Source organism: Coenobita brevimanus, chromosome 83 (assembly GCF_032717465.1).
Source record: "Coenobita brevimanus isolate Jiangsu-jjx chromosome 83, ASM3271746v2, whole genome shotgun sequence".
Classification (NCBI taxonomy): domain Eukaryota; kingdom Metazoa; phylum Arthropoda; class Malacostraca; order Decapoda; family Coenobitidae; genus Coenobita; species Coenobita brevimanus.
In genome coordinates this window covers 1966609-2110787 of record NC_137036.1, presented here as the reverse complement: position 1 = coordinate 2110787, position 144179 = coordinate 1966609, and the positions used below count along the sequence as shown (strand labels likewise).

Sequence of the window (144179 nt, the reverse complement as noted above, 5' to 3'; positions counted from 1 at the left end):
GAATGCAGCCTTCATTCCTCAGCAGCAGCCTGGTGGTCACGTCCCTACCAGTGTGGGTACTTCCCCACAGTTCACTAGTCCCACAGTGACAGTGAACCCCCCTCCACAGATGGCCAATGTTCCATCTTATAACTCACAAGGCACAATGTTTGCCACATCAATTCAGCAGCCTCATGAGTGGCTAGCTGCTTCCTCTTCAGGCCCCACCACAGGTGACAGTACCTTCCTTGTTCAGCCAGGGTTTGTGGGAGGCATTCCTGTGAAGGTCCTGAGAGACAATGGTTCCTCAGGTTGCTGTGTTAAGCAGAGTTTAGTTCGGCCTGAGCAGTATACAGGTCGACAGATCCATGCAAAGCTTATTGATGGATCAGTGAGATTGTTCCCTGAGGCATGTATCCAGGTGGCATCTCCATTTTATACTGGTACGACACTTGCGGTTGTCATGCCAGAGCCTCTATTTGACTTTATAGTAGGCAATATTAATGGAGTCAAGGATAGTTGCTCCGATGACGCTACTCAGACTTCGGCTGCTGCGGTAAAACGAGCCATGACTGAGGCTCCAGACTGTGTCACCCCAGTGATCATTGAATCGCCGCAAGATCTGATGTGTAGTCAAATTGTTGTGCAAGAACAACATTCTGACCCGACACTTGCTACCGTGCGGAACAAACAAAAGGGTCGAGTGATTAAGTATTCACGGGGAGGTCGAGCCAAGTTCCTTCGCAAACAAGGACGGCTCTACCGTGAGTCACGAACACCCGAGGGCGAGGTTCGACTGCAGTTTGTCGTTCCCGCCCAGCAGTGTTACAATGGGGTCATTGTCCAGCCTCAGGAGGTCACCTGGGCAAAAGGAAGACCCAGGGCCATATCCGAGCTGACTTTTTCTGGCCAGGGATGGGACGGGACATAGATAGTTTTGTCCGTTCCTGTAGTGTGTGCCAAAGTATCACCACTAATCAGGGACATGCCCTTCCTGTGCCATTTGTAACCACACCTGTAATCTCTGAGACAGTTGAGAGACAGGGTAGTGGTGAAGTGGGTGCAGACCTGACGTCTCGCCCATTGGCCCCACAGGACACATTATGTCCGGGGCCTGTACATACATAATATGTACCGTAGGTTAAGGGGGAAGTTGAGAGGCGACTTGAGGCTATGGAAGACCCAAGTTTGCACAAGGATTCTCAGCTTTCCGGTACTAATATAAGTATTGTATTGTAGGTTAAGGGGGAGAGAGAACTCCGCAGAGGCGACTTGAGGCTATGGAAGACCCAAGTTTGCACGAGGATTCTCAGCTTTCCGGTACTAATATAAGTATTGTATTGTAGGTTAAGGGGGAGAGAGAACTCCGCAGAGGCGACTTGAGGCTATGGAAGACCCAAGTTTGCACGAGGATTCTCAGCTTTCCGATACTAATATAAGTATTATAGGTTAAGGGGGAAGTTCGAGAGAGAACTCCGCAGAGGCGACTTGAGGCTATGGAAGACCCAAGTTTGCACAAGGATTCTCAGCTTCCCGGTACTAATATAAGTATTGTATTGTAGGTTAAGGGGGAAGTTCGAGAGAGAACTCCGCAGAGGCGACTTGAGGCTATGGAAGACCCAAGTTTGCACGAGGATTCTCAGCTTCCCGATACTAATATAAGTATTATAGGTTAAGGGGGAAGTTCGAGAGAGAACTCCGCAGAGGCGACTTGAGGCTATGGAAGACCCAAGTTTGCACAAGGATTCTCAGCTCCCCGATACTAATATAAGTACTGTAGGTTAAGGGGGAAGTGAGAACTCTGCAGAGGCGACTTGAGGCTATGGAAGACCCAAGTTTGCACAAGGATTCTCAGCTTCCCGATATTAATATAAGTACTGTAGTTTAAGGCACAGGTTGAGGACCCGTGTGCGGTTCGAGGCTATGGAAGACCCGAGTTTGCACAGGGATTCTCAACTGGCCGACCATAATCGTGTGCTAAAATTAATGGCGACCTCGAGTGTACTTTTCATAGCATGTACTGACTGCTAGCCAGAGAGAGTAATTGTAACATAATAAGAATTTTGTCTCATTGACACTTTTGATGCTCCACCTTAATTGGTTTTGCAGGTTCAGCAATGGGTGTAGCAGTTTTGCTGTCTTGCGGACCAGCTGATCATCTGCCGCACGCTGCTGCCTCTTCTCCTCTGCCTTCGTCGTCGCCATATTATTTACTGTGTCATTTTACACGTAGGTACAGTTACACTACAACTGTCACACCTACACCGTGTATTACATACACCACGCTACACAACAATTAGTTGTCAGTGTAAATGTAGCGAATTTTCGCTCAGTTTGACCTGAGTACAGGATTTTCACCGTCGTCACGGAGTTTTTCCCTCAAGCTTGCTTCTATTAACGTAAATACGAGGTTTTTTCGCTCACTGGCGACTGCGATTTTCTCCTGTAGCAGGATAGCACACACACACCACAGTGTGAATCTTGTGTGACTGAGTTAGGATTTATATATATGTATATTGAAATCTTTCTTCTGAAGGAAGAAAGATTTAATTTTCATGGGGCGTAATGTCACGAATCAATTCGCGACATTTCCTTTTTGTGAGAAGCCACGAACTATTAGTGGAAAACTCACTGTGTATCGCTCAGTTAACCGTTTCTCTCTCCATTCCGGGGTATACTTTTCAAATAATTCGTCACCGTTTTCAAAAAGTGACCGATTTAATGCACGTCACTAAGTGCGCTACTGAGCGATACAATTATTTCTTTATCGTTTGCCTCTGCTTCATTCAACCGTTAGCCACGCCTTCTTCCGGTGGCCTGTGCGTACTGCTTATGCATTATTTGAATTCAGTTTAGTGTTTGCTGTGACGGAGACAGGACCTGTGCAGCAGTGCGAGAGGTCAGCTAGTACCCAAACTCCACTTACAGTTTCTCCAAGCTCCCACCTTTAGTTCTCCAGCTTTGGGTGATACACCGCATTCATTGACTAGTATTTCCTTTGTGTATTTTGTAGTCTTAAGAGTTTAGTTAAGGTGTTTTTCCTAGGCGTAAGTATTTAGCTTCTGTGTGAGTGAGCGAGTGCGTCTCATTTAATTTGATTTGAAATGTAATGTTAAATTTGTTTTTGTAATTAATAAATTTAACAGTTCTATTTCTTGAGCTTAATGTAGAGTAAAAATCTTGTTTCATTTCTCCATAATTAAGCTTATTTTCCATATAGCTCCTAGCTTGCATAAACGTTTGCTTTCATAACTGGTACTTAGACCAGTCTTGTTGTATTAACTTAAAATCCGTTGTGCCAGGAGTTAATGCATCAGCAAGAACCTGATGTTATTATTATTAGTATTAGTTATTTATTGTCAGGGGTGATGTAACTTTCTCCAGAGGCTAACAGTACAGTAATTCAGCAATTGTGAGTAATTAGTCTCTGCTGTGTACTGTTGAGAAAGTTTATAAATTCTCGTTCTTAGAGAATCGTGCACAAGCCAGCGTAAAGTAATCGTTGCTTGATGTAGCAAGACAATCATTGTCTCTGCGCTTCAATATTATTGAATATAAATATCAATTTAAATAATATTTAACCATTTATATCAAAATTACCGTGATATTATAAAAAGCCCCGTGACAAGCGGGACACTGGATATTCACTGCATTTACGGTAATACAAAGGGACGGATATTATTCTCACTTTCTATGGTTTTCTGACAACAAGGGACATATGTATACTTTCACTACAGAGACTTCCTCAGGGGAAGAGTTACTGGTTTCTTACGGGGGCGTCACTTATGAGTCAGAGTTCTTGGGACTCACTCACTGTTCTCATCCTTACTCACTCGTCCGTGATTTCACTCGCCCTGCTACTGGACATGCATTTAGTCACTATATCACTGTAACCTGTTTTCTAGGGCAACGTCACACTTAATATAATTTCCGTCACTAGTCTTGGGGCAATATCACACTCGACATATTCACTCGTGTCATGGGGGCGGCTGGGAGACACGTCAGCGTCTATTTAGCCGGGCTAGGGGCACCGCCAGGGAAAGGCGTGCTGAGAGGGCACGGGACGGCTCGCAGGGGCGTCTTCTCTCGTCCAGGGCTGCACGTGGCGCACAGGCCCGTAGTCTCTGGGCTGGGATTAGGGGTGTGGCCCTCAGGGCTGGGGCCAAACAGGTCTTGGAGTCTCTGGCTCCTGTCTCGGCCAGAGGTGGAGGTCCGTCGCCGTCTCTTGGGCGTGGAGAGGTTGCTCCCGGGAGTCTTGGGGAGGACCCGAGGAGGCTGAGGGCTGCGGCCCCCAAAATCAAGGGGCGCCGTCAGGTGGGGGCTGCAGCACCGTCTTGTGCTGGGGCCCGACAGGTGAGTCTTCTCTAGGGCCAGGCATAAGGACCGGAGGCCAGGGGAGGCCGTTAGGCCTCGCGGGGTCCCTCTGGTGCTGGGGAGCCGGGGGTCTGTCTCATGCAGGGGCGATGTCGGCACCTCTGTCTGGCCGTAGGGCCTGGCAATAGGCCGTGGCTGTGTGGGGGAGTCAGCACACCTCTGGTCGTCTCTCCAGAGGCCGTGGGCTCGTCTCTTCTGCAGGAGAGGGGAGCAGAAATCGGCCGTCTCCTTCGGCAGGAGGAGTGAGCGGCAATCGGACGTCTCGGGGGCAGTGCTTCCAGAGTGGCAATCAGCTGTCTCCTTCGGCAGGAGGAAGGAGCGGCACTCGGCCGTCTCAGGGGCAGCGCCTCCGGAGCGGCAATCGGCCGTCTCCTTCGGCAGGAGGGTTGAGCGGCAATCGGCCATCTCAGGGGCAGCGCCTCTAAAGCGGCAATCGGCCATCTCCTTCGGCAGGAGGGTGGAGTGGCAATCGGCCGTCTCCTGGGGCAGAAGAGATGAGCGGCAATCGGCTGTCTCGGTAGAAACACCTTCAGTGCGACACTTGGCCGACTGATGAAGGCGAGAGCGGCAATCGGCCGTCTCCAGAGGGGCGCTGACGGAAACTGAAATATCAGTTCCACCCCAGTCTGATTCGGCAGTCCCGCTTTCCGAAGGTAGTGTCCTCCTTCTGCTATGGTGGCGGTGCGACGGCTGAGTGTGATAAGGGCGCACGGCCCGGGCTGGCTTATGCCATTGTCGCATTGGATCCCCTAGTGTGGGTGTGGATACTCCGTGAGGTCCAGGTAGGGGTGTCGCGGTGTTTCTGGGGGCACTACACTGTTTCTTTCTCACTGCGTTTCTGGGGGCACTACATTGTTCTTCCGTATTTCTGGGGACACTATGTTGTTCTTCTCTCACATCGTCTCCAGGAGCACTGATTTGCAAGCCACGCATTTTAAAAAGTATGGCCAAGGCCAAATAAAACTGACAGATGGTAAGCATTAAAAAGAAAAGAAAAGAAAAAGACATCAGTGGGTTTGGGATAGTGGCGCAGGTTTTCACAAATGAGGGGGAGGAGGTGGAGGTGTTCTGGAGATTGAAGGGGAAGAGGGAGGCTCCACCAGAAACTCGCCTGACTGAAGGTGTTGCAGAGACAGCTCTGTTATGCTAGGTGTTTTTAGGTTGACTTCTCGTCCTAAGAACACTAGCTGCTGAGCGGGGTTCTCTTTCGAGACTGGAACTAGAATACACTGCAAGAGGACCAGGGCATAAAAACTCGGCAGACCAACCTAACATATATATTGCCTTAATTACAATCCTTTACAACATACAACAATAACATATACGTACAGGTTAATAGGGACACTGTCAGGCTTGGCCCGGGCTGCTGGGGACTGGGCTGATCACAGGGGGCACCCGGGCGTGGGAGGCAGCTTGTTAAGTGTGTCCCGTAGGGGGCACGGGACTATTGCCAGGGGTGATGTCATCCGGATGGAGCTGCTGGTCGGCGTGCAGGGAGGCCCTTTCATATTGGGGCCCCGACCTGGGAGGTGGCCCTCTAGACTGGGGCTAAACAGGGCCAACAGGCGTGCTTGCCTTCGCCTGCTCCTGGAAGAGGGTCGTCTGCGGGTGGAACTCGGGAGGCCCCACCCCAGGGTCCTTGGGATGCCCCTGGGTGACTGAGGGCTGCGGTCTCCAAAGGGTCGGACTGCCATCAGGAGCTGCCTGCTGCGTCCCTTCCTTGTAGTGTCCATCAGCAGTGGATGTTGTCCAGGGGCGGCCTGTAGGGCTCAGATCTCTGGGCTCGGGATGGGCCCTCGCCACTACTCCTCAATCTGCAACTCCTCTGGGGGACTGCACCTGTGAGAGAGAGAGAGAGAGAGAGAGAGAGAGAGAGGCGTCCCACTCGGCCTCCGGAGGGGTGGTGGGCTAAGCCAGGGACTTCCTCCAAAGGGGTAGTCTCTGGGGGTGTAGATGAAGAGTGTACAGTGGCCGTCCCTTCCCCGGTGCATACAGTGGCCATCACCGTGGTTCCACGAGCCCTAGAGACAACAGCCGAAGTGTGTACAGCAGCCGTCACTTCCTGCCCGGTGCGTACAGTGGCCATCACCCTGGAGCTGTTCCCTAAGGAGGTGGCAGACAAAGGGCGTACAGTGGCCATCCCTTCCCCAGTGTGCACAGTGGCTGTCACCGCGGTGCTGCTTGGGACTGTGCTGAGACAAGTCCAACACCGATCCTGGCGAGGGCTGGCCTGGCTATGTAGCTGGATGGGACTGCGTTCCTGCTGGTGGCCATGTTGAGAGGAAGAGGGGCGGGTGCAGGGCCATAGGACAACTAGGCCCATCTTGCTCGGACCCGGTGCTCTCTCTACACGCCCCCCCATGGTCTCCTCCTGGGGTGGGTGTGGGGCCGTGGGTCCTTCCTGGGGTGGCTGTTGTGACACCCCTCGCTGTGTTTCCCGTGGGGGCGGGCATCTCAAGCTCAGTCTGCTGGTGTGGGTGTGGGTGTGCCGGTGGATGTAGGAAGTGAGTAAATAATACAGGAGACATTGACATTTTGTATTGTCGAGATGAATCAGCCTGCTGCTGTGGGTGAGGGTGTGGTGATGGGAAAAGGAAATGAATAAATGGTGCAGTACTGACACTACCAACGCTAACTGAGCCGTCCACACAACACACAAGAAGTTGTTTGGCAGACTGGAAGAGAAGCAGTATGAACCATGCCGTGCATAGGGTACTTAATTTGTGCATAAAGGAACTTGGCCATGTGGGAAGGATGGAGAATGAGAGACTGACTAGGAGGGTATGAGTGAGATAGAGAGAGGAGGGGGAAGACCATGGGTGAGATGTAGGGATGGGGTGGAGAGGATGGAGAATGAGAGACCGACAAAGATACTGTATGTGAGTGAGGTGGAGGGTGGAGGAAGACCGTGGATACGATGGGGGGATTGATGTGACGGAGGCATATGAGAAAGAAGGGTGTGAGTTGAAAGTAGGGCAGCCAAACTGCAGAGGACTGGGGGCCATGGAGGCAATATGTTTGACTTACCCTTACGGGATTAAGGCGTCTTGCAACTGATAGACATAACCGTTCGAAATGAAGTGGAGATTGAAATACCCACCCCAAGGGGAGACCACAGGCAGGCACGTGATGGTAATGAAATACCCAACCCAAGGAGAGACCACAGGGAGGTGCATAAAGGGCCCGAACCAAACGGGCATAAGTCCCATCTCACCATGTGCCCCTCTTCCCCTCAACAGAGCCCGCGGAAAGTGCGCCACCCAGTTGCACTACTCTCGGGACAGACCAGCACTCGCCAGGATTGGGGTGAGACTTGTTCCTTAACAGTCCCAGGTAGAACCGCAACGATGGCCACTGTACTCACTGGGGAGAGGACGGCCACTGTACTCCTCTCATCTACCACCCCCTGCAGGACCGCGGCAGCATCCACTGTCCCTACCGGGGAGGGAACAGCCACCATCCTTCCCTCACCTGCAGCCTCTGCTGGGAGAAGAACTGTGGTGCCAGCCACTGTACCCGCCGGGGAGGGAACAGCCACCATCCTTCCCTCACGTGCAGCCTCTGCTGGGAGCAGAACCATGGTGCCAACCACTGTACCCACTGGGGAGGGAACAGCCACCATCCTTCCCTCACCTGCAGCCTCCGCCGGGAGCATAACTGCAGTGCCGGCCACTGTCCTCACCAAGAATAGAACAGCCACTGTCCTTCTCTCACCTGCTGTCCCAGGGTAAGGCAGAACCACGACGGTGTCCACTGTACCAGCCAGGGAGGGAACAGCCACCGTCCTTCGCTCATCTGCCGCCTCTACAGGGAGCAAGACCACGGTGACAGCCACCATCCTCACCGGGGAGAGAATGGTCACTATCCTTCTCTCACCTGCTGTCCCAGGGTCCAGTGGAACTGCAGCAGTGCCCCCCGTGCCGGTCGGGGAGGGATTGGCCTCCGTCCTTCTCTCACCTGCTGTCTCAGGGTCCAGTGGAACCACAGCGGCGCCCCGTGTCTGTCAGGGAGGGCTTGGCCACCATCCTTTCCTCGTCCACTAACCCTGTGACACCCCTCAAGGATAACGTCCCTTGCTTGCCTCATCCCTCCAGAGACTGAGTGGGAGGCCCCTCTCACTCTCCCCACAGAGCTAGTCCCCCAGCGGAGTTACAGCTGGAGAGGATCTGGAGTGGTCCGTAGTGAGCCTGGGGAATCACTCACTGCAGCCAGTGCCCCTACATCGCCCCTCGCTGTCAGACTTCCGGAGGAAGAGATGCCGCAGGCAGCCCCTAATGGACTCTCGACCCGAGTGAGGCTGCAACCCCCAGCCACCCAGAGGCATCCCCAGGACGAGACTTCCCCAGCCCCACTGATGAGCAGTCCTCCTCCAGGAGCAGGCGCCAGCAAGCACGCCTGCTCGGCCCCAGTCCTGAGAGCCGACCTACCCACCAAGGCCCCACCAGGGCAAGGCCTCCCTCTACACTGCCCAGCAGCCCACCTCGGACGACCCGGCCCCTGATGGTGGTCCTGTGCCTCCTGCGAGAGAGCACACCCGACGGGACCTCTCCCACTCCTAGATGACACCTGAAGCTGCCCAGTCACCGGCAGCCCAACTTTGTCCTCTGTGTCTCTGACTGTATTTAATCTGTACATTGTATTGTGTATCTTTGTGGTAATATACGTGTAAGGTTGGTTGACCCAAGTTTTTATGCCCTGTTCCTCTAGTTGCATGCTCTAGACCTGGTCCTGAAGGGAACCCCAGACCAGTTGCTCGTGCTCAGAGAACAAGGAGTTGAGCTCTGAACATGGTGCATAACAGAGACAATAGGCCAAGTTAAAGCAGACATAGTATAGGTGCTGGGAATGACTTACAGAAGAGTTGATATAGCCATGGAAGAGCAGGAAAACAGTATTCAGCAAGTGCCTGTCTGTTTATTACGCCTTTTAACAGTACTGCCAGTCCTGAGGGATGCCTTCACATGGTGGCACCAATATGACCTGGTGACTTTTCTGCCTGACCATACAAACGTCCCTAAGGTCTGTCTATCCCCTCAGCCTCAGAGGAGGATGACAGACTCCAGGAGGGTGCAATATATTGTACTGGGTTCACGTTCAGATGAGCTGGGCTTGCAACTACTACTACTATTACTACTACTACTAGTACCTCTACTAATATTATTACTACTACTACTAGTACTAGTATTACTTCCACTATTCTTACTAATGTACTACTATTACTATTACTACTACTACTATTATTACTGCTACTACTAGTCTCCAGTTTGCCATCAAGAGCTTCCTCCTTACCATGGGTGCTGGGGGATGGAGGTACATTCATTTGGTGCCAGCAATTGTATATCGCCAAGTCCTCAGCCTGGCACTACAAACATCTCTCAACTCCCTCCCTATCCCCCAAAGGGAGGATTCAGGACCCCAAGGGGGCAACTTTAGATTGTAGTTCGCTGGGTATCACTACAGGCAAACTTCAGGATACAACTACTACTACTTCCTATGGATGCACATTGGCTATATAGGCAGTCCTCAGTATATTATTGTTGTTGTTGTTGTTGTCCCAGGATCATCTGAAATGTGAACTTCATCCCTGTAGTCTGCCATCTTCCTTCTGGGGTATAGGAAAGGAGATAAAGGACGTTTGTATGGCCAGATAGCAGAGCCTCCCAGTTACATCCATGCCACCACGTGAAAGCATCCCTCTCCAGCACCAGTCATTATGTGTTGACAGATATCATAGGTTTTCCATCAGACTGGTTCATTCATTCATTCATTCATTCATCATCCAACATTTTTTTTTTTTTTTTTTTTTTTTTTTTTTTCCCCATCAAGAATGTGAGGGCCCAGGGCAAGGTTTCTCTGTCCTGATATTTAAGGTAAGGGTGATCAACCTCACTTGTCCTTGAGTGGCATTATGAGAGCAATGAACTACCTAACCTAACGTAACCGAATGAGGAGTTTGGGGGAGAGGTGGGGGCAGCACTGGCAAACCTTCTCACCTTCAGACCCCGAGGAAATGTTTATCACATGTCATCACATATCGGTAATGACTGTCTATCTATCTATTGCCAAACACCTCAATCCCACTTTCATGTCACCCTGTCCCCTGCCATTTCACTGCCCTCCCCTTTGCTCACACACCTCCTCTCTCATATACATCTCCACTCCATCTCTTCATCTCATCCTTTGCCTCCCTCTCCCTCTCCTGCCCACTAATTACAAAAATGCATATCTGAAGACATTATTTCTTCTCTAAACATGTATGAACAAACCATACACTGCTGATACATGATACACCATTACACTGTATGTACTAATAATTATACAGAAATAATTGTATATTATTTTCCTGTATATGAGATTCTACAGATTCAGAAATAAGGGTTTATTGTATGATGATTATGAGAGAGCAAAGCCCTCACGAGTCTCTCATCAAGTATTGGCATTTTCTCACGTATGAGCGGCCCAACCTGGCCCGGGCCGACTGTAACGCTTTTGAGAAGCTTAATCTCAGCAAGCACAGGACCGATCACTGCCTGGTTTGCACCATGTGATAGCCCAATTCTTTAAGATTTGTCTTTGACAGGTTTCATCACACCCCGTCAGTGCATGTGGCAAGTGACACGCGCCAAGTGAAGCATGTCGAAAATCACCAAAAGAGTGCCACAGGCCAGACAGTTTGTTGTAAAGGCATGAAACTAGGTAGGCAGATAGCCATCAAGATACTCCAGGCATCCTCAGTGTGTACGGCGACATTTCAATGCTTTTGGATTTAAATGGCCTCCCTTGCATCTTGCCAACAAAGGTATTTTACTGCTGATTTAGTTACTTTTAATGTTACAGGTATACAAGTTTTCAACCTGAGGGAAAAAAAAAAAGAAAAAAAAAGATAAGATTATATATAAAGCCTTGGAGGATGGCAATAAAACTGGCAACTGGAAAACCATGTCGTTGATGTGAGACAGGTCTAAAAACTACCAAATTGCTTCTGTTTGTTGCTCTTTATCTCACCAACTCCCACACTGGAGATCACAAAGGTTTTTTTTTTTAAAGATGACAGTGTATTTTTATGAAAATTCAGTACACAACACTTTGCTACCACTAACACTAAAAATTCCTACCAAAGTTTCAAAAGCTGTTGACTGTGTACATTACTCACTACACACAAGCTTCTACTCCGTCACAAGTAGGTTAACACTGTGGTCATATCCTAGGTGGCATGGGAGGAGTAATGCCATTCCTTAGTGATTTACTTTCCCTATTACTCCTTAAAATTTTCTTGTATGTCACTTGTATTGTTTGTATTGTATCGTTTATAAAGGCTCCAGTGTGCCTGCATGTTTTGGTCTAGGTCACCTAATGGCGGCTCTCCACACTGCTCCATCTCTGGCAGCCTCCCTATTCAGTCTTGTATCCCTGAGGTCACACACTATGACCTCATCCCAGGTCTTTTTCGGTTTGCCTCTCGCACTTTACCCCTGACGTTCAAATCTCTCACCTTCTGCACCCAACTGCCATCCTCCATCCTCTCCACAAACCCAAACCATCTCAATCTACCCCTCCTCATCACAACATCAATACACTCCAGTCCCATCCTTCCTCTCAACTCTCCATCATTCTCCATCCCATGTCCAAATCTCAATCTGCCCCTCCTCATCGCAGCACCAATCCATTCCAGTCCCAACCTACCTCCCAGCTCTTCAATTACATACAGGCTGTATCAATAACATACAAGACAGCGTACTGAGGTGTAACATGTAAAATAAATCACTAGAGAGTGGTGTTACAAAAATCCCAAACCACGAAGAATACAAGTCTAAAAATGAGAAAGGACAAAAACAATACAACACATAATTATAAGACAATGTTACATAAAGGTAAATATTTAACCCAGTGTTTAAATAAATATTAGGTGTATTAAGTGTATTTGGTGTATTAGTTGTATTATGTGTATTAGGTGTATTAAATGTATTAAGTGTATTAGATGTATTAAGTGTATTAGATGTATTACGTGTCTTAGGTGTATAAATATTAGGTGTATTAAGTGTATTAAATGTATTAAGTGTATTAGGTGTATTACGTGTATTAGGTGTATAAATATTAGGTGTATTAAGTGTATTTGGTGTATTAAGTGTATTATGTGTATTAGGTGTATTAGATGTATTAAGTGTATTACATGTATTAAGTGTCTTAGGTGTATAAATATTAGGTGTATTAAGTGTATTAGGTGTATAAATATTACATATATTAAGTATTAGGTGTATAAATATTACACATAATAAGTATTAGGTGTATTAAATGTATTGGGTGTATTAGGTGTATAAATATTAAGTGTATTAGGTGTATAAATACTAGGTACATTAAGTGTATCAGGTGTATTAAGTGTATTAAATGTATTAGGTGTATAAATATTAGGTGTACTAAGTGTATTAGGTGTATAAATATCAGGTGTATTAGTAGAAAAATTGAGTGTACCGTATTAAGTAACAGACCTATAAACTCTGAACTGATTTCCTACTTCTATCTACCGGCTAAAATACCAACTAACATTTACAGTGTGTGTGTGTCAGTGTTGGCATGAATATACGAACTGAGCAATTTATGACACTTGAATTCTGTTACAAATATCACATACAAAGTTTATATACTACAGAAAATCCAAATATCACATACAAAGCTTATATATTTACAGGAAATCCACATACAGCATCATACACAAACCAGTACATAATAAATAATTCTTCTGATAGGAATATGAAAGGAAAAGTACATTTATGGTAACAAGCATAAAACTATTTAAAGCTTAACAATGTACTGTACTGTACTCTGGTTACATGTACAAATGGAATGTGATGTTAATGGTTTCCGAGTGTCGATCTTAACGTGAAAATATGATGTTGCAAAACCACATTAACATTATAATATACTGGGTGTTGAGGGAGGTGGTTTTTTGGCTGTAAGAGAGAGAGAGAGAGAGAGAGAGAGAGAGAGAGAGAGAGAGAGAGAGAGAGAGAGAGAGAGAAAGAGAGAGAGAGCTATATCCTGCATGTCCAACTTCTAACCCATTACAGAGCTATAATAACTGAATATACTAAGGAAGCTCCCTAACACCTTTTCCTATGTGATTTATTTTCATTACAATTTACTGCTCTATGCTGTTATATAAATCTTTCAAACATCACCATACTCTACATAAATCACACACAAAAGGATATTAACCAGCCATATCCATAAATAAATAACTAAAGAAGAGGTGTTAGGGAGCTTCCAATATTGCCATACTCTTCATAAATAACATACAAAAGGATAATAACCAGCCATATCCAAAAATAAATCACTAAGGAAGTGGTGTTAGGGAGCTTCCTTATCTAATGAAAAAGAGGCCCTAACACCTCTTCCTAAGTGACTCATTTTGCTTATTACATCCTGCCATCACCAAACTCTGACTTAATAACATGTGAAATTACATTAGCAAGCCATAATAAAAAATAATTAGGTAAGGAAAAGGTGTCAGGGAGCTTCTTAACCATCCATACTAAAAAAATAAAACAGCTAGCCTTAATAAAAAATAAATAGGTGAGGGAGAGGTGTTAGGAAGCTTCCTGAACCATCCATAATTTAATAATGTACAAAATATTAGCCAGACGTAATAAAAAATAAATAGGTAAGAAAGAGATGTTAGGGAGCTTCCTTAACCATCCATACTCTAAATTAATAACATACAAATCTATACCGTATTAACCGGCCATAATAAAAACTAAATAGGAAAGGAAGAGGTGTTAGGGAACTTGCATAACCATCCAAACTCTAAATAAATACAAATTTATACAGTATTAACCGTCCATAATAAAAAATAAATAGGTAAGAAAGAGATGTTAGGGAGCGTCCTTAACCATCCATAATCTAAATTAATAACTTAAAAAATTAATTTAACCAGCCATGTTCAAAAATAAATAGGTAAGGAAAAGGTGTTAGGGAGCTTCCTTAACCATCCATACTCTAAATTAATATTGTGGTAGGTGGTGGCGACCATCATCCATTCACTTGATGTAGTGCTGCCTACTTCTTCCTTAGCCTTTATCATTCTTTTTCTGTGCCTGCCCTCCTCTCTTCCTATTTCTCCCATCTTTCCTGTCACTTCTTATTGCTTTTCTTTCCTTTACAGGTGGCTTTACATTGAATGACAAGCCAAATGGTTTCCTGTAAGCCAAGAAACCATTTACAACGCTGGGTGGTAACCATATAACCAAACCATATGTGCTCCCTACGTGTCAACAAGTGGGTTGGTGGAGGGTTAGTGCCCCTCCCCGTAAAACAAATAACTCAAAGTCAAGTGGCCACCCCTTACAGGATTATGGCATCTGGCAATAGACAGATAGATAGATAGACAGACAAATCTATACCATATTAACCGTCCATAATAAAAAATAAATAGGTAAGGAAGAGGTGTTAGGGAGCTTGCTTTACCACCTTACGAGTCTGTGTCTACATCTGGAACTAGTATACCAACAGGAAAACTACAGGTTAGTGGTTTACATGGTTTACATACAAATGGTTAGAAATATTAGGCTGACAACTGTGGATGCTAACACTACAACTAGGCTTATCTATAACTACTGACTTTATTAACATTTCTTTTATCAATATTGCCAACTTAATTTCCCATTTCCTTTACTGCTCTATCAGTTTTATTTTTACAATATTACACTATCATTTTGAGATGTGAATTTTCCTACATGATACTAGAGTAATTTTATCTTAACCTCGCTTGTCTTTTTCCCCTTTGGCAGAGAAAAAGATGATGCTATGACTCTACAGGTTTTCCATTGCACTTCTTCATGACTAGCATTAGTGTTAATCTGTTCTTCCAGGCATTGAAGGGGGAGGGATGGTAATTTTAGGCCAAGTTAAAGAAGCATACAAGTATCAACACATTCCCATTTCCCTTCTTATGCTTCACTCCTTCAGTCTACCAACATACAATTCATTCTTATCTTTACACAGTTTAATTCACTATTGCTTCAACTTCCGAGACAATCAATTGCCCTTCTATTTCATCACATAATGCTCTTAAATGCTTGGGCTGAATCACCTGTTAACAACTTTCCCTGACAATGTTTACAAGTTCAAATCAGGCCAGCAATGTCATGACTGGAATGCAAGTAGGTTGAGGTGTTTTCTGTCTGTATCTCATCATTTATTGACACTTTTCTTCTATGACACTTCTGTTGCAAAATGACCCCTCAGGTTGTTAATGACCCCCAGGGAGGATTATGACTCAAAAGGGGTAGAAGTTGATTTGCAATGGAAACTCATACAAGAAAAAGTGTCAACAAATCATTTCATTTCGTTTATAAAGGCCTTGGTCACCTAATGGCGACTATCCATGCTGCTAGATCTCTGGCAGCCTCCTTACTCAGTCCTTTATCCCTGAGGTCACACTCTATGACCTCGTCCCAGGTCTTTTTTGGTCTGCCTCTCACAACCTTAACCCCCATGTTCACACCTCACTTTCTGCACCCAACTGTCATCCCTCATCCTCTCCACATGCCCAAACCATCTCAATCTGCCCCTTCTCATCACAATACCAATACACTCCAGTCCCATCCTTCCTCCCAAACCATCTCAATCTACCCCTCCTCATCACAACACCAATACACTCCAGTCCCATCCTTCCTCCCAAACCATCTCAATCTACCCCTCCTCATCACAACACCAATACACTCCAGTCCCATCCTTCCTCCTAAACCATCTCAATCTACCCCTCCTCATCACAACACCAATACACTCCAGTCCCATCCTTCCTCTCAAACCATCTCAATCCATCCCTCCTCATCACAACACCAATACACTCCAGTCCCATCCTTCCTCCCAAACCATCTCAATCTACCCCTCCTCATCACAACACCAATACACTCCAGTCCCATCCTTTCTCCTAAACCATCTCAATCTACCCCTCCTCATCACAACACCAATACACTCCAGTCCCATCTTTCCTCCTAAACCATCTCAATCTACCCCTCCTCATCACAACACCAATACACTCTAGTCCCATCCTTCCTCTCAAACCATCTCAATCCATCCCTCCTCATCACAACACCAATACACTCCAGTCCCATCCTTCCTCCCAAACCATCTCAATCTACCCCTCCTCATCACAACACCAATACACTCCAGTCCCATCCTTCCTCCCAAACCATCTCAATCTACCCCTCCTCATCACAACACCAATACACTCCAGTCCCATCCTTCCTCCCAAACCATCTCAATCTACCCCTCCTCATCACAACACCAATACACTCCAGTCCCATCCTTCCTCCCAAACCATCTCAGTCTACCCCTCCTCATCACAACACCAATACACTCCAGTCCCATCCTTCCTCCCAAACCATCTCAATCTACCCCTCCTCATCACAACACCAATACACTCCAGTCCCATCCTTCCTCCCAAACCATCTCAATCTACCCCTCTCATCACAACAATACACTCCAGTCCCATCCTTCCTCCCAAACCATCTCAATCTACCCCTCCTCATCACAACACCAATACACTCCAGTCCCATCCTTCCTCCCAAACCATCTCAATCTACCCCTCCTCATCACAACACCAATACACTCCAGTCCCATCCTTCCTCCCAAACCATCTCAATCTACCCCTCCTCATCACAGCACCAATACACTCCAGTCCCATCCTTCCTCCCAAACCATCTCAATCTACCCCTCCTCATCACAGCACCAATACACTCCAGTCCCATCCTTCCTCTCAATTCTTCCAAATGGTGAAATATAGACACAAAACACTTCACACTACTTGAATTCCAGTTACAGCTTCTGCTAAATATTTACTCCACACCAATCCAATGTTGCACAGTTGAACACCAATTATGTGGAATGTATGAGGAAGGGTTAGTGCCCATCCCTGTAAAACAACTCAGACAAACGGCCACCCCTTACAGGATTATGGCGTCTGTGTCTGGCTATAGATAGAATGATAGATATAAATAAGGAAATTAGCTTCACCAGGCTAGACATCTGTATTATGGAGAGGTATATACTCGTAGGTCAGGAATAACATGGATCTTACTCCCTTTGGCTGCATATTTGAATTTCTGACAGGTTTGTGGCAACTCAACTGTCCACCAGTAATTATCATCACAAGCAAACCATCGAAGACATTGTACCTCTGTGTCCCTGGCATTTTTGTTTTTTTAAGTTCACCTACATGTCAAAGCTAAAGGGCTAAAATAATAATGACAATCATAATAATAATAATAATAATATTGTAATAATAATAATAATAATAATAATAAGCAACGTTGGGTCTGGTTAGTACTTGGATGGGTGACCGCCTGGGAACACCAGATGCTGTTGGCATCCCTACGTCAAGTGGGGTTGGTGGAGGATTAGTGCCCCTCCCTGTAAAACAATTAACTCTAAGCCCTTGGCCACCCTGTCTGGGATACATGGCGTCTGGCAATGAATGATGATGATTAATAAAAATCCATCCATCATCCAATCCTACGTTACCCCATGAGGAGCGTAGGAGCCCAGGGCTAGGCAGTTGGTCCTGACACTTAAGATGAGAGTAAATAATAATAATAACACTGATGATAATAATAATAATAATAACATGGGAAATTGTTGAGTGCTGTGAAGAGTATGTACGAGGGAGCTAGGGCTACGGTGCGAGTGGATGGTGAGCTGAGTGAGTTCTTTGATCTCAATGTGGGACTGAAACAGGGTTGTGTGATGTCTCCATGGCTGTTTAATATATACATGGATGGGGTTGTAAAGGAGGTGCAAGGTAGGGCAGTGGATGTGGGGGTGGCTCTAATGAATGAGGGTGAGATTTGGAAGATTCTGGTGTTGCTGTTTGCTGATGATACAGTATTGTTGAGTGAAGATGAATGGGAGTTGCAAGGTTTGGTGAACGAATTTGGGACAGTGTGTAGGAGGAGGAAGCTGAAAGTTAATGTAAACAAAAGTAAAGTTATGGTGTCTGAGAGGAATGAAGTCACAGAGTGTGCAGTGAGGTTGGATGGTGAGGATATGGAGAATATGAGTGCATTCAAGTACTTGGGTAGTGTGATGAGTAAGGATGGAACTTTGGGGGATGAAGTACGTGAAAGGGTACACCAGGGAAGGAAGGTTGTTGGTACACTGAAAGCAGTAATGAGAAATAGGGAGGTGAGTATGGAAGTTAAGAAGTCACTGCATGATAGTATTGTGATCCCTACCCTGATGTATGGAAGCGAGGCATGGACCTTGCAAGAGGGGAACAAGTCAAGAATGAGAGCAGTGGAAATGAGTTACTTGAGAGGAGCATGTGGAGTGACATGGAGGGACAGGTTGACGAATGAAGAAGTGAAGGAACGTTGTGGGGTGGATGTGGATGTGGTTGAGAAGATTAGGAGAAATACACTGAGGTGGTTTGGACATGTGGAGAGAATGGAGAATGAAAGACTGACTAAGAGGGTGTATGTAGGTGAGGTGCAGGGAGGGAGAGGGAGAGGTAGACCGAGGATGAGGCAGAGGGATGGAGTTGAGAGGTATATGAGGGAGGGGGGGGGAGGAGTTGGGGGGAGGGTAGTCATATGGTGGGTGACAGAGCGACTTGGAGGCGTTTTGTCTGCGGCCACCCTTTGCGGGATTACGGCGTCGGGCTATAGATAGAGATAGATAGATAGAATAAAATAATAATAATAATAATAATAATAGTTGCCTACGTGTCAAGTGGGGTTGGTGGAGGATTAGTGCCCCTCCCTGTAAAACAATTAACTCTAAGCCCTTGGCCACCCCATTTGGGATACATGGCGTCTGGCAATGGATGGATGGATGGTTAAATTACGGCAGTTTACCACCCATGGTTTCATATCATTGTATTGTTTATCAAGGCTCCAACATACTTGCATGTATCAGCCTTGGTCACCTAATGGCAGCTCTCCACGTTGCTCAATCTCTGGCAGTCTCCCTATTCAGTCCCTTATCCATGAGGTCACACACTCAGCTCTCCACACTGGTCAATCTCTGGCAGCCTCCCTATTCAGTCCCTTATCCCTGAGGTCACATTCTATGACCTCATCCCAGGTCTTTTTCAGTCTGCCCCTCACAACCCTACCCCTGACATTCCCACTTCCCACTTTAACTCATCAAATATAAATACAAGTTTTTGGAAATTATTTTATATTTTAACAAGAGTTCCACATATAAAACAGTAAGGATAACTTTTCTCTCCTGGAAACAGAAAATACCGATGCTGTATTTGCTGATGCCGCACATTATGACAGAACCAAAAATACAGAATTACAGCACATCCACATCAGCCTGGGCCCACCACACACACAAAATGTATGGTTCAGTAAGCTGGTCTGTATTAATGTTACGTGGATAATCGGTGTTCACCCTACGTGTTGATAAATGGGCTGGAAGAGGGTTAGACGCCCTTCCCGTAAAACAACTTAAAGACAAACAGCCACCCCTTACAGGATCATGGCATCTGGATATATATAGATACTGTAGTTAAATAGAGAGGCAGGATAATTGGTGTTCAACTGTACTGAAATAATCAGTGTTCAACTGTACTGATATAACCAGTGTTCTGTACTTAAACAATCGGCATTCAACTGTACTGAGATAATCGGTGTTCAACTGTACTGAAATAATCAGTGTTCACCTGTACTGAAATAACCAGTGTTTAACTGTATTTAAATAACTGGCCTTCAACTGTACATAAATAATGGGTGTTCAACTGTACTGTACTTAAAAAATTGATGTTCAGCTGTACTTCAATAATTGGCCTTCAACTGTACATAAATAACGGGTGTTCAAAGGTACTGAAGTGCTTGCTCTTGGGCAGACATGTTACACAAATGTCAGAGTTAATATATTACACAGTGGATGGAATGTTACGGCTTTACCTTAATGGACAACTTTCAGGTACTGGATAGATTGTAGCCATTGCTCGTCTTGGACCCTTAATACTGGACATTTGCACCACTGGAGATGTCACCTCTCTTCTGCGTGCCTTACAAAACTAAATAATATCTACTTAGCATATTAATAAACTATCACAATAATTTGGCAAGTATGTATCTTCTCTGGCTCATTTCATAGTGCTGTTACAACATATACATTTTTTATGTGCTGTACTATAATCTGGCTCATTTTATATTACAGTTCCTATATATACATTTGTTTTTATATGACACAGAGAAATGTCTATAACCCAGTGTGCATGCAACCAATATGTCGTGTGCTGTCAGTCTAGGATTTAGTTTAGCGTAATATTATCCCTCCCCAGGTAAAAGGTCAGCTCTGTTTAAGGATACTGGCAGTGGTGCTATTCACCCTGGGCAGGAGGCACCATCAACTTCTGCTTGGGGGACTAAACACCTCCACCTGCCCTGCCTGCCACAAAAAAAGGCCTTGGTCAGCACGGTGGGAAGTCATGTGTGTGGTCCGGGCAACTACTCCCTACACCATTTTTTACACAATTGTAGTGATGGGGTAAACTGCATTTTACTCAACACTACACTATGATGAGTGTGCCCTTGCTGTAATACAGGCCTCTTAATAGACAGGATTTTGAAAAACTGCTGTTACAAATAAAATGCAGTGAACTAGTGTGACAGTTTAGCTTGTTATATTACAGATCACATGCTCCTCTACTTAAACACTTTCACGTTACAAACCTTTGGGAGATATGAACATTTTCTGAGATGCATTTTTTCGGTTATTTCGAAGTTACCTACATAATACTACACAGAACCCAAGACAATGACAATGGTACTAATGATCAAACTTACTTCTTGTTTTTTATGCAAGGAAGAAGAAACCAACGGCCAGGAGCCCACAAGACTTCCCTCCAGAGAAAAACAAAAACAAGATAACAGAGCTAAATTCAATACAACAGCAGTATCTGATTTTCTACCTGTGTTGATAATGTTCACCAATGACATGCCACAGGTAGTAGGGAATTCTGCATCAGGAAAACGTGTCAACAAGTGGGTTGGTGGAGGGTTAGTGCCCCTCCCCGTAAAATAAATAACTCAAAGTCAATGGCCACCCCTTACGGGATTATGGCGTCTGGCAATAGATAGATAGATGGATAGAAAACTTTGACTTACACACCAACTCTTCGTCCCAATTAAGTTCATAAATAGAGATAAAAGGTAATGTATGAGATCTGCTTAATGGAAAAATATCTGAACAGGAGACATTTTTGACTAACAGACAGTTGGAATATAGACATTTCTCTCTACCAACAATGTCAAATTTTCTACAGGATAATCTCACATACAGAATATTTTCAGAAACCATGTATCCTGTATTTTAAAAATGGGGGTAGAGGAAGGGGGAGACTGAGGATGAGATGGAAGGATGGAGTGGAACGGTATATGAGAGGGGGGTGTGAGCTGCGGGGAGGGCAGGGAAATGGCAGGGGACAGGGCAACATGAAGACGATTTGTTTGTGGCCATCCCCTTACAGGATTGAGGCATCTGGCTATAGAGAGATGGATAGATTTGTAAAAGTCTGATTTATCACCGGGAAACTTTATCGTCTAACAACCAGCTTTGTAACTCACACACTTGCCATACAAAACACTAACAAGGAGGTAAATACTCTAAAAAACACATACGTACTGAGCTCTGAAACTGAAACAGCAGTTCAGTAATTATATCCGTTAAATCCTTTTCTAAGTAAGTAAATTTACACATACTTTTCACAATATAAAACACTTTAACAATTACAATCACGACATACACCACAAAAGCACGATAATTCTGTACTCCAAAATTTGTATTCCTGGTGTAATGCGAGATATCACAACACTTCTTACTTAGGATTTATTTTGCATATCACACATAAACATTCCCTTGTATATTACTGATCTCCTTCTAATATCAACACAGCTTGCATCAGTAACATACATTAGGATAATGAAGTGTGATGTGCAAAATCTAACGCTAAGGGAGACATGCTACAAATCTCTAGTCACTCTGAATACATGCGTGTCAGTTGTATTGGCATCTAAGGAAGGGTGGCTTATTGCAGTGACAAGTATAAGCTTCAGAGAGCTGGATAACACCTTGTGGCTGCCTCTGACTGCCACACACACACAGGCATGATGATGGCTGGGGATCAACTTACCCTCCATGCTATGATACGCTTATATTCTCGCTTCCATACCAGGTTTATTTATGGGGAACTGCCACAGCACTGGGGGATAATGGAGCTTTATTTCTAATCCCTTTACCACCAGACATTTCTTCTGAGCAAAATCACCAGTAGTAGCAATAAAAATATAAGGCCTCACTTTACTGAATGGGTTAACCACAGTGTCATGAAGAGATGGAATGACACCACTGTAACTGTCAAACAAACAAAACTGCCCATACAAGTTAAAGAAATTTCAAGTGAATGCCATTGCAGTGGCTGGGAGTAGGGCTGCACATGGAGCTAACTGGTCGACACTGCTCCTTGTTTAGCACCAGAATCATACTGCTGGTGACCTGACATGCCTGTGGTGCATTACTGTACTTCTCCACTTCCATGATTAACTGTGCACAGTACCAGGGAAGGGCTGCCTCTAACAACTCTTACAGCAGTACACTCGGTAGGCAAAGAGGTCCATGTCAATTGCTCAAAGCCAGAGTGAGATAAGAACTAACTCCATTTTGCTTTCAAATATCATATGAAAAGTTCCCTAAGATTTTGTGAGATAAGAACATCACAATTCTACCTCTAGCTGGCCAAATGGTCCGGCTAGGACTGTTTGTAACCACTACAGTTGTCATTCTGCACCTTATCGTAATTACGGTACAGGATTAGCTACAGAAGACTACTGTACTAGGCTGACAGCATCACCTGAGGGATCTGCCTGTCCTGCTGGTCATGATCTAATTCCTAACAACAACACCTGGCTGGTTTCACACTGCCCTCACAACTGTTTATGGTGACTGCTGTGAAGGCTGTTTCTCACATTCCCACTACTTGTGGCCCAGCCCCAGAGGTAAAGTCCTGGTTAATGCTTATTTTTTTACAGGAGTGATATGAGGGTGTCATGTTACTGCTGTCCAGTAGCTGACATTGCACTTTCAACAGTCACTTTGGTAGGGAGGAGAAATATTATCAAATGGATGATGTTTTCCAGGCACAAGTCTATGCCCTCTCTGAGGGGAGATCTTGCTTACCACCTGGAAGATGTGTTGCACAAGTCTTGGACTACACCCACAGAGGAGCTGAAGGGATCTCAAAGTGGAAGATCCATCTTCTTAGTGGAAGACCTTCCTGTGAAACTAAAGGCAGTCATTGTGTCAGGCGTCACATCCACATGGTGAGTGATGTATCTTTAATGTGGAACACACACTCAGCACGTGGATAACACCCTCCTGGGGTGAGAAGGACTGATTTCACAAAGTACAGTGAACATGTCTACAAAGTGCTGAACACTACTGACATCCATAAAGTAACGCTGCATCACTCTGGCCCACAACCCATCTCTCACACCTTCCAGGACATTGCTAATGATCAAATTTGCATCATCAGTATCATCATCATCATCATCTAATCCTGTGTTGCCTGATGAGGAGCGTAGGAGGCTGGCATTAGGCAAGTTGGTCCTGACATTTAAGATAAGACTGACCAGCCTCACTCATGCATGAGTGGCATTACATGAGCAATCATGTGACTTAAGTGAAAAAGACCTCCCATGGTTTCCCACTCATAGTGCATAGACAGCCATGAGTTCTATTGCACAGCATCTCAAAATATAGTAAACAATCACATCAACACCACCATACAAAAAGATAGGGGGCAGCAAACTGAGCAAAATCCAAGCACTTGAGGCAATCAGTACTGGTTCTTTCCTGTCCATTGAGTACAGGCACTCTGACTGGATGTGACTGCATATGGTTCAAGCCTAAGGTGTGGCTGAGAGATACTGCTCACTTAACGCTGCTCAGGGGAAAGCAACAGGCCACTGTCATCTTACATGTCTGCAGAAAATACCCTAGATTCAAACTCCAACACCCCTGATGGGGTAAAAAAAAAAAAAAATCAGATGGCCAGAACAGGTATCAGGAGAGAAAGTTCACCAAGCCCAGCAAGCATTTTAAGTGGAGACAAGAAGTACTGCACTCCTCTTCAGCTCTGAAGGGTCTGTGGTGACTCCTTCAATTACCATTTAAAATACTTGGGTGGGGTTGTAAGCAGCAGCTGAGCTCACTGCTAAAGGATGCCTCTTAAATTTACTTACCATCCTACAAGTGACTTAATTTCAAGTTTTGATAACTTTTTTCTTTCCATACAAGTATTTTAATCCTCTCTGCCATCTTGTAGCAGTGTTATTACTGCAGACAGCAGCAAAATACTAACCTGCCTTACATGATTAACCACTGAGTGTATGACTGAAAAGAACGGGATGTCCGTAGTCCAAAGACAATTTTTTCTTTTCATGATGCCAGCCATGGAGAAACGCATCTGGTTACCCAGCCACTCTTTCATAGGATCTCAAATGTACAGGGACACTAGCATGATTCAGGCACTAAAATGTGTGTAAGTGTAACAAGTGATGAAATGCAAGACAGTCTTTGGCTTAGGACTCACTGTGATAAGTCATTTGAATTTCTGTTAACCTCATGAGTAGTTCCATCTGGTTATAAGCACAGTGGATCTACTGCATCTGTCTCCTTGATACTGTGGTGGGGTGAGGGTGCTGCCACACCATCCCCTCGCCTGCTGTGTTGTGGTCAGCTTTAAATACTCACACTCTTTAGGTGCCAATACAACTTCATGGATGAACAAAGGGTTTTTGGCTGTGCAAAAACTTTGTTATTGATTAGTTAATGGGTAAAACATTGCACTCTGGATGTGAAGCTGCTTGTCAGATACTGAATTGCTACAAAACTAGACATTTTGTACTATGTTTTGTGCTGATGTTCTAACAAGGTACCGTACCTGTACGTTGAATGAAGTTCAGTACAAAGAACACAACCCACAGCCTTACTTTACCAACCATTATAATTTGTGGGTAAACTCATGACTCTTTAAATTATATTTCTGTGAGGAGCGGTAGGGACAGAGGCTACAGGCGAAGGGCTTCTCCCCCGTGTGGGTGCGTATGTGTTTTTTTAAGTGGTCTTTCCTGGCGGTAGAGTAGGCGCAGTAGGGGCACTGATGACGCTTCTTGGGCCCGTCCCTGCCACTGTGCCTGTGCCCACCCCTGCCAACACCCACCTGTGCAGCAGGGATAGCTCTCTTACTACTTTATCTACACCCAATATTGTACTGTAATACCAACACTAAACTAATTATTACCTAATGATATATATCTTACTGCTGTTGCCCCAGCTTCATCTGATCATGAACCCTCTGCCAACATCCACCTGCTGTTGTTGTTACTGCTTAACTCTGTTCTGTCTGGCTGGACAGAGCCACTGATCACACGAAAACAACTGCTTCTGTGGGACTGTTTTACATGTACACTACAGTACATAAATTGTGCAGAGAAGGCATCCCGTTGTGGTAGACAATGCCCTACCAAGGTAGGGCCAGGGTCCCTCCCCACCGTAAGGTGCAGGGAAACAGGAGGAGGTCTGGCTCTTGGATGGATGCCATGGCTGCTGACTCCACCCAGTGTGCACAGCACCACCACATGTAGGCCCCTCATCAGCAACAGCACCCACTGTAGAGATATTCTGCATATTATCTGCATCACAACCAATATTACTAAAACTACATTTATTAGATACTGATGCACCACAACACCCCTGTCAGCACCCACCTGCACAAATACCCTGCTTACTACCATCATTACACTCAACATTACCAACACTAAAACTGCATACAGTACTTGACATCTACATTATTGTTATTGTTGTGGGCCAAGTGCATCTGAATGTGAACCTGGTGTAGTGCAGGCTGGGGCTACTCTTCTCCTGCAGTCCACCATCCTCCTTTCTAGGGGCAAGGAGGGAGTTGAGGGTTGTTTGTTTAATTGGGTGGCTGTGTATCAATGCCACCACTTGAACATGTCCCACTGCAGCACCTTACCAACACTATAACTACAACCTGTACTACCACACAACACCTACATACACACATGCATCAAGCATCTACTTATAACCTCCATGGCTTTATGTCTTGCTCCATGGGCACTTGTGAAAGAACAGAAATAATTTTAGCCAAGACAAACACCCACTGGCTTCAATCTAAGAACGTCAATGAGTGGGCAGATAAAATGTTCTCTAATACAGTAAAATGTCAAATTGTATGCATTTTTATTTCATGGATTTGTGTTCTCAAGTGGGTGACAGAGTGACTTGGAGGCATTTTGTCTGCAGCCACTCTCTGCAGGATTAGGGCATCAGGCTATAGACAGACAGTGTTCTCAATGCACATATAACAGCTGTACACTCTTTCATACACAAAAACTGAAATTTTGATACGTTAAAGCAGCCAATGTGTCTCAGTTAATATTAATTTGTTGATGTTGTAATTCCAGGGTCATGTGAACTTGAATCTAGTGGTATGACAGGTGAAGTTGTCCTGTTCCTGCAGTCCACCACACTCTTCATGGGGGACAGGGAGGGAGTTGAGGGACATTCATACAACAAGGAAACAGTGTAACTTGGTTTTATCAGTACTGTCACAGGAAGGGGTCCCTCTCCAGCACTGATTTGTTGATAGCCATTAAGAAATCCTCACAGCAGCAAAGGGCATCACCCAGGGGTACAACACAACCAATGAGACAAAACAAACAGGTAACACAGCAAGTGGTAATAAGAAAGAAGCAAGACAAAACAAACAGATAACACAGCAAGTGGTATTTTCGCCCTTATGAATGAATGAATGAATGACTGCAGACACTAGTGAATACTGAAGGCTGATGGCAAATTTTAATCTGTGGATTGTGCAATTACCTTTTTTTATCCCACCCCATGGTGTGCAAAAAATGAAGAATTTTTTTTTTCTCTTTTTAGGTTTTGTTTATTATAAACCTGAACATAAACATCCTGGGCATCATTTGGTGAAAAAAAAAAAAGTCTTTCTCTCTCTCCATCTTTGCGTAGGGCCATTCGTAAGTTTACATAGGGGAGTAGTGAAAAAATTAATTAAAAAAAAAAAAAAAGTTTTTATCACAAACAAACATCCAAGGCATCATCTGGTGAAATGAAAAAAAATCTCTTTCTCTCTGTCTTTGCTAGTGCCATGCGTAAGTCTGAGTAGAGGCCGAGTAGTTAGCAGTGATGCACAGCCAGCACAGCCTGAGCTGTGGCTTGCAACACAACGCTACCCAGCCTGAGCTGTGGCTCAAAATCCATGGGTTAACAACCTCCTTACCACCTCAAGACAAGTCCTGGATAGAACTCCCTAAGACAGGCTGGCTGAATGACTGTGATCCTACAACAGGGAGGGGAGGGGAGGAGGGCAGGCACCTAGAAGCCCTACTCGTTTTCGTTTCGTTTTCGTTTTTAAAGGCTCCAACATGCTTGCATGTGTCGGCCTTGGTCACCTAATGGCGGCTCTCCATGCTGCACGATCCATTGCAGCCTCCCTGTTCAGTCCCTTAACCCTAAGGTCACACTTAATGACCTCGTCCCATGTCTTTCTCGGTCTACCCCTCATAACCCCACCCCCAATATTAACACTTCTCACCTTCCTCACCCAACTATCATCCCCCATCCTCTCCACATGTCCAAACCACCTCAATCTACCTCTCCTCATCACAACACCAATACACTCCAGTCCCATCCTACCTCTCAACTCTTCCATTGTAAACCCAGCCCCTCCAGGCCTTGGACGCAGGGACGCACTGCACATCCACCTAATCATTGTCATTTCTGTACGTCTGAGCCGGCGAATGTCTTCCTCCTTCACTGCCCAGGTCTCACTGCCATACGGCATTACACTCCTAACACACGCTGCATACAAAGACCCCTTAGCACGTAGGGAGAGCCCCCTCAATGTCAGGAGAGGCAAGAGCTTCCTGAACTTCTTCCAACCACTTCTCACCCTAGCCACAGAGCTAGCTCCAGCCCCACCTCCAGCACACAACATGTCTCCTAAATAACAAAACTCTTCCACACACTCAAGAGATTCACCAGCAAGTTCAATTCTTTCACGTCTGACGATCTCCACCTGCTCACCCCGGCACGCCGTACACATAAAATCAGCATTATCTCGCAGTCTACCTCTAATACCACTACATCTCTTATGCACCCATTTATCACACACACCGCACAAGATGGAATTACTTCCCACGCCCTTGTGGCAAACTGCACATGGCCACTCTCCCTCGTCTTTGACGGTACTGCCACCAACCCTAGATATGATCACTTTTGTTTTATCTGCATTTACCCTTAAACCCTTTTGCCCCATACCATCTCTCCACTTCCTAAACCTTTCCTCTGCCTCCCTTTCATTCTCTGCAATCAACACCAAATCATCAGCATACAACAACTCCCACGGGAGTCCGTTTCTAAAGTCACGTGAAAGGGCTTCAAGTACCATGATAAACAACATGGGACTCAAGACTGACCCCTGATGCACACCAACATTCACGGAAAACTCATCACTCAAATCTCCATTCACTCTCACCTGGGTGTGAGCACCCACATACATGGCCATAACCACCCTAACCAGCCACTCCTCCAAGCCAAGCTTTCTCATTGCCCACTTCACCACCTCTCTAGGGACTCTGTCAAAGGCCTTTTCCACTACATATTAGTGGAAGGTGACAGCCAAACCATCTATCAGGGGTGGGATGCTGTGGGACTGATGCAGAGAACCAGTACTGCAGGAGGCCATAAGGAAACAAGACTGAATGCTGTAACTATGTCAGGCCAGGACAGCAGGCACAAGGTAACACATCACCATGGAGGACTCACACTGATGCCGCCACAATAGGACCAGTAGGGAAAAGAACATCAGAAAAGAAGGGAGGGGGGAGGGGCAGATAGGGGTGCAGAGAGGAGGGGAAGAGTAAAGAAAGATGGAACAAAGGATAAAAAGGGGAAGGTAGAGAAAAGAGTGCCATGCCATCCACACACAGGGGAAAGACAGCAAAACAGGAATTTCACCTTGACCCCAGCGACGGTGGCTCAATTGGTAGAGAGGTGGCCTGCAGTCCTATCGGACCCAGGTTCAAATCCCCGCTGAGCCAGGGAACAGTTTAAGGATTTGGATTTCATTAAATCAGACTTTACTGATCTACCAGAAGACCCGCCGACATGTCATAAAAATACCCCCACTAATACCAATACACCGGTCCTGTATGAGACAGCCCTAGCATGTATTCAATATGGACAGTAGGTGTTAGTGCCGAAGTGATGACATGTAGAGGTGTATGGTATGTAGGAGGACTACTGGGCCTTGAGAACAGGCTGTGAAGTCTATGCCCAGAGTTGGACACATAAAAAAAAAAAAAAAAAAAAAAAAAACACTATGCACGCCCAGCATGCACTAGGTAAGTATAACAAAGCATATGCGGCACAAATGAGAGAGAGAGAGAGAGAGAGAGAGAGAGAGAGAGAGAGAGAGAGAGAATCATTCCAGGTAAGTACAGTATATACAGTAATCCCTCATTTATCTGGACGTGCAGCATCTGGACCAGTTCATTATCTGGATACTGGACCTTGGCTCTATTAAACCATTATCTGATATTACTTGCTATTATCCGGATGTAAAAGTGCCCAAGAACTTTGGCCGGCCAGCTGACATGTTCAAACATTCAAGATCATGGCCGCTGGGCTCAAGCTGTGAGTGGGAAATAGGCCGTAACCCACAACCTGAGCTAAAATGTCCATCCGCCCCTGAACTGAATGGTCAAAGTCGCACGTTGGTTCGATCACTCCCTACGAACCTCCAGCACCTGAATAATACTGGCCATAACCCACAAGTAGTGTCAAAACGCCCATAAGCATCCCCACCGAATGTCCAAAGTCACATGGCCACCGGAATTAGCCTTTCCCAACTGCCACTGTGCATGTAACACTGACCACAAGCCACAAGTCAGGTGAAAGCACCCATCTGCCCCTACACCATACATCCAAAGTCACCCAGTCACCAAGAGTTGTGTTTCCCAATGGCCAATGCGCATGTATGACAGACCACACGCCACAGGTCAGGTGAAGGCACAGTCCACCTCGTGACAGAAGGGTGAAAATCCTGCCACAGCCTCACTTCCCCCCTTCTCCTGTCCCTCCTTCATACCCTCCCATGCTGCCCACCTTGCTAGTCCTGCCTCCCAGCTCCCTCCCTCACTCTCTCAGTCCCTCCCCTCCTTTGCACTGCAAGCACTGTCCTGTGAGTTTTTAAAGTTTTTGGCGATCTGAATACTGATGGTCGTATCAAAATTCTGTGAAATCCATGTGAAAACTCATGAAATTCTGCATCTGGACATATGTTTAACTCTTGCAAGGAGCAGGCAAAAAACTTTGAACTAGGATGGTGGGATGTTGTATGAAGGCAAGCTTTACTCTTTTAGGACCATTTATTTTCACTGCAGTTTTGTTATTTTACTCATCAGTTTTCTGTGTTTTTATTAGCTTATCTTACAGAATAAACACCAGCGAAGATGATGGTATACATTCATGCATTCATTCATTGCCAGACGCCATGTATCCCAAACGGGGTGGCCATGGGCTTAGAGTTAATTGTTTTACAGGGAGGGGCACTAATCCTCGACCAACCCCACTTGACACGTAGGGAAAACGTTCCATTTATACAAATATAACCAATTTCTGGTGGCATATTTGACCATGGATTTTTTTTTTTTTTTTTTAATGCCCCATGAGCAGCTATCACTCGTCACAGAAAGATTATTGATTTTCCAACAGTCTACAGGTTTTCTGCGGATTTCTGCTGCTGATGCGTTGTTTTCTTGGTGTTTTGCATTAATATGGGTATTCCTATGAGTGTTTCGATGTCTCAATATGGCAGAATGACCGGAAAACACTGCCAAAATTTGGAGGGGTACTGTTCATCTTAGTTTTTTTTTTTTTCATGGTTTTCTTGGTGTTTAGCATTACTTTGGATAATCCTATTTGTGTACTGGTGTCTAAATATGGCAGACTGACCTGAAAACACTGCCAAAATTAGGAGGGGTACTGTACATAGAGTTGTGCATAGGTAGGATGTTTTTTTCTTTTCAATTTTTATTTTTGCATGCTTTTCTTGGTGTTTAAAATTATTTTGGATATTCCTATGTGTGTGTTTTGATGTCTAAATATCTCTGAATGATAACACTGCCAAAGTAAATCATAGGTACTGTACAAATAGAACGGTATAAATTGGAGGCTGGGTATAGGTAGGATCTGGGTATGGTAGGGGGGATATTGTTCATTACCCAGACATTGCCACTACCTAGACATGCCATTGGCTCTATTACATCGGATAATTGAGGGAATACTGTATGACCAATATTAATCTGGTCTATGATGATTTTTCCTCTATGTGCCTGACACCACCTGAGGGCCAAGGGAAGGTTTAGTACAAGCAATAGCAAATTACAGCAGTACATTTAGCCAGGTGTCTTAAATGGTACTTGGAGGTGTATAGCAGTGTAATCCTATTCTACTCTTGCCCCTACAACACTATGCTTTAATTGTGGATGTGGCCATACTCACCGTGGGATGTGGTGCATAGCAGTGTAATCCTATTCTACCCTTGCCCCTACAACACTATGCTGTAATTACTGATGTGGCTGTACTCACCGTGGGATGTGGCTGTGGTGTGGTCTGGTTGAGGGCACCGGTGGACACATCTTGACTCCCTTCACTCAGGAAATTATCTGGCATGGTCAAACGTCTACTGATGTCTGCCCCTCCTCCTGCCCACTGCAACAACACCACACAGTCACTATCCATCTATCTATCTATTGCCAGATGCCTTAATCCCATATGGGGTGGCCACAAACAAATCACCTCCTTGTTGCCCTGTCCCCTGCCATTTCACTGCCCTTCTCCCAGCTCACACCCCCCTCTCTCATATACCTCTCCATTCCATCCCTCCATCTCATCCTTGGCCTCCCCCTCCCTCTCCCCCCCTCCACCTCACTCACATACCCTCTCCTCATCAGTCTCTCATTATCCATCCTCTACAGATGGACAAACCACCTCAGTGTGTTTCTCCTAACGCTTCCTATCACATCCACATCCACATCACAACATCACACAGTCACATACACATACAAGTGATTAACTGGCATTTATGAGGTCTGTTCATAAAGTATCCAACCTTAGGGTCTAAAAAAATATATAACTAACCTGTGTAGCTAGGACACTAATCCCCCTCAAAGTAGCCCCTTGTGACCTGACACACGTACCCCAGCGTTCTTTCCACTGCCAGGTGCATTTTTTCAAAGTCGGTATCGTCCTATTTCTCCCTTTCCTTCCTGCCACTTGTTATAACTCTACTTTCCACTTCAGTTGGCTCTATACTGAATGACAAGTCTAATGATATCCTGTAACCCTAGAAACCATTTACAATGCTAGGTGGTAACCATATAACCAAATACCAAGATGAAATGGAGCCTGGTGTCCCTGTTAACTGGGAAGAGAGATGCAGATGCAGTGTCCACCCAGCAACAAAACCCTCACACTTTTCCCCAAATCGAACTATGCTTGCCTGTGGTTGATGGATATGCTCAGCCAGACTAGGGCTGATTAACAATAACAACGGCAGATCCCTTCATCCATTCTGACCTGTCTTCTTCCGCCAGTCATATATAAAACCACCTGCATCAAAACAGTACAGTGCTACAAGTGGGTAATGCTACTGTGTCAGAACATTACAGTACTATAAGTGGGTAATGTTGTTGCGCCATCTCACCGCCTGCATGCCTGAAGGTCCCGCCAGTGCCTCCATGACGGCCTCGTGCAGTGTGGGAGGCTGGGTGAGCACCTCCGGGTCCTGGGGCATCGGGTCGTACTTGGGTATGAGTAGGGTGCTGCCGCCTGCGTTGTTGTCGTCAGTTTCGTCCACTACAGCATCACCGGTCTTCTCACCTCTATCCTCTACCTCCTCTTCTTTGACTAGAGTTTCATCAAGAGTTACCTGGCAATCAAAGTTTATCATCATCATCGTCATCATCATCATCATACATCATTCACCAGAATCACCAAAATCATCATCATTATCAATCATCAATCATCATCAAAATCATCATTATTATCAATCATCATCATCATCATCATCAATCATCATCATCATCATCAAAATTGTCATCATCATCAATCATCATCATTATTATCAATCATCATCATCATCTTCAAATGCACCACCACCATCATCATCATCATCAATCATCATCATCTCCAAAATCACCACCACCATCATCATCATCATCAATCATCATCATCTCCAAAATCACCACCACTACCACCATCATCATCATCATAATTTTTTTTCAACCAGGGATGGGATGAGATAGGGTCGTGAGAGCAATAAAATTCCAACACAGGAAGAACTAGTGCCCAGCCTGGCCAGTACAATGTCACACACACATTCCTTCCCTCACCGTTCAGAGGCCAAGTAAATCATGACAACATCAAGGTGGAAAATTTGCTTTATCATTTCTATTGCATTAATTACAGTAATCCCAGGCACCCATGATGAAAAAGAGGGGGGCTGGGCACTTCCCCCCTCAATAACAATAACAACGGCTAATAATCATCATCATAAACATCCGGACCTCCCTTCTGAAGAGTAGCAACATCCAGACAGCCCAAATTTGCCCACTCCAATGGGCCATGCTTCCATTCACTCATCGCTCAAGCCCCTGGAATCCTGGCTCTATCTGATACGCCAAAAAAAAAACTTTCACCACATTCTGTGGCTTCATATAAACATATCTGATGGTCAACAATGATCCATCCATCCATCATCCAGTCCTACGTTGCCCCATGAGGAGCGTAGGAGCCCGGGGCTAGGCAAGTTGGTCCTGACATTTAAGATGAGAGTGACCAGCCTCACTCATCCCTGAGTGGCATTATGTGAGCAATAAACCCCAACCATCCCTTGGATATAAACCTTCACCAGCTCAATCCAATTGGAGCGCCGTAATTACCCACTAAACCACCAGGCGCCAAAATTTGGTTATATGGTTACCACCCAGCATAGTAAATGGTTTCCTGGTGTACAGGAAACCATTTGGCTTGTCACTCAATGTAGAGTCACCCAAAGGCAGAAGGAAGAAGAAAGAATGAAGGAAAGAAAGACAGAAGAGGATGGATGGAAAGAAGGATAGAGGAGAGGAAAGGGCAGACACCAGAGAGCAGCACTACATCAAGTGAGTGGATGGTGAGTGCCCCCACCTACCACCAAACAATGATCATATTAATATTAATATTAATATTAATAATAATAATAATAAAAATAATAATAATAATAAAAATAATAATAATCTATATCTATCTATCTATAGCCCGACGCCCCAATCCCGCAAAGGGTGGCCGCAGACAAAACGCCTCCAAGTCACTCTGTCACCCACCATTTGACTCCCCTCCCCCCAACTCACTCCCCCCTCCCTCATATACCTCTCAACTCCATCCCTCCACCTCATCCTCGGTCTACCCCTCCCTCTCCCTCCCTCCACCTCACCTACATACACCCTCTTAGTCAGTCTTTCATTCTCCATTCTCTCCACATGTCCAAACCACCTCAGTGTATTTCTCCTAATCTTCTCAACCACATCCACATCTACCCCACAACGTTCCTTCACTTCTTCATTCGTCAACCTGTCCCTCCACGTCACTCCACATGCTCCTTTCAAGTAACTCATTTCCACTGCTCTCACTCTTGACTTGTTCCCCTCTTGCAAGGTCCATGCCTCGCTTCCATACGTCAGGGTAGGGATCACAATACTATCATGCAGTGACTTCTTAACTTCCATACTCACCTCCCTATTTCTCATCACTGCTTTCAGTGTACCAACAACCTTTCTTCCCTGCTGTACCCTTTCACGTACTTCATCCCCCAAAGTTCCATCCTTACTCATCACACTACCCAAGTACTTGAATGCACTCACATTCTCCATATCCTCACCATCCAACCTCACTGCACACTCCGTGACTTCATTCCTCTCAAACACCATAACTTTACTTTTGTTTACATTAACTTTCAGATTCCTCCTCCTACACACTGTCCCAAATTCATTCACCAAACCTTGCAACTCCCATTCATCTTCACTCAACAATACTGTATCATCAGCAAACAGCAACACCGGAAGCTTCCAAATCTCACCCTCATTCATTAGGGCCACCCCCACATCCACTGCCCTACCTTGCACCTCCTTTACAACCCCATCCATATATATATTAAACAGCCATGGAGACATCACACACCCCTGTTTCAGTCCCACATTGAGATCAAAGAACTCACTCAGCTCACCGTCCACTCGCACCGTAGCCCTAGCTCCCTCGTACATACTCTTCACAGCACTCAACAGTTTCCCCTCCACTCCATATATTCTTAATACCTTCCACATACCTTGCCTACCTATTCTGTCATAAGCTTTCTCCAAGTCCATGAAGGCAGCATACACTTTCCTTCCCTTCTCTAGATACTTCTCCACTAAACATCTCAGAACAAATAACTGATCTACACACCCTTTTCCCTTCCTAAATCCCCCTTGTTCTTCTCCAACTAGCTCCTCTGTCATATGCCTAACCCTATTTTTATCAATAAAAATAATAATAAAACTGTAATAATAATAATAATAATAATAAAAATAAAAATAATAATAATAATAATAATAATCATCTAATCCTACGTTGCCCCATGAGGAGCATAGGAGGCCGGGGCTAGGCAGTTGGTCCCGACATTTAAGATGAGAGTGACCAGCCTCACTCATCCCTGAGTGGCATTACATAAGCAATCAACCCCAACCATCCCTTGGATATAAACCTTCACCGGCTCAATCCGACTGGAGTGCAATAATTACCCTCTAAACCACCAGGCGCTAAAATATGGTTATATGGTTACCACCCAGTGTAGTAAATGGTTTCCTGGTGCACAGGAAACCATTTGGCTTGTTACTCAGTGTAGAGTCACCCACAGGCTGAAGGAAGTGGAAAGAATGAAGGTAGGGAAAGACAGAAGAGGGCGTGTAAAGTCACCCATAGGCAGAAAGAAGAGGAAAGAATGAAGGAAAGAAAGACAAGAGAATGGAAGGAAAGAAGGATGGAGAGGAAAGGGCAGACACCCGAGAGCAGCACTACATCGAGTGAGTGGATGATGAGCGCCCACACCTACCACAATAATAATAATAATCTATCTATCTATCTATAGCCCGACGCCCTAATCCCGCAAAGGGTGGCCACAGACAAAACGCCTCCAAGTCACTCTGTCACCCACCATTTGACTCCCCTCCCCCCAACTCACCCCCCCTCCCTCATATACCTCTCAACTCCATCCCTTCACCTCATCCTCGGTCTACTCCTCCCTCTCCCTCCCTCCACCTCACCTACATACACCCTCTTAGTCAGTCTTTCATTCTCCATCCTCTCCACATGTCCAAACCACCTCAGTGTATTTCTCCTAATCTTTTCAACCACATCCACATCTACCCCACAATATAATAATAATAATAATAATAATAATCTATCAATCTATTGCCACATGCCTTAATCCCGTAAGAGGTGGCCACAAACAAATCACCTCCATGTCGTCCTGTCCCCTGCCATTGCACTACCCTTCTCCAAACTCACAACCTTCTCTCTCATATACCTCTCCACTCAATCCCTCCATCCTATCCTCAGCCTCCCCCTCTCTCTAATAATAATAATAATAATAATAATAATAATAATGAATAATTCCCTGGTACTGTACATGACAGGTAGTGGCAGTAGCAGTACCATGGTTTCTCCAACTTTCACAAGGAACAAAACAGCACGACAATGAAATATGACACAGCTGCATCTTTTTCCTGCTCTGCCCACCATTTTTATTATTATTATTATAATTATTATTATTATTATGAGCCACTCAGGGATGAGTGAGGCTGGTCACTCTCATCTTAAATGCTGGGACCAACTGCTTAGCCCCGGGCTCCTACGCTCCTCATGGGGCAATGTAGGATTGGATGATGGATGGATGGATGGATGATTATTATTTTCAGATCCATCACTGACAGCCCCTACTCCTCTTGTTATTATTGCTGTTGTTGTTGCCGAGGCTATGCTGAAGGACTGACCATGCTGGAAGTGGCTTTAACCTGGTCTAAAATTGCCATCTCTTCATCTCACATGCTGATCTATAACAAGACATTAATACTAGAATATATACAATCTCCTAGTCAATCACCCATTCCTGGTTCTCTCCACTGTCTCCACACAACCAAATCATATGAAGATACTTCTAATACTCAGGAGCACAACCACATACAGTATACCAATCTAACTACATACAGTATAACAATCTAGCCACATACAGTATACTGATCTAACCACATACAGTATACCAATCTACAGAAAATAACTCACTTGCACTTTGGTGGTCAGAGGCTCCTGTGGTGTGGAAGGATAGTCGGTGTGTGTGCTTGGGTTACTTCTGTCCCTTCTGTCGTCATGTTCACTCCAGGAACTTACGTCGCTGTGCTGAGTATTCGCTTCAACTGCTCTTGTACTGACAGGCGCTGGGGTGGGGATGGAAAGCGCTGTATTTTCATGGGGTCCAATGTCACTGTCTTTCCTCACGCGCTTTGGACTGGGGCTTAGCCTATCGATACTTGAGTTTGTGGATTTGGGGGATGAAAAACTCTTGTCGTTCACTGGACTACGGGATTGTCTAGTGTGTATTACGGGGCTCGTTCTACCACCACCTGCTGGCTGGGTACTTGAGCTCTTTTTATTACTGTTAGGAGGTTCGTCAGGCACTGCTAAGCCTTTTATTTCAAGCAGCTCTGCCACCTTAATTAATCGGGTTAATTTATTCTCCGCCACATTGACATAACCGGCATACATGTAACTCAACAGGGCCTCCAGTTCCTCTCGGTGTATTTCACTCAGAACTATAACAGGATGCTTACACGGTGTCTTTTCAAACATTTTTTCAAAGTATTCGCTACACGTTGACAACACCAGCCTGTGGACTTGATAAAACCTGCCCTCACATGCTAACGTGGCATCTGTATACCTTTCCTGTTGAAACATAAAATAAAATAATGTAGCAAAATACAGAAATATTATCCTGCAATTCTGTATACCTTTCCTATCGAAATACAAAATCTATCTATTTATCTATTGCCAGACGCCATAATCCCATAAGGGGTGGCTGTTTGACTTTGAGTTATGTGTTTTACGGGGAGGGGCACTAACCCTCCACCAACCCACTTGTTGACACGTAGGGAGCACGTATGGATTGGTTATATGGTTACCACCCAGTGCTGTAAATGGTTTCTTGGCTTACAGGAAACCATTTGGCTTGTCACTCAATGTAAAGCCACCTGTAAAGGAAAGAAAAGCAATAAGATGTGACAGGAAGATGGGAGAAATAGGAAGAGAGGAGGGCAGGCACAGAAAAAGAATGATAAAGGCTATGGAAGAAGTAGGCAGCACTACATCAAGTGAGTGGATGATGGTTGCCACCACCTACGACTATAATACAAAATAATATTGACAAATGTAGCAAAATACAGTCATATTATCCTGAAACTCTTTAAAATAAAAACGTCAATAAATACAGAACATTAAAATCAGCATGACCTACTCTAGAGAGCAGAGAACAACATAGAAAGAATTAAAAATGTTTGAAAAATGGCACTAGGTAGCATTTGGCCCGGTGTTATTTCATTTTTCTCTTAAAAGGAACAATTTTGCAGACTTCTGGCCTTTGGTTCCTTCTTCCTTACATAAATAAATAAATAAACAGATAAATACCTTGGCTCTGAAGGTTGTCAGTGTGTGGCTGAATGTGGTACTGTGATTATTCCACGACAAGGATAGCATACCATCTGCCATCTTGACCTGGTGATTTACCTGCTGAGAAAAATAAGTGATTGGGTAAGTGCTGAATTGTGAATAACACTGAACATGTGCTGAACTGTGAATAACACTGGGTAAATGCTGAACTGTGAATAACAATGGGTATGTGCTGAACCGTGAATAACACAGAACAAGTGCTGAACTGTAAATAACATGTTTTGTTTTGTTTCATTTTTGAAGACTCCAACATGTTTGAATGTGTCGGTCTTGGTCACCTAATGGCAGCTCTCCATACTGCTTGATCTCTGGCAGCTTCCCTATTTAGTCCCTTAATCCTGAGGTCACACTTCATGACCTCGTCCCAAGTCTTTTTTGGTCTACCTCTCACAACCCCATTCCTAATATTAACGCTTCTCACTTTTTGCACCCAATTATCATTCCCATCCTCTCCAAATGCCCAAACCATCTCAGTCTACCTCTCTTCATCACAACACCAATACACTCCAGTCCCATCCTTCCTCTCAACTCTTCCATCATAACCCTAGCCCCCCAGGCCTTGCACTCAGGGATGCACTGCACATCCACCTAATCATTGTCATTTCTGTATGTTTGAGCCTGCAAATATCCTCTTCCTTTACTGCCCAGGTCTCACTACCATACAGCATTACACTCCTAACACATGCTGCATGGCCCAGATATTCCTCTTGTCAATAAGTAGGTATCACAAAAGCATTACAGAACATTACTGTACTCTTTTCACATTAACATGCCACTGTTATTGTTACTGTTCTATCTCCAATCATTTAAATGTATAAATCAATGCATCTCTATATTTCACAACACCAAATTTTTGCATCTTCTTGCATTTTTGAACCTACCAAGAGTCTACTACCGTACTTTGATTACTGGATTACCTGAGCATAACCGATATTTTAAACTGGTAGCCTATTACTGTACTTTGATACCTGGATTAGCTAAACATACCGGCAACTGATATTTTTGAAATGGTACCCTATTACTGTATTTTGATAACTGGATTAGCGTTGTGGTGTTGATGTGGATGTGATAGGAAGCGTTATGAGGAACACACTGAGGTGGTTTAGCCATGTGGAGAGGATGGAGTGTGAAAGACTGATGGAGAGAGTGTATGTGAGTGAGGTGGAGGGGGGAAGAGGAAGGGGGAGGCCGAGGATGAGATGGAGGGATGGGGTGGAGAGGTATATGAGAGAGCGGGGTGTGAGTTGGGAGCAGGGCAGTGAAATGGCGTGGGACAGGGCGACTTGGAGGCGATTTGTTTGTGGCCACCCCAAACGGGATTGAGGCGTCTGGCAATAGATAGATAGATAGATTAGCTGAACACAGCCTATATTTTTCTATCTATCTATAGCCAGATGCCATAATCCAGTAAGGGGTGGCCATCTGTCCTTAAGTTATCTGGGTTTTTTTGGGAGGGACACTAACCCTCCACCAAACCACTTGTATTTTAATAAGGATAAAATATGACACTAGTTTATGGGCACAACATCCCACACACTTTCACCTGGTTTGGAACAGATGACAAAATTAAACAGATGCTAATTTTCTCACCAGCCCATACTCTATTTGGTGATAAATCCATGGCTTTCCCTCTTTTTTATTTATTTTTTTTTTTATTAAGCATTTTGTGCAGTTTAACCTTCATTACCATCAGAAATGACCAGTTTTGGGGATATGCTACCCTCCCCACATCCTACTGACAAGGGGGGCCTGGTGGAACTTGGGTTTTGGGTGGGGGAGAACAAGGCAATAATTGGTTCTTTTCAACAACTATGCTGCTACAAATACCATGAATCACAACAAAAACCAATGGAAATTAACCTAACCCAAGAAACCATTTAAAACACTGAGTGGCAGCCATATAATCAAATAACAGGGTGATGTGCTGCCTACTATGGTGTCCCTGTTAACTGGTGGAGAGATGCAAATGTGGTGATCATCCAGGAACCAAACCTCCACACTCTTCCCTGCAAACGAGGGTGGAACAGTAGAAAATTTCAACAAAATAATGAAAGAAGCCACAGACAAAGTACTGAAGAGGAAATATAAAAGGAAAGTAATAAATAGTGAAAGGAAAGAACCACCATGGGTAACAAGAGAAATTAGGCAAGAAATACAGAAACAAAAGAAGATTAACAGACAAATGAGAAATGAGCAGGACAAAGGAAGAAAACAGGAATTAAATAGAAGGTACCAAGAAAATAGTACAGGAAAAGGTAAAGACAGAGATGCTGAAACATGAGGAAAAGATAACCATGGAAATAAGAAAAGGGAAAAATAAGACGCTATGGGAAAATATAAATAAACTGAAAGGAAAAGAGAAGAAGGGTAAGGAAAGCAGTTGCCTGTATAATAGTGAAGGATCAGAACTAGATATAGAGGAGAGCAGAAAAGCATTGGTTGAGTGCTGGGAAAAAATCTATAGGCAGCACCCACATACAGTAAACGAGGAATGGAGCGAGGAAAAACGACAAGAATACACAGAATCAATAGAAAAAGATAATAGTGAAGAAGAAGGTGAAAACCATGCATTCCCAATGATTCTCAGGGAACATGTAGATGCTGTGCAGCCAATAAATAAGAAAATTAAACCCATGAAGCAGCCAGAGATAACACCTGCACAGGTGAAAGACTATCTAAGCAGTCTGAAATGTGGAAAAGCACCAGGACCTGATAGACTAAAACCAGACATGTATAAAGCCTTAGCCAAAAGTGAAGTATGCATACATAAGCTTACAGAGTGTCTTAAGAAAGAAATTACAAGCCTAGAAAAGCCAAAGGAATGGAAGACCTCAAATACAAAGATGGTACCAAAAATGAAAAAACCTACAGCTCAAGATCTAAGACCCCTAGCAATGACCAATATATCCTACAAAATGTTCATGTCACTAATGAGAGACAGAGCAGAAGAATATTTGAGAGAAAACGAAGAAATACAAGAAACACAGGCAGGATTTACAAAGGGTGGAAGGATGGAGGATAATTTGTTCAAGAAAGTTACAGGAAGAAAAAACCCTTAATAGTTGTATCAATTGATTATAAAAAAGCTTTTGATTCAATAAGAAGAGAAGGACTAATTAAAACAATGAAAGAATATCAGATACACCCATACATTATAGATCCCATAGCAAACATATATGAAGGTGACTGGACAAAAATTGAGCTTAGCGGAGAAATCAACGAGGAAATGGAAATAACTAGTGGGATAAGGCAGGGGTGTACAGGATCAATGCTACTTTTCAAGCTAATCACATACATGATTACAAAAAGCATTGAAGAGAGGGGAACAGGATTTAAGAATGAAGCAATAAGAGTAAATGTACTGTATTAAGCTGATGATGGACTGTTGGTGGCAGAAAGTATAGAAGAGGTAAAAATCAATACAAGAATATTAAAAGAAGCAAGTGAAAAGTATGGATGAAAATTAATAAAGACAAAAGTAATGTAATTATATGAACATGACAGAACAACCAGAAAACATGGAAGGAATAAAGGTAGTGAACAACATAAAATATCTGGAAATGAGAATAGAAAATAAAAGAAATACCTGCATGTAGGTGAGGTGGAGGGAGGGAGAGGGAGAGGGAGAGGTAGACTGAGGATGAGGTGGAGGGATGGAGCTGAGAGGTATATGAGGGAGGGGGGGGTGAGTTGGGGGGAGGGTAGTCGAATGGTGGGTGACAGAGCGACTTGGAGGCGTTTTGTCTGCGGCCACCCTTTGCGGGATTAGGGCATCGGGCTATAGATAGATAGATAGATGGATAGATAAAATGCAAAAACAGCTAAGTTTAGAAAAAACAGAAAGCCTGGCAAACACATGTTCAGTAATTCTAAGAAGTTGCAATAAAACGATAATTGGGAAAACTTTTTGGAAGAGCATTGTACTGCCGTCAATACTGTTTGGAAGCAGTAATATAACTTATACAGAAAGTGACATAGACAAATTACAGAAATTAGAAAATAGAGTGTTCCGGCAGATCTTAGGAGCTCCAAAATATACTCCAGTATGTGCAATGAGAGGGGAAGTGGGAGCCTCAATGATGAGGACAAGAATCTATCTATCTATCTATTGCCAGACGCCTCAATCCCGTTTGGGGTGGCCACAAACAAATCGCCTCCAAGTCGCCCTGTCCCCCGCCATTTCACTGCCCTGCTCCCAACTCACATCCCCCTCTCTCATATACCTCTCCACCCCATCCCTCCATCTCATCCTCGGCCTCCCCCTCCCTCTTCCCCCCTCCACCTCACTCACATACACTCTCTTCGTCAGTCTTTCACCCTCCATCCTCTCCACATGGCCAAACCACCTCAGTGTGTTCCTCATAACGCTTCCTATCACATCCACATCCACACCACAACGCTCCTTTATATCCTCATTCGTCAGCCTGTCTCTCCATGTGACTCCACAGGCTCCTCTTAAATAACTCATTTCCACTGCTCTCACTCTTGACTTGTGTCCTTCCAACAATGTCCAAGCTTCACTTCCGTACGTTAGAGTTGGTATCACAATACTGTCATGTAGTAACTTTTTCACTTCCATGCTCACTTCCCTGTTTCTTATCACTGCTTTCAAAGAACCAGCAACCTTTCTTCCCTGCTGTACCCTTTCATGCACTTCACCCTCCAAACCTCCATCCTTACTCATCACACTACCCAAGTACTTAAACGTACTTACATTTTCCAATTCCTCACCATCCAACCTCGCTGTACATTCACTAACTTCACCTCTCTCAAAGAGCATCACTTTACTCTTCCCTACATTCACCTTTAGATTCCATTTCTTACACACTCTCTCAAACTCATCCACCAAGCCTTGCAGCTCCCCTTCGTCTTCACTCAATAACACAGTACAGTATCATCTGCAAACAACAGTACAGGGAGTTTCCAAACACTATTCTCTCTCACCAGGGCCACTCCAACATCCACTATCCTACCTTGTACCTCTTTTATTACCCCATCCATGTACAGATTGAACAACCATGGAGACATGACACATCCCTGTTTCAAACCAACTTTCAAAGAGAAAAATTCACTTAGTTCACCATCCAAACGCACCGCAGCCTTCGCACCATCGTACATACTCTTCACAGCATTCAACAACTTCCCATCTACTCCATATATTCTTAACACTTTCCACAATCCTTGTCTATCCACCCTGTCATGTGCTTTCTCCAAATCTATGAAAGCCGCATACAACTTCTTTCCCTTCTCTAGAAACTTTTCCACTAAAGATCTAAGAATGAATATCTGATCTACACAAGAATAATGAAAGAAAAACTGAATTACATGAAGCACATATAACCAAACCATACGTGCTCCCTACGTGTCAACAAGTGGGTTGGTGGAGGGTTGGTGCCCTTCCCTGTAAAAGAACTAACTCAGTGTCAAATGGCCACCCTTTGTGGGATTGTGGTGCCTGGCAATAGATAGATAGATAGATATTAAAGATGGAAAAAACAACCTGCTAAAAACGATCCTGAGAGACTTACAGGAAAAAGAAAACCATGAATGGATAAAAACAGCTAGGAAATATAAGGAAGAACTAAATATAACCAGTAATGGTGGAGTAACAAAGAAGCAGATTATGGAAAGGGCAAGAAAACTGGATACCGGTACAGAAAAATGGAAAGAAAACATGGCAAGTAAGACAAGTTTGTATATGTAAAGGGAAATGAAGGCAGATATAAATGAAGACACAATCTATGACAACTACCCATCATCAGTGACATTATTTAAAGCAAGAACAAACACTTTACAACTGAAAGACAGAAATAGACAGACAGACGGGCAAACAGAGTGTAAGTTAAGTGGTGCTGAGATAGAAGATATTAAACCTTTCATATTAACATGTCCAGGACTACAAACTGAAAGACAAAAAGTCACAGAACTACAGCGGCCATACCAGGAAAATGAAACTCAAATAATTGAAAATTTTTAATTGACAAAAGGAGAATGAAAGAGAAAAAGGAAGTACTTCATCAGATGTGGACTAAAAGACAGAAGAGAATAAAAGGAGAAGAAGAAAGACAGCTCAGAGAAGAGCGAAGAAAAAGGAGGCGCCGTTGCAAAGGCAATACGGTACCTCCGACAACACCTGAACCTGAACCTGGGTCTGCTCAGCCAGACAGAGGTTACTCAACAACAGCAACAACTATCTTACTCTGGTTTTTAACAATGGAAATATGCAAGAACAAGTGTATAGTTTAGTGGTCAGCCACAGGGTTAATTCTGGCTGTTATTTCATAAACAATCCTAACACTGACAACAGGAACAGGGCAGCACCTGTTACAAGCAGCAGCCATGGCTGAATGACTGAAACTCCAACTAGGACTTTGCCACAAACAATTCTGCTGTTGATATGCTGAAGTAAATGATGTGTTCAGTCCCTGGCCACTGATTGGTTACACCTGAAGATGCCGTGCACCTCAGTGGCAACACTGTCAACACGAAAATGCAGTCAACACACCTGAGGCTGGCAGTGTGATGGAGCATACCGTACTAACATTGAAAGCATATTACAGGTGCTATAGCTTTGTTATTACTCATATAAAAATGGAAAGGCCACAGAAGATAAGGTTCAGCTGAGAATTAGCCTAGGTGACTACACATGACTTGGCCTCATTGCAGCACCTGTGAGTAAGGTGTTTATACAGGTGAGATCAACTATGGTACAACACCCCTAAAACACCCACACCCACTAGGGCTGAAAGGAGACTCATACCATCCTTAAAAGATAAGTGTTCAGAGGCTAATAAATCAACACTAATAGGAAACTGGACGGTGTAACAGTATTGTACTGGTATGTTCTGGTTACTCGTATATTACATAAATCATCCAGTTTACAATGATGGAGTTGACGTTTCTACTGACTGACAGGTAGGAAAGACAGGAAGTTGGCTTTATTCTTGTAGAGTGCATGACGGTAACTTCTCATTTCGTGTACCTCTGGGCATAAAAATTGTAGATCAGCGTCCATACCTCACATAATCCAGCCAACACGAGTGCTTTCAGTGGGTCCAGCAGCAGCAGCAGCGCCTGCCTGGCCTGGCTTGGCAGCAGCCGATGTTTGCCGCTTGTACGATGCACTGCCATGCGCATTCGCCGAGCCGAAAAAAAAATTCACCTTTTCCCCCAACCAGCAATGCCTGAATTTATTGCTATATTTTTAGTTTATCTTCATACAAATTTAGTACAGGCTAATAAAATCTGTATTTATCATATTAACTATTACCATCCTTGTCTGAAAATAACATACATTCTGTAACATATTTATCCACCTCTTTGAAGGAGCCGAATGATGCAAACCCGAATTTTTTTTCAACTGCTGACTGATAAAGGAGGCGAGATAATGACATAAAGTACCACATAAACACATTAGCAAAAGAAATGTAACTAGACAAAACGCGAAGAAAATGATGGTGGGAGAACACTTCAAACATTAACGGACAACTTAAAAGGATTAAAAATAAAACCATGACAAGGAATAAAACGATCCATGAAAATCGAACAAGCGATAAGTTATGAAAGAAGATCGCAAGGTCTATCATCCTTACCCATGTATATGTCGACACATCTGATGCAAGACACCTTAACCCAGAAGGGGTGGCCACGGCCAAAACCTGTATGCTTGTCAGGGGGCAGCTTCATATCACTCCAAAGGAAGACCGTGCCATATACTGTACCATTCTATTGTCTGATGCCACTTCCTGTAAGGGATGGTCTTAACAAAAGAATCTCTCTTGCCACACCACATTGACCTTTCCAGTATGCTATATTTCGCAATCAATCTCTCCACCTCATTCACGGACTCCCTGCTCCTAGTTATCAGTTGTTCTCACGGAACAATCATGTACTGGCAGTTCTCGTTACAAGACTGGGTAAAGATTGGGCAGATGCCAGATGAGGTGCTTACCCATGCTCTTTATTTCCACACCTTAGGCTTTTGAGCTTATGAAGGGTTATTCACCTACCATGATTAGGTGGATGTGCAGTGCGTCCCTGCGTCCAAGGCCTGGAGGGGCTGGGTTTACAATGGAAGAGTTGAGAGGTAGGATGGGACTGGAGTGTATTGGTGTTGTGATGAGGAGAGGTAGATTGAGGTGGTTTGGACATGTGGAGAGGATGGAGGATGATAATTGGGTGAGGAAGGTGAGAAGTGTTAATATTGGGGGTGGGGTTATGAGGGGTAGACCGAGAAAGACATGGGACGAGGTCATTAAGTGTGACCTTAGGGTTAAGGGACTGAACAGGGAGGCTGCAATGGATCGTGCAGCGTGGAGAGCCGCCATTAGGTGACCAAGGCCGACACATGCAAGCATGTTGGAGCCTTTAAAAACGAAAACGAAAACACCCTGGGATATAGAGTCTTTGGTGTTCATTTTACCACCAACCCACAAAGGGTGGATGGGCACCTAAGTCAAGTGGTCCTGCCACACTGCCTGCATTGGAATTCAAACCATTGCACTGCTGGGCTGGCAGCTTTGTAGCTAATACTACTAACCATTCAGTCTGGGCACGGTACGCTCTAAATTGCATGTCTCCCATACAACTGTTGGCCTGGGTGATGTGAAAGGCAGTGAAGGAGCAGTGAATAGGTGTTAAAGTGATTGTGTTGACCTGGATGACATGACAGGCAGTGAAGGAGCAATGAACAGGTGTTGATGTGACTAACAAATTGAGTGTGATGGCTCCTTGCTGTGCTGTACTTGAACTGGTGAGAGATTTATGTACAACTGTTGAATTATGAAGCTAGTACACGCTCACTGGCTGGCTGTACTGTATTTGTGTCTCATACTAAAATACAGGATTTATAAATGAATTTCTTATAAACTGATGACTCTGACTGGAACATATTTTAATTTCTGTATTTATGCAGGCAAACTCACTAAATATACAAGTACCATCAGGCCAACAATGGATGATGGGAAGTTGTGTGTAGGAAAGGCAGAAAGCAAATCAGAACAGGAAGTGGCTGGTGCTACGAAGGCCTTAATAAGAAGAGGGGCCTGAGTGTGTTGGCTGAAAGAGTCTTGAATGAAGGAGTTTTCGTGTCAACATTAATATATGGGTGTGAGATTTAGCTGTGGCATAAAATGAAAAGTCAAGAGTATGAGCAGTGGAAATGGGACTCTTGAGGAACGTGTGTGAAATGCGGAGAGTAGACAGGTTAAGGAATATGTCTATCTATGGCCAGACGTCTTAATCCTGTAAGGGGTGGCCACCAACAAATCTCTTCCATGTCACCCTGTCCTCCACCATTTTGCTGCTCTCCCCCTAGCTCACACCCCCCTTTCTCATATATTGCTCCACTCCATCCCTCCATCTCATCCTCAGTCTCCCCTTCCCTCTCCCCTCCTCCACCTCACTCACATACACTCTCCTCATTAGTCTCTCGCCCTCCATCCTCTCCACACTGATTTGTGGAAGATGTAGAGTAAGGAAATCTATGGACACCAAGGCAGAAGAAAGATTGCTTAGATGGTATGGTTATATGGAAGGAATGGGTGTAGATAGAGTGATGGAATGGGTGTAACTGAGAGAATGGGTGTAGACAGTGTGGTGAAATGGGTGTAACTGAATGGGTGTGGACAGAGTGATGAAAAGAATGTAACTGAGACAATGGGTGTAGAGTGGTGAAAAGAGTGTAACTGAAAGAATGGACATAGATAGTGATGGAATGGGTGTAACTGAGACAATGGGTGTGGATAGAGTGATGGAATGGGTGTAACTGAGAGAATGGGTGTAGACAGAGTGATGCAATGGGTGGTAACAGTGAGAATGGGTGTAGGTAGTATGGTCAAAAGGGTATATCAGAGGGAGTGTGAAGGATGGAAGGAGGCGTGGTAGAGTAAAAAAAAAAAAAAAAAAGGTGGGCAGATATGGTAAAGTATGTGAGAAAGAGGCACAGAAGTTGATGAGGTTAGGGAAATGACTGAGGACTGAGTTAGCTGGGAGAATTATGTAGAGAGGAGTTTTTTGTGATAGGAAGCATTAGGAGAAACACACTGAGGTGGTTTGGCCATGTGGAGAGGATGGAGAGTGAGAGACTGATGAGGAGAGTGTATGTGAGTGAGGTGGAGGGGGGGAGAGGGAGGGGGAGGCCAAGGATGAGATGGAGGGATGGAGTGGAGAGGTATTAAAGAGAGGGGGGGTGTGAGCTGAGAGCAAAGCAGTGAAATGGCACTGGACAGGGTGACATGGAGGCGATTTATTTGTGGCCACCTCGTACAGGACTGAGGCATCTGGCAACAGAATAGTACAGTACTGTTTATATCGTTTACAAAGGCTCCAACATGCTTGATAACTCCACACTGCTCAATCTCTGGCAGCCTCCCCATTCCATCTATCCCTGAGGTCACACCTTAAGACCTCATTCCAGGGCTTTTTCAGTCTGTCTCCACCAAAAAAGTAAATCAGTAAATTAATAAAACAAAGAAAAATTAAATACTGTACACAAATCTTACTCTTACACAAACACAATATAACACAACACATCCACATCCCTGCTTCATGGTGTGGTTCCTGGAAGGGCTTTTGTTGAAAATAAACACCATCTTTCTACTTGAAGGTTCATTACAGCAGCTGATAACAGATTAGGGCTACAACCATCGCAAAAATACAGGACCTGAAGAATATAGCATGCTGGATCTTCATTTCCTATTCTGATGCTGGATTAAATAACAAAATTATGAGTTATTTTCTGTACTAACCTAGATTTATTTATCCAGGAACAACTAGAGACACCGGAAAATTGTACACATTACTTTCCTTATTCTTCCTACAAATACAAACCTTATTTACAGTAATTTCTCTTTCATAACCAAGATTTGTTTTGCAGGAAAGGCAAGGCAAGACTAGAACACAAACTTCCTGTCTCTTATCCATCCTATAAAAAGAAAGAGTTACAACGGAGAATCACTTGTGAATACGTCAAATGAAACATCAGCCGTGGAATGTGCCCAGGAACCCTACACTGCCAGGCCTTCCAGACAATGGGTAGTGTATTAGTGTGACACTCAGATACACAGGAAACACTACACATACTTTTCACTATTACAGCAAGTACACTTATACAGTCAAACCTCACTATACTGGAAAAACTGGAGGAAGACCCAGCCTATCTATCTATCTATCTATCCATCTACATTCCGAGGCCATAATACTGTAATGGGTGGCCGTCTGTGTGTGAGTTGTTTTGCAGGGAGGGGCACTAACCCTCCGCCAACCCACTCGATAACGATGAAAGTCAAATATTACTCAGCTTTCAGTGCATGAGGGTTTTCTGGATGTGTTTTAATACAGATGAATATATGGGAAATAGTCCTGTACAACTAAGAAGTACACATTAACTAACATCTGTACAATGCCTGACACAATAATGCTACCTATTTGTCTATCTATCTATCTATAGCCAGATGCTTTAATCCCATAAGGGGTGGCCACAAACAAAACACCTCCATGTCACCCTGTCCCCTGCCATTTTGCTGTCCTCCCCCCAGCTCACACCCCCTTCTCTTATATACCTCTCCACTCCATCCCTCCATCTCATCCTTAATCTCCCCCTCTCTCTCCCCCCTCCACCTCACTCACATACACTCTCCTTGTTAGTCTCTCACTCTCCATCCTCTCCACTCCATCCCTCCAACTCATCCTCAGTCTCTCCCTCCCTCTCCCCCTCCCCCACCTCACTCACACTCTCCTTATTAGTCTCTCACTCCATCGTCTCCACTCCATCCCTCCACCTTATCCTCCGCCTCCCCTTCCCTCTCCCCCCCTCCACCTCACTTACATACACTCTCCTTGTTAGTATCTCACTCTCCATCCTCTCCACTCAATCTCTCCATTAGTCTCTCATTCTCCATCCTCTCCACTCCATCCCTACATCTCATCCTGTCTCCCCCTCCCTCTCCTCCCCTCCACCTCACTCACACACACTCTCCTTGCTAGTCTCTCACTCTCCAAACTCTCCACTCCATCCCTCCATCTCATCCTCAGTCTTCCCCTCTCTCTCCTCCCCTCCACCTCACTCACACACACTCTCCTTGTTAGTCTCTCACTCTCCAACCTCCGCACATGGCCAAACAATAATACAACACCGTAAATACAGGAGAATTATAGCTCTATGTATACAGTAAATTCTAAAACTTATCACCATCATAATCATCATCCGGACCTCCTTTCCCACCCTAGGGCCAGGTGAGGAGTAGCAGTGTCCAGACAGCACATGCTCTCTCAACAAAAATTTACAAAACCAAATACAGTACCATTAACCACTAACTGCTCCAAAATTCAATCATTTATAATTAAGAAAATACATATCAAGTAGGTATATGAAAAAGAGCGTGTGAGCTGGGGAAGGGCAGCAAAATGGCAGGGGACAGGGCGACATGGAGGCAATTTGTTTGTGGCCACCCCTTACACGATTCAAACTTCTGCCAATAGAGAGATGGACAGATAAACAGAATAAGCTTAGAATGATAAGAAAGAAATCCAATATAATATAAGGATTGACTATACAGACAAAGGAGTGACATACAACTGAATATAATCTGTATTTCAAGCAATATATACCGTACTTAAGGATAAATACTTCGGATACAAGACTGGCTATAGGTACATACAAGAGGTAATATCACTTCACATTTAAGTACTGTACATTCCTCTCCTGCTACTTAATATAGTCCAAATATCACATGTATTTGGAATGTAACGCAGTATTATACGTAACGCAGTATTATATGTACACAGTAACAACAATAACATATGGAGGTGTGGGCTGGGAGAGAGAGAGAGGTTAGAGCTTTGAGTTTTTCTTTTCTCTACATTTTTGAAGTACACAGAGGCCATCTTCACAGAGTTCTGGGTTCTGTCTAGCTCAAAAACTTAGAGAAAATAAAGAATTCAAGCCCTAACGTAGCCCAAAATGATTGAGAAAATAAAGAATTCAAACTCTAACCTATCCTGAAGTGTTTGAGAAAATATAGAACTCAAGCTCTAACCTGGCCCGAAATGTGCCCTTCCTCTCAGCACGGCATTTTCTTGTGTGTCGTGGAGATGGATCAACGTAATCAGTGTGTATCCTGCATCACTTATTCATTTCCTATTCCCACACCCACACCCACACCCACACCCACAGCAGCCAACAGTGTATATCCTGAATCATTTATTCCACCCATAAGAGAAAATAAAGAATTCAAGTTCTAACTTAGCCTGAAGTATTAGGGAAAGTAAAGAATTCAAGCTCTAACCTGTCCCTCTCTCCCACCCACCGTTAGAGAAAATAAAGAATTCAAGCTCTAACCTGGCCTGAAAATTTAGAGATAATAAAGAATTCAAGCTCTAACCTGCCTCTCTCCCAGCCAACACTTCCACCTGTCACAATGGGTCATCTACAAAATAATATCGTTATCTATGGAGCATTATATATTACCGTCACACCAACTACACTTCATTCCACTCTCTCCACTACACTTAATCATCTCTGCATACACCTCATCAACCTCAGCTGCTTTCCCATTTTTCAGCCGCTTCACAGCACTCTTCACCTGTGCGAGTGTCACGTCTCCTGGCACTGCATTCCTTCTCTGCACACCCTCAAAACCAATCATGTTTACAGCCACTCTGCTCTCTCTATTCCCATTCATCAGGCTTTCAAAACATTCTTTCCAACTATAATCCCACTAAATGAATGGGAAGGGAAAATAAAAGGATAAGAGCTATCTACAGCCTGCCTGGTGTATGGGCAAAATCATCACCCAGTCACACGTCATGCAAACTTTCAATATCATGCATCCATTTCTCAGGCTAAAACCATCCATTTTTAAAACTTTTCAGTGGAACCCTTGTTATGTCTATCTATCTATTGCCAGACTCTACAATCCCATAAGGGGTGGCCACAAACAAATCACCTCCATGTCACCCTGTCCCCTGCCATTTTGCTGTCCTCCCCCCAGCTCACACCCCTCTCTCTCATATACCTTTCCACTCCATCCCTCCATCTCATCCTCATCCTTCCCCTCCCTCTCCCCCCCCCCTCCACCTCACTTAGATGCACTCTCCTCATTAGTCTCTCGCTCTCCATCCTTGTTATGTGTATCTCCATTAATATTCAGATCCTTTATTAATTCATTCCCTCAGCTTCCACCCCACACAATTTTTTACACACTTATTATCCATATCCTGCCATTGTTGTGGTTTTCATGCCTTCTCCCACACACACACACACACACACACACACACACACACACACACACTATCATCATCATCCACACACACACATCAACATCATCATCAGCCATTACAAGTCTACTGCTGAACAAAGGCCTCCCCCAACCTTCTCCATGAATTCCTTGACTGAGCCAATCTCTGTCACGTTTTCCCTGCAGGCATCTCTATCACCTCTCCACCTCCTGTCTGGCCTTTTTCTGCCACGCTTACAATCTCTTGGAGTCCAGTCAGTCAGCCTCTTGCTTCATCAGTTATCCCTTAGTCTTGCTACATGATCTGCCCACACACATACACTTACATGTATACATACACACATATCAGTTCTATACATATGGAGAGGATGGAGAGTGATAGACTGATGAGGAGAGTGTATGTGTGTGAGGTGGAAGGGGAGAGAGGGAGGGGAAGGCCAAGGATGAGATGGCTGGATGGAGTGGAGAGGTACATGAGAGAGGGGTGTGTGAGCTGGGAGCAGGGCAGTGAAATGGCGAGGGACAGAGCGACATGGAGGCGATTTGATTGTGGGCACCCCATATGGGATTAAGGCACCTGGCAATAGTTAGACAGATAGACATCTCCAAACACTCCAGAACTGTCCTACTCATCACGCCATATCTGATATCTGCTACACCTCCTCTGTGATAATTTTACCACACACCCTTCCTCCACTACCAGCACTTATATCCATTTATCTATCTATAGCCAGACACCTTAAGCCCAGAGGTAACCACAAACTGCCTCACTGTCACCCTGTCCTCCACCATCATGCTGCTCTCCCTCCAACTCACACCACCCTCATTCATATACCTCTCCACCCCATCCCTCCATCTCATACTGCCTCTCCCCCTCCACCCCATCACTGCACCTCATACTGCCTCTCCCCCTCCACCACATCCCTCGATCTCATACTGTCTCTCCCCCTCCACCTCATCCCTCCATCTCATACTGCCTGTCCTTCCATCCCATCCCTCCATCTCATACTGTCTCTCCCCCTCCACCCCATCACTGCGCCTCATACTGTCTCTCCCTCTCCACCTCATCTCTCCATCTCATACTGCCTCTCCCCCTCCACCCCATCCCTCCATCTCATACTCAATCTCCCCCTCCACCCCATCCCTCCATCTCATACTCAATCTCCCCCTCCACCCCATCCCTCCATCTCATACTACCTCTTCCCCTCCACCCCATCCCTCCATCCCATACTCAATCTCCCCCTCCACCTCACCACATACACTCTCCCAGTCAAGCTCTCATTCTCCATTCTCTCCATCTCAACACACTCCCTCCTTGATAATTATTACACTCACTTGGTCTTTGTACAATATTTTATCATCATTATCATCATCATATTCATCATCCTCATCATCATCACCATCATCATCATCCTCATCACCATCACCATTATCATCCCAGTGTCCTTCTCCCAGCCAAAGATGGTGTGAGGTAAGACCCAGAAAGTGAGGGAAGGTAAAAACATGACAGAGGGACAACTAATCAACAGCTTGCCAGTGAAATGGGCCACACATTCAATGACCCACCACTCACATCCCCTGGAATCCTGACTCCACCCCCCCACACATACAACCATTCACAGATTTATTTATTTATTATTATTATTATTATTTTAACCACAACACTTGCTGCCTTTCCATTCTTCACTCTTTCCACTTCTGGTGCTGTCACTCTCTCAACCACCAAATTCTTTTTCTCAACATTATCTATCTATTGCCAGATGCCTTAATCCCGTAAAGGGTGGCCACAAACAAATTGCCTCCATGTCGCCCTGTTCCCCACCATTTCACTGCCCTGTTCCCAGCTCACACCCCCATCTCTCACATACCTCTCCACTCCATCCCTCCATCTCAACCTTGGCCTCCCCCTCCCTCTCCTCCCCTCCACTTCACTCACATACATTCTTCTTGTCAGTCTCTCGCTCTCCATCCTCTCCACATGGCCAAACCACTTCAATGTGTCTCTCTACAATAAATTCAGTTATATACACCACTGCTGTTTTTATCATTCCTTTTCATCAGTCTTCAAGTTTTCCATCTGCGTTTTCTTTTCCATTTCAATCAATCTTTTACATATATATGGGAAATGCCAGCCACCACCACTGACTACTGATTATTGGGGGAAAGTATATAACCGAAAAATTTATCCACCAACGAATTAAAATAGCCACAGCTGACGAGTCCCTGAATAAAGACAATAATTATTCCTGAACCCTGGCAGCATTATCTAGTGTATTTCATTAGTACTGGTGTTTGTTCTGGTACTGGCAATGTTGTGGTGGCATCAACAGAACACAATAGCTCTTCTGTCTGGCTATGCAAATGTTCAACTCCCTTCCTCACACAGCATGTCAAGTGTCTGGCTATACACGGTTCATCAATTCAACTCACTCCCTTACACAGTAACTCTACTGTTTGCCTACACAAATGTTCAACTCACTTCCTTACATAGCAGCTCTACTGTCTGCCTACACAAATGTTCAACTCACTTCCTTACACAGCATGTCTTCTGTCTGCCTATATAAATGTTCATCACCTCACTGCCTAACACAGCATCTTCTCTGTCTGCCTACACAAATGTTCACCTCACTCCCTATCACCTGAAAGAATGATAGTGGATTACAAAGGACAGTTCCAGCCTGCAGATGGTCGGGCTGAGATCCACATAAACCTTGATCCACAACACCAGCTGGACCCATGCCTCCTACGCAAAGATCAAAGCCGGTATCATCATCTCAACCCTGACATTCACTGCCTCTTGAACCCACCACTTCATTACCACACTTTCACTGCTCTCTATCCTTCATCAACAAACTATCCATCCATCCCTGACATTCATTCACCCTTTCTTCACTGCTTTCTATCCTTCATCAACAAACTATCCATCCTTCCCTGACATTCATTCACCCTTTCTTCACTGCACTCTATCCTTCATCAGCAAACTATCCATCCAACCATCCACCATCCAATCCTACGTTGCCCCATGAGGAGCGTAGGAGCCCAGGCTAGGCAAGTTGGTCCTGACATTTAAGATGAGAGTGAAATAACACAGCTTAAACTGGAAACGCTGGGTGGCAAAGAGACAGGTTAAGGCTTCAGTTCTTTCTCTCTAATGGGTTCTGTGTCACCCAAAGTGTTTTAAAGAAAGAATTGAAGCTCTAACCTCTCTCTCTCTCTCTCACTTGACATAACGGATCACCTACACTTGACTTCACACACACAAAATCATGTACACCTTGACTTCACACATATAAAATCATGTACACCTTGACTTCACATGCACAAAATCATGTACACCTTGACTTCACATACACAAATCACCTACACTTGACTTCATACATAAATCATTCACTCTTCACTGCTATTCATCATTCATCAGTGCACCAGCTTCCTCTTTCCTCTGCCCACACCAGCTGTTGCCTCTATTTATCACATCACAGCTGGTTACATCAAGTACATATGAACTACTAGCACTACATTGAGTGAGTGGATGGTGAGCGTCCCCACCAATGAACACCAACAATAAATGCAATATAGTACTGTACAATATATATCTCTATAATACGTAACAGTTTTATTTCTCACACATAAAGTTAAATACAATATAGCCTACACACTCAACAATAATACATATATGGGATGGCCAATATAGAATGCTCCCTTCCTCTCAGCACGACATTTTCTCGTGTGTTGTGGAGATGGATCAACGTAATCAGTGTGTATCCTGCATCACTTATTCATTTCCTATTCCCACACCCACACCCACACCCACAGCAGCCAACAGTGTATATCCTGCATCATTCATTTCCTACTCCCACACCCACACCAGCCAATGGTGTATATCCTGCATCATTTATTCATTTCCTACTCCCAATTCCCACACCCACACCAGCCAACAAGGTACAGTATATCCTGCATCATTTAATCATTTCCTACTCCCACTGCCACACCCACATCAGCCAACAGTGAATATCCTGCATCATTTATTCATTTCCTACACCCACACCCACACCAGCCAACAGTGTAAATCTTGCATCATTTATTCGTTTTCTCCTTCCACAGCCACAGCCACACCCACACCAGCCAACAATGTACTGTATATCCTGCATCATTTATTCATTTCCTACTCCCACAGCCTCAGCCACACCCACACCAGCCAACAGTGTAAATCCTGCATAATTTATTCATTTCTTACTCCCACAGCCACGGGGGCGTGCGGTAGCACAGTGGTAGCGCAGTGGACTTGTGATCGGGGGATTGCAAGTTCGAGCCTCGCCCGGGCTGCCGTGCCGGGAGGGGTAGCTCCCTCCTGTAACCCTAGCGGGGCTATATAGTCCAATACAGGGCTTAGCTCGGGGGAACTCCATTTCTCCCATTTTTCCCACAGCCACGCCCACACCAGCCAACACTGTATATCCTGCATCATTTATTCATTCCCTACTGCCACACCCACATCAGCCAACACTGTATATCCTGCATCATTTACTCATTTCCTACTGCCACACCCACACCAGCCAACAGTGTAAATCCTGCATAATTTATTCATTTCTTACTCCCACAGCCACACCCACACCCACACCAACTGAGCCATCTCCACAACACACAAGGTATGTGAGGTACTAGTGCGGTGCCACCTACGGGCCAGTGTGTACATTAAAGCTACGGCACAGACACCCACACCTCCGGAATGACGGCAGATGCTTGCTAAGGTTGGCCCCAGACAGGCTTTGGTCAACATGAAAGGGTCTTGCAGAGGAGGGGGATCCAGCAAGCTATCTCAGTGCTGCCCATATCACCTGTTTATTCTACTTAATTCTACTTGTAAAGGTTCCAATTATCAGCCTTGATCACCTAATGGTGGCTCTCCGTGCTGCTCAATCTCTAGCAGCCTCTTTACAAAGTAATGATGGTTTGGCACCTTTGTATCATATTTCTATGGGATATGGGACTGCATAGGGAGGCTGCCAGAGATTGAATAGCATGGAGCGCTGCCATTAGGTCACCAAGGATGATGCATGCAAGCATGATGCAGCCTTTATAAGCAAAACAAACAAAACAATAAACGAAAGGAAATAAAAATAACAGCCAGTGCAGGATACAGTCTATAAACACAGTGGTATATACTGTACTGTTCTTACTGTGATATGGTGTTGGCTGGGCAGCACAGACATCACCCCTGCATCCACCCATGTTCTTGTGACAACGAGTTCAATGATGTCAGTAAACCCTTGAATCAAATAACATTATTTTACTGGTTCATTCTTCTTGCCTCAATACCCAACCTGGGAAAGATTTCTTGTACTAAAGAGGTCAATGAAGGCTGCATCTAAACCCTCCAGTCTGGTTATGTCTCTCCAAAGCTACACAGAATCATCTCAAGGCAGCGAGCTTACAATGGAAAGCACCTCACTGGAGAAGAGTGCTTGACCTTGGAATTCTGTTAGGTGTTTCAGGTTTTTCCGCTCTATCAATCTATCTATAGCCAGATGCCATAATCCTGTAAGGGGTGGCCGTTTGTCTTCGAGTTAGTTATTTTACAGGGAGGGGCACTAACCCTCCGCCAACCCACTTGCTGACACGTAAGGAACACATATGGGTTGGTTATATGGTTACCACCCAGTGTTGTAAATGGTTTCCTGGTTCACAGGAAACCATTTGACTTGCCACTCAATGTAAAGCCACCTGAAAAGGAGAGAGGCATAATAAAAAGTGACAGGAAAGATGGGAGAAATAGGAAGAGAGAAGGACAGACACAGAGAAAGAATGATAAAGGTGAAGGAAGAAGTAAGCAGCACTACATCAAGTGAGTGGATGATGGTGAGAAATAGGAAGAGAGGAGGGCAGGCACAGAAAATGAATGATAAATGTGAAGGAAGAAGAAGGCAGCACTACATCACATGAGTGGATGATGGCGGCTATCAATCCTTTTTTTTAATGATTTTATTGGCTTGGGGGAGAGTATACGATCCAGAGGAATTACATACGGCCATTCTTTACCCCTTCAGCACAACACATGTCCCCAAAATTAAATAAAATGGTCCACAGATGGCAAGAATAAACGGAAAAATGACCGGATGGGATCAAAGTGCTTAATATGGGATCTGATTCTGGTGGTACTGCAGCCGGTCATACGCCTTGGTCCTCCAGCTGAGATGGGAGTGTTGGATGATATTCGTCATGTACTCGGCCGCCTCTCGCTCAGTGGACTGGGGTGTGAAGCGGGACCTCAGCTGTCGAATGGTCTGGCCTCGGAAGCAGGGAAGACCAGTGTCCAACATCAGCGAGACCAGCGACACTATGGCCTCGCGGTATGGTCTGGGAGGGGTAAGCATCAGCATCAGCATCACCAGTGGCATTGTCATCATCAGCATCACCAGCATCATGATCATCACTGCCATCATCACCATCAGCAGCAGCAGCAACAGCATCATCATCAACACTGCCATCATCACCATCACCATCATCATCATCATCATCATCAGCAGCAGCAGCATGACCACCACTGCCACTATCACCATCATTACCTATCATCATCATCATCACCAACAGCATCACCACAACCACCACCAGCAACATCATCAATATCACTGTTACTGTCACCATCACTGTCATTATCATCATCATCATCATCATCATTACCACCATTACCATTATCATCATCATCAATAGAGGGAGAACTAATCTATTTTTATCTATTGCCAGATGCCTCAATCTTGTAAGGGGTGGCCACAAACAAATTGCCTCCATGTCACCCTGTCCCCTGCCATTTCACTGCGCTGCTCCCAGCTCACACCCCCCTCTCTCATATACCTCTCCACTCCATCCTTCCATCTCATCCTTGGCCTCCCCCTCCCTCTTCCCCCCCCTCCATCTCACTCGCATATACTCTCCTCATTAGTCTCTCATTCTCCATCCTCTCCACATGGCCAAACTAATCAACATGCAAATAGAATGGGCCACACATTCATCCACCCACCATTCAAGCCCCTGGAATCCTGACACCCCCATAGAGACCATGCATAACAAATACAGAGAGTGTATGCTTACCTGACGGCCAGATAACCCTTAATGCAGAGGTCGACAAACCACCTGAAGGGCGCTGCTTCCATCTTGCCCCCCATCACCATCACCATCTCCTCCGTCAGTTTAATGTCCGGCTCAAACCCCAAGTTGCCGCCAGGGGAACTCTCAAACATAAACCCAAAGTCTGAAAGTGTAGTTGTCTATCAGGATACACTTACACAAGGTCGTAAGTGCATCTGAAGTGTTCATAAGTCTGTAAGTGTAGTTGTCTATCAGGATACACTTACACAAGGTCATAAGTGTATCTGAAGTGTCCCAAAGTCTGAAAGTGTAATTATCTATAAGGATACACTTACACACAGCCATAAGTGCATCTGATGTGTTTTGTCTATATATTATTTAACACGAGACAAACACTTGGACAATAATGAGTGATTTTTAACTGGTAACTGTGACTGACTCAGGCTTCCCCCTTCCCACCAACCCTGTGCCCTCCCCTTCACCCACTCCTCTCCCTCCCTCCCTCCTTCCCCTTCCCCCCGACCCCCTCCTTCCTCTCCTCCTCTCCTCTTCTTCCCCTCCTCCCCTCCTTCCCCTCTCCCTCCCTCCCTCCTTCCCATCCCCCTCACCCATCTCCTTCCCCTCTCCCTCCCTCCCTACTTCCCCTTCCCCCTGACCCCCTCCTTCCTCTCCCTCCTTCCCCTCCTTCTCCTCTCCCCTCACCCCCTCCTTCCCCTCTCCCTCTCCCTTCCTTTCCCTCTCCCTCCCCATATCTGCCCTCATCTTCTCTGCCCTCAAAATTCTTCTTTTCCTACATGATTCACTCTCTTTATAGTTGTTGGAAGTACTCATCACACCACCTCATTCACATACCCTCCCCATCCCCCCATCTCATCCTTGGTCTCCCCCTTTCTCTCTCCCTTCTTCCTCCTCACTCACCTTTGTAAACAATCTTTCCTTCTCTGTTCTCCCCACACATACACACACCATTATGTACCATGTGTCCATCCATCCACACACACACACACACACACACACACACACACTCACCTATGTGTATTATGTGTCCATCGGTGTCCAGCATAATATTTCCGTTGTGTCTGTCCTTAATCTGCAACAGGAAGCCAACCAGGGAGTACGCCGCCATAGACTTCACAAAGTTGCTCCGTGCCTGCTGGAATTTGTGTGAGTTTTCGTCGCCGTACAGATCCAGGAAGTACTGATACATGCCAGTGTCTGTACTGCGTCCCAGCTGGTCCCGGGACTTGGCGTTGGGCACACACTCTATCACACCACACTAGAAAGAGAAATAAAGGTGGATTACAGTACACATATTAGGCTACAGTGGATACAAAAAAAATACATATGGTACATACTCTATACATAGAACACATTATATATGGTACTTACTCTATTACACTACACTCTACACAAAATACAGTACAGCAGTAATTCATAACTCCACAAATTCACAGTCAGTCCTTATCAAAGTGGAGAGCCAGAGGTAATTTATCCAATGCTTAATAGTGAAAGAGTCAGTGATATTATTGTAAATGAGTGTTTCCCTTATGAAATGGATGTATTATTTAGTACAGGAGGATTGTGGTACTTTCAGTAAATTTATGTGGCATTTAATAATACACACACACACACACACAAAATCAAATACTCACCAAATGCACAAATAAATCCTCTCACACACACACACACACACACACACAAAATCACAAATACTCATCAAACACATGAACAAATCTTCACACACACCCACACCCACACTAACCCCTGGTGACGTCGCAACAACGCAGTACGGGAAGAGGAAGAGATCAAGGCCGACTGTCTGGAAGATGTTTTTGAAGATGGATATGACCTGCAGCGCCAGCATGTCTTGTCGCACGTCATCACCAACCTGCAAACGTACAATTCTCTTAATTCTTATTTTTTTTATATAGAAAAAGAGAGGATGGAGAAACAAATCAAATAAAAATCTATCTGTATATCTATCTATAGCCAAATGCCTTAATCCTATAAGGGGTGGCCATAAACAAACTGCCTCCATGTTGCCCTGTCTGCTGCCATTTTTGCTGTCCTCCCCCCTACTCACACCCCTCTCTCTCATATATCTCTCCACTCCATCCCTCCATCTTATCCTTGGTCCCATAAATTCTCTCTACAGTATCTATCTATCTATAGCCAGATGCCTTAATCCCACAAGGGGTGGCCACAAACAAATCACCTCCATATCACCCTGTCCCCTGCCATTTTTGCTGCCCTCCCCCCAGTTCACACCCCCCTCCTTCTCATATACCTCTCCATTCCATCTCTCCACCTCATCTTCTGTCTCCCCTTCCCTCTCCCCCCCCTCTCCACTTCACTGACATAAACTCTCCACACTAGTCTCTCACTCTCCATCCTCTCCACTCCATCCCTCCATCTCAACTCTGATCTCATAATATAAAGCAATATAATTTAACCTCTTTACTATCATATCTATCTATCACACTTTCTATCTATCTACCTCCTGAAGGGATGGCCACAAACAAATCATCTCCTGGTCATCCCATTTTCTGCACACTGCACTCTCTCCAACTCAAATGATCCTCAATCATAAGCCCCTCCACCCCATCCCTCCACCAGCCTCCTCTCCCCCTTTCCCCCTCCATCTCACTTACATATATGGTACTCTCCTAGTCAAGCTCTCTTTTGTTTGTATTTTTGCATTTGACTTTGGTATCTAGTGATGATTTTCTTAAACTTATAAAAGATCACTTGCACTGAGGGGGCTACTTTACAGAGAGAGGCTAAGTTAATTTAAAACTGTATTTCTTATGTTAAACAGCAATAATCTAATCAAGTGGTTGTCTACACACACACACACACACACACACACAAGCATCCGCTGCAACTGTCGTGAAGTAATTAGCTGGTTCTGTCACCTCGTTTAGCTTCCAGTGCATAGAAAACAACAGCTGTACCCTGGCCTACGTCAATACAGGGATTCATAGTGATAAAATATGGCATTATTTTTTAGCTGATATTATGGAGAGTGAGAGACTGATGAGGAGAGTGTATGTGAGTGATGTGGAGGAAGGGAGAGTGAGAGGAAGGCCAAGGATGAGATGCAGGAATGGAGTGGAGAGGTCTATGGGAGAGGGGTGTGTGAGTTGGGGGTAGGGCAGTGAAATGGTGGGGGACATGGTGACATGGAGGCGATCTGTTTATGGTCACTTGTTATAGGATTGAGAAGTCTGGTAACAGACAGATATAGATAGATAGATAAACAGATAGATAGAGAGATAGGCTGATAGATAATGTCAACAGTTGGGATAGGTTATGGCACAGTTACCTTAAATATCGCAGCCTGCCACACCAAGGGTCCGATGTCTGAATTAACGTCCTGGCCGCTGCTGACTGCCATCCCCTGCTTCTCCAGTTCCATGATGCCACACTTGCGTACTTGGAACCTTGCTAGGTAGGGAGCTTTGGCGGCACTGAGGACACAGATCAACCTCTTTAAATACACAACATTTACAACACTTGATTTACAACACACACACACACACACACACACAGTCAATACCACACAGCCAGTCTTTGTTACAGGTCAGGTATGCATTTCAAAACATCACAAGTTTTTCTATATAACTGGTAATATAAATAGGTCTTTATATATCTATGGAAGTTTATCAATTTTTCTTTAATTTACTATGGACATAAACAAATAAATACAAAAAAAGGCAACTTATAATGAGGATTGTCTATATTGTGCTTATATGACTGTCCACACACACAAGTCTACAGTCATTTGTGTGTTGCAAGATAGCCTTTACACTTGTCACTCTCACGTGTGTTAGTGTCAGTGATGCAACAACTGTAGGGCTGGAGGACAGGTAGCAAGTGAAATGCAAGAAAGAGAAATTACTATAGTCACGGCACACGACTCTTAGGTTGTCATTATCATACCCTGGCAACCTACCAAGCAAAAGTGCGTCCGATTTCGTATCATATTATACAAGAATTATATTATTGTGCAAGAATACATTATACACGAATATTATTATACACGAATCACTTGCGTCTCATGTTATACATGAAATCGGACGCACTTTTGAATGGTAGGTTGTCAGGGTACGATAATAACAAGCTCAGAGTCGTGCGCTGCGACTATGTCACTTTAGGTGAGTTGCATTTTTATTTTTTACTTTGTTGGGTGGGTGATCCTTGGCCAAAAACATTTCCCCACTGAACCCATGTTATATCTACCTATCTATCTATAGTCAGATGCCATAGTCCTGTAAGGGATGGCCACTTGTGTTAGATGTTTTACAGGAGGGGCACTAACCCTCTGCCTGCCCCACTTATTGACACGAAGGGAACACGTATGGCTTGGTTATACGGTTACCACCCAGTACTGTGGTTTCCTGGCTAACTGACTCAATGCAAGATAAACTGTTATACAAAGGATTTGTTAAACTTCCTCACTGTAAATCATGTGCATTGCTGAATATTTAACCTCAATTCCAAAGGACTCTCCAAAGATTTATCTATCTATCTGTAGCCCAACGTCCTAATCCCACAAAGGGTGGCCACAGACAAAACGCCTCCAAGTCGCTCTGTCACCCACCATTTGACTGCCCTCCCCCTGCCTCACTCCCCCCTCCCTCATATACCTCTCAACTCCATCCCTCCACCTCATCCTCGGTCTCCCCCTCCCTCCACTTCACCTACATATACCCTCTTAGTCAGTTTTTCATTCTCCATTCTCCAAATTTGAATACAGTATAATAAATTGGGGATAGCAAAAATGACCTATATACCATGTGAGTGAAGGGGGCTAGAGATTCGGAGAGTGCTTACCTCTGCATGGGCGTCCCACTCTTCCGATCAATGTCTATGATGACCGCCTCAGGGTTGGACGGCAGGTAGCACCCAGGCTGAACGAATATTTCTTGTAACGCTTCAAGGCACGCTTTCTTTCTCTCCACTCCTGTCAGTATAACAGATTACGTAATGATATCGTTATACTTCCACTATGATTATGATGATGATGATGATGATGATGATGATGATGGTTGATGATAATGGTGATGATGATGATGATGACAATGATGATGGTAATGATCAGTGGTCGGCAGCGCAAACGAAGAAGGACCTTGCGCAAGCGCAAAGCGCAATTCACAGTTCACTACATTGCGCAAGCGCAAATGCGCAATCTGACAAATATTTAGCTTGTGCAATGTCGCAAAGTGGCAACACAAATCATTTGCATATATTTGTGGGAATTACTGTAAAATATATATTGGTATAATTAAATAACTTACTAAAGTAGCAACCTGCCCACCACCCGCTGTGACTGAGGTACAGTAGGTCATTGTCCGGGAAAAACTGTCTTTATTTACCAAGGCATTGGTGATTACTGTATCATCAACTCTCTCTCCGACAGGAGGGAGGGAATGGAGAATAAGAGAGAGAGAGAGGAGGGAAGGAATGGAGAATAAGAGAGAGAAGAGGGACGAAGTTTATGCCTTATCTCCTCACTCAAAGGGACGCTTCTTGCCATTCCCGTTTTTATTCTCTCTCTCTCTCTCTCTCTCTCTCTCTCTCTCTCTCAGAATAATGCTCTTTATCTCTCTCCCTCTCTTGTCTTGCCAAGACAGTTTATTTAATAATTCAGTATACAGTAGATATACAATAGCATATGTAATTCGTTACAAAAAATAAAAAATCATGAAAACAGAGTATATAAATCAAATATCCACAGCCTAATAAATTATTAGGCTGTGGATATTTGATTTAAATAATATGTTTTAATGGTTTATGTAAGGAATTGCATATGCTAATCTTAATAAATAATGTATATTTATTATTATTTACTAATAATAATAATTTAAAAAATATTAAAAATACATTATCTGTTGAAGCATATTAATGCTACTACCCCCTTCCCTCCCGCCTCCCCCCACCAAGCACCAACCCACCCTCGCGGCCCGCCCCAGCCTCCCCCATCCCTTGTCCAGCCATGCGAGAAGCTCCCACCACGTGTCCCCTGGATTGCGCAGTGCACAATCCACAGGGCAGGTGCGCAAGGCAGGTGCACAAGCGCAAATTTAGTTGTGCAAGCGCAACTAAGTTTGCGCTTGCGTACCTGCCTTTTCATGTGCGCAAGCGCAAAATTGCGCATGGTCTCGTGCGGTGTGCAAGGTGCAAACGATATCACCGGAGCGCAAGGGTGCGCAATTGCGCTTTGTGCAAGTGTTTGTGCACCTGCCCAGCTCTGGTAATGATGATGATAATGATGATAGAGGAGGAGGAGGAGAAGAAGAAGAAGAAGAAGAAGAAGAAGATGATGATGATGATGATGATGATGATGATGATGACAATGATGATGATGATACTGGTGATGATGATGTGATGATGATGATACTGGTGATGATGATGTGATGATGATGATGGTGATGATGATGATGATGATGATGATGATGATGGTGATGATGGTGATGGTAATGATGATGATAATGATGGCAGCAGCGGCAGCAATGACGACGATGATGCCACTACTACCACTAGCACCAATGCTACCACTCCTACAACTAGTAAGAACATGAACAATAACAACAATACAGTAATAATAATATAAACATTTGTATTATTTATAAAGACTCCAATATGCTTGCATGTGTCAGCCTTGGTCACCTAATAACAGCTCTCTATACTGCTTGATCTCTGGCAGCCTCCCTAATCAGTCTCTTATCCCTAATAATAAAACTAAAATAACAACAACACTATTAATGCCACTACTATACTACTAATACGCTGGTCTTCTGTTTCTCAAAAGCACCAGGTTTTCCAAAGTAATTTACAAGTGCTCCAACCCACACTTACAACACTTACAATCACTGTGACATCACCTACACCACACATATCATCAGAACAGGAGGCAGTAATCTATCTATCTATTGCCAGACGCCATAATCCCGTAAGGGGTGGCCATTTGATTTTGAGTTATTTGTTTTATGGGGAGGGGCACTAACCCTCCACCAACCCACTTGTTGACACATAGGGAGTGGCAGTAATCAACCCCTGTAATCATCCATCACAACACCTCTCACCACATCATAACTTTGCTATTTTCTGAGGCTTTTATTAAACTTACTAGACAGCTTTTGAGTCTGAGGGGATTGATTTAGCATTAATTAACCCCTTCACTACTAAATATCCTTCATATTGTATTGTTTATAAAGGCTTCACTGTGCTTGTATGCGTCAGTGTTAGTCACCTAATGGCGGCTCTCCACACAGCTCAATCTACGGCAGCCTCCCTATTCAGTCCCTTATCCCTGAAGTTACACTCTATGACCACATTCCAGGTCATAGCACATCAAGTGAGTTGATGATGGGCAGAACCACTTGCCACCCCCCATTAAGAGTCATTCATTCATTCATCAACATCCAATCCTACATTGCCCCACGAGAAGCGTAGGAGTCCAGGGCTAGGCAAGTTGGTCCCGACATTTAAGATGAGAGTGACCAGCCTCACTCATCCCTGAATGGCATTACATGAGCAATAAACCCCAACCACCCCTTGGATATAAACTTTCACTGGCTCAATCCAATTGGAGCGCCATAATTACCCACTAAACCACCAGGTGCAAAAATTAATTATCCAAATACAAGAAGACACTGTCATGGCTACAGGATATTAAGTCAGTACCGTCAAAGACGAGGGAGAGTGGCCATGTGCAGTTTGCCACAAAGGCGTGGGAAGTAATTCCATCTTGTGCGGTGTGTGTGATAAATGGGTGCATAAGAGATGTAGTGGTATCAGAGGTAGACTGCGAGATAATGCTGATTTTATGTGTACGGCGTGCCGGGGTGAGCAGGTGGAGATTGTCAGACGTGAAAGGACTGAACTTGCTGGTGAATCTCTTGAGTCTGTGGAAGAGTTTTGTTATTTGGGAGACATGTTGTGTGCTGGAGGTGGGGCTGGAGCTAGCTCTGTGGCCAGGGTGAGAAGTGGTTGGAAGAAGTTCAAGGAGCTCTTGCCTCTCCTGACATTGAGAGGGCTCTCCCTACGTGCTAAGGGGTCTTTGTATGCAGCATGTGTTAGGAGTGTAATGCTGTATGGTAGTGAGACCTGGGCAGTGAAGGAGGAAGATATTCACCGGCTCAGATGTACAGAAATGACAATGATTAGGTGTATGTGCAGTGCATCCCTGCGTCCAAGGCCTGGAGGGGCTCGGTTTACAATGGAAGAGTTATGAGAGGTAGGATGGGACTGGAGTGTATTGGTGTTGTGATGAGGAGAGGTAGATTGAGATGGTTTGGACATGTGGAGAGGATGGGGGATGATAATTGGGTGCAGATAGTTAGAAGTGTTAATACTGGGGTGGGGTTATGAGGGGTAGACCGAGAAAGACATGGGATGAGGTCATTAAGTGTGACCTTAGGGTTAAGGGACTGAACAGGGAGGCTGCAATGGATCGTGCAGCGTGGAGAGCCGCCATTAGGTGACCAAGGCCGACACATGCAAGCATGTTGGAGCCTTTAAAAACGAAAAAACGAAAACCCACACAAACCTACCTTTAGGATAAGGCTTGATGATGGCGGAAATATTGGTGACTTTGCCGAAGAAATCAAACTCTCTCTCATAGAACTGTTTGGCTGAACCCGACAAATTGGCAACCATGGTCTTCTCCAGGTTCTCAATCACCTCATACAAGTCCGCTGAAAAAAAGGTAAATCAATAAATAGATACAGCATAATATGAAACCATGATATTTAAAAGATGAGTAAAACACACCATCATTACTGCCATATGTTCACTGTTCATATTTGGGATCTGAAGAAAATTTAAAACTACCAAAATACAGTGAAAACCCTCTCAGTATGTGTTTCTGATGGTTTAATTTTTCTGCTATTGGATCTGGCGTGTGGAGGTGGGGCTTAGACCCTGCTGGGGGGATGGAGGCCAGGAGTGGGAGGGGTGGAGGTGGGTTGTTTGAGAAAGACAGACTGACAAGTGAGGATGTGAAGAAGCATTGTGGTGTGGATGTGGATGTGATAGGAAGTGTTAGGAGAAACACACTGAGGTGGTCTGGCAATGTGGAGAGGATGAAGAGTGAGAGACTGATGAGGAGGGTGTATGTGAGTGAGGTGGAGGGGGGAAGAGGGAGGGGGAGGCCAAGGATGAGATGGAGGGATAGAGTGGAGAGGTATATGAGAGAGGGGGTGTGAGCTGGGAGCAGGGCAATGAAATAGCAAGGGACAGGGTGAAATGGAGGCGATCTGTTTGTGGCCACCCCTTACAGGATTAAGGCATCTGGCAATAGATAAAGATAGGATACATTCATGTGAAACTACAGAATGTGGTGATTGTTTTTGGTATATCAGATAGAACAGGATGCTGGGGGCTTGAATGATGAGTGAATGGAAGTGTGGCCCATTGGACTGGGCAAGCTTGGGCTGTCTGGACACTGCTACTCCTCACCCTGCCCTCGGGTGGGAAAGGAGGTCCGAATGATGATGATGATGATGATGATGATGACTGGTCCAAGTTTGGTAAGATCCTTGTGTCTGTGGCCAGCATGAATACAGTGCGGCAAATCATGCCCATGTGGCCAGACTTGTAAGATGTAGGCCTATTCATCAGGAATTTGGGTTAGTTTAAAAGACTGCTATGACAACTGGGTACATTATTGGAGGAGGGCTGTTCTACACTCTCACAGCCTAGTTGTTCTCTGTCTCTCCTAATTTTGTTGGGAGAGAGAGCTTCAGTTTACCATCACATGACACTGGGTTATGGAATTCTTGGATGTGCACATAAACAGTCCCCTTGCCATTCTCTTCCTTGGCTCACAAATTTGGCGAGAGGAGGCTGTGAGTGCCAATCAATGCAATCCAGCAGCATCTAAATCATGAACATATAGCAAAATACATCCACTCACCTACTCTGCATATTACAGCCTTCATCCTTTGAAATACAGTTCACAGCACCCCCTCTCATATACCCCTCCACTCTATCCCTCCATCCTATCCTTGGTCACCCCTTCCCTCCCCCCTTCCACCTCCCTTTCATACACTCTCCTCGTTAGTCTCTCGCTCTCCATCCACTCCACATGGCCAAACTTATGAGGCCAGACTTCAGACTTATATAATTGGTAAACACTGCAGACACTCACCGTCCTTCTCATGACCATCTTCATCCCTGAATTTGTTGGTTTCCATGTTCCAGATCAGCTGGTGAAGCAACAGCTGGGATTTTTTGGCGGCAAGTTTGATCAGTTCAGCAACATACCCCATCTGTATATCATAAAAGACATTAAATATGAGAAACATTACCAGATCAATAGGAAAATACAGGTTATGTACTCTGACAACAACTGTGGTATTAGGAAATGATAAAGCTGATAGGTACGTTAGGAGTGGAGTGGTAATCTGTAAGATGAAACACAAAGGCAATATCTAATCAAAGACTGCCAACACTCTCTACAGACTGCCAACACTTTCAATAAAGACTGACAACACTCTCTACAGACTGCCAACACTCTCAACTACATGCAGGATAGTGTCCACACAGCCATAATGCACTGACATACTTCTGAACAAATTGCAATGATGATTAACGAACATGTGAGGCCATACGATCTCAAAATTTGTGTCTGTGTGAGTTGATCTCCGACTCCATAAGGTCTATTTAAAAAGTGTCCAGGGGGTTTTTGCCCCAGGAACAACTGTACCAAGTTTGATGTGAACTGGTGAAGAAATAAATGAATGGAATCAGATTGAAAAGTGTTTGAGGAGAAAAAGAAACACAGCAAACACAGTACATCTCCACACCATGGTATGCAGAGAGTGCGTTTCATTTTGTGTAATTCTTCTAAAACTTCAACATAATATACAGGTGGACTCTTTTTTCATTTTATCTATCTATCTATCTATCTATAGCCCGACGCCCTAATCCCGCAAAGGGTGGCCGCAGACAAAACGCCTCCAAGTCACTCTGTCACCCATCATTTTAACCTGGCCTAAAACTGCCATCCGTCCATCTTGAATGCTGGGCTGGAACAACAGATTAACAATACAACACTGGGATGGTCACAGAGAAATACCGTGGAAAAGATGTAAAGCTGCGGAATTGTCTTCTTCTATCACTATGCTATGTGAAAAAAAAGACAGAGAACTGGGCCAAATGAAGGTAAAAGGGGCATATGGAAAAGATGTAGAGATGCTGCAATATCATCTATCACTATGCTATGTGAAATATGCTGCAAAAAAGACAAAACGCTGGGCCAAGTGAAGGTCTATCTATCTATCTATCTATCTATAGCCCGACGCCCTAATCCCGCAAAGGGTGGCCGCAGACAAAACGCCTCCAAGTCACTCTGTCACCCACCAATTGACTACCCTCCCCCCAACTCACCCCCCCCTCCCTCATATACCTCTCAACTCCATCCCTCCACCTCATCCTCGGTCTACCCCTCCCTCTCCCTCCCTCCACCTCACCTACATACACCCTCTTAGTCAGTCTTTCATTCTCCATTCTCTCCACATGTCCAAACCACCTCAGTGTATTTCTCCTAATCTTTTCAACTACATCTACATCTACCCCACAACGTTCCTTCACTTCTTCATTCGTCAACCTGTCCCTCCACGTGTTATGTCACAGCATAAACACTACAGCAATGTCTTCTTCTTTCACTATGCTGTGTGAAATAAGCTGCAACAAAGACAAAAAACTGGGCAAAGAGAGGGTGAAAGGAGTATACTGTCATAGAGGACAAACACTACACTCGGGAACAATCGGGTTAGTTGTCAGTTCTCACCGTGTCATAGCGAAGAGCCTGAGTCAACTGTGGAATGTAGAAGAGGAGTGTGTCTGGGGGGTAGTTGGAGAGGACGCGCACCGCATACTGGGCGGTCAGCGGGTGTGGCGAGTGTTGACGAGAGAAGTACGCCAATGCTTTGACAGGGGGAACTGGAGCCCACGTCAACATGTAGTTCAGCTGAAAATATTTGCTCAGGTGAATTCCAAAATCAAATATCTATACACTAAGACACATTAAAGCAACAGCCATTTGTTGTACCTTTATAATGCTCATTTATAAAGGCACCAACATGCTTGAATAATGGCTCTCCATTGCTCAATCTCTGGCAGCCTTCCTATTCAGTCCCTTATCCCTTAGGTCACACTTTATGACCTTGTCCCAGGTCTTTCTCGGTCTGCCCCTCATAACCCTACCCCCAACGTTCACACTTCTTACCTTTCACACTCAACTGTCATCCTTCATCCTCTCAACCTGCCCAAACCATCTCAATCTACCTCTCCATCACAAACCATCTCAATCTGCCCCTCCTCAACACAAACCATCTCAATCTATCCCTCCTCATCAAAAACCATTTCAATCTACCCCTCCTCATCGCAAACCATCTCAATCAACCCCTCCTCATCACAAACCATCTAAGTCCACCCCTCCTCATCACAAACCATCTCAATCTACCCCTCCTCATCATAAACCAGCTCAATCTACCCCTCCTCATCACAAACCATCTCAATCTACCCCTCCTCACCACAACTCATCTCAATCTGCCCCTCCTCATCACAAACCATCTCAACCAACCCCTCCTCATCACAAACCATCCAAGTCCACCCTTCCTCATCACAAACCATCTCAATCTACCCCTCCTCATCACAAACCATCTCAATCTACCCCTCCTCATCACATACCATCTCAATCTACCCCTCCCAATCACAAACCATCTCAATCTACCCCTCCTCATCACAAACCATCTCAATCTACCCCTCCTCATCACAAACCATCTCAGTCTACCCCCTTCATCACAAGCCATCTCGGTCCATCCCTCCACATCACAAACCATCTCAATCTACCCCTCCTCATCACAAACCAACTCAATCTATCCCTCCTCATCACAAACCATCTCAGTCTACCCCTCCTCATGACAACACCAATACATTCAGCATCAAATACCATACAGTAATACACAGATTATAGTGGGCATTTGTGAAGGGGAAAAGAAGGAAACAAAGGCTGATCTCACCTCTGGAATGTCTGACAGTATGTTCTCTGAGGTGGCCAGGTACTGCAGGGCGTCTGGTAAATGGCTGACGGCAATCGGATTCTCTCGTACCAGCTGGCTTATCTCAACCTCCAGTCCCGTAACATTGTGGATCCTGTACAACATCAAAGAAGAATATTACAACTACTACAACAGAACACAAGAATATTACAACTACTATAACTATGTATCTATCTATCTATTGCCAGACGCCTTAATCCCGTAAGGGGTGGCCACAAACAAATCGCCTCCATGTTGCCCTGTCCCCTGCCATTACGCTCCCCTCCCTCCAACTCACACCCTCCTCTCTCATATACCTCGCCACTCCAGCCCTCCATCTCATCCCCAGTCTCTCCCTCCCTTTCTCCCCTCCACTTCACTCACATACACTCTCCTTGTTAGTCTCTCACTCTCCATCCTCTCCACTCCATCCCTCCATCTCATCCTCAGTCTCTCCCTCCCTCTTCCCCCTCCACCTCACTCACATACACTCTCCTTATTAGTCCCCCACTCTCCATCCTCTCCACATGGCCAAACACTGTGATATAATAAGCTAAATAAATTGCTTAGGAAGAGGAGTTATGGAACCTCCTCTACCAACAAGAACAGCAACCATCTTTTGTTCCAAGAGAAAGGCCAAGGAGGAAGATGACTTATGCCACATTTGGTGCCTGGTGGTTTAGTGGGTAATTATTGTGCTCCAATCGGATTGAGCCGGTGAAGGTTTATATCCAAGGGATGGTTGGGGTTTATTGCTCGTGTAATGGCACTCAGGGATGTGTGAGGCTGGTCACTCTCATCTTAAATGTCGGGACCAGCTGCCTAGCCCCAGGCTCCTACGCTCCTCGCGGGGCAATGTAGGATTGGATGATAGATAGACAGATAGATAGATAGAGCATTCCAGGAAATGTGTGAGGAATTTCTGGAGGTTACTGTTGGGGGTGTGAGCTGGGGGGAGGGCAGTAAAATGGCATGGGAACAGGGGGACATGGAGGCGATTTGTTTGTCGCCACCCCTAATGGGATTAAGGTGACTGGTTATAAATAGATAGATGGACAGATAGATAGACAGACAGATAGACAGGTAGATGCTCTTGGGTTAAGTCTGAGTGGTAAATGTATGAACACTGGTACAATTGTCAGCAGTCAAGAAGCTACAATTACTGATGACCCTATGTGTGCATTAATTAGTAAAACATTTTAGCCATGAGATCATCAGCAACTATAACTCCAAAAAGGCTGACAACAGAGGCCCAGGTTGATTTAATATTACTCTACAATTACTGACAAGCTTATGGCTGAATTAAGTAGTGAACCATTTTAGCCCATACCGTTATCAGTAACTGTAACTCCATATAAGCTGAGAACTGGGCCCAGGTTGATTTACTAATACTCAAAATTACCCAAAGAATAACCTGCTAAAGTTTGGGACATCTGCACAAAGGCTGGGACAATAGCAGTACTGGATCACTTGAAGGGCAAAACAGGCAGTGAGGCCTTTCCCAGGTCTGAAGTGGAGTGTTTGTCATATGGCTCTATAGTGTCAATATCTGTGCTGCATTATGTTTGTCACTGGTGTGGCCCAAAGACACACTGTGGGGATATATCCACGGCAACCCTCAATGGCATTAAGGCATCTGGCTATAGATACAGAGGGATGGGTAATGCTCATCCTAATCATACAGCAAGGTACCTGGTGGGCAGGTAGACGGCGAGGGCTGGTGCAATGCTCCACGCCAGGTTGGTGTTGCCACTCCAGGCTTTGGGAGTGTTGAACCCACCAGACAACCACTTCACCAATGCCTCCTCCTGTGGGGTGCTCACCTCACCACCCTGACCTGCTGGCTGTGGAGGCTGCAGCCACACTTTCAGTGTCTGGATTTCAACAGCCTGCCAAAACAGCAACATAAATCACACACAAACAACAGGAAAATGAGTTCTCTCTTCTTTATTACAGTAACTAGGCACAAATTCTTGACATACAGTACCATATACAATTCACTATACGGGAGAAATGAGTGTTATTTTCTTGATAATATACATCCAACATTGCTTCATCAGGTATTTTCTTACCAGTGCTATACACTAGTTGTTTCCATAACCAACTCACCAAGAGAGACAGAATAAGTGCTCTCTTCTTGAGGTAATCTTTAACATAAATATCGGGGTTGATAAGCCTCTTGCTGCGTGTGGACCTCTTAGACAATGTTGATGTGTTGGATGAGAGTGGCACTGTGTTGATCCAGCCATTGGTCATTACAAATTCACCGGATGTGGAGCGAAGATCCGATGCCACTGATGGTGACAATGACGCACCTCCTCCATACTGGTACGATGTAAAATCTGTTGATCATATACAAGTTAAAAGGGGCATGCCGTCACACAATGCCACTGCTATTACCAGGCAGTGACCAGGCACTGCAGCTGCCCAGTTATACAGACATATCTAAGCTCCCTCCCAATCCTCCATATCCTTCATGGGGAGGATGGTGGACTCAGGAGAAGAACAGCCTCAGCCTGCAGTCCACCAGGGTCATGTCCAGACAAGTTTTGGGCAACATCAATAACAAAATAATAATAATAATTCCTTACATATTACTGTATAATACTGTACAATATTAAGAGAGCCATATCACATTCTTTATAACACAGACAACTGTCCATTACATCACATTAATTACATAACCCCATTTAAAAAGGCCACTAACCTCCAATGACACTGGTTTTGAGGTACTTCTTGTCAGCATGGAGTGAGTTCCAGAAGGCCAGGAGGGCGTTGATGTCATCCTGCAGGCGTGCCGGCCGTTGTGTGGGGCAGCCCCGGGCGGCACAGAAGTAATCCAGACAGGCACAGTAAATACGTTCTCGCAGCACATTCTTACTTAACGACTTGGGTAACGCATCACCTGTAACAACAACAACAAATACGACACTCGGTTAATCTACCCATATCTTTCCAATGGGCTTGATATCTTCCCATCTTCAATGCTGGAGTGTACAAATAGAGTTGTTTTTGTTGCAACCCCAGACACATCTCACTGCGAACCCTGTGGACTGCAGGACGCCAACAACTTGAACCTGTCACACTCACAGGTTAATTGCTGAGGTTATAGTGAAAGAGTCTGTGTTGTGGTGGTGTAGTGCATGTAGTGTGATGTTGTACAGGCGGATGCATTACAATGTGGCCAAAGTGAAGTGTTTGTACTGGTACTGTATTGTGCTGATACTGCATTTCTGGGTAACAGTTTCTGAGTAACAGTAAAGTATGGTGCTGGTCACACACACTTCTATCTATCTATCTATCCACAGCCAGAGGCCATAATCCTATAAAGCGTGGCCGTTTGTCTTTGAGTTAGTTGTTTTACAGGAAGGGGCACTAACCCTCCGCCAACCCACTCACTGACACATAGGGAACACATATGGGTTGGTTATATGGTTACCACCCAGCGTTGTAATGTTTCCTGGCTTACAGGAAACCATTAGGCTAGTCACTCAATGTAAAGCCACCTGAAAAGGAATGAAGAGTAATAAAAAGTGACAGGAGAGATGGGAGAAATAGGAAGAGAGGAGGACAGACAAAGAAAAAAGAATGATAAAGGTGAAGGAAGATGTAGGCAGCACTACATCAAGTGCCTGGATGATGGTCACCACCACCTACCACCCAACTTCCTACATATAATTCCCTCTCTCTCGTGCAATTTAAAATACTGTAACAATAAACCCTACATGAAATACAAACACTGATATAACAGGTACAAACGTGGCCGTGACCCACCTTGAATGAGTGTCAGGGCGCAGGAGAGTAAACGGAAGCGTGTACCGATGGCCCCGATGTGACGGTTTATCTTGGAGTCGGGATTACCCACCGTCATGTGTAACGTGCGGTGAAACATGCCGGCGAACATCACTACCTGTGCGTCACTGTCGTATTTGGCTATCTCTATCCGCTCACTGATGAACTGCAGGAAAAAAGAAAAACACAAAAAATACAAATGAGAGAGAGAGAGAGAGAGAGAGTAGATTAAGAGCTGAAAATAAAGCGTCTAAATATCTATCTATTGGCAGACACCTGCATCCCAGAAGGGGAGGCCACAAATAAATCACCTCCATGTTAGCCTTTCCTGTACCATCGGGCTGCCCTCCCCCCAACTCACAATTCTCTCATTCATATACCTCTCCACCCTATATATATCTCCAATACCTAAATGCAGAAAATTATGGCACTTATGTGGTGACCTCAGGGATATAGGACTGAATAGGGATGCTGCCAGAGATTGAGCAGCATGGAGAGCCGCCATTAGGTGACCGAGGCTGATGCATGCAAGCCTGTTGGAGCCTTTATAAACGAAACGAAACAATGGTGTTCGAAAATTAAAAAAAATATCACTGAAGGGATGGTGCCTCTACTTGGGTCTTTTGTCCTTTGTGGGAGGGTTTTCTGATGTATGGATGGAGCTCAAGGGGCCTTCATGCTGTGTACAGGTGTAGTGAATTAGCCCATTTTGTCTCATTAACTCTCCTCCTCTTACTGGCTCCCTTCAACCTCTGTCTCTTTGCCACACTGTTGCATCTTTATCTCTTTAAGGTGAGGGATGAATTAACTCTCCTCCTCTAACCTGCTCCCTTCAACCTCTGTCTCTTTGCTGCACTGTTGCATCTTTATCTCTTTTCTATTACTACTTCAATGGTCACAGCTTCTCTGAACTGTCTGCTTGCATTCCTCCACCTCTACAATGGGCGCGTAGCACCCGTCTAGCAACAAGCTCTCATCCCTTTTCTGTCCAACTCTCTAATGCAAGAGTTAACCATTACTCCCAGTCCTTCATTTATGCAACAAGTCAACTCTGGAACTGTCTCCCTCTGTCTGTATTTCCTACTGCCTATGACCTCCAGTCTTATGCAGTGTGTCCAGGCATCATGAAAAGAATGGATCTTGAATTTGGCTCTGTTATCTTATTTTTGTTTTTCCATGGAGGGAACAACTTGCAGGCTCCTGGCCTTTGGTTCCTTCTTCCTCGCAGTAAAAATAAAAAATAAAATAATAAATATCCTTGACTCTGATGGTCTAGTGTGTTCAGGTGCTTCCAATGGGTGGCAGGCATTTACTGGTCATGTACTACCACTCAGGGAAGAGCAACTGGTCACCCATGCCATATATTTAGCTGAGTAACCCAGTCCCAGTCCACCATGCTGAACTGGATGACTGATGGAGGAGAGGACATTTTTTGAGCTAAAGAGAGAACTTTTCTTGAACTTTTTTGAACTGGAGAGAACTTTTTGAACTGGAGAGAACTTTTTTGAACTGGAGAGAACTTTTTTGAACTGAAGAGAACAGTTTGGAACTGAAGAGAACTTTTTTGAACTGGAGAGAACTTTTTTTTGAATTATAGAGAATTTTTTTTGGAACTGGCGAGAACTTTTTTTGAACTGGAGAGAACTTTTTTGAACTGGTGAGAACTTTTTGGAACTGAAGAGAACTTTTTGGAACTGGAGGGAACTTTTATAAACTGGAGAGAACTTTATTGGGACTGGAGAGAACTTTATTGAAACTGGAGAGAACTTTTTGGAACTGGAGAGAACTTTTTCGAAACTGGAAAGAACTTTTTGGAACTGGAGAGAACTTTTTTGGAACTGGAGAGAACTTTATTGGAACTGGAAAGAACTTTTTTGAACTGGAGAGAACTTTTTTGAACTGGAGAGAACTTTTTTGGAACTGGAGAGAACTTTTTTGAACTGGAGAGAACTTTTTTGAAACTGGAGAGAACTTTTTTGGAACTGGAAAGAACTTTTTTGAACTGGAGAGAACATTTTTTTTAACTCTATTGGATATATTTATGTGAAGCTACAGAATGTGGTGAAAGTTTTTGGAGTACCAGATAGAGTTATTTAAGAGGAGCCTGTGGAGTCCCATGGAGAGACAGACTGACAAATGAGGATGTGAAGAAGCGTTGTGGTGTGGATGTGATAGGAAGCATTAGGAGAAACACACTGAGGTGGTTTAGCCATGTGGAGAGGATGTAGTGTGAGAGACTGATGAGGAGAGTGAATGTGAGTGAGGTGGAGTGGGAGAGAGGGAGGGGAAGGCCAAGGATGAGATGGAGGGATGGAGTGGAGAGGTATATGAGAGAGGATGGTCTGAACTGGGAGCAGGGCAGTGAAATGGTGGGGGACAGGGTGATGTGGAGGCGATTTGTTTGTGGCCACCCCGTATAAGGGATTAAGGCATCTGGCAATAGATAGATACACTAGATTGATACATCCAGGATTCCATGGGCTTGAATGACGAGTGAATAGAAGTGTGGCCCATTAGATTAGGCAAACTTGGGCTGTCTGGACGCTGCCACTCCTCAACCTGCCCTAGGGTGGGAAAAGAGGTATGGATGATGTTGATGATGATGATGATGATGATGACAATGTTGATGATGACAATGATGATGATGATGATGATGATGATGATGATGTTGATGGTGATGATAATGATGATGATGATAATGATGATGATGATGATAATGATGATGATGATGATGATGACAATGATGATGATGACAATGATGATGATGATGATGATGATGATGTTGATGGTGATGATGATGATGGTGATGATGATGATGATGATGATGATGTTGATGCTGCTGCTGCTGCTGCTGCTGATGATGATGATGATGATGATGTTGATGGTGATGATGATGATGATGATGATGATGATAATGATGATGATGATGATAACATTTTATGAACTTGTTTGTAAAAACTTCAATATGCTTGCATGTGTTGTCTTGGTCACCTAATGGCGGCACTTCAGGCTGCTTGATCTCTGGCAGCATCCCTATTCAGTCCCTTAGTCCTTAGCATGGACACACACACACACACACACACACAAATAAAGTCATCAAACAGAATGGGTCACAGAAAATGCACTTAAAAACATATTGAAGAATGTATTGAAATGTACTGAAAAATGTAATGCATAATGTACTGAAAAATGTACTGAATAATGTACTGAAAAATTTACTGAATAATGTACTGAAAAATGTAAAGAATGATGTACTGAAAAATGTACTGAAAATTTTCTGAATAATGTACTGAAAAATGTACTGAATGATGTACTGAAAAATGTACTAAATAATGTACTGAAAAATGTACTGAATGATGTACTGAAAAATGTACTAAATAATGTACTGAAAAATGTATTGAAAAATATATTGAAAAATGTACTGAAAAATGTATTGAAAAATGTACTGAATAATGTACTGAAATGTATGGAAAAAAAGGACTGGTAAAATGTAGGAATGTACTGATAAATGTACTGAACAATGTACTGAAAAGTGTACTAAAATGTATTGAAAAAAGTACTGAAAAATGTTTTGAAATGTACTGAAAAATGTACTAAAATGTATTGAAAAATGTACTTAAAAAATGTACTAAAAACAAGAAAATAAGTACTGAAAAATGTTTTGAAAAATGTACAGAAAAGTGTACTGAAATGTATGGAAAAAAAGGACTGGAAAAATGTAGGAATGTACTGAAAAATGTATTAAGAAATGTACACTCAAACCTCAATTTAAAGGACCTCCATTTAAGAGATTTCAGATTTAAGGGATTGCATATTCTACCTGACAAACGGACAAGACCATTCAAAACTGATACGTAATGTCTAGGTTATACACATTAATATGTTTCTTTATACAGTACCCATAAAATAATATTCATAATCATATAAATAAGTAAGATAAGTGAAACAATCATTGCATTTCATAATAAGATTGTCTTTATATGTGGTACAACAATGGACATTTTCAACTAAGGGACAAATTGATTCCCCATTTAGTCCCTTAAATCGAGGTTTGAATGTATAGTACTGCCAACTGTATGAGGCGTACTTTGATCCAGATGTCGTGGGGGGCGACGGGTGGGATCTGCGGCTCCAGTGTACACCCTTCATAGGCGGCCAGCGGGTTGACTTCATTGGCCTGGAGTGCAAACAGACCCAGACGACGATCAACACTCTCCTGCAGGGAAAATTACTATATTATATGAACAGTTGTGGTTGGTGGTTCCTTTACACTGTGTCACGGTGCTGGGGAGATGCCTTCAGGTGGTGGCATACACAGGTGCAGGTGGTGAAGCTGCCTGCACACACAAACACCCCTCAATCCTCTCCCTATCCCCCAAGAGAAGGAACTGCAGGAACAAGGACAATTTCAGCCCACACTCCACTAAATTCACACTAAGGACTCCTGATGGCATTTAAGAGAAAATTCACAAATCAGATATTCACTAGCAGAATATTAATATTTAAAATCTACATCAAAAGGAAAGGGTTGAAAAAAAAAAAAAATGCAAACCACACCTGCCAAGCGGAGATCATTTCCTGCATAAACGGCAGAGTGAGGTCATGGCGGGCGGAAAGAACCCACTGCCAGCAGGCAGTACTGTTCTCCATGGTCTCCTCTGTGAACAGGTTCAGGCAGGACCCACACACACACCTCAGCAACACACGATGGATTCCTGAAATGCAACAATTTCTACACTACAGTCCTACAGATTACAAAGGGTGATTCAAATGTCAGGTTACAAAAGGAAATACAGTACTGTACTATAGTGTGTAATGACAGAGGGGAACAGTCACAGGATATATTCCATGTGACCATCATCAACAGCAATGTACCTCTGCAAACATTCCATCCAATGAGGTAACACATTCATGGGCACTGTTAGACTTACAGTGTTAATGGCTGTAGTGATCCTCTCCTTATCTGTGTAATCTGACTTTTGAACCACTCAACATTCATGTCAGATTACAGGCAAGTTTTCATTCAGGAACAAATATTCATCTCGTACAATTAACATTACCAGCCTTCCTTCAGTACTCACTTAGAGATGAAATGCCCAAAGTTAGCCTTTAGTCTAGTCCTGTAAATTTAAGGATAGGACCAACTACTCCCCTTGATGGAATTACATCATGAAAAAAGTGAAGCATTTTAAAGGGGAAAATAAATATAACTACTGTAAATGCATTTATCCCCATATACAGTGGAATATTCATTCCTTAAATCTTCTCAATTACACATACAGTTATCTGTATGTCTACCAATCCATACAGAGTGTACTGCATGACAAAATTAACTAAAACCATTCAAATCATATGATGCTGTACTTCCTCTTAAGGAATCTCCATTGCCTACTGAGACTGGCCACGGTACAGCTGATGTTTTCTACAGACTAGACACAACCAGCTGCCAAAACCAACTAATTATTTCCCAACAGTTGTTGCAAACTGCTGTGAAAAAAGAAATCTGAGATACTGTATGTTATAGGACTTGCAACACTGTATGGGTCTCAGCTTCTGACTCTGTTTACTAGTGGCTGTTTCCTGCCAAGAGATGATGATGGTATGGACAGCTAGCAAACTTGTAGCCACACACCACTTTCATGGTAGTACCTACCAACGCAGCAGCTAGGTGGTGGCGACCATCATCCACTCACATGATGTAGTGCTGCCTACTTTTTCTCTACCATTCTTTTTCTGTGTCTGCCCACATCTCTTCCTATTTCTCCCATCTTTCCTGTCACTTTTCATTACTCTCTTTTCCTTTTCAGGTGGCTTTACATTGAGTGACAAGCCTAATGGTTTCCTGTATGCCAGGAAACCATTTACAACACTGGGTGGTAACCATATAACCAACCCATATGTGTTCTCTACGTGTCAACAAGTGGGTTGGTGGAGGGTTAGTGCCTCTCCCCATAAAACAACTAACTCAAACACAAACAACCACCCCATACGGGATTATGGTATCTGGCTATAGATAGACAGATAGACAGACATTCACTCATTTGCAAGCATTTACTCTACCTTCTGTTACTAACCTTTAGTGGCAATGAGGAGGCCAGTTGCTCTCCACAGTCCCTGCCTAAAATCCACCTCACTCTTCTTCTCACAGGCGGCCTTGATGTCCCCCAGCAGCTTGGCAATCAGTTTATCGCGCAGGGCATCATCCGGGGCCATCAGCAGCAGCCCAGAGATCTCACCCTGGTAGTGGGTCCGCATCCGCAGTGACTTCATGAACGAGGATGTCAGGTCGTTCATTCCTTTGGGTCGCTTATCAAATGTGCCCGACTGAAAAAAACAGAGAGAGAGAGAGAGAGAGAGAGAGAGAGAGTCAGTCAGTCAGTTTTAAACAGACAAATATTAAGCATTCTTACCTCAATAATTTCTTCCCTAACACACAGATGCGAGGATGAAAGTTTTCCTAAAATCAAATATTTACAAGAATGACAATCTGTACATGGATGGGGTAATAAAAGAGGTACAAGGTAGGGTAGTGGATGTTGGAGTGGCCCTGGTGAGAGAGGATAGTGTTTGGAAACTCCCTGTACTGTTGTTTGCAGATGATACTGTGTTGTTGAGTGAAGACGAAGGGGAGCTGCAAGGCTTGGTGGATGAGTTTGAGAGAGTGTGTAAGAAACGGAACCTAAAGGTGAATGTAGGGAAGAGTAAAGTGATGGTCTTTGAGAGAGGTGAAGTTAGTGAATGTACAGCAAGGTTAGATGGTGAGGAATTGGAAAATGTGAGTACGTTTAAGTATTTGGGTAGTGTGATGAGTAAGGATGGAGGTTTGGAGTGTGAAGTGCTTGAAAGGGTACAGCAGGGAAGAAAGGTTGCTGGTTCCTTGAAAGCAGTGATAAGAAACAGGGAAGTGAGCATGGAAGTGAAAAAGTTACTACATGACAGTATTGTGATACCAACTCTAACGTACGGAAGTGAAGCTTGGACATTGTTGGAAGGACACAAGTCAAGAGTGAGAGCAGTGGAAATGAGTTATTTAAGAGGAGCCTGTGGAGTCACGTGGAGAGACAGGCTGACGAATGAGGATATAAAGGAGCGTTGTGGTGTGGATGTGGATGTGATAGGAAGCGTTATGAGGAACACACTGAGGTGGTTTGGCCATGTGGAGAGGATGGAGGGCGAAAGACTGACGAAGAGAGTGTATGTGAGTGAGGTGGAGGGGGGAAGAGGGAGGGGGAGGCCGAGGATGAGATGGAGGGATGGGGTGGAGAGGTATATGAGAGAGGGGGGTGTGAGTTGGGAGCAGGGCAGTGAAATGGCGGGGGACAGGGCGACTTGGAGGCGATTTGTTTGTGGCCACCCCAAACGGGATTGAGGCGTCTGGCAATAGATAGATAGATAGACAAAAATGAATGAGTATGTGAAAATAATTATGGTATTTAGTGGAGCAGATGTGACACTAAAATTTCTTGACTACAGCAGTTAGGAAGATATTGTTGGACTTGTTAAAATACTCTATGACAGACAACGGCTAGAATAAGAAGGATTAGAATTATCAACAGAATTTGTGCTATCCATTCCACAAACGCATACACCTTCTTTAACACTCTCATTTCCACACCTCTTACTCTTGACTGTTCTCATGCCAAACTAACATCTTACACCGTTACATATACATGGGCACTAACACACCAAGTCCCTCCAGCATTCCCCATACTCAGATCTCTGTTTACTATCATAGTCTTCATAGCACTAGGTACATTTCTTTCCCTTGTGCTACTCTACTCTTCACTTCCTTTGCATATTTACTTCTACTACAGCACCAAGGTACTTAAACTCCTTCACCAAATTCAGTCTCTCTCCATTCAGCAGTAAATCACACTGACAATTACCCTCCCTCTCAACAACTATCACTTATATTTTCAAGCCAGGACACACACACACACACACACACACTATCTATCTCTCTAATGCCAGATGCCTTAAACCTATAAGGAGTGGCCACAAACAAGTCGCCTCCATGTCACCCTGTCCCCCGCCATTTCACTGCCCTGCTCCCAGCTCACACACACCCTCTCTCATATACCTTTCCACTCCATCCCTCCATCTCATCCTCGGCCTCCCCTTCCCTCTCCCCCCCTCCACCTCACTCACATACACTCTCCTCATCAGTCTCTCACTCTCCATTACACACACACACATCCAAAAAACCTTAACACAGTCACCAAAGTTCCTGTTCACAGCTACATCAAGTGAGAGACTAAGTGACTGTATATGAGGACGTCGAGGTGCAAGTGTGGAAGGGGAGGATAAGGTGGAGGAAAGGAGTGGAGATATCTGAGGGGTGGTATGGACTGGAGGGAAGGGAGGTTGATAGTGGAGAAGGTGGTAACATGATGGCAATTTGTGGCCACCCTCTCCTGGATTAAAGTGTCTGCCTATAGACAAAATATACAGAGACAGATACAGACATAAACATATAAACAAATAGACAGCTAAACAGATACACAGACAGACATAAATAGACAGACAAACAGACAGCTAGACACACAGACAGACATAAAGAGACAGGCAAACAGACAGCTAGACACATAGACGACATAAAGAGACAGGCAAACAGAATGCTAGACAGACAAACAGACAGGTAGACAGACATAAACAGACAGGCAAACAGACAGCTAGACAAGTAGACAGACATAAATAGACAGGCAAACAGGCAGGTAGACAGAGAAACAGGTGTTGACACAGCTAAGGACACCTCTTACCAGTGTGTTGTGGGCTGTTGTAAAGATGCCGGCGTACTGCATGAGAGACTCAGTGGCCAGGGCAAGGCCAGAGTGTGAGCCCAGATCAGCTTGGTCCAGGTGTGTCTGGTAGTTCTGCAGGTGGGAGCGTGTGGCCTCCGGTGCCCACTTCATGGCCTCCTGCAGGATACCTTGGCACCGGGCAGCAAAGTCACTCACTGTACGCTGTTGATGAATTCAGTTGTTACTACTGTTATTATTATTATTATTATTATTATTTTTATTACCATTATTATTATTACTACTGTTATTATTATTATTAACATTTTTTCCTACGCTGCTCATGGGGCGACATAGGATTGGATGATGGATTATTATTATTATTATTATTATGAGGCTAAGGGACTGACAAGAGATCGAGTTGGGTGGATGAGTTCTGTGCAAAGAAGCGCATAACTAAGAATTTGGCACCCCTTTTTAACCCTTTAACCGCGGGCATTGTTTTGTCCCGACTGGCCTCTCCCGCGGGGGTTTCAGCCAAAATGTAAACAAACTTTAAACCTTTATAACTCTGCACAGAATAAATCTAGAGCAAAAAATAAGGTACCATTAGAAAGTACTAACCTTCGGCTTTGCAATGATGTAGGTTTCATGATTTCGTTGACTATCACTGGATGGGCAGTGCCATTAGAAGTGAGCGATCTAAAATCACTATTTTTCGCTCACACACCATTACCAACGCTCACACACCATTACCAAATGCCAACCTCATTCTGATAATATTACTATAAACATATATGAACACTGCACATACGATAAACACCCACTCTGTGTTCACTGAGGCAGGTAAAAGGCACTGTAATTGCCCGCACTTCACTGCCACATCAGCGGTGTTGTAATCACTATTTTTCGCTCACACACCATTACCAAATGCCAACCTCATTCTGATAATAATACTATAAACATACAGTAATCCCTCCAATATCCGACATAATAGAGCCATAGGCAGGTCCGGATAGTGGTCCTGTCCGGATATTGGGCCCCAGCTTATGGACTTGTACTTATGGACCCTAACTCTGAAAAACACCTATACAACTCCCTCTGGACAGGCAGTGCACCTATTTAAGACCCAAATCAAACCAATAAGGGACATAAAAGACTGAAATAAATGCAAAAGAACCATAAAATGAGGTTTTAGAGGTGAGTTTATACAATATTAAACATTCTGGGTACTTACAAGTCCCATGCTCCTGGACTGGTTTGAACCGCCAGTTTGCAGTCCACAGTTAATCTTCTGCACTCTAAACTCTAATTTCTTAACACTGCACAACACTGTAAATTCCTGTGTGTTCTAGTGGCAAGGTATTGCAGTTTATTCACTGTTTATTCACAAAAAACAAGCACCTGTGGCTTGCACTGTTATGAGTATCTGCTCTCCATCGGAGTTAAGCTGTGACTGTTGATGTTGGTGGGGTAACAGAGTTGCCAGATCGCAACAGCCACATTACCAATCTCCTCAACTTTCATTGTCAAATATAACTTTTCATTACCAAATTCGTAAAGCTAGCATATATTCTTCACTAATTATATATACAAGTGGAAATACATGTAATCACTCTCCTTATAACTAACACCATGTTGATTATTTTCACACTATGTAGGGTAGCAGATTAATCAGAGAGAGCAAACAATCCACCATCTCCATCCTGTGTATCCTCATACATGTGAAAAATCCATTTGGTAATGCATTATTCTAATTCATTACCAAACGAATTTTTCATTACCAAATTGGCCCACACTTGGTAATGAAAAATACCAAATGGCAACCTGACAGGGGAGGGGGGAGGGGGAGGAAGGAAGGGGTGAAGGGACCATGGTGTAACAGCTGTTCGGCGCCAGGCGGGAATTTCAAATTATGGGAGGGAAAAAAGTCAGATTTTTTTCTAATTTTTTGCGGTTTTTGGCCCATTTTGGGAATAATGGATCCCAGGAGGATTATGTCCGGTTAGTGGGGATGTTCGGATATTGGGCGTTCGGATATTAGAGGGATTACTGTATATGAACACTGCACATACGATAAACACCCACTCTGTGTTCACTGAGGCAGGTAAAGGGCACTGTAATTGCCCGCACTTCACTGCCACATCAGCGGTGTTGTCACTCACACAGCTGGACAGATACTGATGCGTGTTGGTCAGGGGTGGGGTGGGGGGCCCGGGGGATTGGAGGTGGGGGCCCGGGGGGTGGGAGGAGGGAGGTGGGGGTCGGCTGGAGTGAAAGAACTTAATAGCTACTCTCCCTTGAAACAATTGGCGCACGGAAAAAACGCGGGGTATTCAAAATATTCACAAACATTCGAGAATGACACCCACGGTTTGGTCCAGTTTTTGCAATGTCATTCTGAGATGACACCCGCGGTTAAAGGGTTAACGTGACAGTGTTTGGATTGGCTCTGTCAGATAGCTATATGTGAAGCTACAGGACGTGGTGAAATATTTTGACTTATCAGATGGAGCCAGGATTCCAGGGACCTGAATGATGAGTGAATGGAAGCATGGCCCACTGAAATGGGCAAACTTGGGCTGTCTGGACGCTACTGTTCCTCATCCCACCCGTGGGAAGGATGTCCGGATGATGATGATGGATGATTATCATCATCATCATTACTGTATTATTATTATTATTATTATTATTATTATTATTATCATTAATTATTGTTTATTATTATCTGGGGACATGATACATGCTGCAAGACAGCCTGGAGGTAGTTCAGTAGCATGGATAAAAAAGTGGTTGGAAAGAGTTTAGTTCCTACTGAACTTCTGTTGTCTGTGATGAGGAGGGGTAGACTGAGATGGTCTGTGATGAGGAGAGGTAGACTGAGATGGTTTGTGATGAGGAGAGGTAGACTGAGATGGTGTGTGATGAGGAGGGGTAGACTGAGATGGTTTGTGATGAGGAGAGGTAGACTGAGATGGTTTGTGATGAGGAGAGGAAGACTGAGATGGTTTGTGATGAGGAGAGGTAGACTGAGATGGTTTGTGATGAGGACAGGTAGACTGAGATGGTTTGTGATGAGAGGAAGATTGAGATGGTTTGTGATGAGGAGAGGTAGACTGAGATGGTTTGTGATGAGGAGAGGTAGACTGAGATGGTTTGTGATGAGGACAGGTAGACTGAGATGGTTTGTGATGAGGACAGGTAGACTGAGATGGTTTGTGATGAGGACAGGTAGACTGAGATGGTTTGTGATGAGGAGAGGTAGACTGAGATGGTTTGTGATGAGGAGAGGTAGACTGAGATGGTTTGTGATGAGGAGAGGTAGACTGAGATGGTTTGTGATGAGGACAGGTAGACTGAGATGGTTTGTGATGAGGAGAGGTAGACTGAGATGGTTTGTGATGAGGAGAGGTAGACTGAGATGGTTTGTGATGAGGAGAGGAAGATTGAGATGGTTTGTGATGAGGAGGGGTAGATTGAGATGGTTTGTGATGAGGACAGGTAGACTGAGATGGTTTGTGATGAGGAGAGGAAGATTGAGATGGTTTGTGATGAGGACAGGTAGATTGAGATGGTTTGTGATGAGGACAGGTAGACTGAGATGGTTTGTGATGAGGAGGGGTAGACTGAGATGGTTTGTGATGAGGAGAGGAAGATTGAGATGGTTTGTGATGAGGAGGGGTAGACTGAGATGGTTTGTGATGAGGAGAGGTAGACTGAGATGGTTTGTGATGAGGAGAGGAAGATTGAGATGGTTTGTGATGAGGACAGGTAGATTGAGATGGTTTGTGATGAGGACAGGTAGACTGAGATGGTTTGTGATGAGGAGGGGTAGACTGAGATGGTTTGTGATGAGGAGAGGAAGATTGAGATGGTTTGTGATGAGGAGGGGTAGACTGAGATGGTTTGTGATGAGGAGAGGTAGACTGAGATGGTTTGTGATGAGGAGAGGAAGATTGAGATGGTTTGTGATGAGGACAGGTAGATTGAGATGGTTTGTGATGAGGACAGGTAGACTGAGATGGTTTGTGATGAGGAGAGGAAGATTGAGATGGTTTGTGATGAGGAGAGGAAGATTGAGATGGTTTGTGATGAGGACAGGTAGATTGAGATGGTTTGTGATGAGGACAGGTAGACTGAGATGGTTTGTGATGAGGACAGGTAGACTGAGATGGTTTGTGATGAGGAGAGGAAGATTGAGATGGTTTGTGATGAGGAGAGGTAGACTGAGATGGTTTGTGATGAGGAGGGGTAGATTGAGATGGTTTGTGATGAGGAGAGGTAGACTGAGATGGTTTGTGATGAGGAGAGGAAGATTGAGATGGTTTGTGATGAGGAGGGATGGAATGAGATGGTTTGTGATTAGGAGGGGTAGACTGAGATGGTGTGTGATGAGGAGGGGTAGGCTGAGATGGTGAGTGATGAGGAGGGGTTGACTGAGATGGTTTGTGGTGAAGAGGGGTAGACTGAGATGGTCTGGGCATGTGGAGAGGGGATGACAACTGGGTGCGGAAGGTGAGAAGTGTGATCAGGGGTAGGGTTGTGAGAGGCAGACCAAAAAAGACCTGGGATGAGGTCACAGAATGTGACCTCAGGGATAAGGGACTGAACAGGGAGGCTGCCAGAGATCGAGACTGGAGACTTTATAAACAAATGAATGAAAACACTGAGTACACTTACCTCTCTGGCCTCAGGTATACCATATTCAAGAGAGTACAGTAAACCCCCGCTATAATGCGGTTCAGATATTGCCGGTTCACTTTATCGAGGGATTTTCATTGGAACCTAACTATTTTTACATTGCGGGAAACCCCGCCTCATCGCTGTTTCCACAAAGCCTACTACGGCTATTTTTAGGGTACAGTACATATTTTACATCTTTATTTTCAGTACTGTATTCTGAAATGGATATGTTTATGGTATTTTACATCTTTATTTATTCTAAAATATTAATAGCTGTATTAAAATAATAATTAAAAATCGGCTAACATATTTGATAAAATACAAGCGAAATCGTGGCGTGGGGTGAGGAAATACCCAGACTCATTGGTAGGTGGCACACAATTGGCTGGAGCCTTACCAGTAGCCAATCCAAACACGCTTTACAGTACATTTTTACTTGCCGCTGATTGGCTGCTGCCGACGCGCCATCCTCAAAGAAAGGAGCGGGACTTCACCGCACCACCATACCGCACCTCCCAGTTTACCGCGTGTTCCTGCCTCAGCTACATCACCGTGCCCACTTCAGCCTTTCACCACTTGTTTTTGCCGGTTTCTCCTGGTTTTCTGAAGCCCCTGCAATGCCACCAAAACGCCCTGCATCTTGTAAGCCTTCTGGTGCCAAGGACGTCAAGAGGAGGAAGGTTATGACGCTGCCGGAGAAGGCTGAACTTCTTGACATGCTGCGGGAAGGGAGAAGCTATGCCGCAGTTGGACGCCGTTACGGGATCAACGAAAGTACAGTGTGGTACATAAAGAAGAACGAGGACGCAAACAGGAGCGCTGTTTCAGCAAGATTTTGCCAGAATGCTAAGAGGGTGTCTACAGGCAGGAACAAACACATCGTAAGGATGGAATCGGCCCTGGCATTGTGGATAACCGACTGCCGGAAGAAAAACATCCCGCTGGACAGCAACATCATCCGCAAGATGGCCAGGAAGTTGTACAACCAGTTCGCAGCAGAGGGCGCCGAAGGAGATGACGACGAAGAGCCGCAACCAGGACCATCTACAGCACCAGAGCCTGAGGAATTTCACGCCAGTAAAGGGTGGTTTGACCGGTTCCAGAAGCGGTTCCAAATGAGGAGTGTGACTTTGCACGGGGAAGCTGCATCGGCGGACAGTGAAGCTGCGGAAAAGTACCAGGAAACATTCCGGCAGATCATAGAGGAACGGGGTTACAAGCCCGAATAGGTTTTCAATATGGACGAGACTGGCTTGTACTGGAAAAAGATGCCGTCCAGGACATTCATAATGCAGGAGGAAGCCAAAGCACCTGGCTTTAAAGCACAGAAGGACCGAGTCACTCTTATCTTCTGTGGCAATGCTGCTGGCTTCATGATGAAACCAGGCCTCATCTACAAGGCAGCAAACCCCAGGGCTCTCAAGAACAAAAACAAGAACGTGCTGCCAGTCCACTGGATGAGCCACCCCAAGGCATGGATTACGAAGCTCCTGACTTCCAACTGGTTTCATCAGTGCTTCATCCCTCAGGCCAAGCAATACCTCAGTGACAAGGGACTAGAGTTCAAGGTGCTGCTGTTGGACAATGCTGGTGGCCACCCTGTTGATTTGCACTACGAGGGAGTGCAGATTGAATTTTTACCTCCTAACACCACCTCTATCATCCAGCCTATGGACCAAGGAGTGATCCGTGCTTTCAAGGCACTCTACACCAAAGGATCTCTTCAACACCTGGTGGATGCGATGGACAGGGACGACGAATTCACTGTGAAAAGTTATTGGCGCAGCTTCAACATCGGGACGTGTCTCTTCATCATCCAGAAGGCGCTTCAGGACATGAAGAAGGAAACCCTTAATGCTTGCTGGAAAAAATTGTGGCCCGAGTGTGTGAACGACTGCAAAGGCTTCTCCCCCGAAGAAATTCACCACTCTGCAGTGAACAAGTCTGTCAAGCTGGTGAAGATCCTTGGTGGTGAAGGTTTTGCTGACATCACGCCCCAGGAAGTCAATGACCTCATTGACGCACACTCCGAGACCCTGACAGATGAGGATTTGGCAGAGTTAACCAAGTCAGCCAGCGAAGGGGAGGACGAGGAGCCGACAGATCCAGCACAAGAGGAGGAGGAGGAGGAGGAGGGTCTAACATTAGAACGCCTGTCTGACATGGTAAGAGCCGCAAACGACCTGCAGCTGATGGCTCAGAAGTGGGATCCATACATGGTTCGCGCTGTGCAGTTCTCCAATGCGACTGACACAGCCATTCTGTCGTACAGAAATCTCCTCAATACCATGAAGAAACAACGGCAACAACTCCCCATCACCATGTTCCTCAAGCCACTGAAAAAGACTCCACCTACATCTCCAGCAGCAGCAGCACCTCCTGAAGCACCTGCATCACCTGAAGCGCCTGATGAAGAGGCACCCTCTGAAGAGCTGTAAACGCTCTGCTTCACTGTGCAGTACATCATCATCATCATCAGCATCGTACTGCACAGCTACTTCAGGATCATCAATCAAACTCATCATCCGTGAGTACCCGTACAGTACTGTACAATTCACTTTCTTTGTTATTTCTTAATTTCAGTGATATTTCATGTCCTTATTAGTTAGCAAGCAATACAGTAACTTTACACTTACGTTTTGCTCACTGCCCGCAGAAATGTCATCATAGGCGCCTTCTCAAGAGCTGCACAACTAATACTGTACAGTATACTGTACACCTTGTAGTGAACTTCATGATCATCATCATCTTCAGTTCATCTCATTCATCATCAGTGAGTACCTATACTGGTTTTTCTTATTAACAGAGACAATAAATAGGCATTTTAGGGGTAGCGTCAATACATCGTGGATTTTTGCTTATTGCGGGTGCCTTTGGAACATAACCCCGCGATAAAGTGAGGGTTTACTGTAACAATAAAGGGAGTGTAAAATATATTAAAAGGGAGTGTAAATTATAAACTAATGGCTTCACACTGCCTACACCCACCTCTCTGGCCTCAGGTATACCATATTCAAGACAGTAATAATAAAGGGAGTGTACAATATATTAAAAGGGAGTGTAAATTACTAATTAATGGCTCGACACTGCGTACACTCACCTCTCTGGCCTCGAGTGTATCCATGAGTGTAATGCTGAAGGGCGTGTCAGGGATGGGGATGGTGGGGTTGGCATCGTTGGGGTCTAGCTGCAGTGAATAGCCCAACACCTGAAGGATGTCCAGTAATGTCCGCAACACACTGCCATTCCACAGCAGCAACGGAAACCTGCACGATATACCAACACCTACTACTGCATCTGCGGCAAATACTGTACTGTGCAAGCATCATCGTCAGCATCATCACTCATCATCATCATTATCATCATCATCATCATCATCATTGTCACTATCATCTTCATCATCATCAGTCACTCAAAATTGCTGTTGTCATTATCATCATCAATCATCATCATCACCATCATCATCATCATCATCACCATCATCATCATTGTCATCATCATCATCATCATCACTGTCACACTCATCATTGCTGCTGTCATTATCATCACCATCATCGATCATCATCATCATCACTGTCATCACCACCATCACCTCAACCTCTCCTTCTCCTTTAACATTGGGGTAACATTAGGACAGAACCAGTCAAGAGAATGCCCAATAAATTCAATATGGACACATGTATATATTTCTGCATCTCATAAAGTCTATGTAATTTCATTTTATTTTATTTAAGTTCAAATTCAAAACATGTTTGTAAGAGAGAGGGAGTAACTGTTGGTAGTAAAAGTGGAGAGACTATCTATCTATCTTATCTATCTATCTATCTATCCATCTATCTTATCTATCTACCTATCTATCTATCTATCCATTTATTGCCAGATGCCTTAATCTCATAAGGAGTGGCCACAAACAAATCACCTCCCTGTCCCCTGCCACCAAGCTGTCCTCCCCCCAGCTCACACCCCCTCTCATGTACCTCTCCACTCCATCCCTCCATCTCATCCTCAGTCTCCCCCTCCCTCTCCCATTTGAAGTATCGATATTTTCCAACATTTTTTTTTTTCCATTCTTACAAACTCCACTTTTAATAAATCCCCCTTCACTTTTAATAAATCCTCCTCCACTTCTGTTAAATCCCCCTTCACTTCTAATAAATCCCCTTCCACTTCTTATAAATCCCCCTCCACTTCTAATAAATCCTCCTCCACTTCAATAAATCTTCCTCCACTTCAATAAATCCTCCTCCACTCTAATAAATCCTCCTCCACTTCAATAAATCCTCGTCCACTTCAGTAAATCCTCGTCCACTTCAATAAATCCTCGTCCACTTCAATAAATCCTCCTCCACTTCAGTAAATCCTCCTCCACTCTAATAAAACCTCCTCCACTCTAATAAATCCTCCTCCACTTCAATAAATCCTCCTCCACTTCAATAAATCCTTGTCCACTTCAATAAATCCTCCTTGTTGGGGCTAGGGTAGTACTTGAGGGACAGGGTAGTACTTGAGGGACAGGGTAGTACTTGAGGGTCATTCATATAACCAGGCAGTGGAGTCTCTCATTACATCAGTGCCACCACATGAAGGGGTCCCTCTCCAGCACATTAAAACTCTGTTATACATTTAATCATCGGTATGTGTGGTAGGTGGTGGCGACCATCATCCACTCACTTGATGTAGTGCTGCCTACTTCTTCCTTAGCCTTTATCATTCTTTTTCTGTGCCTGCCCTCCTCTCTTCCTATTTCTCCCATCTTTCCTGTCACTTCTTATTGCTTTTCTTTCCTTTACAGGTGGCTTTACATTGAGTGACAAGCCAAATGGTTTCCTGTAAGCCAAGAATCCATTTACAAAGCTGGGTGGTAACCATATAACCAAACCATACGTGCTCCCTACGTGTCAACAAGTGGGTTGGTGGAGGGTTAGTGTCCCTTCTCATAAAGCAAATTACTCAAAGTCAAATGGCCACCCCTTATGGGATTATGGCGTCTGGCAATAAATAGATAGACAGTTTGTTCCCCCTCCTTCACATAATCAAAATCTACCAAACTTAACATTTTTTTTTTTTAATGCAAGGAAGAAGGAACCCAAGGCCAGAAGCTCACAAGATTGTTCCCTCCAAGAAAAACCACAAACAAGATAACAGCGAGCCATCAGAATTCAGTCTATGTAAGCATACTGTGCGATAAATGTGTTTGTATATACAGTGTTATAGTCAAGGCGCATGACTCTGAGGCTGTCATTATCGTACCCTGGCAACCCATCATTCAGAAGTGCACCTGATTTCATATCATATTATACACGAATCATATCATTATGCATGAATGTATTATACACGAATATTATACACAAATAACATCTCATATTATACACGAAATCAGCCGCACTTTTGAATGGTAGGTTGCCAGGGTATGATAATAACAACCACAGAGTTGCGCACCACGACTATAGGCTTCCTCGTGAATGCTTCAAGGACACTCTAGGGTGGTTAGGGAGGGATTTGGGGAGTCAGTAGGAGTGACTCTGGGTAGAGTGGACATCAAATTCCTCTGCCTCATTGATTCTGTTGTATCTATAATGCATTTTTCCACCCTCCCCACCCCCCTGTGGCAACCCAAACAACACACTACAGGTAAATGCACTCTACTGTACCTCTCCACTCCATCCTTCCACATACTTTGCCTCCCAATCCCCCTTTCCCTTTCCTTTTTTTTTTTTTTTAGACATTTATAATCTCATAAGAATGATCTGCTGGAAAAAATTGGGCTATATTTAAAAAAAATAAAGGTCACAGGTTTAGGTCAAACACTCAAAATTCAATCCCACTTAAGTAAGTAAACACAAGTATACTCTTCCTGTGCGGATGTCCATTTGAAGTACAAGTGCTTTAATAGGTAGACAGTGGTGATCAGGATGATACATGAGAAACTAGCAAGTGTAATGCTCACCTATCAACAAGCTTAGAGAGTAATTTGTCAGCCACGCGCCTGATCTGGACCTGTGTGTGGTTGAAGTGTGTCAGGAGGAACTGTGCGTGCAGCACCAGCAGCTTCTCCATGCGTTCATCTCGGGCGTGCTGACTCACCTGCTCCAGAAAGATGTTGAACACTTTCTCACTCACTCTGCAACACAAAACACCTCAGTCACTAATTAACCCCTTCTTTATCGACCCCTCCCCCCAATGTAAACACTACGTTTACCTCCCATACCGACCTGATAGCTCCCTCTCCCGTAGTGTGAGGGGTAGTGTATATTTTTTGCCACATCGAAACTATTCACTTTTTGTGATTTGTTTGTATACTGATGATCACATAAACCCAGCATGATGTTGGTAGTAAAAAAAATTATAAAATAAATCAATCTATCTATCTATCTATTGCCAGACGCCCCAATCCCGTTTGGGGTGGCCACAAACAAATCACCTCCAAGTCGCCCTGTCCCCCGCCATTTCACTGCCCTGCTCCCAACTCACACCCCCTCTCTCATATACCTCTCCACCCCATCCCTCCATCTCATCCTCGGCCTCCCCCTCCCTCTTCCACCCTCCACCTCACTCACATACACTCTCTTCGTCAGTCTTTCACCCTCCATCCTTTCCACATGGCCAAACCACCTCATTGTGTTCCTCATAACGCTTCCTATCACATCCACATCCACACCACAACGCTCCTTTATATCCTCATTCGTCAACCTGTCTCTCCATGTGACTCCACAGGTTCCTCTTAAATAACTCATTTCCACTGCTCTCACTCTTGACTTGTGTCCTTCCAACAATGTCCAAGCTTCACTTCCGTACATTAGAGTTGGTATCACAATACTGTCATGTAGTAACTTTTTCACTTCCATGCTCACTTCCCTGCTTCTTATCACTGCTTTCAAAGAACCAGCAACCTTTCTTCCCTGCTGTACCCTTTCAAGCACTTCACCCTCCAAACCTCCATCCTTACTCATCACACTACCCAAGTACTTAAACGTACTCACATTTTCCAATTCCTCACCATCCAACCTCGCTGTACATTCACTAACTTCACCTCTCTCAAAGACCATCACTTTACTCTTCCCTACATTCAACTTTAGATTCCGTTTCTTACACACTCTCTCAAACTCATCTACCAAGCCTTGCAGCTCCCCTTCGTCTTCACTCAACAACACAGTATAATCTGCAAACAACAGTACAGGGAGTTTCCAAACACTATCCTCTCTCACCAGGGCCACTCCAACATCCACTACTCTACCTTGTACCTCTTTTATTACCCTATCCATGTACAGATTGAACAACCATGGAGACATGACACATCCCTGTTTCAAACCAACTTTCAAAGAGAAAAATTCACTTAGTTCACCATCCACACGCACTGCAGCCTTCGCACCATCGTACATACTCTTCACAGCATTCAACAACCTCCCATCTACTCCATATATTCTTAACACTTTCCACAATCCTTGTCTATCCACCCTGTCATATGCTTTCTCCAAATCCATGAAAGCTGCATACAACTTCTTTCCCTTCTCTAGAAACTTTTCCACTAAAGATCTAAGAATGAATATCTGATCTACACAACCTCTTCCCTTCCTAAAGCCTCCCTGTTCTTCTCCAACTAATTTCTCTGTTCTTTCTCTAACTCTGTCTATAAGTATCCTACCATACACTTTTCCTATTATACCAAGAAGACAAATGCCCCTATGATTACCACACACTTCTTTTTCCCCTTTTCCTTTGTACAAGGGAATAATTATATCTGACTTCCAATCCTCCGGGACTCTACCTTCCTCCCAGGCCAATCTGCACATCTTCCACATCCATTCTACTACTATCTCTCCCCCATGCTTCAGCATTTCACCACACACTCCATCAATTCCTGGGGCTTTCCCCGATTTAACTTTCTTCATTGCTTCCACAACTTCTATCCTACTGATTTCTTCCTGTCTTCTCACCTCCCTCCTTCTCCCAGCCATTCCCCAGCCACTTATACTCGCATTACTTCCATCCTCTACGTTCAACAATTCCTTAAAGTGTTCTCTCCATCAGCTCACTTTTTCTCCCTTCACTAGTAATCTACCATTTTTATCTTTCACTCCCCTGCTAACTTCACTTCCACCCTGTCTTACTCTTTTCACTTCTCTCCAGAACATTTTCTTACAGTCCCTCCACTTTACACTCAAATTCCTTCCAAATTCCTCATCCACTCATTACGGTATATAAGTTTACATATCTTATGCTGAAGTACTGTTAACCAGGTAACTACTGTACAAACTGACTTGAAAAAAAAATGTCCTGCACAAATGGATGGCTTATTTATTTACCTTGCAAGTTGAGCATGAAGTGTGTGGACACACGTGATGGTGATGGCGACCTTGACCCACTTGTTGCCGAGAGTGCAGTGTCACTAAGCTCACTACTAATTTCCTCCTCCTCCTCTCTCACATCAACCTCGCTATCATTTTCAGGATCACAGTCATCTACTGACACATCAGACACTGCTGCATCATCATCTGATACATCTAGATAAGTATCCTCATGAGGAATAAACTCGTCACTATCTGAATCCACCAGAGACGCCATGAGAGAAAAATATCCTGTACACCCTCTCTCGTGGTCAAGTGCGTGGTAACTGACTCTCTCAGGCAGGCCAAGGGGTGTAAATTTTGCCATATGTCAGCAGAAAATATAGTATGATATCTGTAGTAGAAATTATAAATAAAATAATGATTGGTCTAAAAGAGGTTACATCACAGATGAGTAAGCAAGCCATTGGTGCCACCGCAACTCAGTCATGACGTATCTTATGATGTCAGAATTCGTCAGAATTTCATCACAGTCTTTGTCATCAAAACACAGAGCTGTTGCTAACATGAGGTCCTCAGAAACAGCCTTACCGGGCTACCCTGAGGCCCATCAGCTGCCATTCATTAGAGGGTGTACCAGTGTACAACAGTAGCGGTTCCGGTGTCTCACGGGTGTTTACAGGCGATGTACGGGGGTACATCAAAACACATTTTCGGTAAAGAAGGGGTTAATATCAAGGACTACCTCTAAGTTCAGTAGATGGGGGCACCTACCATCCACTCTGAATGCACTGCTACCTTCATGTGACTCCACAATGAATGACAAAACAAATGGCTTTTTGCAGCCCAGGAAACCATCTATTATGTAGTGTGGTAACCACCTAACCAAAGAGACACCTGCTGGCCTAGTGGGGTAAGGTGCTGCAAGTGGATGTGGCATTTAAAGGTTTATACCTTTGTGTGTCTCCAAATATAATGCACTATTTTCATGCTTTAAATAACACTTCAGGGGTCAGTGTATGCAATGCAGTTCAACATACCTGTTTATACATGTCCACATGTCATACTTGTCATTCTGGATGGCTGGATCAAGCAAATACTCAAACACTGGTTGAAAACTGGTCTCAGATGAACTCCTCAACCTGAAAAAATACAACCATATCAGTAATTATAGTAATGTACCATCCAATAAAGAATCTTGTTGAAAGCCACAGCCAGATGCTGTACATGACACCTTTTATGCAGTGCCTGGGATAACACTTACACCCTGCCGCACACCCTCAGTACTCTCCTCCATTTCCCTTCACCTGCATTTCACACTGAGTCAGTCCATAACAGGCCAGTTAAGGAAGGTCCCTAACTCCTTTTCCTAATCAATTTACTTTCCAGTCTCCACTCTGCTGCCCTCTTCTATGCGTTTTTTTTTTTTTTTTTTTTTTTTAAATAACAGAACGGAGGAAGGAAAAACAAATGGAGAAAAAAAATAATCCATACACCAGGTTACTGGTGTCCTCTGTTCATAAAATATCTGTAACAGTTAGACTTGAACAGTTGTAGGTTGAAGTTTGGAGGGAAACTACTCTGGGGAAGCGAGTTCCAGAGAGATGCAGTTCAGGGAATGAAAGAATTCTGATAGGCAGAAGTTCTGCAATATGGTTGAGTGACATTCCAGTCATGAGCGCTACCAGATGCCCATGTAGCACGAGGGAAGGCATGGAGAGGTGGCACCATGGACGCAACTTCGTCTGAGCATTTGCCAAAAAAATATCTGTAAAATAATGCAAGGGAGGCAACATTCCTTCTTACTTGCAGGGGAGGTAGTTTATATGTAATGGCAGGGTTGTTAATGATTCTAACAGCTTTATTCTGAATTTTGTCTAGCTGTCTTAATGCAACCTCTCCACAACTATTCCACAAGGGTGAACAATATTCAAGCTGAGAGCGCACATGACTTTTATAAATTATAGCTAACTGCTCATCGGCGAAGAAGTTACGGACTCTGTACAATAATCCAAGTTTCTTTGAGGCGGTTTTAGCAAGTGATCTGACATGAGAGGTCCAGCTGAGGGCACTGTTAAGTGAGACACCAAGAATTTCAATACTTTTGGAGATGGGAATATTAATAGCACTGAAGGTAATGTACGAATCTGGCAATATCTGTCTATTAGTAAACTGTATATATTTAGTTTTACTAGCATTAAAAGAGACAAGGTTGTTTTGTCCCCATTCACTGATTGTAGATAGATCTTGATTTATGGAGATGGCTGTATTGAGTTGAGAGGTAGAGATATTAGACTTTGTAAATGGATGTCTGAGTGTGAATGAACTATGTAGTGTTGAGTCATCTGCATATGAGTGAATGGGATTCTGAGTGACAGATAAGAGATCATTAATATGAACCAGAAATAGGGTTGGCGCCAGAACATAATACGATACAGTAGACCACCTCTGTGTTTGAGAACTGCCCTGCATAGACACGTACCTCAGAGCCTCCACACGATACACCGAGAGGACGTATATGCATTGAGCGAAGGACAGCTTGTTGACAATTTGTGTGACATCGGTGGGATGCTCCAGCAGACTCAGTATCTGCTGACGAAGTTCATTCAATTCACTCTGTACAAAAAAACATCAGCATATTAATATCAACACCAAGGGCAGTGTACTATACAATATCTATCTGTAAATTCTCACACCAAAGCAATGTACTATACAATCTCTATCTCTTTATTCTACTATCAATATATAAGTACTGTACCGTGCTATACAACATAGTGTATACTGCCCATCAAGCAGTTCCAAGCATCATCAGTGGCGATCATAATCAAACCATCTTCAAGCCTCTGTGTTGTTACTACTGTCACAGAAACATCCCTTAACTCCCTTCCCATCATCCAAAAAGAGTATGGTGGATTGCAAGAGAAGGGCAACTTCAGCCTGCAGTCCACTGGGTTCGTCTTCAAATAACAAAAACATTACTAATTCCCTTGTCCACCAATCTCTCCCAGTCAGCTCCACATGCACTCTTCCAGCCATTCACATCTACCAATTTCACACACACATAGTCCCTTTCACCCCTTCAAGACCATGAGTTTTATTTGTTCATTACAGTCTTGGTGGCGTGACTTTATTCAAATTATGATGGATCTTACGTACAGAAAAGAACCTGAAGACACCCAACCCCTCCAGTTTCCAATATAAAAGCTAAATTGCCTGGCAGTAGCAAGAAATGAAAAAAAAATGTCACTAGACTGAAGATTAACACTGCTGATATTTGGCAATATGACAGAAGTGGTTGCCAACACAGTCATGCACTGCCAACACACCATCAAGTATTACCAACACACTGTCATGCATTGCCAACACATTGTCATGTACTGCCAACTCATCACCAAGCACTGCCAACACACCACCATTACCAACACACCGTCATGCATTGCCAACACACTGTCGTGCAGGGACTTCTGTATTTCCTTATTTACAACCATATGTTAATTTCAAGATACATATACCCAGCACCAAGATATTACTGTATCAAAGTTGCCCTGGATTCTGAAACTGTCAAGGTGTCATGTACCATCATAAGAACAAGATGAATAGTCATCCATCCATTCATCCATCATCCAATACTATGTTTCCCCATGAGCAGCGTAGAAGCCCGGGGCTATACAGGTTGGTCCTGACATTTAAGATGAGAGTGACCAGCCTCACTCGTCCCTGAGTGGCATTACATGAGCAATAAATCCCAACCACCCCTTGGATATAAACTGACACCTGCTCAATCTGACTGGAGCACCTTAATTACACACTAAATCATCTGGCGCCATAATTTGGTTGTATGGTTACAAGCCAGACTAATACATGGTTTCCTTGTGTACAGGAAACCATTTGGTTTGTCACTCAGTGTAGAGTCTCCCATAGGCAAAAGGAAGATAAAAGAATGAAGGAAAGAAAGACTGAAGAGGGAGTGTAACGTCACCTGTAGCGAGAAGGAAGAAGAAAAAATGAAGGAAAGCCAGACAGAAGAGGAAGGAAGGAAGAGAGGAAAGGGCAGACACCCAAAGCAGCACTACATAGAGTGAGTGGAGCATGTGAAACTTACAAGAGACACAGATGATGAAACTTACAACAGAGACGGAATCATCTCGCACTGCATAGGTGTACTTCAGCTCCTTCATCTCCGAGCGATGTTTGGTGTGTGACAGCAACAGTGGAGAAGTTACGGCAATATCACACACAGCCATATGCCAGTCTGAGGGCCACAAGCCTGAAAAAAATATATAACTACATCAACGGCATTCAGAGAGCACAGAGACGTCACCCCCAAAGCTCTAACCTAGACCTTTCATAAGTCTGCATCAACACCAAGTATTTCTTCCCAGACCCAAACACAAGGTACTACATTATATGCCAAGTTTCAGTAACACCGGATCAGGTATTCATGAGGTATTCTCCTGACACAGATATACACACATTCTGACTCAACTGCAACAGCTACATCTTTGCCATTGTTATCTTGTAACGTACTGATGTAGCGTTTATAACGACTCCAACGTGCTTGCATGCATCAGCCTTCGTTACCTAATGACGGCTCTCCACACTGTTTGATCTCTGGCACCCCCCCTATTCAGTCCCTTATCCCTGATGTCACAGTCTATGACGTCATTCCAGGTCTTTTTTTGGTCAGCCTCTCACAACTCTACCCTCAAGATTCACACTTCTCACCATCTGCACTCAGCTGTCACTCTCCATCCTGTTAAAATGCTAGGTTGGGACCAAAACCAAGTTAGTGCATCATAAAAAATTTGGTTTTACGACAGGTATCCCCGAAGGGCTAAGGCGTTGCCTCTGGGTAGAGGACTTTGGACTGAAGCGTGTAGCATTTTATGACCGGATGCCCTTCCTGATGTCTACCAATGACCCTTGGGTGGATTCGATCCTCTGACCCTTCAGCCAGAGCGGAGCGCTCTAACCCACTGAGCCACGGCTGCTCATAACCTAGTAATTAAACAGACAGAACACTAACAACGTCTGTGCTGATCTTAAATCAATAAACAAAAATGCCTGCCCAGGTCACAGTAACACTAAGCAGACTTGTGTATGACTGTGGAATGTGAGATATGAAAAAAAAAAAAGTAGAATTATTGAAATTTTTAAAAAGGAAGCTATGTAAAATTATTTAAAATGTTTAAAATGGAAGCTAGACATGATGTGCCTGAACTGTGCAAGTGAAAGATGAGAGGGAATGAGGTGCATTAACGGGATGGCTTGACGTGTGCAGTCAGGTATAAAGACAAATGGACTAAGTAAAAGTGTGTTACACTGCTGACACATACTGAATGGTGGAGGAATTAATGACGATATGTGTACCAACCCAAGGTGCAGTTATACAATTTTCATGTTTCAGACGGTGAGACTGGCAATGATTACTACTGAACTTATGTATCTTGTAATGATAAAGACATAGAAGAGAGTGACACGTTTTGAGAACAACTAGATGGAATGACTGGATCATTGCCCAGAAGTTACAGAGCCTGTGATAGGGAGACCTGAATGCAAAATCTGACACTGGCTAGTAAATAATATAATGAGTTGGTTTTCAAGAGCTTAGGGAGAATTGCAATGGATAACAAATAGAACGATTGGCATTATGAGACGCACTGCAACTGGTCAGCTCTGGAACATTCTTCCTTTGTCTGTATTTCCTACTGCCTATGACCTCCAGCCTTTTAAATGCAGTGTGTCCAGGCATCCTGAAATGAACATCTCTCGAATTTGGCTCTCCATTATCTTGTTCTTATTTTTTCTTGAAGGGAACAATTTATGGGATTGTAGCCTTTGGTTCCTTCTTGTCTGAGTAAAAAACAACAAAAAAAAGTTATTCAATTTTCAAGAAAAACAAAATAAAGATACATGGTAGAGAGACACTAAAGATAACTCTGAAAGTAGACTGACTGATCTTGTCAAGGGATAGATGCCTGGGAATGTTGCAGACACAAAAGCAATGAGGATGATGTAGATGCTGACACTGCCACTGTTATCCCAGGCTCATCTACGTATGAACTCAGTGGATGGCATGATGAGCTGCCCTTTCCTTCAGGCATGCGAAAGAAGTAGATGGACATTTACATAACAAGGCAGCAGACAGACTGGTGCCACAGCATAACACATCCCTCTCCTGCATCACTACCTTTGTCTGATATGTGACTGTGGTATGAAAGGTGAGGTAATTGAAGTTTGGAGGATAAAGACTAAAAGGTGAATTCAGAGGAGGAGACTAAAGTGGAGATGCTGAGAATATGAACAAAAGGTGGTTGAGAAATGTGAGTGTGTGAATTTGACGTAAATGGTTTTGTCATATATGTGCAATGAATATAAGGCAGGGTTGGTCTGGAATACTGAAGCTGTGAGTGGTGCTGCTGCAGTGTTATTGGCTGCTGAGAAGGGAGTAGCTTGCTGATTGGTGTAACTGGCAAGACTAGAGAAAAAAGTGTTTGGATTATGTGAAATGAAAACACTGGAAAAAAAACAAGTAGTTGGGCTATGTGAATGAAGAAAGTGATTGGAGTATATGAGAGGAAACTGGCTGACACAAAAAAATAAAAGAGTTGAGCTAGGTGACAGGTGGAACTGGCAAGACTAGTGAAAGGTGTTTGGATTACGTGAAAACACAAGAAAAAGGACAAGTAGTTCAGGTATGTGAATGAAAAAAGTGATTGGAGTATATGAGAGGAAAGTGGCTGTGGCATAAACAATAAAGGAGTTGTAATGAGACATGGAGAGAATCTGATGCACTGCCAGACACAACTTACCCAGCACCAGACACGCCAGGGAGAGAAAAACACGGTTAAGTTGATCAAATCTCTTAATGAAGTGCCGTCTCAACCCTTTCACTCTTGTGCACTGATTGCTGTACATGTTTTCTTTATTATGTCTATGGAAATGCATGTTATACAATTCTGTTCTTGTATTCTGATATAACTGAGAGTACATAATTGTTACCATTATAGACAAATATGCTTCTTATTGCATTATTTGGGGTCAGCTCTTCATATTATAGGGACACATGCATCCAATCAATTAATCAAATGATGCCAGAGGTTCCCTGCATGTCAACAAGAGGGTTGGCGAAGGGTTAGTGTCCCTCCCCACAAAATCAGTAACTCAAATGGCCACCCCTTACAGGATTATGGCGTTTGGCTATAGACTGATAGATAGATGCCATGTTTACTTTTAGTGAAGTCCTGTACTAAGACTGGACTGGAAACTATACCTCATGCCAAAACCAGCTAATTACTTCAAACCAAATGCTGCACACTGGTGGGGAAAAAGAAATCTGATACATAATTTAATTTGTAACAATGTGACAGTCTCAACTTTGACTTTGACTACAGGTATTAATTGTGGATGCATTTCCTGACTGACAGTGATAATTTTGGGGGGTAATTATGTTTGCGGTCATCCCTTTTCATTTGTTATAAACTTAAAAGGATTCAGATGAATTCAAGCCAATTAAGGGTCATTCATAATTACACAGGTTCATTCAAAAGCAATTAGGTGGCCGTGCAATGAAGGCCTTGATACAAACCAAACTTCTCAGCACTGAATTATAACCATTAATATACAGGTGTGAGGCAATGATGGTGGTTGTTACTATTCCGGGTCTGTCTGGCCTTCAAATTCCACTCACTCTACCCCTCCTCATCACAACACCAATACACTCCAGTCCCATCCTTCCTCCCAAACCATCTCAATCTACCCCCCTTCATCACAACACCAATACACTCCAGTCCCATCCTTCCTCCCAAACCATCTCAATCTACCCCTCTTCATCACAACGCCAATACACTCCAGTCCCATCCTTCCTCCCAAACCATCTCAATCTACCCCTCCTCATCACAACACCAATACACTCCAGTCCCATCCTTCCTCCCAAACCATCTCAATCTACCCCTCCTCATCACAGCACCAATACACTCCAGTCCCATCCTTCCTCCCAAACCATCTCAATCTACCCCTCCTCATCACAACACCAATACACTCCAGTCCCATCCTTCCTCCCAAACCATCTCAATCTACCCCTCCTCATCACAACACCAATACACTCCAGTCCCATCCTTCCTCCCAAACCATCTCAATCTACCCCTCCTCATCACAGCACCAATACACTCCAGTCCCATCCTTCCTCCCAAACCATCTCAATCTACCCCTCCTCATCACAACACCAATACACTCCAGTCCCATCCTTCCTCCCAAATCATCTCAATCTACCCTTAAATCTGATTCCCAGTGCCATTTCCCAGCCTAACTCCTCATGCCGTCTGATATGATTTTCTTCATTATCTACCCACTGAGTTATAATTTAATCAGCACCAAGTTACTTTCCAATGTTAATCTTCAAATCATGTTATTGATGTTGTGGACCCAGGCTTTTCTGAACATGAACCCTGTGGACTGCTTCCTTCTCCTGCAGAAGCCATCCTCCTTTGGGTCACAGGGAATTGGGTGAGGGACAATTGTATATCTAGGCAAAGTAGCAGCCTGGCTATATCGGTATCAACATGTGGAAGCGTTCCTTGCCAGCACCTCTCCATACCATCAAATTATTGTGCACTCTCTAATCTGACTCCTGTCTACCATCTTCCTTTCAGGGGATAGGGAGGGAGGTGAGGCACATTTGCATAACCGGGCCGTTGGGAAGCCTGATTACATTTGGGCCAGTTCATCAAGGCCTGCCACTCAAACTGTTATTGTGTACCTGACTCCTGTTGTGTAAATCCCATAACAATGCAAAACAGCCAGAAGTCCCTGAAGAGCTTGAGGAGGCGTGGCTTGGGCTCCCTGATGGGAGGCAGGCGGCGCACCAACACTGCGATGACAGGGATCAACACCCCAAGGTTACCAGCACTGCTGGACGCCTGCAACAGCATACAAGGAATATCTATTACCTCAAATCCTCCTTTGCTGCCTTTTTATAAGGTTTGTCCAAAAACAAACTGAACTTTTTAAATAACGCACCAACTAGCTGGCTTAGCACGATCACAACAGAAGTGCTGTCAAGCGGCACCTTCCAGCTTTAGTCTAACCCTCGCTGCATCACACACTGTCACTTAGTTATTGAGGTACATGTGCTTGAGTGAATATGAGTTTTGTGCACTTGGAGAATTTTCTTTTATCTCTTCTATCATCTGAAACTGGTGATTCAAGGTGGATAAACATTTCAGGAACAAAAAAAAAAAAAAGTCAGCAGGAGCCAAATCCAGACAGCTGGGTGACTGGAAAATGCTACACGCTGTATTGTTGTTAGGTATGGAGGCTTTGTAGCACCCTTATCTTAGCAACTTATTTTCCAAACTACTCATTAGCAACCTCTTCTTTGCCTCTTACAGCTTTGTAATGTTGAAACACACTGCATACACATGAATATAGTAAAGGAGCAGAATCAGAAATAAATCAGTAAGGAAGAGGTGTTACTAAGCTTCCTAGCACCTCTGCCTTATCAACTGATTTTCCAAACTACTCATTAACAACCTAGTTTTTGCTTTTTGTATCGCTTTAATGTTGACTTAGATTGCATACACATGAATATGGTACGGGAACACAATCAGAAATAAATTGGTAAGGAAAAGGTGTTAGTAAGCTTCCTTAATGCACCAGAATACCACCCTAGGACTTGCTGGGCTGAGGGGAAACACATACAGAATACATCACAACAAAGTATACACATAAACTATACTACACTCATACTATACCTTCAAAACAGCCGGGTGTTTTTCTGAATTTTGCTTTGCCGCTAATCCAAGCTTGACAAACAACTCCAGCAGACGCATCAGTAGCTTGTACATCTCAGCCTCACCTTGGATATTAGCAGAGATATTGGCTAAGGCATTATGTACTGCAGTGGCCACATGTCTGCAAGAGGAATGCAGCAAGGTTAATGTGTTGCATCGATTATAAAGGCTCCAGTGTGCTTCCATGTGTCAGCCTTGGTCACCTAATGGCAGCTCTCCATGCTTGTCAATCTCTGGCAGCCTCCCCATTCAGTCTCTTATCCCTAAAGCCACACTCTATGACCTCACCGGGTCTTTTTCAGTCTGCCTCTGACAACCCTACCCCACCATTTCTCACCTTCTGTAACCAGTTGTCATCCTCCATCCTCTCCACATGCCCTAATCACCTCAATCTACCCCTCCTCATCACAACACCAATACACTCCAGTCCCATCCTTCCTCCCAAACCATCTCAATCTACCCCTCCTCATCACAACACCAATACACTCCAGTCCCATCCTTCCTCCCAAACCATCTCAATCTACCCCTCCTCATCACAACACCAATACACTCCAGTCCCATCCTTCCTCCCAAACCATCTCAATCTACCTCTCCTCATCACAACACCAATACACTCCAGTCCCATCCTTCCTCCCAAACCATCTCAATCTACCCCTCCTCATCACAACACCAATACACTCCAGTCCCATCCTTCCTCCCAAACCATCTCAATCTACCCCTCCTCATCACAACACCAATACACTCCAGTCCCATCCTTCCTCCCAAACCATCTCAATCTACCCCTCCTCATCACAACACCAATACACTCCAGTCCCATCCTTCCTCCCAAACCATCTCAATCTACCCCTCCTCATCACAACACCAATACACTCCAGTCCCATCCTTCCTCCCAAACCATCTCAATCTACCCCTCCTCATCACAACACCAATACACTCCAGTCCCATCCTTCCTCCCAAACCATCTCAATCTACCCCTCCTCATCACAACACCAATACACTCCAGTCCCATCCTTCCTCCCAAACCATCTCAATCTACCCCTCCTCATCACAACACCAATACACTCCAGTCCCATCCTTCCTCCCAAACCATCTCAATCTACCCCTCCTCATCACAACACCAATACACTCCAGTCCTACCACACACACACATTTCATTCCACTACCACTAGACCTGACAGCATCATTTTATTCTGGCTCCTACAATACACACACACACACACACACACACACACACACACACAAATCTGGAACTGTGTCCCTCTGTCTGTATTTCCTGCTGCCTATGATCTCCAGTCTTTCAAACACAGTGTGTCCATGCATCTCGAAATGATCAGATCTTGAATTTGGCTCTCTCTTGTATTTTGTTTTTCTCTTGGAGGGAACTGTTACTGCGGGCTCATGGCCTTTGGTTCCTTCTTCCTCGCATGAAAAAAAAAAACCTCACCTGTACTGCTTCATGTGTTGTTCCTGTGCTCCAGCAGTGCCATATGTTCCACTGCTGGCCTCTATGATAATCTTGCTAAACTGCTCCATTATTTCATCATACACTTTGGCCTGAAATACACAACGCACATTAACTAGATAGGTGGTGGCAACTACTATCCACTCACTTGATGTAGTGCTGCCTAGTTCTTCCTTCACCTTTATCATTCTTTTTCTGTGCCTGTCCTCCCCTCTTCCTATTTCTCCCGTCTTTCCTGTCACTCTTATTACTCTTCTTTCGTTTTCAGGTGACTTTACATTGAGTGACAAAACTAATGGTTTCCTGTAAGCCAGGGAACCATTTACAGTGCTGGGTGGTAACCATATAACCAACCCATGTGTTCCCTACTTCTCAACAAGTGGGTTGGTGGAGGGTTAGTGCCCCTCGCCGTAAAATTACTAAAAGACAAATGGCCACCCCTTATGGGATTATAGTATCTGGCTATAGATATACAGACAGATAGATGGACATTAAGTACTGTATACTGTATAATTCCGAGGCATTTTGCATTTATGCAGAAAAATAGTTTGATGTTCCCCTTAACCTCTGTCACTTGCTGGCCTACACTATCCATCAATGTCACGTATGCAAAGAAATGTGTGGCTGTGTGTTGGAGTCTGTGTCTGCGCGGGAACTTTTCCCGCCAAGCGGAGTTCCTGTGCGTGCCTCCAGCCCACGCCTGGGGCTTGGCAGGCAGCCTGACTCAGGCCGTACTACTGATAGGACACGCCCATGACTCTGCATCTGATGTAAAATACTGTGAAGGAATAATGGCTGAGGAATGTTTGTGGACTACGTAGGATGGACAGGATAAGACATAATGTGATTCATAGGATGTGCAGTGGGCAATTCTGTTGTGAATAGGGTTGATGGGTTGGCTTCAAGAGGAACAGCCATACAGTGAATTATATGGCTATACAGAGAAAATGAATTAAAGCAAGTTGTTGCCATTACTGTTTCACTCTCATCTTAAATGTCAAGACCAACTGCCTAGCCCCGGGCTCCTACGCTCCTCTTGGGGCAATGTAGGATTGGATGATGGATGGATGGATGGCTATTACTGTTCTTGTTGTAGTAGCAGCCCCACAGTCATCTGAACCTGGACCCAGTGGACTGCAGGCTGAAGCTGCTCTCCTCCTACAGTCCACCAATCCCTTCCAGTAGTTAGGGAGTTGATGGACTTTTATAAACCAAGCAGCAGAGGTGCCTGATTATGCCAGTGACACCATGTGAAGGCATCCCTCTCCAAAAACTGGGTGGTGAAGGAGGTACACTCAAACCTCGATTTAAGGGATTTTGGATTTAAGGGACTCCATATTCCACCTGACAAACAAACAAGACCATTCAAAAACGATACGTAATGTCTAGCTTATACACATTAATATGTTTCTTTATACAGTACCCGTAAAATAATATTCATAATCATATAAATAAGTAAGATAAGTGAAACAATTATTGCATTTCATAATAAGATTGTCTTTATATGAGGTAAAACAATAGACATTTTCAAGTAAGGGACAAGTTCATTCCTCATTTAATCCCTTAAATCGAGGTTTGAGTATATATGTAAGTCTGACGGTGGGAGGAGGCATGGTAGGCCAAGAAGAAGGTGGATAGATATGGCACAAGAGTGTATAGCAAACCAAGGTATGGATGGTGACATGGCTAGGGAACTAAGACAAGACGAGATAGCACAGAGGAGCACATAGCCATGGTCTGTCACCCCCTTTTTAGCTTGATACCTATTGCACTGTCTATATCTTTTGGGTAATGAGATGGGTATTTATGAGGAAAAATAATGGATAAATACTTGCAGACAGGTATGTGTGGAAGGTAGAGCCAGGACTGAATGGTGAGTGATGGAAGGTATGTGTCACTCCACTGGGAATACTGCTTACTATTCATCCTCTACTGTCTGCTCTCTTTCCTTGCTTTCTAAGCCTTAGGTGGGAAAGAGAGGGAGAGGCAGTCATGATGATTATGATGATGATGATGATGGCTGTGATGATGATGATGATGGTGGTGATGACGGCTGTGATGATGATGATGATCATGATGATGATTAGTCAAGTAGTGTACAAATGACTCACATCGTTCTTGGCAAGGAGCATGCACCCCAGCTGGTCCACAATGAGGGTATCAAGAGTGGAGGGTGGCCGACAGAAGCGCTGCAGGAGGCACTGGTGTAGGATGGTCTCGGTGGTGCGTGGGGAGTCCTTGAGTGCCACTGCAACATGCCCCAGCGCCACCACCACATTATATGAGATCACCAGGTTGTCACTGCACAGAAAAACATGGCAGGGCATCACACATCACAAAATATTATACTACATTCACTTTAATTTGCAGGACAGTGAAATGGCGGGGGATAGGGCGACATGGAGACGATTTGTTTGTGGTCAACCCTTACGGGATTAAGGCGTCTGGGAATAGATAGATAGACTTTAACTTGGCCTACATTTGTGCTGAAAGTAATTAACTGTACATGAGAGTGTGTGGGGAGTGCAGTACATGATCCAGCACCACCATACTGCATGAAATCACTAGGCTGTAGCTGCACACACACACACACAAAAAGGCAAGGCATTAAAGTCATACTATGCTCTATCCACTTTAACTTGGCCTAAAACTGTCATCTCTTTGTTTCTCCATCTTCAATGCTGAACCACAACAATAGACTGACACTAGATTATGGTGTGTCATAAAGCAGTGTTATGGAGAGGATGTAGAGCCACAGAATTATCTTATTCTGCCACTGTGCTACGGGAAATACGCTGCAAAAGGACGTAATCACAGGTTATGATGAACAAACTACAGGAAAATATCACCCCCTGTGCCATCACCACACTGAATGACATTACTGGGGTGCCACTGCAGGCAAAATAGGGCAAGGCATCACACCTCACACCACAGTCTGTTTTCAGAAGACAGACCAGAGCCAGTGTGACATCTTAAATCCATCCATCCATCAATCACCCAATCCTACGTTGCCCCAAGAGGAGAGTAGGAGCCCAGGGCTAGGCAGTTGGTCCTGACATTTAAGATGAGAGTGACCAGCCTCAATCATCCCTGAGTGGCATTATGTGGGCAATCAACCCCAACCACCCCTTGGATATAAACCTTCACCGGCTCAATCCGATTGGAGCACAATAATTACCCACTAAACAACCAGACACCAAAATTTGGTTATATGGTTACCACCCAGCGTAGTAAATAGTTTCCTGGTGTACAGGAAACCATTTGGCTTGTCACTCAGTGCAGAGTCACCCATAGGCAGAAGGAAAAGGAAAGAATGAAGGAATGAAAGACAGAAGTGGGAGTGTAAAGTCACCCGTAGGCAGAAGGACGAGGAAAGAATGAAGGAAAGAAAGATAGAAGATGGAAGGAAAGAAGGATGGAGGAGAGGACAGGGCAGACACCCGAGAGCAGCACTACACTGAGTGAGTGGATGGTGAGTGCCCCCACCTACATCTTAAATACCAAGGCAAAACATGGGAGGGCATCAAACATCACATACTACTTGTGTATCAAGGGTAACACAATGGGGAGGTAACTGTGGTAACCTGAAGGATGCATAAGTCTTGTATTCCAGGATGGTGGTCAAATAACCCGCCACAGACCCATATACCCCAATTACAGATGGCAGCACCATAGCTATGTGCCTCACAGGACCAGCCACACTTGTATCTTTACCTTCACTTCATAGTGGTTGTCTTTATAGATGCTCATCACCATGTACAGTTAATGATGTGTGAAAAAAATACTGGTGGATAACTTCTCTTTACAAGCACATACAATACTTCCCACTGACTCCAACATTATGCTGACATTAATACTCCTGCCACTGAAGGTTTTTGTCAGATACCAGAGAGGGATAACTTCTTGTGGTGGCACCAACATAACTGGAAAGCCAGGCTGTTTAGTTATACTAGCAGTCTTCAACTCCCTCACTATCCCCCAAAAGGATGATGGTGGACTGCAGTAAAAGGGTAACTTCAGGTTGCAGTTCAGCAGGTTCATGACCACAACAGCCTGGGGCCACAACAAATATATCAACACCACCAAATATTCTGCACTACGGCTGCCTAGTCTCACACCCTTTACAAACAGGATACAGGCAGCAGCATTTTTAAAATAGCTCATTTTGTTGAAAACACAAATTTACATAATCTCTAAAAATAAAAAAATAAAAACATATCGGTTACCATTTATTTTTATCATTACTTGTTCAGCTGAGAGGAAGTCAAGTACAGCAGATGGGTGGGTACCATTGACTGTGGGAGGTAACATGATGTGGGAGGTAATACTGTGGGAGGTAATATGAGTTAAATATGTCTACAAGATTACTCACTAACCACACGATCACTGGCAGGCAAGATAATTCAGACACAAGTACAGTTGGCAAAACTCCTGTCATCCCTCATTTTCTTCATCTCTATCTATCTACCTATAGCCAAACACCTTAATCCCGTAAAGGGTGGCCACAAATTACCTCCATGTCACCCTGTCCCTTGCCATTTTGCTGCCCTCCCTCCAGCTCACATCCATCTCATATACTTCTCTACTCCAACCCTCTTTTCTTCACGACTTTGCCTGGAATTCACCACAATTATTTTCAAAGACCAGGAAGAAAATACAAGGAGAGACAACAGGACTTTTGATGCTGACTGTATAAAGAAGCAAAGTCCGGACTGAGACGCACACACTGTTACAAATCTTATCATTGTTCACACCCTGGACTGTCTTCTTCAAAACAGTTTCCATCAACTGACGGGGAGTTATTACAGTGCAACCTCATTATACGATGCCTCATTATGTGACAAATCGCTACAACAACAATTAAAAAGTTATACCCTGTCTCGGTACATTAAAAAATCAATTGCAATTTTGCTACAACAATATTTTCAATGGCCGCCTTCAAGAATCTTGTGTGGACACAGTGACACACACAAGCCAAGATGGGCACCCTGTGTTTACAATGGCTGTGATGGTTGCCTTTTGTTCTATTTTGTGCAGGAGAAGCCACTGAACGAAATAGTGCTTAAGAATAGTGCAGTGTGTGATATTAAGTGAAGTGATACTTTGTGTGTGTGATATACTGACACTTGTGACTTGGAAACTGTGTCAACCTTACGTAACGATCATCCCTTTCTGGGCTTGTACTCTTGCATTAAAGGCCACTGAAACACCACTGCTATTGCAATACAACAGTGCAAGTACTTAACAAATAGTGCAGTGTGTGATACTAAGTGAAATGATACCATATCTTTCTGTGTGGAGTGGTCGTCCAGGCCCTCCAACCGTCCCCCATCATGGGACGGGGGGGGGGACCCTTGGTGGCCACTCGTACCACCATAGGCTAATTTCAGGTGGGTGGTAGAAGTTTTTTTTTTTTTAGGTCATTTTAGGCTTTACAGTTGAGGTCACATTCCCTAACCCCACTGAGCCCATGTTACATCAACCTCATTATGTGATACTTCATTATACAACAGGTCTTCACTTGACACAGCCCTATCGAATAATGAGGCTGCACTGTAGCTGATTTTGGCATTTGGTTTAGCCTCCAGTCCACAGAAAAAAATCGGGTGAACTGTAGCCAATCTCACCCTGGGATTCGTCTAGATGTAGCACGGCATTATTTGACATCCTGATTACTTCCCCCTCACCAATGGAAAATGGAGAGCGAGAGACTAGTGAGGAGAGTGCATGTGAGTGAGCCGGAGGGGGGGAGAGGGATGGGGAGACCAAGGATGAGATGGAGGGATAGAGTAGAGAGGATGGAGAGTGAGAGACTAAAGAGGACAGAGTATGTCAGTGAGATGGATGGGGTAGAAAGGGAGGGGGAGACCAAGGATGACATGGAGAAGAGGAGTGTATGAGAGAGAGAGGGATTTGAGCTGGGAGGAGGGCAGCAAAATGGCAGGGGACAAGGCAACATGGAGGAGATTTGTTTGTGGTCACCCCTTATGGGATTGAGGCATTTGGCTATAGATAGATAGATAAATACTTCTCGCTCACCTCTCTGGCAGGCGGTCATATCCAGCCTTCTCTCTGCTGGATATTGATGAGATGAAGGCCATCACTGTGTTAGCGTCTACAGTGAGGCCGGCTTTTAGTGCCACACACAGGTTCTCAATGGCAGTGTCTCGCAGCTTCTCAAAGGCTGTTGCTGACGCTGATGCAGGTCTGTTGCTTGAGTCACCAGTCACTATAAGCAAGAAAACAACAGTAAACATTCAAACAACTTCATCATCCAGACCCTTTTTCATCCATCCACCCATCCATCCATCATCCAATCCTATGTTGCCCCATGAGGAGCGTAGGAACCCGGGGCTAGGCAAGTTGGTCCTGACATTTATAATGGGTGTCAATAAAGCAACAGTAAACATTCAAACAACTTCATCATCATTCAGACCCCCTTTTGCAGCCTAAAGAAGGGGTAAGGCAGGTTTCAGAGCAATAAAAATCCAGATGAAAAGAGAGAATAACCAAAAGTGTGCCCAACTGAATAAGCCACACCCTCATCCACCCACCATTCAAGCCCTTGGAATCCTTTATAAGCCTGCAAACTTTATGTACTGTCACAATCAAATGTTGGCTGATACTTAACTGCAAGCTGTGGCAATGAACAGTGTTTTATTAATATTTTTCTATGACTGAATATGACGCACAGAACAATTACACATAAGAAGGAAGGATACTCTCTGATGTTTGAATGGGAATGAGAAATATGGAAGGCAAGACACACTCCTAGATTGTTTTTTTATCGAGGCAAAGATGCAATTGGCACGCTGGTGATGACTGGCTGAATGCAACATGTCCAAATAATATCGTTGTCTATCTATCTATCAATCTATAGCCTGACATCCTAATCCCGCAAAGGGTGGCCACAGACAAAATGCCTCCAAGTCGCTCTGTCACCCACCATTTGACTGCCCTCCCCCCAACTCACTCCCCCTCCCTCATATACCTCTCAACTCCATCCCTCCACCTCGTCCTCAGTCTCCCCTTCCCCCTGCCTCCCTCCCCCTCACCTACAGACACCCTCTTAGTCAGTCTTTCATTCTCTATTCTCTCCACATGTCAAAACCACCTCAGTGTATTTCTCCTAATCATTGTACTTCAAATAATTACCACAACAATTAGCACAATAATGTTATTCGGACATGTCGCATTCAGCCAATCACCACCAACCTGTCAAGTACATCTTCAAATCAATTAAAAAACTTAGTGTGGAAGGTAATGTTTGAGACAGTACACTAACACAACCATGCCACAAACAAATCACCTCCATGGCACCCTGTCCCCTGCCATTTCGATGCCCTCCCCCCAGCTCACACACGCCTTTCTCATATACTGTACCTCCCTCCATCATAATAACAAGAAACTTTAACGTGCATTCATCACTACCATCATCATCATCATCGTCACCTTCATACATATCAAGATACAATACAATGGCCACCATTTTACACACATCGATACCTCCTACCAGTCATGAAGGAGAGTTGTCTGCAGCATATATCTATTAACCTATCTATCTATTGTTCTACAGACACCTTAATCCCAAAGGAGGTGGCTAAAAGCAAATTACATCCTGTCACCCTGTTAGTTATTGGGATGCCCTTCCTCCAACTTGCATCCTCATTCATAAACCTCTGTACCCCATTCCTCTAACTCATTCTCAGCCGCCCCTTCCCCCTCACACTCACACACTCTCCTAGTCAGTCTCTCATTCTCCAGACAATCTCAAGGTGCTTCTCCTAACACTTTCCAGCATATTTACATCAATACACAACACTCCTTTACTTTGTCATCTGTCTGTCTGTCTCTCCACATAACCAACACACAAAAGAGGAAGCCAAGCTGAATGTATACAATAAAAACAGTCATGCAGTGTAGTGTGGTGGTGTTGTGATGAGGAGGGGTAGACTGAGATGGTTTGGGTATGTGGAGAGGATGGGGGATGACAACTGGATGCAGAAAGTGAGAAGTGTGAATGTTGGGGGCAGGGTTGTGAAAGGCAGACTGAAAAAGACCTGGGACAAAGTCACAGAGTATGACCTCGTGGATACGGGACTGAATAGGGAAGCTGCCAGAGATCGAGCAGCATAGAGAATCACTGTTAGGTGACCAAGGTCGACACAGGCAATGAAGCCTTTATAAACAAAACAAAACTAAATGAAATTAAACAATGTACTAAACCATCTGACAAACCTCTGACAGTGAGGCTGCCTTGGTGCGGGGTGAGGAAGTCCGACTGCTGCCGATGAAGCTTTAACAGTATTGGTGATGGGCTGACTAGAAAATCTTGCAGGTAGTTGATACAAGTGCCAGCGATATTGGGAAACTTACTGGCAAGTTTACCCAGGCCCTGCAGTGCAAACACAAAGAAGAGACAAATTATTTTCCATCTGAAATATAAAATGGAAACTATCTATCTATCTATAGCCAGACGCCATAATCCCAAAAGGGGTGGCGTTTGTCCCTGAGTTAGTTGTTTTACGGGGAGAGGCACTAACCCACCGCCAACCCACTTGTTGACACGTAGGAAACACATATGGGTTAGTTATATGGTTACCACCCAGCACTGTAAATGGTTTCCTGGCTTACAGGAAACCATTAGGCCTGTCACTCAATGGAAAGCCACCTGAAAAGGAAAGAAGAGTAATAAAAAGTGACGGGAAAGATGGAAGAAATAGGAAGAAAGGAGGACAGACACAGAAAAAGAATGATTAAGGTGAAGGAAGAAGTAGGCAGCACCACATTGTTTTTTTTTTTTTTTTTTTTTTTTTTTTTTTTAATGTGACCGACTCTGGGCATAGGCTTCACAGCCTGCTTTCAAGGCCCAGTAGTCCTCCTACGTACCGCACACCTCTACATACAAGTGAGTGGATGATGGTGAGAAATAGGAAGAGAGGAGGGCAGACACAGAAAAAGAATGATTAAGGTGATGGAAGAAGTAGGCTGCACTACATCAAGTGAGAGGATGATGGTCATCACCACCTACCATCTCTTCCCCTTCAATTCTGTGAGTTGGAAGAAGTAGGCTGCACTACATCAAGTGAGTGGATGATGGTCATCACCACCTACCACTTCTTCCCCTTCAATTCAGTGAGTTCTTTTTATAAGCTTACAAACTCCAGCTTATTTTATTTAACTTACAAGGGAAGTGCATTGCTGAACGGCTTAACAGAGGCTGTATCTAACCATACCAGTTTGGAAAGGTTACCCTAAGCTGAATACCCCCCTCCCCTGAAGGCAAGAATAAAATGACGACTACATTGCTGGACTGGATGTTGATAACAGTTTATGCCATTATTTTCTTGCTCCCTAAAGCTGGTTCCAGATGGCTTTTTACTTTTCTAAACTTTATCTATCAAACTTGGAAAGAATTTTGTTTAATTTCCCATACACTGATGTGGTAAGAAGGAGCCTATATGTGGGCAGCTGCAGTATCCAGGTGAGGTGCTGTGTACCAAATGGGGTGCCAGATCCCCACACAGTGCATTGTACTGTACTGTACCTGTACAAGGGCTCCATGGAGACAGTTGCTTGCCTATGACTGACAGGTGTGCTTGGCCAGACAGCTCATAATTGAGCAACAATATCACCAACAACACTACAATCAATTTCAGCATCATACTCAGCTCAATAAGACCAACATATCTGACTCAAAATATCATACACTGTGTTTGCTTTAACCTGAAAAGATCTACAACCCCTTTCTGCTTAGGTGTTTGGTAGCTGCTATTAGACTGAAGTAATAATTTGATTAGCGACCAAGAAGACTCATTCTTACCTCACAGCTAAGGCTCACTGAATTTTATGAACTATGACACCGTAATCAAGGTGTAGGAGTGACCCAGTTCTGCCAGATGAAAACCAAGCCACTCAAATGCTCTTACCTCCAAGCACACCAGCAGGAGTGGCATGTGGGCCAGCACTAAGCGGTGTCCATGTGGCACGTTGGCTTTCTCAGTCAGACGGTTGCACAAACTTTCTGCCTCTGAAAACAATAACAGAAACCAGCTGCAATGACGGTGATTCAGTTTACTCCTATACTTCATCAAACAATGGTCAATAAATATCAGCATCAAAATCACAGCTGGAAAATTTGCCAATCATTGGCAATGTATCACAATTGCCTTATTCTTCTGGGATTTGTGCTTTGCAATATACACATAATGGTTAGAATTGTACACTGATTTCCACTATTGTGAAATGCTGCTTTATAAAACACATCCTTTCCATAACCATTAGTGGCATGTGGTTATTTGATACTGTACTTCCATCCATCCATCATCACTCACCTGTCTCGTCAGCGCTGGCCCACACCAGCAGGTCAATACACGCTGCGTTGGCCTGCACATTAATCCTGTACGGGTTGATGGAAGGGATTTTCTTGTTGTTGTCACTCTTGTCTCCACTTTCATTCTGCTGGACTGCCAGTTCAGTTTGACCAGAGAGAAACAGGCCTTTGACAAAGTCTTGCACATCCTTAGTGAAAGGGATGGGCAGATCTGTTTGGCAGGATAAAATCATTAATGAAAAACCTACTCACCTTCACCCAGTCCTTAAGCTAACATTATCATCCTCATTTTCACTAAACTGAGTTAGTACAATGTTGGTGCTGTTATTGTTTAATCTCAGTTTGCCAGGCTGAGCATAGCTGTCAACCACAGGTAAGAAACTGCTTCTGTGGGAATGTCCTACAGGTATAGTACAGTACAGTACTGTACATACACCATGTAGGGATTTGGTACCCCTTTGTGGTAGACAACACCTAACCAGAGTTAGAGCAGGGTACTTCCCATGGTGAAGTGCAAGGAAATACAGAGCTTAAGGAGATCTGGCTCCTGGGCGGATGCCACAGCAGCTCCACACAGTGCACAGCACCACCATGTATAGGCTCCTCGTTGGCACCACAGTGTCAAGTAGTTGGGACAAATGTGTCAACCAATGCAGACATGCATATAGTATGATTTCACTCTTTTCTATCATTACTTCAATGGTCACTGCTCCTCTCAACTGTCTGCTTGCATCCCTCCACCTCTACGACAGGCGTGTAGCACCTGTCTAGCAACAAACTCTCATCCCTTTTCTGTCCAACTCTCTAATGCAAGAGTTAACCGTTACTCCCAGTCCTTCATTTATGCAACAGGTCAACTCTGGAATTGTCTCCCTCTGTCTGTATTTCCCGCTGCCTATGATCTCCAGTCTTTTAAGCGCAGTGTGTCCAGGATCGAATCTTGAATCTGCCTCTCATTTGTATTTTGTTTTTCTCTTGGAAGGAACAGTTTTGCGGCTCATGGCCTTTGGTTCCTTCATCCTAGCATTAAAATATATATATATATATATATATATATATATATATATATAAACAACTTCCTATAGTGGGGGAAAGGGAGAGTGAGGTGTGGCAGACCATAAGGTGACAGGTCCACATGGCACAGGTGTAGTGACATTGTTCCACTGCAATGGAATGTATGTGGTGGTGGTGGAGTAAACAGTTCAGGGTGAGAGTGAGATGACACTGCATTTAGTACTGGAAAGGGCAAACTGCAGTGGTGACAGGAAGGCTGCTGTGGTGACATGAAGGTTGTGTGCTGCTGTACTGCTGGCAGGACACTGGTTAGTCAGTGGATTGTACCGTCACATTGCATATTAAAAAGTTACCATCAAAGGCAACACAACAAGCAGCACACCATCTGGATGGCAGATTTAGGGTCCTAAACTGAACTGGGGCTACCACACAAGGCAGTTCCATCAAGAATGCTTCCACACAATTTATCTGAGAGGCAGATATGAACATATGATTATTTCATGCAGCTAATATTGTTGCTGTGGCCCCAGGCTCATTTGAACATTATCCCCAGTGGACTACAGACTGAAGCTGCCATTCTCCTGCACTCAACCATCTGCCTTTTGGAAGATAGGGCTTGGGGGGGAGCTGAGAGATACTTGTATAACCAGGCAGCAGTTATATGGTGCCACCACATGAAGGTGTCCCTCTCCTGCACACTTTCATGCATTGCCACACTGTTATAAAGAAACAGCCAATTTCACTCCCCATGTTGTCTGATTGTTCTCCATTTGTGCTTTTACTTAATTCTGGATCCTACTTTATAAGTAATCCATATGAGCCACAGTAAATATGATACTCTACTGACCAGCTAAAAATAAGGGAGGTAGGAGGAAGGAACTCCCAACAGGCATATGGGGATATTCCAAACACACATTTCACATGTCTCAGCTTAAATATACAATGCTCTAGTCAAATCATATGCTGAAAAGATTGAGATGGATTGGGCAGGTTAGGTGAGAAGTGTGAACATTGAGGGTAGGGCTGTGAGTGGCAGACCAAAATAGACCTGAGACAAGGTCATATAGAATGTTACCTCAGCGATAAGGGACTAAATAGGGAGGCTGCCAGAAATCAAGCAGCGTGGAGAGAGGCCATTAGGTGGCCAAGGCCAATGCATGGAAGCATGTTGGAGCCTTTATAAATAATACAACAATACGAGAAGATAACTTACTGTACAGTCCACATCAAAAGTCCTGCTGCCTCTCCTGCCTCTCTAGCGACAGACTTTGAAAAATCAGTGTGGTGTTCTGGCAGCAAATGACACTTCTGACACTGATCTGGGGCCAAATGAAGCCATACGTGTCAGTTGCTGGGGATTCACTGGCACTGATTCTTAAAGTGCAAGGAATGAAGAGTGGGAGTGGCAACAGGACTTTTGATGTCAACTGTACATACCTATTCAACCATACTGTATAAAACATTGCTCTGTGATGTGGTACAATACTTAGTTTCAATTATATGGTCTTCATACATCTTTTGATTTATCTATAACTATAGATTGGGATCCTAGAGGTAGATGCCACAAACAAATCACCTCCATGTCACTCAGTCCTCCCTCCCTCTAACTCACATCACCCTCATTCATATACCTCTCCATTCCCTCCCTCCATCTCATCATTGGTCTCCTCTACATCTCTCCTCCTCCACCTCACTCACACACATTTCTCCGTGTTAATCTCTCATTCTCCATCTCATCCTTGGTCTCCCCTACCTGTCTCCTCCTCCACCTCACTCACATAAATTCTCCTCATCAATCTCTCTTTCTCCACCTGATCCTTGGTCTCCTCTGCTCCTCTCCTCCTCCACCTCACTCACATAGATTCTCCTCATCACTCTCTCATTCTCCATCCCCTCTACATGGCCAAATCTTCTCAGGGTACCTCTTACACTTGCAGATTCACACCAACACCCCATCACGCCTGAGGACATGATACGGGAGTGTCCTTACCATTCTGATAGGCGAGGAGTTCCCTAAGAAGTGTGACCATAACCAAGTTGAGAGTCTCACGCAGGGACCGATAAGGGAAGATCTTCACTTGACACGAGGTAAACACTTCACTGGCGATCTCATCCAGCACTGACAACACGTCCTTACTTAACAGCTTCTTGGCATTAGCCAGGACCGTCTGTAAGAAACACTACTAATTATTTACATGTACAGTAGATGCTCGAATTAATGAACTAATTCAGCCAACCCCCATTCCATCATCTTGAATATTCCGCTAAGTCAAGTTCCACAACCAAGGCTCAATATATGGGAAAATTTTCCAGTATTTTGAGGTACTTTCCACTAAATCCTTGAAGGCAACCCAAACCTAGCAAACTATGCTAACTCTCAATGCTACACACAGCAGTCTGAACCCATAATTAATACCCCTACAAATGCATTATTGTATACGGAATTTTCTTAACAGAATTAGGCCAATACAGTACTTGTTTTAACAGAAATTTTCACTTTAATGAGGCAAAAAAATACCGGAAAAAAAAAATCCATTATCATGGGCTTCCACTTAATCGGTGTTCATTAAATCAAACATCCACTGTACACGAAAAAAAAATTAACATTACGACAAATCTCTATGTCACGCCCTTGAACTACTATACAGTATATCTATCTATAACCAGATGCCATAATTCTATAAGGGGTGGCTGTTAGTCTCTGAGTTAGTTGTTTTACGGGGAGGGGCACAAGTTAGTTGTTTAACGGGGAGGGGCACGAGTTAGTTGTTTTACGGGGAGGGGCACTAACCCTTCACCAACCCACTTGTTGACACTTGGGAACATGTATGGGTTGGTTATATGGTTACCACCCAGCGTTGTAAATGGTTTCCTGGCTTACAGGAAACCATTAGGCTTGTCACTCAATGTAAAGCCACCTGAAAAGGAAAGAAGAGTAATAAAAAGTGACAGGAAAGATGGGAGAAATAGGAAGAGAGGAGGACAGGCACAGAAAAAGAATGATAAAGGTGAAGGAAGAAGTAAGCAGCTCACCTGATGTAGTGTTCCTTACTTCTTCCTTCACCTGTATCATTCTTTTTCTGTGTCTGCCCTTCTCCCTTCCTATTTCTCCCATCCTTCCTGTCACTTTTTATTACTTTTCCTTTCCTGTCATTGAGTGACAAGCCTAATGGTCTCCTGTAAGCCAGGAAATCATTTACACTGCTGGGTGGTAACCATATAACCAACCCATACATGTTCTCTACGTGTCAACAAGTGGGTTGGTGGAGGGTTAGTGCCCCTCCTCTTAAAACAACTAATTCAACGCCATATAGCTACCCCTTATGGGATTATGGTGTCTGGCTAGAGAAAGTTCCTCTGGCCAGTTACACAAACATGCCTCATCTCCCACTTTGGCTGGACTGCAGGAGAATAACCTCAGCCTGCAGTCCACATGGTTCATATTTCACACCAGCCTGCATCCACAACAACAACAGTTACCATAGCCTTCTATCAACATGCCATAATAATCCAGTATGAGGTGGAGAGATGGAATGGAGAGGTATATGAGATGGGGGGGGTGAGACGGGAGCAGGGCAGTGAAATAGCAGGGGATAAGGCAACATGGAGGCAATTTGTTTGTGGCCACCCCTTACAGGATTAAGGCATCTGGCAATAGTTAGATAGATAGACATATTCAACAAAATCATTAATACTGGTACAATGTATTAAAATTCTGTTCCCAGTAATTCGTACAGAGTCATAAATACACCAGGATCAAGGTCAAACGAGAAAATGTGTGTTACCATCTCTATCTATCAATCTATCTATTGCCAGACGCCTTAATCCCGTACAGGGTGGCCACAAACAAATCGCCTCCATGTCGCCCTGTCCCCCGCCATTTCACTGCCCTGCTCCCAACTCACACCCCTCTCTCACATACCTGTCCACTCCATCCCTCCATCTCATCCTCGGCCTCCCCCTCCCTCTCCCCCCTCCACCTCACTTACATACACTCTCCTCATCTCTTTATATCCTGCATTAATCTGATTTATTTATGCACAGCAGCCACTGAACTGGGTAATTCTTATTTATATTAGTAATCAGCATGACTTGCATCATATTCTAGAGGGAAAATGAAAACTGCATCATCATCATCATCACCACCATCCTCCTCCTCCTCCTCCTCCTCATCATCATCATCATCATCACCATCCTCCTCCTCCTCATCATCATCATCATCCCCATCATCATCCTCACCATCACCATCACCCTCATTATCCTCTTCTTTCTCCTCCTCCTCCTCATCATCATCATCACCATCATCATCCTCACCATCCTCAGCCTCCTCCTCCTCTTCCTTAGCATCATCATCAGCATCATTATCATCATCCTCACCATCACCATCACTCTCCTTATCCTCTTCCTCCTCCTCCTCCTCATCATCATCATCACCATCCTCCTCCTCCTCCTCCTCCTCCTCAGCATCAGCATCATCATCACCATCCTCCTCCTCCTCCTCATCCTCATCATCATCATCACCATAAACATCATCATCATCATCATCACCATTAACATCATCATCATCACCATCATCCTCCTCCTCCTCCTCATCATCATCATCACCATAAACATCATCATCATCATCACCACCATTAACATCATCATCATCACCATCCTCCTCCTCCTCCTCATCATCATCATCACCATTAACATCATCATCATCACCATCCTCCTCATCATCATCATCACCATCACCATCATCATCATCAATGCCTTGCTATCTCCTGGGAACCTCAGAACAGGAAATGCTTATAACAGAACCACCTCAAGGCTACATTGTCCTCACATACCTCTCTCTCTCTCTCTCTCTCTCTCTCTCTCTCCCTTCTCCACCTACATACAGCTTCTCTCTTATTCCCCACCACTAACATCCTGCCTCTACCGACTCCGTGCCTACTTTACGCTTGCTCAGTTGTTGACTTTATACACAGGTTTTAGTTGCCCGTGTGTAGAGTACAACTCTCATGTGTGGGGAGGCTCCCCACATAAAGCTCTTCTCAATAGGGTGGAGTCAAAGGCTTTTCGTCTCATTAACTCTCTTCCTCTTACTGGCTCCCTTCTACCTCTGTCTCTTCACCGCACTGTTGCGTCTTTATCTCTTTTCTATCGCTACTCAATGGTCACTGCTCCTCTCAACTGTCTGCATGCATCTCTCCACCTCTACGACGGGTGTGTAGCACCCATCTAGCAACAAACTCTCATCATTTTTCTGTCCAATTCTCTAATGCAAGAGTTAACCATTACTCCCAGTCCTTCATACATGCAACAGGTCAATTCTGGAACTGTCTTCCTCTGTCTGTATTTTCTACTTCCTATGATCTCCAGTTTCTCAAACGCCGTGTGTCCAGGCATCTCGATATGAACAGATCTTGAATTTGGCTCTCTTTTGTATTGTTTTTGTTTTTTTTCTTGGAAGGAACTGTTTTGTGGGCTCAGCCTTTGGTTCCTTTTTCCTTGCATAAAAAAAAATTACACTATACAGTATCTCACTTTCACATCTTGCAAAGCAAAAAGTTCATATTCCCTGTGAGAGAGAGAGAGAGAGAGAGAGAGAGAGAGAGAGGGGGGAGAGAGAGAGAGAGAGGGGGAGAGAGAGAGAGAGAGAGAGAGAGAGAGAGAGAAACCTTATAACACTGGCAGCCTACACACAAAACAACTACTGTATAAATTATGCACTCCACAGCCTATCTCACCCAAACACTACATACCGAATCACATGCACACATCCACTTATTCAATCATACTTCACTACATTTATGATTCTGATGGCACTGTACATCATCATCATCATCATCATCATCATCGTCATTCTCATCATCATCATCATCATCATCATTACATCCTCATCCTCATCGCCATCATCATCATCGTCATCATCATCATCATCCTCATCCTCATCATCATCATCTGGACCTCCTTTCCCATGCTAGGGCAGGGTTAGGATTAGCAATGTCCAGACAGCCCAAGTTTGCCCAGTCTCATGGGTCATGCTTCCATTCACTCATCATTCAAGGCCTTGGAATCCTGTCTCTACTATACACCCATCCTTTTTTTTTAATATGTTGATGACAAATAACTGATACTGGATACAACACATCTCCAGCCCCCACCATGTCATCTGGAATTACTATGTGGCAAGTTTTCTTAATGTCTGTATTAAAGTGGTAGGTGGTGGCAACCATTATCTACTCACTTGCTGTAGTGCTACTTACTTCCTCCTTCACCTTTATCATTCATTTTGTGTATCTGACCTCCTCTCTTCCTATTTCTCACCATCATCCACTCACTTGATGTAGTGCTGCCTACTTCTTCCTTCACCTCTATCATTCTTTTTCTGTGTCTGTCCTCCTCACTTCCTATTTCTCCCATCTTTCCTGTCACTTTTTATTACTCTTCTTTCCTTTTCAGGTGGCTTTACATTGGGTGACAAGCCTAATGGTTTCCTGTAGGCCAGGAAACATTTACAGTGCTGGGTGGTAACCATATAACCAACCCATATGTGTTCCCTATGTGTCAACAAGTAGATTGGAGGAAGGTTAGTGCCCCTCCCTTTAAAACAACTAACTCAAAGACAAACGGCCACCCCTTACAGGATTATGGCGTCTCGCTGTAGATAAATAGATAGACAGATAGATGCTTGTTATGTTCCCAACCTTTATTCAGGGTCTCTGGTTTGAAATTGGAGTTTTTCTTCCCCAAGCAAAGCATCCATCCAAGGTTACCAGGTCCAGATTACCTCAAGGAATACCCAACAGATGTACACAGGAATAGGAACAGTATGTGTGGTACTCTCAGCCCACACTCTATGTAAATGAGGTTGAGTTCCCTGCCTGACAGTGTTGTGCAAGGTCAATTACCAGGATTAAGGCCGAGTTCCCTGCCTGAGAGTGTTGTGCAAGGTCAGTTACCAGGAATAAGGCTGAGTTCCCTGCCTGAGAGTGTTATGTAAGTTACCAGGTTCTTGGCCCCACACCTCGCCCATGGATGTACTGTACCTCACAAACTCCTTACAGCATTCAATACTTTTCCATCCACATTACACACAGTAATTCCTCCTTAACACTGTACATGTCACTCGCATCTTAAATGTCAGGACCAACTTGCCTAGCCCTGGGTTCCTACACTCCTCATGGGGCAACACAGGATTGGAAAATGGATGGATGAACACTGTACATGTGTTCCTAAAAACTACAATGTTAAGTGAGGCTTGTGTCCCAGCATGAAAAGATTATATTCTCAGCTAATAATAAATCATACTCAAGACTGCAACTAATTATCACACTGAATTTCACCTTGTGGATGGGTATATCATTATGTGTTAGTTGCTAAAGTCCTTCACTCTCATCTTAAATGTTGGGACCAACTGCCTAGCCCCGGGGTCCTAAGCTCCTCATGGGGCAATGTAGGATTGGATGATGGATGGATGAATGCATGCTAAAGTCCTACAACTATCTATCTATATATAGCCAGATGTCTTAATCCCATCAGGGGTGGCCACAAACAAAACACCTCCATGTCACCCTATCCCCTGCCATTACACTGCCCTTCCCCCAACTCACACCCTCCTCTCTCGTATACCTCTCCACTCCATCTTTCTCCCCCCTCCACCTCATTCACATACACTCTCCTAGTTAGCCCCTCACTCTCCATCCTCTCCACATGGCCAAACCACCGAAGAAGTAGTGATATACTGTGCTAAGATCATTGCTAGGGTGAACTACATCAACATCACTGCTGCTTCTGAAAGCTTTTACCATGAACAGCAGTGATGTTATATGAAAATCACTCGTACGGTGGTTTAATAGTTTTATGGTGAAAAATGCATTGTGAAAGCATGTTAAACAAATTACAGAAAACCTTCCACAATTCTTCCCTATTAATCCATAAATGTATTTTTTTTTTTTTTTAATGTATGGAAGAAGGAACCACAGGCCAGAAGCCCACAAGTTTGTTCCCTCCAAGAAAAAAAAAAAACAAGATAACAGAGAGCCAAATTCAAGATCTGTGAAATTTAATATGTTGGGACACAGTGTGTTTAAAAGACTGGAGGTCACAGACAGAAGGAAATACAGGCAGAGGAAGACAGTTGCAGCACTGACCTGTTGTATACATGAAGGACTGGGAGTAATAGTTAACTCTTGCATTACTTTACATTCCCTCTTAAATTCTTCTTCTCCAATCTTATTCAAATATTTCATCCACACAAGCCCTACCACTCATAAACCCACCTTGTTCAGCATTCACCAGGCATTAATTATATTCCTTGCCTTTTCTATAATTCATACCATACTTCCCAAGCTACCGTATATCTTGTTCATCATTCACTAAGCATTCTGATATATGAGGCGCTCTGAGGCAGAGGGGCGACCGTGCATTTTGCTTATTTGCTTTGACATCTAATTACCAAAGTGTAATATACTTTAACCCTTTAACCGCGGGTGTCATCCCAGAATGACATTGCAAAAACTGGACCAAACCACGGGTGTCATTCTCGAATGTTTGTGAATATTTTGAATACCCCGCGCTTTTTCCGTGCGCCAATTGTTTCAAGGGAGAGTAGCTATTAAGTTCTTTCACTCCAGCTGACCCCCACCTCCCTCCTCCCACCCCCCGGGCCCCCACCTCCCACCCCCTGGGCCCCCCACCCCACCCCTGACCAAACACGCATCAGTATCTGTCCAGCTGTGTGAGTGACAACAGCGCTGATGTGGCAGTGAAGTGCGGGCAATTACAGTGCCTTTTACCTGCCTCAGTGAACACAGAGTGGGTGTTTATTGTATGTGCAGTGTTCATATATGTTTATAGTATTATTATCAGAATGAGGTTGGAATTTGGTAATGGTGTGTGTGCGAAAAATAGTGATTTTAGATCGCTCACTTCTAATGGCACTGCCCATCCAGTGATAGTCAATGAAATCATGAAACATACATCATTGCAAAGCCGAAGGTTAGTACTTTCTAATGGTACCTTATTTTTCGCTCTAGATTTATTCTGTGCAGAGTTATAAAGGTTTAAAGTTTGTTTACATTTTGGCTGGAACCCCCGCGGGAGAGGCCAGTCGGGGCAAAACAATGCCCTAGGTTAAAGGGTTAAACATGTCATGTTTACCACCATTTTAATTGTCTTGGCTGGCACTTTCAAGCTAAACAATAAAATGCATATAAGTATAATTTACCATTGTATAATTAGCCATGTCAAAGTTTAACAACTAATTACCAAAAACAAGCAAAATGCACAGTTGCCCCTCTGGCTCGGAGCACATCATATTCCTTACCTTCTCCATAATTATACTTCCCTGTACCTTTCCTACATCATGCAGCAGACACAGCACAATAATATCAGTCCTGTACTTCCTTTTCCCCTTCACTTACCTGCAGGTGCTGGACTGGAAACACTAAGGTGTGGTCATACTGAGCCAACTGAGGAAACTTTGCCCCAAAGCTTGATCCGTACTTCTGGAAAAAGTATATCTTGGGGTCGTACGGCACCGACTGCTGGGACTGTAGGGAGGGTCGCTTGCCAGGCCCACCAGTGCCACGTAAACTGCAACAGGAAAATAAAACGAACATTAACACTCCACAACTTAAATACTATACTGTCTAACTATCTATCTATTGCCAGATGCCTTAATCCCATAAGGGGTGGCCACAAACAAATCACCTCCATGTTGCCTAGTCACCCATCATTTTGCTGCCCTCTCCCCAGCTCACACCCCCTCTCTCATATACCTCTCCACTCCATCCACCCACCTCATCCTCGACCTCCCCTTTCCTCTCTCTCCCTCCACTTCACTCACATACACTCCCCTCTTTAGTCTCTCCCTCTCCATCCTCTCCACATGGCCAAACCACTTCAATGTATTTCTCCTAACACTTACTATCACATCCACACCAACACCACAACACTCCTTCACATAAACTGCAACAGGAATGTAACACCAACACACCTGTTTAGAATACAGACAGTTTATCTGCATCTACGGAACAAGGCTACTCCACAACTTAAATATCATAATGTGATTGCAAGCGCATGAGCCTTAGCTATGAGACAGGAATGAGTCTCCTTGGTTACTAGTCAAATCAAACCTTCAGTCTGGCCACACTTGCCTAACACTTCAGCTGAAAGGAGTGTTAGTTTAGATGCATTATACAACTCCAACCCCAGCACTGCATTATGCCAGTTTGTAAAAAAAAATTGAACACGGCAATCTGTGATAAAGTTACCCATTATAAGACTTGCTCATTGTCAAAACAGATTAGGGGTGATTATAAATACAGGCCTACGAGTCCACAGCACTCACCCAGTATCCCGATCACTGTCCACACTGATGAGGGAGACGGCATCAGGGCAGGAAGGAAGTGTGGAGGACAGTGAGCGTGGAATGATGGGCCTGAAGTTACTGAAGCTCTTCTTCTTCGTCATCTGAGGCGGCTCGGCTGGCACGGGGGCTGGGATGGTGGGTTCGGGGAATATACGCAGGAACAGAGGCCCGGCGGAGGTTGACCGGCCCAGAGCACGGCACAAACCCAGCACCACAGACACAGGACCGCGGCACAACACAACTGCAACACAGTAAACAATAACATACCTTAATGCAGCACAGCAGAAGCTCCATCAGTATGCACCATTATCCAGACAGTGGAGAGAGATGCCTTCATGTGGTGGCACCAATGTATCTGCCCTCCTCCACTGCCCACTTATATAAATATCCCTAAATCTCCTATCCCCTGCATGGAGGATGGTGCAGTGAAAGAGAAGGGCAACTTCAGTATGCCACAACAACAAAACAACCCTTGAATCTGATATCATAGTACAGTAGCTGTAGTCCCAAGTAACTCTGAAATGTGAACCCACTGAACTACAGGCTTAAACTGTCTTTCTGTAGTTCACCATCCTCCTTTTGGGGGATAGAGAAGTAGCTGAAGGATATCTGCATGATCAGGCAGTTGGGCCACCTAGTTATATTGGTGCCACCACATGAAGGCATCCCTCTTCTGCACCAACATGATAACAAACTGTATTTTCATGCACTGCTCTTGCAACCTCCACAGGAATGAATTGAGCATGGTGGAGACATCTGGTTATGAGGTTAATGAAGGCTACACTTAACCTGTCCAGTCAAAGTCTCTCCTGAGCTGAATCAAACCACCCAACAGTATCCTCCCAACCTCTATTCCACCTGACAATGGCTTGATGTAAGCTGGTACTCAGAAAATATGGAATCCTCTTCTACAATTTGCTATATTCCTCTTCAAGAACATCAACAGAAATAACGTCTACCGGTACCTATCAATCAACTCTTTAGTGTTCAATCAGGAGTGTAGGGTACCAGGGCTAGGCTACTGATGTCCAGATATTTGAGGTGACATGTAGTTGCTTTCCCCCGAGTGGCAATAACTGAGGAATATAACCTAACCATACCTTGATGTAAATCCTCACTGCCCTCATATAAAGTGCCTTAACCCACTACACCACCAGGGTAACTCTAGTAACAGCAACAAAATCACCCTGTCCTGCATCATCAAACTAACCTCCTACAAGTCACCATCCTCACTCATATACCTCTCCACTCCATCCCTCAACATCATCCTGTATCTCCCTTTCCCCCTCCACCTCTCTCATATACTTCTCCATTCCATCCCTCTTCTTTATCATCAGTCACTCCCTCTCCCTCTCCACCTCACTCACATACCGGTACTTCACCCCATCCTCAATTTCATCCTCAGTTTCCCCCCCTCCCTCTTCCTCTCCTTGTCCCCCTCCACCCCACCCATTTACCTCTCCACCCCAAACCTCAACTTTAACCCTGAGTCTCCCCATCTCCCTCTCCCCCTCCACTCCATCCCTCTTCATCCTCAGTCTCCATCTCTGCCTCACATACACTCTTCTAGTCAATCTCTTACTGTCTATTATATCAACACAGCCATACCATCTGAGGTACTACTTCTCCCAACACCTTCCAGCACATCCCCACCACCTCCATGCTTCCCAACTTTCCTACTTGCCTGTCTGTCTCTACTCCTAACTCCATATAATAACACTAAGCAGATACAGAATATTAATCTACATATTTGTCTACCTATCTACAGCCAGACACCTTAAGCCAGTAAGGGATGGCCACAAACAAATCACCTCCATGTCATCCTGTCCCCTGTCATTTTGTTGCCCTCCCCCTAGCTCACACCCTCCTCTCTCATATACTTCTCCATTCCATCCCTCCATCTCATCCTCAGTCTCCCCCTCCCTCTCCCCTCCTTCACTTTATTCACATACACTCACCTCATTAGTCTCTTACTCTCCATTCTATCCACATGGCCAAACCACCTCACTGTATTTCTTTTAACACTTTCTACATCCATCCATCATCCAATCCTACGATGCCCTATGAGAAGTGTAGGAGTCTGGGGCTAGGCAAGTTGATCCTCACATTCTACATCTGATCTCAATGTACTACAGACTACACCCAAACCAGTGTACTTTTGCTGTTGCTGGAGAGGTGTTGATCGCGTGTAGTTCTAATGATGACGCTGGTGAGGGTGGACAGGACTTCCACCTGAGTGTTGATGATCTCCTCACGAACATCTTCACAATTGGCGGCGATGTCCGTCAGGAGTGTTGTTAATACGAAGCTGAAGCGTTCCGCCACCGGCATACCTGAAAGAAAACATCATTAGTCTATCTGTCTATCTACCTATCTATAGCCAGATGCCATAATCCCATAAGGGGTGGCTGTTTTTCTTTGCATTACTTGTTTTAGGGGGAGGGGCACTAACCCTCCACCAACCCACTTGCTGACACGTAAGGAACATGTATGGTTTGACTATATGGTTACCACCCAGCGTTGTAAATGGTTTCCTGGCTCACAGGAAACCAATAGGCTTGTCACTCAATGTAAAGCCACTTGAAAAGGAAAGAAGAGTAATAAAAAGTTACAGGAAAGATGGAAGAAATAGGAGGGGAGGGCAGAATGATAACGGTGAAAGAAGATGTAGGCACCGCTACATCAAGTGAGTGGATGATGATGAGAAACAGGAAGAGAGGAGGGTAGACACAGAAAAAGAATGATAATGGTGGAGGAAGAAGTAGGCAGCACAAAATCAAGTGCGTGGATGATGGTGAGATATAGGAAGAGAGGAAGGCTTCACAGAAAAAGAATGATAGTGGTGAAGGAAGAAGTAGGCAGCACTACATCAAGTGAGTGGATGATGGTCAACACCACTTCCCACCAATATCATTATCAATTACTGTATATCAAAGAGGGAATAAAGGACTGACTGATATTGCCTGTATTTACTTTTGCAATACAGCTTGCTTACAAAATAGCATTACTCTACAGTCCTAAGGAAATAAACTACTGCACCATGAAAGTCCATTAACGTACACATGCATGGATGATTCTCTCTCTCTCTCTCTCTTTCTCTCTCTCTCCGGGGAATCCAACTAGACCCTCCCTTTAATAGCAAAAAACAAGAAAAACCTAATAAAACATAAAACACATCTGTAATAACAACACTAAGACATACGAACACCATAGTTCCAGCTTTAACATATGGATTTGAGACTATGGTGTGGCATGAAAGAGTGAGGGCAGTGGAGATGGGATTAATGAGGAATGTATGTGGAGTACAGAAAGTGGATAGGATATGAAATAATGTGATTTGTGAAAGATATGGAGTGAGGAAGTCTGTGGACACCAGAATTGAAAAGAGTGTACGTAGATGGTATTGTCATGTGGAGAGGATGGATAACAATAGAGTGGTGAAGAAGGTATATCTGAGTGAATTTGAAGGAGGGAGGAGGTGAGGTAGGCCAAGGAGAAGGTGGAAGGATATGGTGGATGAGTGTGTGAGGAACAGAGGTATGGAAGTCATTGAGGCTATAGGGGTCTGACAAGAGATCGAGCTGGCTGGATGAATGTTGTGAGAAGTGAGGCCTGTATCTGTCGTATGCAAATCTATAATATACACTCATGATCTACAGGCGTAATCCTTTTCTGTCATAACAAAAAATAATAAATAGTAAAAAAACACACACACACACACACACACACACACACACTGGCCTCTACTCTATCTGTCGTATGCAAATCTATAATACGGTATATACTCACAATCTACATGTGTAATTCTTTTCTGTAATAAAAACACCAAGACATACAAACACCACACACAATGGCCTCCATCTGTCGTTGCAAATCTATAATATACACTTACGATCTACAGGTGTAATCCTCTTTTCATCCAGCCAGACAGCTTTGGGGAGCGCTTTGAGTAGCCTGAGAAGATACTGAAGGATGGGAGTCTTGTGTTGGTAGCCGGACTCCAGTAAATACACCCCCAGCGCCACCACGGCATCCTGTCCACGCTGATCCACTCGGAACACACCACCATGGCTCTCACACGGACACTGATTTATTAGTTTCTCCACCTGCAGAGTCAATATATAGAGTCAGACATACACTGAGGTGGTCTGGACATGTGGTGAGGATTGGGAGCAAGAGACTAACAAGGAGAATGTATGTGAGTGAGGTGGAGGGGGGGTGAGGGAGGAGAGACTAAGGATGAGAGGGAGGGAGGGAGTGGAGAGGATGGAGAGTGAGAGGTTAATGAGGAGAGTGTATGAGTCAGGTGGAAGGGAGAGGAAGGGGGAGATGGAAGATGAGATGGAGGGATGGGGTGGAGAGGACGGAGAGTGAGAGGTTAATGAGGAGAATGTATGTGAGTGAGGTGGAGGGGTGAGAGAGAGGGGAGATCAAGAATGAGATGAAAGAATGGAGTGGAGAAGTATGGGAAAGAGGGAGGTGTCAGCTGAGGGAGGATGGCAGCAAATGGCAAGGGACAGGGTGACATTGAGGTGATCTGTTTGTGGCCACCCCTTACGGGATTAAGGCGTCCAGCTGTAGACAGACAGAAAGATAGATAAACAGACAGTCAGACAGACAGATAGACAAACAGATATACTCGTACTGACTGGCACAAGGAAATGCCCCAAATCAATGACTGCACTTAACCACAAAATGAGCATCAACACTTACTGTACTTCCTAATCTAGTTCAACCAAGGGGCTTCACAAAATATGCTCTTCATCTATCTATTGCCAGACGCCATAATCACGTAAGGGGGGGTCATTTGACAATGAGTTATTTGTTTTACGGGGAGGGGCACTAACCCTCCACCAACCCACTAACTGACACATAGGGAGCACGTATGGTTTGGTTATATGGTTACCACCCAGCGTTGTAGGCTAAATAGTTTTGGCTTATAGGAAACCATTTGGCTTGTCACTCAATGTAAAGCCACCTGAAAAGGAAAGAAAAGCAATAAGAAGTGGCAGGAAAGATGGGAGAAATAGGAAGAGAGGAAGGCAGGCACAGAAAAAGAATGATAAAGGCTAAAGAAGAAGTAGGCAGCACTACATCATGCTAAAAAGTGGGGTAAATTTTTGGAATTCCATCCAACTGAAAAAACACTGAAATTAATACGCCTCCCATTTAGTTACTGAAAATCTAGGCAACTTCTCTTCCATAAACACATCACAAATGCTTTTTTATGTACTTGGTAATAAGTAAGGGGAATATCTCCATCTTGAACCTCCATCCATTATCACATCTATGTTACAATGATCTTACCAAAGTTAACCTCTTTTTAATGCAGATGCCAAAACTTCTTCCTTCACCTTTATCATTCTTTTTCTGTGTCTGCCCTCCTCTCTTCCTGTTTCTCACCATCATCCACTCACTTGATGTAGTGCTGCCTACTTCTTCCTTCACTTTTGTCACTCTTTTTCTGTGTCTGTCCTCCTCTCTTCCTATATCTCACCATCATCCACTCATTTGCTGTAGTGCTGTCTACTTCTTCCTTCACCTTTATCATTCTTTTTCTGTGCCTGTCCTCCTCTCTTCCTATATCTCACCATCATCCACTCACTTGATGTAGTGCTGCCCACTTCTTCCTTCACCTTTATCATTCTTTTTCTGTGTCTGTCCTCCTCTCTTCCTATTTCTCCCATCTTTCCTGTCACTTTTTATTACTCTTCTTTCCTTTACAGGTGGCTTTCCATTGAGTGACAAGCCAAATGGTTTCCTTTAAGCCAGGAAACCATTTACAATGCTGGGTGGTAACCATATAACCAACCCATATGTGTTCCCTACGTGTCAACAAGTGGGTTGGTGGAGGGTTAGTGCCCCTCCCCATAAAACAACTAACTCAAAGACTAACGGCCACCCCTCATGGGATTATGGCGTCCAGCTATAGACAGATAGACAGATAGAGATGCCATAATGCATACAGCCAGGAGCTGGACAACTCCCATCCCACTCCTCATTAACTTATAACTGCGAAAACTAAGTGGCGTGCATGTTAATTTGTGTCTGCATTAGCTGGGTGTAATTTCGAAATATCAAAAGTGGTAATGCTTGAAGGAAACTGGTTGCTATATTTCCCTAATTCCTTATTATTATACCTGCAATACAAGTTACCTACTTCATTCACTCGCAATCAAGAAATGGTTTACAATTACAACGTCTCTTAATATACCCGACTTACGCTAATACCTTTACTCAAATCTAATGCACCACTCTATACAAGTCTCATAAATTAATACTGATATCTAAACACCTTAATTACCCGAGTCTGCTTGTTACCTGTATGAAACCTACTGAGGGAAGGACACGATACTAATATTATGATGTCTATTTTTGGTGAGAGCCCTACAAGTTACGAGATTTTTTTTTTTTTTTTACCTGTTCATATGACGTAGGTGTGATCTGGGCTAGTGTCCTGGCCAGCTGGAGAACACATTTGCTGAAAAATGACTCGTGACAGTAATCCTCTAGCGTCATTGCTCCTCTGTCAGTTCAACACCCAGCTGATGACAGGGTTACTAATTACAGTCTCATATATCGCTAAACTTCCACTCATAAATACCTACAATATTGTAAAGTAATCTCTCAAAATATATGTTACTAGAAAAACCATTAAAATCTCAAGCACATTGCTAAAACGATGCAAAAGTTCCCAGAATACACATAGACTTCTTGCAGCTAAGCGATGAAAACTGTCGCTAAATGTAAATGACTATCTATGGAACTAGCGAAAATACCCGCTAGATTGACAGTACTCGCAGACGAGCATGGGATCCGATCATCTGAGAACCGAGAAAAAAGGTATCCAACCCTAATTATTAGCATTTCATACTCTATATATGCCTTGAGCAAGGAAATGTAAACAAATAATACAATGATAATATTGAGCGACTGAAGAATTTGTTGTTGTGATAATTTTAGGTTAATTCCAAGCTCTGCTATATATGAATGAATTAATATGGTTTTGTTAAGGCCAAAGGGTTCACAGCCGGATATAGATAAAGTAAATCCTTCAGCTCGGCATTTTTTTTTTTCCTTCAATTCTTAGCAGACGATTTTTTTTAGGGGAGACTTCTATAATAGTGTCCGTCCTCACAACTGGGGGATCAAGGCGGGTCAAATCCTCACTAGGATTGGGGGGGTGGGGTTAGTCTCCCCAGTAACTACGCCCCTGAATATCCTACAATTAGCATTCATTACCCCTTCATGGCCATGGAAGGGAAGGGAAGGATAGGGCACACAGTTCATCTTCCGCCTGAAGAATCAAAACCATGCACGACAAATAGTTCATGGTCGCTCAAGTATAAATGGAAGTCCAAAATAAAAGCTAGTCAGCCCAATATATACCGGCGATCCATGCCTCTCTTATCCATTACAAAACATCAGGTCAGTACACTGATCAGGTTCAACACATCACTTGTGGTACACTGAGGACATTGACATCCACTGCGGGACACTGACTGCTGTGCACCCTGTGGGGGTGCAGCTCCAACGTCCACTCCTATGCAACATCCTCGTATTCCTCTGCACCTCATTAACAACAACAGCAACAACCACAACAACAGCAGCAGCAGCAGCAACAGCAACAATGATGCGGTACTTGCCCGGGCGACCGAAGCCACTCCCAGGTTCTCGGGCCCCGTGAGGGGCCGGAGGGTTTTGCGGTGGTTTGGCCACCATGCTGTCCTCCTCTTCTGCTTCGACAGCCTCTGGGGGGTAGACCCACGGCGAAGACGCCACCGCTCCTGGCTGGCAAACTACTTAGCAGGCAGATGTGCACATGTAACATTTGCCGGTCAGTCTTCGAACATCAGAAACTTCATAAATGGCGTCCCCCAAGGACCTGTTTTGTCCCCTACACTCTTTAACCTATACATTCACGATATACCCACACCCCACACACTCCAGCCTTACCGCAACACACTACACGAATGGTTCACCACAAACAGGCTCAAAATAGCCCCAGCCAAATCCACAGTGACCCTTCTCACAAACTGGACAGCAGAACACAGTCACATCCCACACCTCACCATAAACAACACTCCGTTAGCACACACACACACACACACACACACAATCCTTGGTGTAACGTACAATAAATCAATGTCATTTAAATAACACATTACAAACATTAAAAATAAAATAACACCAAGACTCAACGCCCTAAGGTCACTTGCCCACACAACATTCGGACACAACAAAGAAACCACCACCACAGTATACAAACAATACATACGTTCAGTGATGAATTATACAAGCCCTGCTTGGGCTCCTAACCTCACCAAAGGACGATACAACACCCTACAGACCGTACAGAACAAGGCCCTAAAAGTAATCACAGGCTGCACAGCTACTATACCCACAGACCACCTACACCAAGTAACCAAAGTCCTCCAAGTCAAGGATCATCTAGACATGAGAGGCACCGAAATCCTCGCTGCAGCCTCCACAAACCCACACCATCCACTACACATGGCAGCACATCGACACACACCAAGGAACATCAAAACAACACCCAGCACATGATATCATACACAAATACTGTCATCTCTCCCCCCTCGCCCACTTCAGACCAGGTTCCAGAAGCATATCCACACTCAGATCATTCGCTGCTCCATTCAGTCACTTAAAGACAACACACAGCTGCATGCACGGCCTCCTGATATCCACCCTTGTGAATCCTATCTCCCTCGTGTGGACAGGGTCCACCTGGCCAGGCTGAGATGTGGGCATCATCCAGCCCTCTTGAGTTACCAGAAGAGGGTGGATGACTCCGTCGCTGATGCCTGTCCAGGATGCAACACAGCACCCCACACTATTAAGCACATTATGGAAGACTGCATTGCACACAATCTGCAACACAGCACCCCATACTATTAAGCACATTATGCAAGACTGCATTGCACACAATCTGCAACACAGCACCCCATACTATTAAGCACATTATGCAAGACTGCATTGCACACAATCTGCAACACAGCACCCCATACTATTAAGCACATTATGCAAGACTGCATTGCACACAATCTGCAACACAGCACCCCATACTATTAAGCACATTATGCAAGACTGCATTGCACACAATCTGCAACACAGCACCCCATACTATTAAGCACATTATGCAATATTGCATTGCACACAATCTGCAACACAGCACCCCATACAATTAAGCACATTATGCAAGACTGCATTGCACACAATCTGCAACACAGCACCCCATACTATTAAGCACATTATGCAAGACTGCATTGCACACAATCTGCAACACAGCACCCCATACTATTAAGCACATTATGCAAGACTGCACTGCACACAATCTGCAACACAGCACCCCATACTATTAAGCACATTATGCAATACTGCACTGCACACAATCTGCAACACAGCACCCCATACTATTAAGCACATTATGCAAGACTGCACTGCACACAATCTGCAACACAGCACCCCATACTATTAAGCACATTATGCAAGACTGCATTGCACATAATCTGCAACACAGCACCCCATACTATTAAGCACATTATGCAAGACTGCATTGCACACAATCTGCAACACAGCACCCCATACTATTAAGCACATTATGCAATACTGCATTGCACACAATCTGTAACACAGCATCCCATACTATTAAGCACATTATGCAAGACTGCAGTGCACACAATCTGCAACACAGCACCCCATACTATTAAGCACATTATGCAATACTGCATTACACACAATCTGCAACACAGCACCCCATACTATTAAGCACATTATGCAAGACTGCATTGCACACAATCTGCAACACAGCACCCCATACTATTAAGCACATTATGCAAGACTGCATTACACACAATCTGCAACACAGCACCCCATACTATTAAGCACATTATGCAAGACTGCATTACACACAATCTGCAACACAGCACCCCATACTATTAAGCACATTATGCAAGACTGCATTGCACACAATCACCTACGCCAACAACACAACATACACTCCTTGAGAGCTCTGTGGGAAAGCCCGGTCTCGGCCATGGCCTTCCTTAGGGACTCGGGGTTGTTCGGCCAGACTGCCTAGGGAACAACTACTACTACTACTACAGCAACAATGACAACAATAACAGCAGCAACAACAGCAACAGCAATAACAACAACAGAAAGACGAAGAGCAGCATCACACAACAACAACAATAAAAACAAGAAGAAAAAAATGCAAGAACAACAACAACGACAAGAAGAGTAACACCAACACTAACGACAACAACAGCGAGAAGAAGAGAAAGAACAACAACAGCTTATACATTATTTTGAGTATAAAACAAATATGGCGACAAAAAGGTGAAAGAAAACGAATTCTTCACTTATGAATTTGTTTTAATATGATATAAAGAGTAAAAATACCTTACCTAATATTTACCTAATAGTACACCACTAGAGTAAGAGACGGTTGATTTGATTTGTTAATATTTATTGTTGAGAAAGTTACAGAGTACAAAAGAAGGTGGTGTATCCATATGAATACATTTATAGTAGTTTTCGCACTTCTATGCAGTATACTGGCTTCCTCCCAGAATAAGAAACAAGAGACGACGTTGTAAAGCCCCTTGTCGGATGTTTTGAATCAGACAGCGGTTGTCATGGTAACGTGACGTCACATTTCGGCTCTGCTGCATTTAACCGCCCCTTGTGACGTCACGTAATGGCCAGGTGCGTAAATGACGTCACGCCTACTTTTTCATACATCGCACGTGAGAATCTGCGAAAGAAAGAAATAGATAAAATAAAAGTATCATATGTACTGCAAAAAAGAGAAAATCGTGGCTCTTGCTACGGGGTCAAAGGTCAAAGTCATGTGGGTGTAGGCGCGATATCTCCTGAACCCCCGGACGGATTACAACCAAACTTCTGTCAGTGATACAGTAAGAAGGGACGATGAAATGATTAGGTCACAAAGGTCAAGGGGTCAAAGGTCAAGGTCATTTGGGTGTGGGTGTTATATCTTCTGAACCCCTCGACGTATTTCGACCAAGAATGTTCATGTTGAGATTTTCAAAAGTGAAAAAATTTACACTGTCTGTCTATCTATTTATCTATCCATCTATCCGTCTGTCTACCAATCAGTCTATCAGTTTATCTATCTAGCGCACTTATTGTGCACCACACAGTCTTATTGTGCACCGCACAGTCTCCATACATAATCATCACGTTTCCTCCACACTGCACACGGCACCGAGGCATATTTCCGTTCTGTATGGGTATTCATCTCAGTACCACAGCCAGCCACCTCAGCCAGGCAGCCCTAGTGGCATACATTAGCTTTGGTTAGGTGTGTTTGTGTTAATGGCGGTAATTTTGCCTGGGCAACACACTGAGCATATTTTCGCGAAGAAAATATGGTTAGTTTTGAAGCGACGGGGCGAGCATCGTTCCTGGCTGAGGGTTGCCGGTGGTGAGACATGTACCTGGTTCCAGCTCAGAAATGAATTGAACTGAACTGAAATATTTATTGTTGTAAAATGCAGAGTGCTAATACAACAAAAGAAGGTAGTGCGTCTTGCCACACACCTTCAGCCAATACAGTTATATACAGTTAGTGACTGGCCATTGGTGGGTGCGACCACACCGTGGTTTTTGGGTGTAGTCACATACCCTTTGTTAAAAATAAGTTACACTCTATGTTACAAAATACAGAGGCATTGGTAGGATGTATTACCTACAGGAGTAAGGGGTAGTATGTAGTCACATACCCTTTGTTAAAAATAAGTTACACTCTATGTTACAAAATACAGAGGCATTGGTAGGATGTATTACCTACAGGAGTAAGGGGTAGTATTAAAGTAGTAAAGGAATACAGTGAACATAACAGCAGCAGCCCTGGCCGCAGGTGATGACACAGCATCGCCCTAGCAGCTCAGATGCTATACTCCATTTCACCAAGTCTGGCACCATCAGTGTTGTCGCCAACACCTGCAGCATTGCTAAAGGTCCTCAGTACTGGATATACCTTTTTGTATTGCCTTTGTATTGGTTGTCAAGGTAATAAATAGAG

The 144179-nt window shown here is 44.2% G+C and overlaps 2 protein-coding genes across 2 annotated transcripts; both read right to left on the bottom strand.

The window, feature by feature from the left end:
• Positions 1-25366: 25366 nt before the first annotated feature.
• Positions 25367-39309, bottom strand: LOC145409820 (uncharacterized). Its single transcript, XM_080280128.1, has 6 exons — positions 39229-39309; positions 37834-38490; positions 33182-33406; positions 32065-32187; positions 25917-26033; positions 25367-25585 (listed from the first exon to the last, which is right to left on the bottom strand). The coding sequence occupies exons 1-6, from the start codon at positions 39307-39309 to the stop codon at positions 25367-25369; spliced, it is 1422 nt and encodes a 473-aa protein (XP_080136254.1).
• A 20230-nt stretch (positions 39310-59539) lies between these two features.
• Pi4KIIIalpha (phosphatidylinositol 4-kinase III alpha) lies at positions 59540-138622 on the bottom strand. The gene is made up of 37 exons (XM_080280065.1): positions 138524-138622; positions 135996-136209; positions 134260-134436; positions 132083-132344; positions 131154-131325; positions 123731-123908; positions 120728-120937; positions 120323-120423; positions 118632-118788; positions 116433-116622; positions 112505-112694; positions 110376-110485; positions 108893-109052; positions 107899-108058; positions 103268-103407; positions 101623-101756; positions 100181-100282; positions 96803-96976; positions 93956-94121; positions 86194-86397; positions 83509-83758; positions 81992-82149; positions 81522-81650; positions 77417-77600; positions 76350-76547; positions 75752-75984; positions 75335-75531; positions 73625-73757; positions 72391-72570; positions 70747-70867; positions 69149-69292; positions 65427-65556; positions 63916-64060; positions 62353-62478; positions 61620-61866; positions 60594-60753; positions 59540-59861 (listed from the first exon to the last, which is right to left on the bottom strand). The coding sequence occupies exons 1-37, from the start codon at positions 138620-138622 to the stop codon at positions 59636-59638; spliced, it is 6261 nt and encodes a 2086-aa protein (XP_080136191.1). The 3' UTR covers positions 59540-59635.
• Positions 138623-144179: the final 5557 nt, after the last annotated feature.

What these genes read in the sequence shown, in the direction of transcription:
- LOC145409820 (XM_080280128.1), bottom strand. Translation starts at nt 39,309, where the DNA reads ATGGCAGATGGTATGCTATCCTTGTCGTGGAATAATCACAGTACCACA. An exon ending in GACCTTCAGGCATGCAGGCG is followed by an intron (nt 32,188 to 33,181) that starts GTGAGATGGCGC and finishes GTGTTGTTGCAG; the next exon opens with TGGGCAGGAGGAGGGGCAGA. An exon ending in CTGTTTCCCTGCACCTTACG is followed by an intron (nt 25,586 to 25,916) that starts GTGGGGAGGGAC and finishes CCTGCTGCACAG; the next exon opens with GTGGGTGTTGGCAGGGGTGG.
- Pi4KIIIalpha (XM_080280065.1), bottom strand. Translation starts at nt 138,622, where the DNA reads ATGACGCTAGAGGATTACTGTCACGAGTCATTTTTCAGCAAATGTGTT. An exon ending in AGGCTCTTCGCTATGACACG is followed by an intron (nt 70,868 to 72,390) that starts GTGAGAACTGAC and finishes TATGATATACAG; the next exon opens with ATGGGGTATGTTGCTGAACT. An exon ending in GGCAGGCTGCGATATTTAAG is followed by an intron (nt 62,479 to 63,915) that starts GTAACTGTGCCA and finishes GTACGTTTGCAG; the next exon opens with GTTGGTGATGACGTGCGACA.